Consider the following 144,179-nt stretch of genomic DNA (forward strand, 5'->3'; position numbering starts at 1 on the left):
CTTGCCTTCAATATTCCTTTAAAGTTTATTTTACAGAGCTGGAGTCTCCCCTGCAGGGACGTTCATTTGCATTTTCCTCTGAATTATATGGAGGAGAAGGAGGCCAGGAAGTTTCAATGAGAAAGGGTAAGCAATCTTTGTGCGGTTGAGGATTCCGTTTCTGTGAACTGTGCAAAAGAGGCTGCAGATACAGTGGAGAAGCCACATGGTGGCAGTATAGAGCCTCGGCTGTGCAAGTCCTGAGTCACATTTTAATGACCGTTCTGGAGGCAGGCAATACAGACACACCAGTACTTAAAACAAGGTCTGAATTTTAACACAGAGAGCTTCCAACCCCACAAAGCACAGGCTCAGATACCCTGCTCCGGTGGAACAGCTGGAAAAACCAGTGAGGGACGTCACGATAGGCTACGGGACGACCACTAGAAAAGCCATCAAGGGAAATCACCCACGGTTATCCATATACGCTTATCACCCCTACAAAGGTAATGGGAGCTGGTGAGTGGGGACCCACAAAGGGGAGCACAGGAGTCCCCTGATCTGTTGAGCACAAAAGTCACTTGGTCATTTTGAACACTTGGCCATTTTGGAGCTTCACTTATTTCACATTATTAACACTGTTTTTGGGACTTTTTAATATTTGGACTTTTTGTTGATACACATATAATTTTTTGATGAATTTGGGTATATTTTATGGTATTGATTTTTTTACATACACAGGAGTAATTCATTTTGGATACTTACCATTTATATGTTATTATTGCTCTGGCTTAGTCGCACTTTCATTTGTAGACCACATATATGATTGTGGCATCACTATCTGATTATCTGAGCACTATAGTGTGTAAAGGTGCACATAGTTTGTAACTCAGGGAATAGGTTTCCCCTAAGTATAGGTAGCGCCATCTACCCCACTTCACTTACTCTTATTAACTAGCCCCCTAGGGGGGCTATTAGGGGAGGCTGCACACCTTGTCTGATCCTAAGCGAGGAGTCTTTCCCCAAAAATTTTATGAGCGTATATATGCTTGAATTTTCCCTAGGAAGGTATTGTGTACGCAAATGCGTAGATACATGCAAATATGCACAAAAAAAACACCTGATATTACATCTAAAAAAGCAGAAGCTCAAACATCAGTACTGTGTGCAAGAGGCCAAAGGCAGCGACTATTCATTATATCAAATGGACTTTTTCGGCTCAGTGTGTACTCCTGTGTCCAATCCATTGAACCATTTAGGCCTTTTGCACATTAACCACTTGCCGCCCGCCCTATAGGCAATTGACGGTGGCAAAGTGGTTTCATAATCCTGATCGGACATCATATGACGTCCGATCAGGATTATAAAACCGCTGCGCGCCCCCGGGGGCGCGCATCGCGGCGATCGTTGTTGCGGGGTGTCAGTCTGACACCCGGCAACTACGATCTCGGTAAAGAGTCTCCGACGGAGACTCTTTACCACGTGATCAGCCGTGTCCAATCACAGCTGATCACAGTGTAAATAGGAAGAGCCGGTGATCGGCTTTTCCTCACTCGCGTCTGTCAGACGCGAGTAGAGGAGAGCCGGTCGGCTGCTCCTTTAGCAGGGGGGGTCTGTGCTGGTCGATTATCAGCACAGCCCCCCCGAGGATGCCCACACTGGACCACCAGGGACGCCACCAGACCACCAGGGATGCCCAGCAAAAGGTAATCCTCCCTAGACCACCAGGGATGCCAGTCAGCACAATGGATGCCAATCATTGCCCATAATGGATGCCAATCAGTGCCCACAATGGGCATCACTGATTGGCATGCATTATTGTTTGGCACTGGCATCCATTAGTACAGTATAACACCAATTCCGCCTATGAGTGCCCACCTGTGCCGCCTATGAGTGCCCACCTGTGCCCCCTATGAGTGCCCACCTGTGCCGACTATCAATGGTCAACTAATGCCCATCTGTGCCGCCTATCCATGCCCATCTGTGCCACCTATCCATGCCCATCTGTGCCGCCCATCCATGCCAATCCGTGCCAGCTATCAGTGCCAATTTGTGCCACCTATCAGTGTCCATCCGTGTCGCCTATCAGTGCCACATATCAGTGCCACATATCGGTGTCCATCAATGCCACCTCATCAGTGCCACTTCATTGGTGCCCATCAGTGCCGCCTTATCAGTGCCCATCAGTGTAGCCCCATCAGTGCCCATCAGTGAAGGAGAAAACATACTTATTTACAACGTTTTGAAACTGAAACAAAAAAAAACATTTTTTTTTTCAAAATTTTCGGTATTTTTTTATTTGTAGCACAAAAAATAAAAACCATAGAGGTGATCAAATACCACCAAAAGAAAGCTCTATTTGTGGGAAAAAAATGATAAAAATTTCATTTGGGTACAGTGTAGCATGACCACGCAATTGTCATTCAAAGTGCGACAGCGCTGAAAGCTCAAAATTGGTCTGGACAGGAAGGTGTTTAAGTGCCCTGTATTGAAGTGGTTAAACTCCTGTTTGAGCATCTACTTTTTTCAGATGTAATTTAAGGCAGGGTTTATTTGTATGTATTTGTGCACATTTTCACGTACATGCGGATACGTGCATCTTCACACAAACTTATTCTCATTTTATACCATATGCAAATTAACATTTTGGCGCCTTTTCTTTGCATTTGTGTGCATGAGGAGTAAGTTACTGACCAAAAATGCAGAGTTTCCTTCTTCTTTTTTCTTCTTTGCTGAAGAATGTGCAGCACTTGTTTACGTGCCCGTGTGTATAGGCACATTACAAATTATTGACTGTATTTTAGCTCAGTAACAAAAAAAAAAAAGCTGTACTGAGCTTTTTCAAGCTGATCTGTGCAAGAGGTCTTACTGTTTTTTCTTTGCCTTCTGAAATGCTGAATGACATTTTTACAGCTGCTGTTTTTGATTTCAGGCATTTTTTTTTTCTGCAGCCGTTGAACTCCCCAGCATGTTATCCTATGTCTTATCCTCTTATCCAAAAGTTGCTAGTGCAATATAACCACTGAAACGGTGTCTATACTTTGTATACAGCCTATACAATAAAGAGCTATGAAGTGCAACATGCCAATAAATTAAGATTGATTTATTGGCACGTTGCATTTTGTAGTTTATAGCTCTTCATTGTATAGGTTGTATTGAAATTATAGACACCGTTTCAGTGGTTATATTGCACTAGCACTTTTTGGATCAGCGCAGTTACACTTTCATACACATACATTTTCCCTATTTATAATATAGGATTTTTTAACCGCTGCAGATCACAATTTCAATTTAATTTTATCATCATTATTTTGGATTAATATTTGCGCCGGTGACAAAAATTTTCCATGTTATCCTATGTGTCGATGCACACATAGGCTGTTATCAGCAGTTTTTGGCAGGGGCGTTTTCTGGCTGAAAAAAAACCCCAGACCTAGTGGGTATGAGGAAGAGTGTTTCAACTCTGAAAAAAGCAGACTATTTGGCATTTATGAGTGTCTTTGAGCCATAAACTTTTTTGGGGGTATAGTTTAAAAAACGCTAATGCAAAAATGCTGCAAAACTTGAATTTTTTAACGCAGCATTCTACAGCTACAGTAAAGCTACTGGCTTTTTCATAACGCCCAGTGTGCATGAAGCCTAAAGGCCCATACACACGATATGAAAATCGTAAGTAAAATTTTGTCCGACAAATGATCTGCCAATTTTCGGATCATTGGTATGGTGCTTTCGTCAGCTTTTTTCAGACGAAAAATCAGATGTTCAGGCTATAAAATTTTTATCGTACGTGGAATCAACATTCGATTTTCGTTTTAATTAGCACTGTTAAGAGCAAGACTACGCACACTCAAAAACAAAAGAATACATACAAAACTATTCAACACACTACGTCACTTCTGAAGTTGTATTCTGTCAGACAAGAGATTTCGTATGGTGAGTAACCTCTTCACTTTCGACATGAGTCCAGCATGCAACAGAAAATCGACGTACGTTCATCTGAAAATCTGATCGTGTCTACCGATCGAGTGTGTGTCCATATAGTGTAACCAAACCCCGTATTTTTGAATATGTTCAGGTGATTTTAACTAGACTTGCAGGATAAATGTAATTTTTCTATGTGTGCGCTGTAATCAGTTTTGTACTGTTTTTGGTCTTATAACAGCACCATCTTGAATGTAAAGCATTTTAGGGTGTACCCCCCAAGTATGTTTTTGTATATTGTATGGACCCTGACTGGGTCTCTTGGGCTGGAGCACCCCTCCCCCTCTTCATTACCTCTTATTAGTGGCCACCAGTGCATTGGAGGAATCCCTTCAGTTCTCCCACATAGAGGAGTTTATCTCCCATGGTTAAGACACAGGATCTTTCATTTTATTACCAGGGTAGGACCCACTAATTTGGGGTACTTTGAGGCAGTAAGTGGGCTTAGCACTATATGACCATATAGTGTGACCAAACCCCTGTATTTTTGAATATGTTCAGGTGTTTTTAATAGTGATGCACCGAAATTTCGGCCACCAAAACATATCGGCCGAAAATGCCCTTTTCGGCAATTTGCCGAAAGAGAAAAACGGCCGATAATGGAGCCGAAAATGGGGCGTGGCCTGGGTGGGGGACGGGGCTCCGCCCCCCGCCCCTGGTGACGCCCATCATGGGGGGTGTATAGCGCAGGAGAGCCGCCTCCGCCGCCTGTTTAATCACAGCGCCGGGAACATCACAGCTTTCATTTCAATAGCTGTGTGTTCCCGGCCGCGCGCCGTCACACGCAGCCCCTCCCCCTTGTCCGGGCACTTAGATAGACAGATCATCCGCAGGATTGGACGGATGATCTGTCTATCAAAGTGCCCGGACAAGGGGGAGGGGCTGCGTGTGACGGCGCGCGGCCGGGAACACACAGCTATTGAAATGAAAGCTGTGATGTTCCCGGCGCTGTGATCAAACAGGCGACGGAGGCGGCTCTCTTCCCTGCACACAGTGCACAGGCTGGCTGCAAAATGGCACACTAGCTGCAATGGGACACACTGGCTGCAATGGGACACACTGGCTGCAATGGGACTGGGGCTGCAGTGTGGCTGCAATTGGCTGCAATTGGCTGCAATTGGCTGCAATTGGCTGCAATGGGGCACATTGGCTGCAATGGGGCACACTGGCTGCAATGGGGCACACTGGCTGCAATGGGGGATGCCTCCTGTACCATGTCCTCTGTCTTTGACCATCTCCTGTACCATGTCCCCAGTCTGACCATCTTCTGTACCACGTCCCCAGTCTGACCATCTTTTGTACCATGTCCCCAGTCTCTGACCATCTCCTGTACCACGTCCCCAGTCTCTGACCATCTCCTGTACCACGTCCCCAGTCTCTGACCATCTCCTGTACCACGTCCCCAGTCTCTGACCACCTCCTGTACCGTGTCCCCAGTCTCTGACCATCTCCTGTACCGCGTCCCCAGTCTCTGACCACCTCCTGTACCGTGTCCCCAGTCTCAGACCACCTCCTGTACCGCGTCCCCAGTCTCTGACCACCTCCTGTACCGCGTCCCCAGTCTCTGACCACCTCCTGTACCGCGTCCCCAGTCTCTGACCACCTCCTGTACCGCGTCCCCAGTCTCTGACCATCTCCTGTACCACGTCCCCAGTCTCTGACCACCTCCTGTACCGTGTCCCCAGTCTCTGACCATCTCCTGTACCGCGTCCCCAGTCTCTGACCATCTCCTGTACCGCGTCCCCAGTCTCAGACCACCTCCTGTACCGCGTCCCCAGTCTCTGACCACCTCCTGTACCGCGTCCCCAGTCTCTGACTACCTCCTGTACCGCGTCCCCAGTCTCTGACCACCTCCTGTACCGCGTCCCCAGTCTCTGACCACCTCCTGTACTGCGTCCCCAGTCTCTGACCACCTCCTGTACCGCGTCCCCAGTCTCTGACCACCTCCTGTACCGCGTCCCCAGTCTCTGACCACCTCCTGTACCGCGTCCCCAGTCTCTGACCACCTCCTGTACCGCGTCCCCAGTCTCTGACCACCTCCTGTACCGCGTCCCCAGTCTCTGACCACCTCCTGTACCGCGTCCCCAGTCTCTGACCACCTCCTGTACCGCGTCCCCAGTCTCTGACCACCTCCTGTACCGCGTCCCCGGTCTCTGACCACCTCCTGTACCGCGTCCCCGGTCTCTGACCACCTCCTGTACCGCGTCCCCAGTCTCTGACCACCTCCTGTACCCTGTCCTCAGTCTCTGACCACCTCCTGTACCGCGTCCCCAGTCTCTGACCACCTCCTGTACCGCGTCCCCAGTCTCTGACCACCTCCTGTACCGCGTCCCCAGTCTCTGACCACCTCCTGTACCGCGTCCCCAGTCTCTGACCACCTCCTGTACCGCGTCCCCAGTCTCTGACCACCTCCTGTACCGTGTCCCCAGTCTCTGACCACCTCCTGTACCGTGTCCCCAGTCTCTGACCACCTCCTGTACCGTGTCCCCAGTCTCTGACCACCTCCTGTACTGTGTCCCCAGTCTCTGACCACCTCCTGTACCGTGTCCCCAGTCTCTGACCACCTCCTGTACCGTGTCCCCAGTCCCTGACCACCTCCTGTACCGTGTCCCCAGTCTCTGACCACCTCCTGTAACGTGTCCCCAGTCTCTGACCACCTCCTGTAACGTGTCCCCAGTCTCTGACCACCTCCTGTACCGTGTCCCCAGTCTCTGACCACCTCCTGTACCGTGTCCCCAGTCTCTGACCACCTCCTGTACCGTGTCCCCAGTCTCTGACCACCTCCTGTACCGTGTCCCCAGTCTCTGACCACCTCCTGTACCATGTCCCCAGTCTCTGACCACCTCCTGTACCGTGTCCCCAGTCTCTGACCATCACCTGTACCGTGTCCCCAGTCTCTGACCATCTCCTGTACCGTGTCCCCAGTCTCTGACCATCTCCTGTACCGTGTCCCCAGTCTCTGACCACCTCCTGTACCGTGTCCCCAGTCTCTGACCACCTCCTGTACCGTGTCCCCAGTCTCTGACCACCTCCTGTACCGTGTCCCCAGTCTCTGACCACCTCCTGTACCGTGTCCCCAGTCTCTGACCACCTCCTGTATAAAAATATTTTTTAAAAAGTCATTTTCGGTATCGGTGCTGTTTCGGTATCGGTTTCGGTTTCGGTTTTCGGCCTAGTGTATTTTTCATTTTTGGTATCGGTTTCGGCACCAAAAAACCCATTCGGTGCATCCCTAGTTTTTAACTAGCCTTGCAGGATAAATGTAATTTTTGTATGTGTGCACTGTAATCTGTTTTGGGCTATTGTTAATGTGTCTGTTGCTGCTAATGCCTTAGATACTAACACTGCTACAACATCTGTTGCTAAGGCCGGGTTCACATTGTTACGACAAACGCTCTGAGAGTGTGATAACATCTGTTGCTAAGCCGGGTTCACACTGGTACGACAAAACGCTCTGACAGTGGGAGCTCATGATGTGTGAAAATCAATATTTCCCTATAGGAGCCATCTTAACTGGTCTAACACAAGTTGGTCCAACTTTGAAAATGCTCCCTGCACTACTTTGGTCTGACTTTGATCCTACTTCAGTGATATTCAATGGGCTGAAGTAGGATCAAAGTCAAATCACCCATTCCAAGAGCATACCATGCCCTAGGGTCTGGTATGGATTTTCAGGAGAAACCCCACACTGGAAAAACGGGGTTGGAGTCCCCCCTAAGTCCATACCAGACCTTTATCCAAGCACACAGCCCGGCAGGTCAGGAAAGGGGGTGGGGATGAGTGAACACCCCCCCCCCCCGAACCGTACCAGGCCTCATGCTCTCAACATGGGGGGGCGGGTACTTTGGGGCAGTGGGGTCCTGTGCCTATCGGAATCTGGGAGCCCCCTTTAAAAGGTGGCCACCAGATCCTGGCCCACCACCCTATGTGAATAAGTATGGGTTACCCCTACCCATTTACCTGTAGGAAAAAGGGCTCTCTTGCTGTAATGCCGTGGACACGGTGCGCAACGACTTATATAGGCATAAGGAGCGGAGTCACCGGGTGGTGTCACCTGGAGACCCCGCCCCTTATGCCTATTACAGTGGGAGAGAGCGTTGTGTCAACAGAGGAAGAAGAAGACGGCAACAACAAAGGAGAAAGCCGGGCCACCGCTAGCAAGAGAGCGGCAGAAAATAGCTGAGGAGCCCGGGAGAAGAACCGGAAAGCACAGAGAAGTCGGAAGAAGACGGCACAGTGGTGTAGTGGGTAGCACTCTCGCCTAGCAGTAAAAAGGGTCGCTGGTTCAAATCCCAACCATGACACTACCTGCCTGGAGTTTGCATGTTCTCCCTGTACCTGCGTGGGTTTCCTCCAGGTACTCCGGTTTCCTCCCACACTCCAAAGACATGCAGGTAGGTTAATTGGCTTCTGTCCAAAATTGGCCCTGGTATATGAATGGGGACCTTAAATTATGGGCTCCTTGAGGGTAGGGACTGATGTGAGTGTGCAATGTAAAGGGATAGGGACAATTGTAGACACTCACTCAGGTTGAACTGGATGGACTGATGTCTTTATTCAACCTTACTAACTATGTAACTATGTAAGACCCCCAGAGCTGCCTAATAAACTACTTTAAAAACCTGTGTAGTGTGTTTGTTTGTTTTTTTTATTGACTGATTATTATTGGTCTGATACTGACGACTGGTTTGATAGAAAAGTTTTTGATATGCTGAGAGATGGTCAAGTAAGTTTTGGGTTTTTGGAGAAGTCTATTATTACAGCGCCAGATAGGGGAGGAAGAGGAGACACCTGTTTCGTTAAATGACAGAGAAATTGCCCCGTGGTCAGACCACGTAATATTGTGGATTCAAGCACTTGTTACTTGTTGTAATAGCCATTTGTCTGTCAAAAACATGTCGATATGTGAGTAAAAGCAGTGTCTGTCTGAGAATAAAGTGTAGTCTTTCTCGTTTGCATGGAGGCACCACCATACATCAAACAGGTCTTCTCTTGACATATCCCAGTCCATTAAGGAACAGTTTGAGGAGATGCTTAAATTTCTGCCTGATGAACAGGCCCAACATTGCGCTGATTTATCAGACGCACTGTGTTTCACAGTAGATGCTATGAGAGATACTGTCATTCAAATCTGTTGGCTTATGAGGTGCAGCCTTTGATCAAGATCTGTACTGAGCTGGCCCTGCCGTGCATTCCAGAGGGCCATGATAATTTCACTCCTCCTTATAATGTGAATCAGGTTGTATCTCTAGTGTGGCTTTTTGAAGATGATCCTGACGATTTTTGTGACCACTACTCAGCCTGTTCCCTACAGGTGATTGCTGAGTGCATTGTGTCTGCTCAGTCTTTTGTTAGACTGGGAGATTTAAAACTACAGTTTGTACAACCTATACTTTCGGCATGGTCTGACATGGTGCAATCAGCCCCAGCCAAACAAACCACCTCTGCCATCAGACACCAGCCTACCCAAATGTATGTTTCCCCATCAGCCCTGTCAACCTCAGTTGCAGCCCAGTACATACTGCTCCCAACCAAATACTTATATCCAGTCTTTGCTACCTGTACCTATCCTGCATTCAACCCACTTGCCTCTTCTCTGCTGCCTACAAACCCACAAGATCTTCCCCCAGCTACTGTTACATCTTCTCTGCCATATCCCAATCCTCCTTTCCAGTCTGCTGCACCCCTTACCTACAGTCCTGCAGTCACCTACAGAGCTTCAGTGGCTAAGCCAAAGAAAAAAACTACATTTTTTCACAACCTTAACGATCCTGCCATTAACCCAAGCTGCCTACACACCCACCAATCTGTCCCAGCTTGAAGTTCTGGTGCCAGAGTTCCAGCCGGAGGTGCCAGAGTTCCAGTGTCAGCGTTCCAGTCTGAAGAGCCAGAGCCAGCTTTCCAGTCTGAAGAGCCAGAGCCAGCGTTCCAGTCTGAAGAGCCAGAGCCAGCGTTCCAGTCTGAAGAGCCAGAGCCAGCGTTCCAGTCTGAAGAGCCAGAGCCAGCGTTCCAGTCTGAAGAGCCAGAGCCAGCGTTCCAGTCTGAAGAGCCAGAGCCAGTGTTCCAGTCTGAAAAGTAAGAGCCAGCGTTCCAGTCTGAAGAGTCAGAGCCAGAATTCCAGTCTGATGTCTTCCTGTCTGCTGCCCAGCTTGATGAGCCTCTGTCTGCTGCCCAGCTTGATGAGCCTCTGTCTGCTGCCCAGCTTGATGAGCCCATGTCGGCTGCCCAGCTTGATGTGCCTGCCGCCCAGTTTGATGTGCCTGCCACCCAGCACGATGTGTCTGTTGCCCAGTACGATGTGCCTGCCACTCAGCTTGAGGTTCCTGTGCCTGCTATCCAGCTTTACGTACTTATTGCCCAACCTGATGTGACTTTGCCCACTGCCCGGCTTGACGCCATGGACTTACCCCAGCAACAGCTAGTTGGAGCATCCGGAGGTCGCTCCTTCGAGGGGGGTACTGTCAGAAAAGGTTCCCTCCACTGGTAATATCGATCATTTGGCATGCAGTACTGAGATCCACCAGCAGGTGTCTCCTGGCAGTTTGGAGCTGTCAGAAGAGCTTTTCCCTGCTGGAATTATGTCATCTTTGGGCTGCAGTACTGGCATCCACCAGCGGAGGGATCCTGGCAGTGTGGAGCAGATATTACCTTCTGATAGCAGCTATAGTATAAATACCCGGCAAGTGCACACACACCTTGCCCTGGTATTGTCTTTGTGCCCTGACCTTCAGCCTGTTTATCTATTAGCCTGATCCTGATCCCTGATTCCTGTATCCTGAACCTGTTTGTTTCTGCTTCTGTATCCCTGGATCCTTGTCCTGCAGCCTGACTCCTTCCATCTTGTTTCCCTGTCTGTTTACTCCTTGCCCCCCATCAGCTGATCTTCTGTTTATGACCCTGGCCTGGGTTGACTAAGATTCTGGTACTCCTTTTTGCTGGTTGGTTTATTATCACTGTTTGGTTGTTCAGTTTGTTCACTCTGTATTGGTGGTGTGTTCACATTTATATGCATTTACTTTAATAATAAATTTACTTACTTAAAACTATTTATATCTGGTTCACTTGCTTGTGGAACACCAAATCACATGAAACTTATAGGCTAGGTTTGGAAAGTTGAGATCTTAAGCTGTGCAAAGTTTCAGTGCTATTGATTGAGGTTTAGGCACATTATGGTACATTAAACTCTTTACATTAAATGTTTTAGCATTGTAAAATATTGCTTAACAGGGATAACTTTTGGTGTGATTTAACAAAGGAGCTGAATTTTCCTGAATATGTTGGCATGAATGGAGTATTCTACTGTATGACGTTTGGGGGAAATTGTTTAACATTTAAGGTCTTTTTTGTACGTTAAGCCACATTAAGCTCCCTAAAAAATAAGCTTAATGTCCCTAGTTTGCTTTGTGGAACACTGAAATGCATATCATTTTTAGTATCGTTTTAGAAAGGTAAAAACTTTGGGTGTGCAAAGTTTCAGGGAAATTGATTAAGGTTTAGGCACTTTATTACATGTTAAGCTATATTAAGCCATTTTCACATTAAATGTTTTAGTATGCCCCCTTGAATTGATATATTATGTCATCATTGATTGTTCATTAATTCTGCAGGCTTGAAAATATGGATTCTCTCAGTGTAGCAAATGGCTCCTTCGCTATTGATCTCTTTCGGAAGCTGAATGAAAAGGATAGGAAATGCAACTTGTTCTTATCCCCATGGAGTATCTCCTCAGCTCTGGCAATGGTTCTTTTGGGAGCCAAAGGAAATACTGCTGCTCAGATGTCAAAGGTCTGTATATAATTTTGCAATAACATACCCAACAACAGATAATTGTATGTATGTTACAGAGTATAAATACCCATACACTGGTCACATTAGACATAACTGGTTAGTAGTTACAGAGTGCTTGTAATGAATTGTGTTTGTTTTTTGTTTTTTAACATGGGCATTCAGTTTGAATCCATGTGTCAGTTTTTTAGATGGATCTATGCTGAACCACAATATATATGTTTATGAGCGGTGTTTTGGAAATTTTGGCCATACGCAGAGCACACAGCCAAATCTCCTGTTTCCCATAATAATAACATTTCCGTCTTAATGATATAATACTTTCGCTTACCTTCCAACACACTCATCCCAATGAACAGACATGACCAGCCTTCTTACGTTCTCAGTTCCATCAGCCTGCCTGCCTTCACACCAGCGAGCATGGCCTTTTATTATCACAAAAGCTTTCACAAACAGGAAGTGCAGATTCTAGCCAATCACTTCTTACATGGGAAATAACATCACAGGAAATGACATACATTAAAGGGGAGGGCACTCACAAGAGGAAGTGCACAGGCCCCCTTTTGTCAGCATGCAGCCCAGACAATACTGTTTCAAAGTAAACAGTATCTAGTAAGCTTATTCTACTGGTTCTTACAGGCTTGAGACAATCTGCGGGGGCGTTGTTACTGGTGTTATCAATATACGGTATGAGTATATTAACAAGGCAGATACCAATGTCCTCTTATTAAAGCAGATATTTATCTAAAAGGGATAACGTAGCCACACAGAGATAAAATAATATGTTTATCTTGTTATGTGGACTTCGCTTCTCTAATGCGCATAGTCATTTGAATGCAAGAAGCCTAGTGCATTGCGCTTGGTACCTACAAACCAACAAACATCCACAGAGAACACATCTCAAATCCCATGAGAAGGTTTTCATACTGACCGTTTTTACCACTGGTCTCGATTTAACCCAAGTACGCTCTGCTAGAGTGCTCCTCGATTAAACCAGACACAGGGAGACAGATGACAATCTATAAAACACACATCCTAGAATAAAATGTTCACATAAATGTTATACAATCAAATTTCGAAAGCAGTGGGCAGATGTAAATCAGCAAACGTCTCTTTTGTATTGTAAAATTTTAATAAAAGGGTATTGTTAAAATAGTAATAACATATATGAAACTTTTTTTTTTGTTCTTCAAAGTATGTGTAATTTAACTCTGATCTTGCAATTAATGGATGAAAAATACAAAATAAGTCAGATAAGTCACTAGCAAGAATATGAGTCAATTTGACAACCTGAGTTAAGTTAATAGTAAGCAAAGTGAGGTCTATTTTCAACAGAGTTATAAGAATTTGAATAACAGATGAACTGAGTTGTCATAATGTGAAAAAACTGCCACACGTCCTAAAGACTAAGTTCCATACACATCATACCAAATGAAGTAATTGAGTAAATCCAATGCCGTCCACGAGGTATATATAATAATATCTCTCTATTGAATTGTCAATGTTGCTAAAATCCCCAACCATCAGTGTGGGGATGGGGAGTTTGTCAGAGAAAAAAGTGGCTAGCAATTTGATGACCTTGTTGAGTAAGATAGTGGAATCTACAGTATGCAATGGCAAATGTTACAATTCAGAAAGAATAAGTGGACAAATTGATCTATCTGGAACTGCTTGCAAGAAATCACACAATCGAGATATCTTGAGATCTGGATACTCACCCCTCTGGCATAACTCAGGAAAAAAGTATGATACATAGCTTGATAGCTACATTTAGCAAGAATGTTGCATGCATTTGCACTAAAGTTGCATCCCCTGCAAGCAGCACAGTGGGACAGTGATGTTTTAAGTGCTCAAATATAGCTTTTTATTTAGTAACATCGTTCAAACCCTTAACACCCAATGACAATACCCTAACAATATTAACCATCACACCAAGAGCACGATAGCGATAAGAATTATATCCCCCAAAAAACAATGCATAGAAATCTCAAATTTATATGACCACAACTATCCAGCATAGCAAAAAATTAAATGGACAGTTTGATGGACAGAAGAAACAGAATAAACGAAACCAATGTAGAAATGTCCAACATCCCATTGACCAGAATCTTCCAAACCCAAGAATCAGCCAAAGAAACAGAATCCATCACCATGCATGAGTAGAACGGGAGTGCTTTAATGCATAACAGATCATGTAAGCAATCATAGCTATGTAATAGTCCAGCTGAGCATGGGTAAAAAAAATTAGAAAACCTTTTTAGCAGTAACAAAAATAATTTCAATGACATCTGTCTCAATAGAGATCCAGAAATAATAAACCATAGTCGCCTCACAACATAAAAAGGGAAAGTGCAGAGCCAAATGCTATCTCTACAGGAAACAAATGTACAAAAAAATGTTGATGCTTGCATGAACCTGTCTAGCTAGTCAACAGTCGCTTATGGCTTATCAAAGAAATGAGTGTCCCCATTTGGAGTTACTCCTAGTTTTGCAGGGTATTGTGTATGTAGCTAAGTGCTGGCTGTGTTTTTACCTTCACTAAGGGACACTCCTTCCTGTGCTATACATGATGCTCTTTCCCCCTAGTGCTCAAGATGAGGAAATAATAATCACAGAATTTCCAGAATTCAGAGGATAAGCCATTCACTGATAGCAGAGGATTTTAGGACATGTATGCCGGTCACCTGGATTTACACTATACTTGGTACTATTTGAAACTACAAGTTGCAGCGTGCTGAAAGACTAAATGAATTCTGGGCAAACAGATAAATTGGACTGTCCTGGGTGGGCTCATTTTTTTTGGAGCACAGGCTTCAGAGCTGCAAGAGCAGCAGGCTGTCACTCCAGGTGCTGTTGGGCACTAGGCTGACCAGGGACCTCTCACCCTGAGGACTCTAACGCTGGGTGCAGGGTGGCTGTCGCTGCCACCGCATCTGCTGTATTGATGATTGTGTTCATATCCTCTGCACACCTACGCAGTCATCGCTGGATTCCAGGGACTGCAGGTTGCCAGTTGGACACCACACAACTTGCAGCAGATATTCAAGAGTCTGCACAAGAATATCCTGCCTCACAGGACCCATGTATCGACCGGATTGGTGAATGGGCAGAAGTCCATCTTATCTCTGACACTTTACCTAAAAGATACACTGCATGCAGACACCTTGACACCTGACCAATTGGAGGGTCTTTCCTGGGGAAAATGCAACATCTATTATATTCAGCCTCATCGGCTTACCTACTACACAGAAACATCTTTGGGCCCCACCATACCTAGCTGAAGATCAAGGATACCCATACTCCAAGGACCTGCTTTTAACAAAGGTTATGCCCATGAACCTGCGGCAGATTACAACCACTTTATTGATATACAACCATTTATTAACCACTTCTGGACTGCTCCACGTACATTTACTGCAGCAGATTGTTCTGGGTGCGCAAAATTATGTACCTGTATGTGATTTAGTGTACGCAATTGAAGGCATGTCCGCGTGCCACTCCCGCTGTGATTGTACACAGCGGAAGCCAATCAGTGGGTCTGGTCATCGCGTCCCACTGATCGTTTACAGGAGAGACGGAGCAGTGGTGTGCTGATGTAAGCAAAGCACACCGCAGATCTGTCAGGGAGGAAAAGTGAGAGATCGTGTTTCAGCTAAGCTGAATCACTAAATCTCTTTTCCTCCTGTGTAACACCCCTCCCCCCACAGTTAGAAACACCTCCCAGAGAACACATTTAACCCCTTGATTGCCCCGTTGTGTTAACCCCTTCCCTTCCAGGATAATTTATACAGGGATCAGTGCATTTTTCTAGCACTGATCACTGTATTGGTGTCACTGGTTCCCAAAAGTGTCCCTTAGTGTCAGATTTGTCCACCGCAGTGTCGCAGTTCCCGCTAAAAGTTGCACATCGCCGACATTACCAGCAAAAAATAAATTAATAAAAGTCCCTAAATCTTCCCTGTAGTTTGTATACGTTATACATTTTGCACAAACCAATCAATATACACTTATTGGTATTTTTTTTTTTTTTTTTTATCAAAAATATGTAGCAGAATACATTTGGCCTAGATTTATGAAAAAAGTTATTTAACTTTATTTTTTTTAAATTGTCGGTCTTTTTTTGTTTAAAGCACAAAATATAAAAGTGATCAAATATCACCAAAAGAAAGCTTTATTTGTGAGGGGAAAAAAAGGACCTCAATTTTATTTGGGTACAGCATCGCACAACTGCATAATTGTCAGTTAAAGCGACGCAGTGCTGTATCGCAAAACTGGCATGGTCAGCAAGTGGGTAAAACCTTCTGGGGCTGAAGTGGTTCAAGGGGAACTCCTACACAAATCTTATACATTGTTAATATATTGTTAATTCATATTTCTTGTGGCATCTGGGCCTAGAGGGAGTGGAATGAATAAAAGTATTCTCTTTCCCCTCTTGTTTCTGGGATCATAAATCTGTTACAGCCTGTTTATTATATGCATTTGTCCATTTGACTTATTGTTATTGCTATTACACTGTCTTCTGGTGATCTAATTTTAATGCAATATCACTCAAATTGGGTTATGCCTGTAATTTTTATGGTCCTATTGACGTAACCTCCCAGTAAAGTGTTGACTTGCCATTCTTATTAATGGTATATTTGCATTTTATGTTTGCTTAATGTATGTCAGAACTAGGGGCGTACCAATGGGGGGGGGGGGGGGTAGCGGTCGGCCCCGGGTGCCACACATTGAGGGTGTTTCAGAGTGTTAGTGGCGTCACTTTGGTGCGCTCAGTATCTGGGTCAGATGGCACCCTCATCCTGATGGTGGCGAGAGTCCTGGCTGCTCACTTTGGTATTTTTTTTTCAGCTGGAACACCCCCTGCCCCATTGTCACATTAGTCTAGTCTTGTGATGTGTCACTGTTTTCCTGCTGCTCCTGCCACCACTGCTGCACTGCCGAGTCAGGCCTGTGTGTGTATCATCATTCTCTGCCCTGGCGGTGCCTCTGTGCATCTAAAGGGTGAGAGCCAGCCAGCTAGCCAGCCGCCCGCCAGATGAGGAAGGGGGGAGTTTGCAATGGCAGTGTCCTCTGCCGCCCGAGCTGGTGATAAGGGTGTGTGGGTTGGCATGGGTTTCAGCACAGCCCAGACTAAGGGGGTGTTTGTGTCTGCCCTGCCACCCTGAGATGGCCTGATAACAGGGAAGGGGAGGTCATCCATCACCATCACCCAGGTAATTTAGTGTAGCTGAGCTGATTTAATATGGGGGAAAGTTTGCTGTGTGCCCACCCCCCACCTTTAGTAGCTGAGTTGTGCACCTGATAAAGGGGGGGTGTTGTTGTTTTTACCACCCAGGTTAAGTAAATGAGCTGGTCTGATAAGGGGTGGTGTCTGCAGACCAGACATTGACTCACACCCACATCTTGCGGCCATCAGATCCGTCCAGTAAGCAGCAGGTTACAGCAGCAGCTTGCCATCTTCCCTGCGGCCATCAGATCCTGTTCACGGTCCAGCAAGCAACATGCTGTGTCAACAGTTCAGTTCCAAAATCCAAATCAAATCAAATTATCAATGCCAATGATGCCATTGTCTGCTGTCCCCAGGGACAGATCCGATCCAGAGATTGACATACAGTGGGATCTCTGGATCGGATCTGTCCCTGAGGTCAGCAAATAATGCACGTATGGGCCATACTTTTCCAGGGGAGGGGTTTGGGATCTTTTAGACCCCAGATCCCTCCATAAAGATTACCTGTCACCACCTATTACTGTCACAAGGAATGTTTACAATCCTTGTGACGGCAATAAATGTGATCAGAAAAATAAATAAATAAGAAAAAAAATGTTTTAAAGCACTCCATCCTCCATGCTCACGCATCAAAGAAAACACATACATAAGTCGTGCCTGCGTATGAAAACAGTGTTGATATCACACAAGGTATCACCACGATTGTTAGAGCAAGAGCAATAATTCTAGTAAAAGATGTCCTCTAACTTAAAAAAGGTAACTGTTAAAAGTACCGTAGTTTGATGCTATTCCATGAGTGTGCGCAATTTTACATTACATGTTAGGTATCTCTTTACTTGGCGTAACATCTTTCACATTGTTCAAAAAAATCTTTACATTTTTTGGCCCTTTGCAGTATACAAAACAAAACCACAAAAATTCCCTGCCCAACTTAAGGAGCAGCCTGCAAACAACCACATTTTCCAGTCTAACAGTAGGCATTAAAAATTTGCAAATACACGAGTAAGCTACAGAGCCCCATCAAGACACCCAGTATTTTCTGTGGTAATAACTCTAAACTTTAAGACTCCACAATGGAAGCATATGCATTATAATGGATAGGCAGAGGGCAGGTGAGATTGGAGGAAACCCACCTCTCCTTAAAGGCACAGGGGTGCACTGGACACCCAGAACATAGCACTATGGCAGCAAAGGTATCCAGTGCGTCCCCTCGCCAATATTTCAAGAGTCCAAAGAAATGGGCACTGTCCTATAACTGGCCTTTGCAGCAAGGAGCACATGGGAGGCAAGGCATACAAAATGAAACCAGAAAAATTCCCTGCTCAACTTACTGACCAACCTGTAAACAGCCAAATGTTCCTGTCTAACAGTATGCGTTAAAAACGGGGGTTTTGTCTGCATCCATTTGCAAATGCATGCAGAAGCTACAGAGCCCCGTCAATGCACCCTGGTCCTAACTCAAAATTTTGAGAGCCTCCACAGTGGAAACATATGCATTATAATGGACTGGCAGAGGGCAGGTAAGCCTGGAGGGAGCCCTCCCCTCAAAGGCTTAGGGGTGCACTGGACACCCAGCACCTGGTGCCTTGACAGGGCTCTGTAGCTTACGCATGTATTTGCAAATACATGCAGACTAAACCCCTGTTTTTAACGTATACTGTTAGACAGGAAAATGTGGTTGTTTGCAGGCTGGTCCGTAAGTTGAGCTGGACATTTCTCTGCGTTTGTTTTGTATACTTTGCCCTTCTATGTGCTCCTTGCTGCATAAGCCAGTTATAGGGTAGGGCAGTGGCCATTTGTTTGTACCCTTTGCAGTATAGCTTCCTTGTCTCCATAATATAACCGCTTCTGGACCGCCCACCGCACATATACTCCGGCAGGGCTGCCCAGTTACGCTAAACAAGGTAACTGTATGTTGTTTCCTATTCTTGGGTCTGGGCATCTGGGATCATTCGTGGAGATGCAGAACGGTGGTCTGCCTATGTAAACAACGCAGACTGTCGTTCTGTCACAGAGGAATAGAGAGATCTCTGATTCCTTCTAATCAGGAATACAGATGTTTGTCTTCCTCCAGTCAGTCCAACCCCCCACAGTTAGAGAGCCTTCCCTAGGGGCACACTTAACCCTTTGATCGCCCCTGATGTTATCCCCTTTACTGCCAGTTTAATTTATACAGTGAAGTGCACTTTTTGGCACTGATCACTATATTGGTGTCACTGGTCCCTAAAAAGTGTCACTTGGTGTCCAATTTGTCCACTGCAACGTTGCAGTCTTGCTAATCACTGATAGCTGCCATTACTAGTAAAAAAAAAAAAAATGGCATGAAAATATTCTATATTTTGTAGACGCAATACCTTTTGCGCAAACCAATCAACATACGCTAATTGTTTTTTTTTTTGTTTTTGTTTTTTACCAAAAACATGTAGCAGAATACATATTGGCCTAAATTGATGAAGAAATTATATTTCTCTTTTGTTCATTGACGGACACAGCTCCTTTAATTCTTGACCTAAGGTTATTATGCCACCTTCAGGAAAGGACTAGGCAGAATATGTAATGCATATAAAAACAGCAAGACTACACAGTACCGCCCAGGGGGTGGTGCCTCTAGCTATAACCCCCTCACCTTGCTTCCTGCAGCTCAGTTTTTTTCTGCCAAGTGTAGGAGAAGAACCTGGCTCCCTGAGGGGACAATTGGTTATGGGATTTTTTTTTTAATTTTCTACAAATTTTTTGATCCTGTGATCTACTATCAACAGCCGACTGGGTGACAGGCTGGATAATATAGATCCTTGTAGTCTTCCCAGCCTGGCCATCGAGTGTGAGCAGACCCTAGCTATGCGCTGGGTCTGCCACGACACGCCCCTTCTACTCCAGGGACAGCCGGTGAGCTATATGCTCTGGGGCACACATATGACTGGTCTACTGCTGTCCCTATCACAGTGTGCCATGGCCAGCAGCCACCCCGTATTGCTTGGGTGTTGGGTCTGTGGTGGAATGTGTCCAGCAATCTCAACAGGAAGGGTAAGTACGGCTCTCCCTGCCTCAGCAGGCTAGAGCAGCTGGGCATTCCCTGGGAGGTCGACTAAGAGGTCTCTCACTCTCCCTTTCCTCTCTTCCTATCCTTCATTCCCTCTTCCCCCTGCTGGGGCCGCTGTGTGACTGGGTATGAGGTGCAGTGTATGTACCTAGTCCGGGGGGGCTCCGAGCTTTGGCACGGCTGCGCTGGATGTTAAGGTCTGTTTTTGCTTTTCTGACCTTTTTTCTGCGCTGTGAGGTGCCTAAGTAAATTTACCTCAGGAGAGGCTGCCACGCGGGCCTCTGCCATTTTGCTGAGGACGCGACCATTTTCCTGTAGTCTTATGCAGTGTATGGGCTGTTAGCCATTTTCTAGAAGGTTCAGTGGCCATTTTCTTTGTGATTTTTGTACAAGGACGGCCGGTGGCCATTTTCTTGTAGCCTCAGCGTGTTTTTACCTCTAGTGATTGGACTGTGTACCTCAGAACAGCACAGTTTTCACTCTGAGCACTTTGTGACTGAAACAGGGCAGAGCGGTCAGCGGCAGCACAGCGCAGCACTTGGTCAGGGTGGTGAGTCCTGCGGAGGGGCCCCTCAGTCTGTGAGCAGCTAGGAGGGGGGATTTGTGTACCTTGCCTTAAGTCCCTAAGTTGTGACAGGTGAGTAAGGGTCAGCATGGCGTCAGAAGCTGGCGCTTCTTCCCCAGACATCCCTGCTATTGCAATCGGCTCACCTGCAAAACATGCGGTGCCTATGGACGCTTTGTCGGCGGTCCTGGAGATCTTTGTTGCCAGGGTGGAAGCAGCGTGCGGGTGCAATGGGGGTAAAAAACGGCCCCTGCCCCCCCCCCCCCCCATCGTCTAGGGAGAACTCTGATTCAGACTCGGGTCCCACGGTCACTGGCGGCCCCTGTTCTGACGTGTCCGAGGATGCGGACCAGGACCGTTTGGACAGTGAGAATGACTTTGTATCCGGGTTAGCACAGGAAAAAGTGCTAGTAGGAGCACTTATCACTGCGGTGCCGGATACCCTGAAAATACAGGATGCAGCAGGAACCTCTGCTGAGGTAGCGGTCCCTTTTGGGTCCCGCAAACCGGCCCGCGCGCCTAAGGTGTTTCCGTATTTGACTTATTTTCATAAGTTCATCTACAAGGAATGGGGAAGTCCGCAGCAGGCCTTTTCAGTCCCAAGAAGAATGGTGGTGTGTTACCACTTTAAGGAGAGCCTCCTGAAAAAATGGATGTGTCCTCTGGTCGTTGACCCCCCCAGTATCCAGGTTAAATAAAGTAACCACGATTCCGGTAGAAGAGACTCCTGCCTTCAAGGACCCTGCAGACAGGAGGGCCGAAGCAGTGGCCTGGTCCATGTTTACAGTAGTGGGGTCAGCGTTACGACCTGTGCTAGCCACGGCCTTGGTGTCGCAGACACTTACTGAATGGGCAAAGTTGTTGTACCGTGGATTGGAGAAGCAACAGTCTCCCCCAGTCTGTGTAGAGCTGGCAGACCAGTTGGTGCATGGCTTTAAGTATGTCTGTGATGCGGCCCTGGATATGGTCCCCCTGCTCTCTAGAGCATCAGTATCAGCAGTGGTGCTACGACGCCTGATTTGGCTGAAATGGTGGTCTGCGGACCAGGCATCTAAAAAAACACTGGCGGATTTCCCCTTCCAAGGTGAGAGGCTTTTTGGAGCTTCGCTGGAGGACATTAAAAATGTTACCGGTGGGAAGAGCATGTTGCTCCTACAGTCCAGGAAGGGTAAGGTGTCACGCCGTAGACAAGGGCACTGTTTTTCTGCTCAGAAATGCCTTTTTCACCCGCCGTGGCAGGTAAGCGGTCCCAGTCCGACAAGGCGCCTGCTGAAGGACAAAAGCGCCATTTGTTTCGCAAGCCAAACAAGTCTGCAAACAAAAATGTTACCGTATGAAGGTTTGTCCTGCCCAACTCTCGGGTGGGGGGTCACTTTAGGGAGTTTGCAGCTCGGTGGACCTCTCTACTGTCCGACCAGTGGGTCTGCGAACTGGTTTCACTGGGATACAAGATAGTTTCTTTTGTCCACCAGATTTTTTTCCCTCCAACCTACCTCTACTTCCAGCTCATCGGGAAGCCCTGTTCGGGGCAGTACAGGACCTGCTACTGTGCCAGGTGATAGTACCTGTACCGACGCTGTTTCAGGGATTCTACTCCAATATGTAGTCCCCAAAAAGGAAGGGGTACGTCTAATCCTGGACTTGAAGGCCCTCAACAGCTTTGTGAAAGTGCAAAGTTTCAGGATGAAATCAGTTCGTTCTGTGGTCGCTGCACTCCATCAGGGGTACTTCCTGAGGTCCCTGGATATCCAGGACACGTACTTGCATGTATCCATATGCCTCAGGCATCAGAGATTTCTGCGATCTGCTGTCAGGGAAGAGCACTACCAGTTTGTGGCTTTCCCTTTTTGACCTGGCGTCAGCATCCCGAGTCTTTACCAAAATGTTAGCTCCAATTTTGGCACTGTTAAGGCAACGTGGAATCACAATCATGGGTTACCTAGATGACCTCCTTCTGAGAGCAGCTTCCACCTCAGAATTAAGGGAGGCTGTAGCGATCAACATGCAGACTATCTGGGAGTTTGGTTGGGTGCTGAACCTCAAGAAGTCGGTGTTAGTGCCGACTCAACGCCTGGATACCTGGGCTTTCTGTTGGACTCCTCAGAAGCAAGAGTTTTTCTCCCTTCAGACAAGCTGCAGACTCTTCAAGCTGCGATGAAGTTGTTGATGAACCGCAGGGTGTTGTCGCTGTGCTTCTGCATTCTTGTTCTGGGCCTCATAGTAGCCACTTTAGAGGTGGTGCCGTACGCTCCTTTTCACACTGGAGTCTTGGAGATCTTGTCAAAATGGAACAAATCTCCATTATCCCTGGATTGTCAAATGCGGGTGAGCCAGTTAGTCAGGGATTCCCTTCTCTGGTGGCTGAGGTCTCCGGGTCTTCGGTCCGGGAGATCATTACTTCCTCTCCATTGAACAGTGATCACAACGGACGCCAGTCTGACCGGTTGGGGGGGGAGTGCTGGGAGTACAGTCGGCCCAGGGCCCTGTGTCACGGGAAGAATCCCAACTGCCGATCAATGTGCACTTTGGGCGATCACGCTTTGCCTCTCCAACATGGTCAATAAGGCTACAAGGGCGTCTGATCGGGATCCAGTCGGACAACGCCACAGCGGTGGCGTATGTCAACCATCAAGGAGGAACAAGGAGCTCAGCTGCAGCATGGGAGGTCGCTCACATCCTCCACTGGGCAGAGTGACACGTGCCGGCCCTGTCAGCCATATACATCCTGGGAGTAGAAAACTGGCAGGCGGACTACCTAAGTTGTCAGATGCTGGACCCAGGGGAATGGTCGTTGCATCCGGAGGTATTCAGGCTCCTTTGCCTAAGGTGGGGCACACCAGATGTGGACCTCTTGGCCTATCAGCTCAAGGTTTGCAGAGGTTTGTGCCCAGGACAAGAGACCCCTGGGCGGAAGCATCAGCTGCATTGGTGGCTCCATAGAGGCATTATCGGCTGATTTATGCTCTCCCCCCATTCAAACTTCTACCACGTCTGCTGGAGTGGAGGCCGAGGGGATTCCAGTAATTGGGATTGTCCCATATTGGCCTCGGCGTCCTTGGTATGTCGACCTAGTATGACTGGTGGCGGATTTTCCGTGACGGCTACCGCTGCGAGAGGAACTTCTGTCGCAAGGTCCGATACTTCATCCTGCTTTACCATCGCTGGTTTTAACGGCATGGCTGTTGAAAACCAGGTGCTAAAAGACCAAAGTCAGAAACGTGCCTTAAGCACCATCAAGGGACAGATATCAGCCTTGGCTGTCTTTTTTTCAACGCCCCTTGGCGACTCACTCATTGGTGAGTACTTTTGTGCAAGGGGTTTAACACGTAGTTCCTCCGGTTCAACCACCGCTACCTCCGTGGGATCTGAATCTGGTGCTATCGGCACTTCAGAAACCGCTGTTTGAGAACATTAGGGAGATTCCCTTGTTAACACTTTCTCAGAAAGTAGTCCTTCTAGTGGCTATTACATCTGCCAGGAGTGTTTCTGAGTTGGCGGTCTTGTCATGCAAGTCTCCCTACCTGGTCATCCACAAGGATAAGGTGGTGCTACGTCCGCAGCCCTCTTTCCTTCTAAAGGTGGCTTCAGCATTCCATCTAAATGAGGACATTGTGTTACCATCCTTATGTCCTAAGCCGACAAACCTGAAATGGGGTTGCCTTACATTCCCTGGACGTGGTCTTTGCTTTATGGGTGTATCTGTCTGCTACGGCTCCCTTCCGGAAGTCAGACTCTGTTTGTTTTGGTGTCTGGTCCAAAAAAAGGTCTAGCGGTCTCGTCGTCCACCATTTCTCGGTGGATCAGACAGATCGTGGTTCAGGCCTATGCCATAAAGGGACCGGTGCCCCCTTTTTCCTGTCATGGCTCATTCCACCAGAGCAATTGGGACCATCTGGGCTTTCCGACATCAAGCGTCTGTCTCCCAGGTGTGTAAGGTGGCGACTTGGTCGTCCGTTCACACTTTCACTAAATTCTACAAAGTTGATGTAAGCGCATCTTCGGATGCTTGCTTTGGCCACAAGGTTTTGCAGGCGGCTGTGTAAGGTTGCAATTACACTTTCTTTAAGTCACACGTTTGTTGTAAATGCATATTTTGATCCACAAGTTGGCCGCTGGTTTTGATCGCGACCGTTTTAAGATGGCGACTCGGTTGAGGTGTTCCTTTTTGTTCTGGGTGAAGTTATGTTTTGCTGTTTCCACCCCTTGTTTTTTGGCACTGCTTGGGGACGTCCCTAAGGTCAAGTATTAAAGGATCTGTGTCCGTCAATGAACGAAAGATAAAATTAGATTTTTGTACTCACCGTAAAATCCTTTTCTCTGAAGTTCATTGACAGACACAGCACCCACCCCTCCTATTTATATTTGTACTGCTTTTTGATGAACTGAGCTGCAGGAAGCAGGGTAAGGAGTTATAGCCAGAGGGACGGGCGGTGCTGCGCAGTCTTGCTGTTTTTACATGTGTTACATGTTCTGCCTAGTCCTCTCCTGAAGGTGGCGTGATAACCCTAAGGTCAAGAATTAAAGGAGCTGTGTCGGTCAATGAACTTCAGAGAAAAGGATTTTACGGTGAGTACAAAAATCCCATTTTTTTTTACATATTAAAGTAAAAAATACATTTTTTTTCAAAATTTTATTTATTTATAACGCAAAAAATAAAAAACGCAGAGGTGATCAAATACCACCAAAAGAAAGCTCTATTTGTGGGAAAGAGAACATTAATTTTGTTTGGGTACAGCATCACACGACTGCATCATTTTCAGTTGCAATAACGCAGTGCCATAGCGCAAACAATGGCCTAGTCATTAAGGGGGTAAAACCTCCCGGGGTTGAAGTGGTTAAATTTAAATAAAGGTAAAACTTTTTTTGTTTTGAATAGAGTGGAGATGAATGCTGTCTGTGCCCCCATTAGTTAGATTCACCCTCTCTATTTGTCCTGTTTACTGTTATCATTGAAAGTTAAAGTAAGGGGCGTGGCCTGGACATGGACGGATAGAGACGTGCATTACTTGAGCTCCCGGCCGTCTCTCACCTCGGCGGACAAATTGTACAGATAGACCGCACTATGCCCACCTCTAAGAAAAAGACCACACACAGGAACGGCAAACCTACCCGACCACCGACTCCTGCATCGCACTCGGGTGATATCGGGAGGCTTTTTCAGCTCCCTCAGCACCGCTCCCCGGGCCCCAATATGGCGCCGGAGCGCACCCACGTGGAAGCTGACCGGGCTACCTGCTCCTCGCCAGATCTGGATTCGGAGGCTTCTCAGGCTTCTTTCCCGGCCCCTCACCTGGGGACACCTCAGCCACTCCATAGTGCTCCACTAGACGTCATGGAGACCCCCCGACCGACACAACCGATGGAACCAGACCTCCGTCTGCTCCTACAAGCTCTCCCCACGAGAGCCGACATCACCGCCTTGATTGATAAGGTGGCAGAGACTCATCGCAAGGAGATGGCGCTTGTCCGGGGAGAAGTAAAGGACTTGGCAAACAGGGTCACTGGCGGGGAACATTCCCTATCGGCACTGGAGAAGAGAGTAGAGGCCATGGAGGCCTCACAGGCAGCACACGAAGACCTGATTCTCACTCAGCAGTTGCGATTGGAGGAGATGGAAGACCGCAGCCGCAGGAACAATCTGCGGTTGCGGGGGCTACCTGAGGCGACGGGATCGGAGGACCTGGCGGACACCGTCACTGCGATTTTCCGCAGCATCCCGGGGGTGGATTTACCCCCCCGCCTAGAGTTTGATAGGGTGCACCGCGCTCTGGGCCCCCGGTCCGCTGATCTGACCAGGCCATGGGACGTTGTGTGTCGGCTGCACCACTATGGCCTCAAGGAGGAAGTCCTGCGGAAGTCCTGGGAGGCCCCCACTTTAGAATTTGATGGCGCTGAGGTGAGGATCCTGCCAGACATATCCCGTGCCACCCTTCAGCGGCGTGCCCTATTGAAACCCTTGCTGGGCCTGGCAAGGCGATGTGGAGCTACATACTGATGGGGCTACCCGTTATCGGTCACGTTTCGCAAGGACCAACGAGCCTTCACTCTCCGGGACGTGGACTCTCTCCCCGCTCTGTTTGGCTTCCTGGATGTGGAGCCTATTGATATCCCGAACTGGTTGGCGTCCCTACCCCGTCCGCAGGGTCGGGACCTAATCCGTGGAAGGAGGGGTGACTCGCAGCCCAGACAGCAACGGCAACATCGCAGACCTAGGGCGCCTTCAGGAACGGACTCCCGTGAGCTCTGAGGTAACTTTTCGTTCTTTGAGTCCCCTGCCCGTTGTTCCCCCTCCCCCCCCGCCATTGCAGTTGTCACCGCCATCGCTGTCAAATACGAAGAGTTGATGTACTGATTTAGAGATGCGACCTGGGCGGTTGGTGCCCCCCCCCCTTGCTGACTCCCTGCTGTTATCCTGCCTGCCCCTCTGTGCCTAAGTGTCATCCTCAGGGCCCCTCTACTACCTACATGTCCGGGAGTCTGTGCCTCTTGTGGCGGCTCACCTCAAGGCGGCGGATCGTTGAATGGGCTACGGCTTACTACCTTTGTGCCACGCTCGACGGACTATCCCCGCGTGTCCTTATGACTCGGCTTGCCTGCTGGACTTCGCCGCTGTAACAGTGCGCCTGTTACGAACGGACTGACGTACCACTGTAATACCGAACGGTCCCTCTATCCCAGGTAGTGGGAACGTTTAAGCCTTGTAGGCAGGCACTAACGAAGGGACCCTTCGACCTGATGGCCTGGTGGACTGCTCCGAGCGGGGGAAGACGTTCGGACGTATGCCAGCCCTTACATCTGCTGCAGAACTATGAATCCTGCCCGTTATGTTTCCCATGAGGGGGGAGGTGGGATGTTTTTACTTTCCTTTACAGCAATGCCCTGGCATTTTGTTCTCCTGTTATTAAGTTTGGCTGTATGTTAAGTTATTTTTGACACTGTATTTTGGGCTGAATGAGAGTGGACATTCCAGCTTGGGCGTCCCGGTGGGTGGCGCTTGGGGGGGGGGGGGGACTGGGGGTGGGGGTGGGTTGGGTGTGCACGGGAGGGGGCTGGGAGTTGCCCTAACCGGATACGGTGTGCCCTCTCCGCTATATTATCTGGGTTGCTGCTTATTAGTATAAGCTGCTTGCTTCACTTATCTGATCTACCCAGAGTGAGGTTTTGTGGTTTGATTATTTATTTTCTAGATTTTTGTTTGGTTTTGAGGTGTTATGTTTGGTGCATCTGTGACCTACGAGAGGTGGGAGGCGGACCAATGGAGCTGCCTAATCGGTTTCCTTGTCAGCCTCATCCCCACCAATAGGCCGGCATATTGTCCTAGGGGTGACGGCCAGTTTCCCCTGGGTGGTTATATGCTTTTACTTGTGTTATAGGGAGGTAAGGGCATTAGGCCCACTCCCGTGTTCTCTGCTTTTTGTGCTCTCCTTATTTCCTCCTCTCCGCTCAATTCCCTGCAGTTTCTGTTCTCTCCTTTCCCATAACAGGACCGGTAGTCGGTCTCTTGTCTTTCTCTTTCTTCTTTCTGCTTTTCCCCCGCTACACCCATCTTTCCGGATCCTCGACCCATCCCTCCTTTTCCCGTCCCCCCCCCCTTGCTTTGACCCTTCCTACACCCTCACTGCCTCCCTTCTTACCGACCCCGTCTTCCCGACCCAGCATTCCCCCCCCCCCCACTCCTTTTTCCTTGACAGGTCCGCTCCCTCCCTTCCCTCTCTGATTCGGAGTTCCCTCAGATTTACATATGTCGATACCACGGGTAAATGTACTGTCGCTAAATGCGAAGGGCCTAAACACGCCCGAAAAGCGCTGTATGCTCCTAGCTGATCTGAAAAGATTGCATGCTGACATTGCCTTTATCCAAGAGACACATTTTAAGCCAAATGCACTGCCATATCTGCGCAATAGACACTACCAATCATTCAACCAACCCACTAGCTAAATCCAAAGGGGTCTCCATACTCCTCTCTAGTAAACTCCCGTGGCGATGCCAGGGATCTCTGTTAGACCCTTCAGGCAGATATTTGTTTCTGAAGGGGTTTCTTGGCCAGGCACAGGTGACTCTGGCGGCCATATACGCCCCTAACGAACTCCAAGCCACTTTTCTAGAGAGGACCATGGAAAAACTGCAGGAATTTAAAGTTGGACAATTATTACTAGGAGGAGATTTTAATACCCCGCTGATCCCCTCGGTAGACACGTCCTCTGGACGGACCTCCATGCCGATAGCTCAGATTAAACGCATCACGAAGACTCTGCATGACTCACAACTTATAGATGTCTGGAGACTCCAGCATTCGGGAGAACGAGATTACACATTTTATTCCCCCATGCACAAACTTTATACCAGAATTGATTACTTTCTGGTCCCCCACTCCCAATTACACGCGGTTGAAAGCACTTCAATAGGAGATAGGACGTGGTCGGATCATGCGCCGATCGCCCTTACCTATAGACTGTCTGACGTTTCCCCCCTGACGCATAGGTTTTGGCGGCTGAACGAGAGCCTCCTCCAGACCCCAGAGGTCCTGGATGATGTCACCAAGACCCTGCGTTGTTATTTGCAGGAAAATGACCTTCCAGACTGTCCGCCGGGCGTTCTGTGGGAGGCCCACAAGGCAGTGGTAAGGGGGGTCCTCATACAACATGGTGCCCGGATAAAGCGGGAACGCACCGCACAGCTGAACCGGCTTTTGGAACAGCTACGGGTGATAGAGGCCAGACATAAACATGCTCCCTCGCAAGCCTCGGACAATGACATGCAGGCAGTCAGGAAATAGATTACAGATCTTCTTCAATATAGGGCTAAAGCTGCCATTCAATTTTGCCGCGGGAAGACTTACGAATCCGGAGACAAATGTGGGAAACTACTGGCGAGACTGATCAGGGAACGTAAGCTTCAAACATATGTTCCCCTTGTCGTGGCGCCCGGGGGTCGAAAGGCCCAATTACCCATACATATAACTCGTGAGTTCAGGAATTTCTATTCAGACCTATACAATTTGCAGGCGCGCACCCCACCCCCAACCGCCCTGACCGACTACTTGGCAAAGTCCCAAATTCCCTCCTTGTCTCCGACGGTGAGGGAGGAGCTAGAATCCCCCATTACCTTGACGGAAATTCATAAAGCTATCGGGACGATGAAGCCAGGGAAGGCCCCGGGCCCAGACGGGTATACATTGCAATATTATAAACGTCTACTAGACCTACTGGGGCAGCCCATGTTGGCACTATTTAATGCAATAGGAGAGGGTGGGGAGTTCGCTAAAGATTCCTTAAACGCTCACATCTCGGTGATCCATAAGGAAGGGAAGGACCCGACAGCTTGCGGTAGCTACCGACCTATCTCCCTCCTCAATGTGGATCTGAAGATTTACACCAAGATCCTGGCTGCCAGGCTATCGGGTCATCTCCAGCGACTGATTCATTTAGATCAGGTGGGGTTTATTCCCTCACGTGAGGCCAGAGACGGTACCGCAAAGGTGCTTAACCTGATTCACGTGGTGCGAAAAGCGGGACTACCATGTGTACTGTTGAACACGGATGCCGAAAAGGCTTTCGATCGTGTAAACTGGCCATTTATGTTTGCTGTGCTTAGACACGTGGGATTGGGGGACCGGATGATAGCACGTATATCTGGGGTGTATTCCAGGCCGACTGCGCAGGTTAAGGTTAATGGGATGCTGTCCACTCCTTTCCCGGTAACTAATGGGACGCGCCAGGGTTGCCCGCTATCACCTCTTCTGTTCGCATTGACTCTTGAACCTTTTTTAGCTACGGTGAGACTGAACTCAGATATCCGGGGAGTAGCCGTGGGGGGTGTGCAACACAAAATATCGGCCTATGCCGACGATATGCTCTTCACTTTAACTAACCCTGCCATTTCCTTACCTAATCTACTCAAGGAGTTTGAGGTTTATGGGAAACTGTCTAACCTTAAGATCAATTTCACCAAATCGGAAGCCATGGGGATACTGATACCACCACGGTTGCTCCCTGCTTTGCAATCCAGTTTCCAATTCAAATGGACGACGACCTCCCTGACGTACCTAGGCACTTGCATTCCTCCAGACCTTGCAGACCTATACGCATGCAATTTCCCCCCCTTACTTGCTAAGACACGGCTGCTTCTGGACTCATGGCACAAAGGGACGCATTCCTGGTTCGGTAGATGTAACTTACTAAAAATGTGCATCTTGCCAAAATACCTGTACTTATTTCAGACTCTACCGATCAAAATTCCCTCTGTTTATTTTAAACAGGTACAGGCACTGTTTACCCGCTTTGTCTGGGCACAGAAGCAGCCTAGGATACCACGTTCCCAACTATCCCTTCCTAAACGGCACGGAGGTGTGGCGTTACCAGATATTAAGCAGTATTATAACGCCTCTCATCTGAGTAGGGTGATTGATTGGGCTCGCAATCTCCCCACTAAATTGTGGGCCCAGATAGAGCAACACCAGTGCCCGGTCCCGTTGAAGTCCGCTCTCTGGTGCAGGACAGAACTACCGAGGGAAGTGAAAGCCCACCCGCTCATAGGCAACACCCTCTACCAGAGTGAGAAGGCGGCATTCCACCATTCCCTGACAAACAGGTCGTCACCGCAGACGCCAATTCTCGGCAACCCTAGATTCCCGCCGGGTTTACCGGCGATGCAGTTTCGTCGATTGCGGGACTCCGACCTTACTAGGGCCTCTCAGTTTGTAGGTCGTGACGGCTGGGTTTCTATCAGTGACCTTATGGATCTCAGAGGTCCTTATGGTTTAAATTTTTGGGACGCCGTGCGTATACATCACTTTCTTCAGTCCATCCCGAACCACGCGGCATATTCTAGACCGTTGACCGAGTTTGAGGAATAATTTTCGGGTACGGAACCTATCTCCCGACTTCTCTCTGCGATGTATACACAACTTAATACGCCACCACCAATGCACCGTATCTCCAGTCTCGCGAAATGGGAGGGGGACCTGGGGTGCACCTTCACGCCTGCGCAGATTGCGCGGACTCTGCGGTTCACCCTGAAGTCCTCTATATGCACCAGGACACAGGAGTTGAATTATAAAATCCTCACGAGATGGTACCTGACCCCTAGTCGCCTCCACCTTATCTTCCCTGACGCATCTGCATGTTGCTGGCGCTGCGGGGAGGATAGAGGTACGATCCTACATGTCTTTTGGTCATGCCCCAAGCTCTTGGACTTTTGGACGGCAGTCCGAAACATTGCCCAACAATTTACGGAGTGGCAAATCCCGAATGACCCAGCCTTCTTCCTCTTACATATGTCAGACATACCCCCTAAGAGATATGCGCGGTCAATACTGCGCCATCTCACCAATGCGGCCAAAGCTTGCATCCCTTTGCTCTGGAAGCAACAAACTCCTCCTTCCGTGGCGATGTGGCTATGGCGGGTGGAAGAAATTAACAAACTGGAAGATCTGATAATGACGGCCCAGGATAGGCAGGAAATTTACCGAAAGACCTGGTCCCTTTGGAACACGTTTGTGTACTCGACAGAAGGCAGAGCCCTCCTTGGGCGGTAAGAGACGCTACTGTTGGGAACTCCGAATCACCTCCACTCCCTTTCCCTAATCTTTCCCTTGCCTCCCTTCCCTTATCCCCCCCTCCTCCTTCGCTCCTTCCCCTTCCTTCCCACTGCTTCTCTCTCTTATTCCACCCCCCTTCTCTTTTTCCCTTCTCTTCTGTTCTGTAATTTTTACCCCCCCTCTTTTCTCTCTTGTGAGTGCGCTAATAGTTGACCCCCTTTTTTTTTCTTTTTTGTATCAATACGACCTGCTAACTGCTTACTGTGCTCATGATTCCGGCCTATGGGTCTAGAAGCTGAGACATTGACTGGCTCTGGTATATCTTTGGTCCCCTCTGCCGGAGCCGACAGAGGGGATGTTAATGGTACAGTCGACTTACTATTCAAGATGTATTAAATCAGCTGGGAGTCGTATTTCTGTTGATGAGCTGCACATCCTGGAGGCTGCGACCTCCACTATCTATGTTGTCATTTCTTATTTGGGGGCTCTACCCTTTTTGTGTGAAAAATTCTTGAATAAACTTATATTTGCAAAAAAGAAAGTTAAAGTAAAAGAGAATCCCAAATTTTGGTATGTCACCAGAAAAGTAATAGATGACTAGCCTTCCAATGAATACACTAGTTCCGGTGACCTGAGGAGCCCCAAGGGATTCCCTTTGCAAGGATTTCTTCTCATGTCTGCCTTGACTATGGGACAGGAAGTGAAGGTAAATTTCCCAATGGTGCACAGATGGGGGGGGGGGGGGGATTGGACAGGGTTTATAACACTCCGTTCCTCTATCCAAAATGAGAAGAAGATTTTTTAATTTAATTTAAGAGAAAGTGTGGGTCCATGGGAGATTGCCAGGAGGAAGAAGATGCCCTGTGTGCCCATTGCACTACAAAAAATTTGAGTATTTACCAATTGTATACAGTAGCCATTGGTCAAAGAACTCAGTAGGACAGGCATAAGCACAGCAGCTGGCTTTGTAATCTAATATTCCAGTAGCTCAACAGAGCTATGCAGAAAAGTGACTATCAATCCAGATTAGACAGATGATATCAAATGCTACATGAGGTGTGGCAACTCATTTCAGGGACGGGTCCACCCTTTTCTTAAGCCTTAGACAGGCCTTGTAGGCTTGCCAGCTTCACTACTCATGCCTGGCTACTTCCCTGGCAAGCTCTGCAATACCCCTCTCTGACACCAGATGCTATTCACAAGGGGTAGGATGACACCACAGAAGCTGCTAGACCCCACAATCTCGAAGTTTGGGTCAGGGCTGGGACAAGGGGGCAGAAGGGGAATGTGCTCTTGGCGCCAGCTCTACGTGCAGGGTGTGGAGGTTGTGCTGAGAGTTGCAGGAGCTCCCTTCTCCTTGCCTCTCATTGACAGGAGTGGTTGCAGTGTCACTCCTGTTAGTAGGGTTTTTTTGCTGTCCAGAGCACAATGGTTCTCTGTACCCACCACCTCCGGCACTAGCCCTGTGCTAATAAAAAAAAATAAAACACTTATGTGCTGCGATTTAACCAGAATGTGACTAACAATAGTGTATGATAAATATATTGCACAACCTGAATGAATCAATCAATCAAGCGAACAGATGAGCCGTAGGGATACACATTTCCATGCACAAACTAATGTGCAATTCACCTCTGCTAATAAAAATCTATCAAAAAGAGTTAATAAATAATCAGTGATACATAATTATTGGATAGGAGTATTCTTAGAGTCCATTCACACAGGAGCAACTTTGGATCCGACTTGAAGTCGTCCCAAGTTGCCTCAAGTCGCGCAACATTTAAAAATCGATGTAAGTGAATGAGAGCCGTCTTAATGCACACTACTGAAGTCGCTCCGACTTCAGAAAAGATTCCTGTACTACTTCAATCCGACTTCTAGGCAACTTGTACCCACTGATTTCAATAGAAGTTGCTTCCAAGTCTGATCCCCTGTCTTAACTGAAGCAACTTTCCAGGAAGTAAAAATAGTTTTCTAGGCAAACCCCTCCCTCCCACAGAGCTGATTATTATGTGATTGGCCACTGGTAAAGTCTCCTGTCCTGGAAGCAACTTCAAGTTGCCTTGTAAGTTGCCTCAAGTCGTTCTGTGATTCATACTCAAGTCGTGTCCAAGTTGCCTCCCAAAGTCTCGCTCAAAGTCGTGTTGCCCGAACCGTAGAGATGGGCTGCCTTCTCCGAGCATAAACAGGACACCCATGTTCGTGAGTTCCCCTTCCCCATCACCTCTTCCCTTACCCTTCCCCCAACCTTCTCTCTCCTGCACCCCCACCCCCCCCCTCTTTTTCTCCCCGTTTCCCACTCCTTTTCTATTCTGGCTTCTCTTAGCACTCCAGGGCTTTCTACAAGCTCTTACTGTTTTCTATACATCTGAAAAAATGGGGGGAGGCCCCGCCGAGCCAGGACAACTGGTCGTAGACTATAGGTCCCAGGGCATACTTCTATTGACACTTTGTTCTGTGATTTATTCCCTTTTTTTTTTTGTATTGCTCTGGACTGTGCCTGTATGGTGGTTATTTTGTCTGTATCCTTGTTGTGGCCTGGTTGGTCCTCTTTTCCAGTTATAAATAAAAAAATAAAAAATAAAAAAAAAGTCGTGTTGCCCCTGTGTGAACGGACCCTTACTGCCTAACTCATAAAATGAAATAAAAATATTATGATTAACCAATTGCTTACTGGGCACTTAAACCCCCATCCTGTCCAGACCAATTTTCAGCTTTCAGCACTGATGCACTTTGAATGACAATTGCGCAGCCATATAACACTGTACCCAAATGAAATTTTTATCTTTTTTTTTCCCTCAAATAGAGCTTTCTTTTGGTGGTATTTAATTACAGCTGGGAGTTTTATTTTTTGCTAAACAAACAAAAAAAGATGCAAAATAAAATAAAAATAAAAAATCATGTTTAATAGTTATACAATTTTGGAAACGGGTAATTTTTCTCCTTCATTGAAATGCGCTGATGAGGCGGCACTGGTGGGCACTGATAGGCTGCACTGGTGGGCACTGATAGGTACAGTTAAGGTGGCACTAATAGGCACAGATAAGGCAGTACTGATGGGCACAGATAAGGCAGCACTGATGGGCAAAGATGGGCACAGATAAGATGGCACTGATAGGTGGCACGGATGGGTGGCATGGATGGGTGGCACTAAGGGGCACTGATAGGTACCACTGATAGATAGGACTGATGGGCACTGATAGGTGGCACTGATAGGTGGCTCTGATAGGTGGCACTGCTGGGCACTGATGGGCACTGGTAGATGACACTGATGGGCATGGATATGTGGCACTGAGGTGCAGCACTGTTGAGGCAGATTGTGGGCACTGATGGGTGGCACTGTGGGTACTGATGGGTGGCACTGTGGGCACTGATGGGTGCCACTGATGGGTGGCACTTTTTTAATATCTAGGTGGCACTGGCAGGGGGCAGGTGGGCACTGATGAGCTGGCCGGGATCGGGACTGAAGTCCCTCTCACGGCCGCCGGTGATCGGCTGTTTTTTTTTCTCCTCGCGCTATCAGCGCGAGGAGAAAAAATAGCCGATTACCGGCTCTGTTGTGTCACATGATCAGCTGTCATTGGCTGACAGCTGATCACATGGTAAGGGGTCGGGATCGACCCCTTGCTCCATTCCGTGATCAGGCGGGTCTCATAGACTTGCTGATCACAGAGCGTGCCTGTCTAAGATGGGCTCTATTGATCCTGGGATCTGGTAAGCGGCCAATCGGTCACATTTCACTTTCTCTGTAAAGCTGTTACCCTCTGGATGATGTGTAGCACTTCCGTCTGAAGAGAGGGTGGAAAGATAGACCGTTGCTATTTTGTCAATATCGGCTACTTTATATCACCTGAAAAAAAACTGTTTGAAGTTTAAAATCTATCCGACTTGTGAGTCATATGGATTTAGAACTTTAATATTTTCATTTGTTTCATGAGTTATACAGTACGGACACTATTTACTAATCATTTATTTTTATAATTTGATTAGAGGTTTAATTATTTATTAGGGGTGTTTGGCACATTCATTTGGGCACAGTAATTTATAGATTTACCCAATTGATTGATGCATTTGGGTTTCAGGTTTAATTGATTTGTGTGACTTTGTGTGATCTTTAATCTTAATATTTTTATTTTACTTTGAGTTGGTCAGTAAGAATACTCCTATCCAATAATTATTTATCACTGATTATTTATTAACCTTTATTGATTGATTTTTTTTAGCAGAGGTGAATGGCACATTAGTTTGGGCACAGAAGTTTGTATCCCTATGGCTCATCTGTTCACTTGATTGATTTATTCTGGTTGCGCAATTTAAGTTTTTAGTTGGGCAGTAAGAACACTCCTATCCAATAATTATTTACAGTATCACTGATTATGTATTAAACTTTATTGATTGATTTTTATTTAGCAGAGGTGAATGGCACATTAGTTTGGGCACAGAAGTTTGTATCCCTATGGCTCATCTGTTCACTTGATTGATTTATTCTGGTTGCGCAATTTAAGTTTTTAGTTGGGCAGTAAGAACACTCCTATCCAATAATTATTTACAGTATCACTGATTATGTATTAAACTTTATTGATTGATTTTTATTTAGCAGAGGTGAATGGCACATTAGTTTGGGCACGGAAGTTTGTATCCCTATGGCTCATCTGTTCACTTGATTGATTCATTCAGGTTGCGCAATTTAAGTTTTTTTCCACTTGTATGCAAACCCCATATTCAGGTTTTTTATTTTCAGCATCTGTTTATTTAGTCACACAAAGAGGAGGTTGAAGTGATTCACTCGCTCGTTTGTTTTTTTTCACTAACTTTTTTAAGATTAATTTTCAGTGGTTAGCACAGATACAGTATTTCCCTACTACTTACACTATGAAAAATATATCCATGTCAGCTGCTGCAAACCAACTAGTGTAAGTTCACCACAAATATAAGTTATGTACAAATGAATGAGCTGTGAAGCTGCAGAATTGTCAAACCTCAACTAGTAAATAACCGTGTAAAAAAATAAATTAATAAACTTTGATTCCCCTACTTGTCTTGTGTGTATCAATATGCAGATATGCCCATAAAACCACATATACTGTGAAATATCACTCATTTGCAATCCCAATGTGCATAAACATCTATAGTCCAAATGATAATATCCACTTTTAATCCATGTATGCACATATCGGATAGTTATTATATGTGTCCAGTGCTGTAAATGACATGCTTCCACAGTTTCTATTCCACTTCAAAGGGAATTTTAGGTGTGCCCTCACCTTATGGATCAATCTAAAATATAGGGCTTTATGAGCATTTTATGATGTGAGTGATATTTTTTTCATAAATTCATTGGTATTAAGTAATACTGCACTATGGAGGCTCCTATGTAGCAATGAGTTACTATGCAGTGCTTTACAGGTGGTGCAGCAGATCTCCTGAAGGCACAGCAACACAACCAAAAGTGAAGTGAGCAAATGTAGTATCTGTCCAAACCAGAGGGTCCACCATAGTTACCCCAGAAGGGGAAGGCTCATAAAGATCTATATTTTAGGTCAATCCATGAAGGTGAGGGCACACTTAAAATTCACTTTGAGATGGAACACAAAGCGTGAGAGTGTAATTTACAGCACTGGGCATCTTGAATCACTATCTGATATGTGCATACATGGATTAAAAGTGGATATTATCATTTGGGCTTTTGATGTTTATGGACATTGGGATTGCAATTGCGTGATATTACACAGTATACGGTGCCTTGCAAAAGTATTCAACCCCCATTGGCATTTTTTGTGTTTTGTTGCCTCACAACCTGGAATTAACATGGATTGTTTGAGGATTTGCATCATTTAATTTACAGAACATGCCCACAATTTTGAAGATTTTTTATTATTATTTATTATTATTATGGAGCAAACAACAAATAGGACAAAATAACAGAAAAATCGAATGTGCATAACTATTCACCCCCCTAAAGTCAATACTTTGTAGAGCCATCTTTTGAGGTTATCACAGCTCTAAGTCGCTTTGGATACGTCTCTATGATGGGGTCTCAAACTGTCGGCCCTCCAGCTGTTGGAAAACTACAAGTCCCATGAGGCATTGCAAGGCTGACAGGTACAAGCATGATTCCCACAGGCAGATGCGTGATGGGACTTGTAGTTTTGCAACAGCTGGAGGGCCACCAGTTTGAGACCCCTGCTCTATGAGCTTGCCACATCTTACCACTGGGATAAAGCAAGCTTTAAGTCTGACCACAGATTTTCTATTGGATTGAGGTCTGGGCTTTGACTAGGCCATTCCAACACATTTACATGTTTCCCCTTAAACCACTCAAGTGTTGCTTTAGCAGTGTGTTTGGGGCCATTGTCCTGCTGGAAGGTGAACCTCCATTCTAGCCTCAAATCACACACAGAGTGGTACAGGTTTTGCTCAAGAATATCCCTGTATTTAGCACCATCCATCTTTCCCTCAACTCTGACCAGTTACCCAGTCCCAACTGCTGAAAAACATCCCAACAGCATGATGCTGCCACCACAATGTTTCACTGTGGGGATGGTGTTCTTTGGGTGATGTGATGTGTTGGGTTTGCGCCAGACATAGTGTTTTCTTTGATGGCCATAAAGTTCAATTTTAGTCTCATCAGACCAGAGCACCTTCCTTTGTACATTTTGGGAGTCTCCCACATGCCTTTTCGCAAACTCAAAATGTGCCATTTTGTTTTTTGCTGATGGCTTTCTTCTGGCCACTTTGCCATAAAACCCAACCCTATGGAGCGTATGGCTTATTGTTGTCCTATGTGATACTCCTGTCTCTGCTGTGGAACTCTGCAGCTCCTCCAGGGTCATCTTGGGTCTCTGTGCTGCCTCTCTATTTAATGCCCTCCTTGTCCGTGAGATTTGGTGTGCGGCCGTCTCTTGGCAGGTTTGCTGTTGTGCCATGTTCTCCATTTGGTAATGATAGATTTGATGGTGATCCCTAGGGATTATCAAAGTTTTGGATATTGTTTTATAACCTGACTTGTATGTCTCAACAACATTGTCCCTTGTTTGGAGAATTCCTTGGTCTTCATGGCAGTGTTTGGTTAATGTGGCCTCTTGCTTAGGTGTTGCAGCCTCTGGGGCCTTTCAAAAAGGTGTGTATATGTAATGACAGATCATGTGACACTTAAGGCCCATACACACGATCAGACTTTTTGACAACAAACATGCAAATTAGCTGTTTTGGAGCAACATCCGACTGTGTGTACGCTCCATCGGACAAACTTTTTTGGTTTTCATCGGACTTTTGTTGGCTGTGCAAACGGACAAACTTTCTGGCAACAAAAGTCCGATGGAGCAAAGTCTGATCGTGTGTACAGAAAACCATAGGACTTTTGTACAAAGTACAAACAGGCATGCTCAGAACCAATGCAAAAGATCAGACAACAATACAGAAGTTGACCAAAGGTGGCGGTAAAGAGCAGAAAAACCACATGATTTGGTGAAAGTTGGCTGAAAAAGTCCTGCTGTGTGTATGCAATACAAGTTCAGGGCCGATGCCCTTTGTACAAAAATCCAAGGGAAAGTTTGTACAAAGTCCTATCGTGTGTATGAGGCTTTAGATTGCACACAGGTGGACATCATTTCACTAATTATGTGACTTCTGATGGTAATTTGTGGCACCAGAGCTTTTTATGGGCTTCATAACAAAGGGGGTGAATACATACGCACTTGCCAATTATTAGTTTATTATTTCTGAAAAATAGTTTTATGTATATATTTTTCTAATTTTACATACCAACTTAGACTATTGTGTTCTGATCCATCATATAATTCTGCTTAACCACTTCAGTTCCGGACCAATAAACACCTTAAGGACCAGAGGTCTTTTTGCAATTTCGCACTGCGCTGCTTTAACTGGTAATTGCGCGGTCATGCAATATTGCACCCAAACGAAATTTGCGTCCTTTTCTTCCCACAAATAGAGCTTTCTTTTGATGGTATTTGATTGCCTCTGCGATTTTTTTTTTTTGCGATATAAATGAAAAAAGAGCGAAAATTTTGAAAAAAAAAGATATTTTCTTCTTTTTGTTATAAGAAAAATCGAATAAACTAAATTTTAGTCATACATTGAGGGCAAAATTTATTCAGCCACATGTCTTTAGTAAAAAAAATGTCAATAAGCGTATATTTTTTGGTTTGCGCAAAAGTTATAGCGTCTACAAACTAGAGTACATTTTCTGGAATTTACACAGCTTTTAATTTATGACTGCCGATCTCATTTCTTGAGGTGCTAAAATGGCAGGGCAGTACAAATCCCCCCCAAATGACCCCATTTTGGAAAGTAGACACCCCAAGGAAATTGCTGATGGGTATGTTGAGCCCATTGAATATTTATTTTTTTTGTCCTAAGGGATTGAATAATGACAAAAAAAAAAAAAAAAAATTTTTTTTACAAAAAGTTGTCACTAAATGATATATTGCTCACACATGCCATGGTTATATGTGAAATGACACCCCAAAATACATTCTGCTGCTTCTCCCGAGTACGGGGATACCACATGTGTGGGACTTTTTGGGAGTCTAGTCGCGCACGGCACCCCGAAAACCAATCACCACCTTCAGGATTTCTAAGGGTGCAAATTTTTGATTTAACTCCTCACTACCTATCACAGTTTCGAAGGCCATAAAATGCCAAAATAGCACAAAACCCCCCCAAATGACCCCATTTTGGAAAGTAGACACCCCAAGCTATTTACTGAGAGGCATGTTGAGTCCATGGAATATTTTATATTTTGCCAAAAGTTGCGGGAATATTACAAACTTTTTTTTTTTTGCACAAAGTTGTCACTAAATGATATATTGCTCACACATGCTATGGGCAGAAGTCAAATTACACCCCAAAATAAATTCTGCTGCTTCTCCCGAGTACGGGGATACCACATGTGGGGGACTTTTTGGGAGCCTAGTTAACTAGCTACCTAGCGACACTAGCGACACTGATGCAGCGTTCAGAAAAATTATCGCTTAGTGACACTGGCAAAAGGGGGTGAAAGGGTTAACTAGCGGAAATCAGGGGGTTAAAACCATTATTGGGTAGTATATCGGGGTACCTAGCGCTATAAAAACCTGGCGGTGAACCTAAAAAAATAACTAGCTACCTAGCGACTGTAGCGACACTAATGCAGCGATCAGAAAAACGATCGCTTAGTGACACTGGCAAAAGGGGGTGAAAGGGTTAACTAGCGGCAATCAGGGGGTTAAAAACATTATTGGGTAGTATATCGGGGTACCTAGCGATATAAAAACCTGGCGGTGAACCTAAAAAAATAACTAGCTACCTAGCGACACATGCAGCGATCAGAAAAATGATCGCTTAGTGACACTGGCAAAAGGGGGTGAAAGGGTTAACTAGCGGCAATCAGGGGGTTAAAAACATTATTGGGTAGTATATCGGGGTACCTAGCGATATAAAAACCTGGCGGTGAACCTAAAAAAATAACTAGCTACCTAGCGACTGTAGCGACACTAATGCAGCGATCAGAAAAACGATCGCTTAGTGACACTGGCAAAAGGGGGTGAAAGGGTTAACTAGCGGCAATCAGGGGGTTAAAAACATTATTGGGTAGTATATCGGGGTACCTAGCGATATAAAAACCTGGCGGTGAACCTAAAAAAATAACTAGCTACCTAGCGACACTAGCGACACATGCAGCGATCAGAAAAATGATCGCTTAGTGACACTGGCAAAAGGGGGTGAAAGGGTTAACTCTAGGGGCAATCAGGGGGTTAAATCTTTATTGGGGGGTGATAGGGGGCTACCCTGGACCTAACACTAACTGTCCTGACAGTTTTTACTGTCACAACTGACACTGAATGCATTGATCAGTAAAGAAATGATCAATGCAATCAGTGACACTGTGACTGGGGGGGGAGGGGGGGCGGGGGGGGGGATCGGGGGGCGATCGGGGGGGGGGGATCGGGGGGGGTTTGTGTGCCTGTGTGTACCTACATGTCAGTGTAGTGTTCGTGCAGACTTACTTTTACTCTTCTCCTCGTAGTCCGGTCAAAAAGACCGCCCCGAGGAGAATGACATCACTTCCTCCTTCCTGTGTAAACAATACACAGGGGAGGAAGCTTCTCATTGGCCAGGAGCGATCCAGAGGGGGTGGCCGAAAACGAACGGCCATCCCCTCATCACGGAGCGCTCCTGGACCGAATCGGACCGCCGTAACCAGCGGGAGGGGGTCCGATGGGACCCCCCACCCGCTGGAAGGCAATCACGTAGATGTACGTGATTCTGCCTGCCTGTGCCATTGTGCTGACGTACAATGGCAATACGGCGGTCCTGAAGTGGTTAAACAAACATTGAACTAAAGGCTCTAATGTAACAAAATAGGTAAAAAGCCAAGGGGGTGAATACTTTTGCAAGGCACTGTATGTGGTTTTATGTGCGTATTCACATATTGAGACACAAAAAAGAAGTAGGGAAGTTACATTTTATTTATTTTTTATTTTATTTGTTTTTTACACCTTTATTTACTTCTATTTGAGGTTTGTCATTCTGCAGCAGCGCAACACATTTATTTATACATAACTAGCCCTGTGGCTACCACCACTTGTTGTAAACCACAGAAGTTTCTTTCTGTGTGGATTTTGTGTTTACAAATGTCACCGCACTTCTATTTAGCTCAGGACAGTGGGCATTGGAGGGGGAGGGAAGATCTGTGTACTGGGGGAGAGCTTGGGGTGGGAAGAGGAGGAGCTCTATTCTGGCAGTGGGCTAGGGGGTGGGGAATCTGTACCGGGTGGTGGGGTGAGAGGGGAACTTCCTTTAAAATGGTCTGTTGTAAAGTGAAAAACTGTTCTGTGGTCAGACAAATGGAAATTTGACATTCTTTTTGGCAACCATATATGCTGCGTTATGTGGACTAAAGAGAAGATGAACCTTCAGGCTTATCAATGCTCAGTTTAAAAGCCTGCATCTCTAATGGTATGTAGGTACATTAGTGCTTATAGAATGGGTGCCTTGCACATCTGGAAAGCCAGCATCAATGCTGAAAGATATATCCAGGTTTTAGAGCATCATATGCTCCCATCCAGACAATGTCTTTTTCAGGGAAGGCCTTGCATAGTTCAGCAGGACAATGCTAAACTGCAAACAGCATGGCTCCGTAGTAGAAGAGTTTTATGCTTAAAGAGAAAGTAAACCGTTCCAAAGTTTTTTTTTTTTAAGAAAAACCCCCTGCAAAGTAAAGACATAATGTGCAGGGCCGTCTTTAAGGCATGGCAAAAGGGGCAGCTGCCCTGGGCCCTGTCATTGTTGTGGGGCCCAAAGCAGCTGCCTCATACTTGCCAACTATGCCAGTGTAAATTCTCTTGTCCCTTGAAGTTTTAGTCCCAATATCTCAGTGTGAAGTGATGGTACTAATGCTGCCCAGCTCTGCCCTATTGTTGTGTACAGATAACTCACCTGCAGACCCTGTGTTTACATGTAAATAACCAGCATTCATATGTAAATAGTGGTGGCATTACTAAGTAAATAGATGTGGCCGGCAGCATTGATATGTAAATAAAGGTGGCATTCATATGTGTATCATGCTACCCTGCAGTGAGGAGATGATGTGCTTTAACCTCCAGCAACCAATCAGTGAGCAGTATTACTTTACAGTAATCTCTAGTAACCAATTAACAAGCAGAAATCATTTGCTGTAACCTCTAGCAACTAATCAGTGAGCCGTAATGTGTGCTGTAACCTCTAGCAACCAGTCATTCAGCAGTAATGATATGCTGTAACAGCTGGTAACCAATCGCAATTGCTGCCTGATCTGATACAGTAAACAGATTTTAAGTCTAGCTGCTATTTATTGTATGTCTCAGAGCAGGTGGAGCGCAAAACTGCATGGGGGGAGGGGGCCCCCAAGAAAATTTTTGCCCAGGGTCCTGTCAGTATTAAAGACGGCCCTGATAATGTGCTAGTATGCATTGCTTTGAAGGGACGGCACGTGTATACCATCCGTACAGAGTGCATGTGTCTGTGACATCACCAGCTGAAAATCTTCTAAACTGTGAAGGTTTAGGAGATATTCATAGTACCTACAGGTAGAGTTTAGTATAGGCTTACTCATAGGGGTAGCTAGACCCTTCAGAGACCCAGTGCAAGAAACCATGAAGGGCCCCCCTGACCTCCCTTCAATCCGAGCCCTGGGCTTTCAATTCTGGGAGGGCGTCCATGGACATCCTCCCAGAACCCTCCAACGTGCTGCCTGGGGCATGCATCCAGTATACTCTAAGCCCTTGTACACACGGTCGGACATTCCGACAACCAAATCCGTCGGATTTTGTCTGAAACTGTTGCATACACACGGTCGGACAAAGTTGTCGGAAAATCAGATCGTTCAGAACGTGATGACGTTATTTCGTTACAACAGGACTACGTTCAGGCTAGTAGCCAATAGCTTTGATGTAGGAATTTGATCTGAGCATGTCCCATCAGAGCATTTTGTCGGAAAATTTTACCAACAAGTTGGAAAATTTGGTCCGTCGGATACTCCGATGGAAACAGTCCGATGTAGACCACACACAGTCGGAATATCCGACAAAACGGTCCGATCGGACACATTCCGTCGGAATCTCCGACCGTGTGTACAAGGGCTGTGACACAGCTGATCACAGCTGAACCACAGCGAGCCTTTACCATGTGATCAGCTGATCATATGTAAACAAACTTGCCATTTATCATCTGTCCTATTTCCACGCTGTGTATGTGTGAGGAAAGGAGAGCCGTTAACCAGCAAGACCGTACATTGTTTACACTGGTAATCAGGGCTCTGATCAGTGCCGCCTATCAGTGCTCATCAATGTCACCTATCAATGCCATCTATCAGTGCTGCCCCTCAGTGCCTACCAATGCTGCCTATCAGTTCCCATCAATGCCCCCTGACAGTCTCCCCCCCCCCCCCCCACGGATGGGAGAGGAGAGAGCTGCAGATATGTTCCTTCCCCTCCTGTGTGTACTGCAGGAACTGTGAAGTTCCCACGGTACACAAACAGGAGGAGAAAGAGCACGCACATCGGCTCCTCAGTAACGGGAAGCCGAGAACGTCATATGACGGCTGCCCAGGATGGGAGATCCCATCTGCGGACACCATATAACAATGGACGGTATTGAAGTCCTTAAACATTTGATGTTTTCTGTTTTCTATTGTGAATTGAATATGAGTGTATCAGATTTGCAAATCATTCTGTTTTTTTTGTAGATATTACACAGCATCCCAACTTTTTTGAATTGGCGTTGTATCTTCAAAATACAAGCTTTAATTTCGCACAGGGCTAATGTTCTTAGGCCACTAATGTGAATGTGTTTTTTGGTTTTTTGTTTTTTGTTTTTTTACTTTTAAACTTTAGGTCTTGAGGCTAAAATTCCATACACAATTTTGTAGCTGGTTACTTTAGAAACTTTCTAGTGCTTTAACTAGCATTGGTTTTCTTCAAGATATAGTAATACAATTCACAGGCTCAGTTATTAAATGTTTAAAGCGGTATTAAACCCAAAACCAAACAATCATTTTATTGAAGCTTACCAGTTCTTAGATCTGATGGCTGCATTACTTTTCTTTTTAAGCTGTAATACTTTTATTTACACCTGGTGATCCAGCCAGTAAGTATGTTGCTTTTCAAAAGAACAAGCTGTTCTGCGGATATAGCAGTTAGGGGGTCGAGAAAAAACATTTTCAAGTGGCGCTAACAATGATCAACTTTTATTTCCTTAATGTAAAACTAAAACTGCTTATAAATTATTAGCAGGAGCTTGGCTTTAATTTGTTAGTGTATCTGAATCTTCTAGTACATCCAAAATTCCCTTCACAGTGCTGCTGTCCAAAGGTGCTCCTGCATCCAGAGTGGGGACACTCTAATACAGGAGGTGTGTTGCTTGCCAGATCACCAACGAATGCAGCCGCTTCATCTAATGATTGGTAACCTGCTATATATTACATTTTGATTTTGGGTTTAATAGCACTTTAACATTGTCCTGTAGTTTAGAAGTAACTCAGAAAGCTGTAGTATATTTAACAGTAAAGCTGACTATACACTGATAGATATTCGAACCAATGTTCTTATGAATATTTGTACAAACCTTCGTGTGCATGTTGCTTGTACATTTTAATGATTGGATGAATGTTGTTTGAAAGTACTTCAACATGTCAATCATTTGCTTTTAACATTCGATTTTTAAATTAATGTCGTTTTCACTGTTATGTGTGTAAATTCACTGTTAGAAACTTGTTCATTCAAGAAAAAAATTCCATCCTACTCCTTTCAATTTTCTCGTCACTGTGGTTGAAAACAAACATCGATTTGGCCCTGCTGACATTTATAAAATCGGACGTTCTTAAAATGAAAAGTTTTAAACAAAATTCTGTACTGCAGCCCTCAGTACAATTCATATTATGTAGTTTCCATGCTATTGATGATAATGTTTCTTTTCTTTTTTTTCAGGTTCTTCAGTTTGAAAAGGCAAAAGATGTTCATTCATCATTTCAGTCTCTTATCTCTGAAATCAACAAGTCAGGCACTGATTACCTTTTGAGAACCGCCAATCGCCTTTACGGAGAAAAGTCACATGCCTTCTTTGACGTAAGCTTATCTCTAGCTAGTGTAATTAACTTAACCTTATTTAAGGATAACATAAGTGATCTAGTAAATGGTGGCTTGGTTCCCATTTTACCTTCAGACAGATTAAAGTAGATATTGTAATTTCCCTCTTATAGTTTGTTTATTCAGACATTGTGCTATGGTTTAGGCTGGCAATAAATTATGCAATTTTCTTTCCTTCAACCATAGGTTGAATGGAAAAAAGTGCTCAATTCCCTCAACAGCACAATCAGTGTTAATAGTAGAATCTCTTCCTCTGCACTATTGTATTCTGACAGCAGGAAGTTTCCCAGCCGTCAGAATACAATGAGCACTGCTTGTGGCTATAGCTGCCGGCAATGATCGTACAAAAAAACAGACAAGCTGGCTGTACTGAGGTTGATCCATAGATCGATTTCATTACAACCAGTTGAAAACAACGATTAGCAATTATATCATGGGAAAATGGCTGCTCCATCCCTAGTAAACTATTGGAACAATATCTCCCATGGGACTTTGTTGCAGCAATAGGAATCACACCGTTTAGAATATATATATAAAAATAGAAAATCTTTATTGGACAATGAATTAAAAGTTTGCTGGTCTATACAATGCATGTCCTACTCTGTAAAACATTCCTACTAAACACATCAGAAGCAGGAATACATTGGATTAAAATAAATTGCATATACACCAAATCAACCCAATTCGTTTCAACTTATACAAAGCAATCTTACATACGTGGAAAAAGGAAACAAAATGCATCATGAAATTCATATTAACTTTATTAATTATTTAATTAATATTAACCAAATTTTATGTGTTCCTATTGTTTCATACCACATTTATGAAAAAAAAAAGAAAATGTTTTGCGCTTACAGAAATATGGACGTGATCAAATGTCCAGACCAACAGGAAATGGCTTAGTGGTGCAAACCGTACGGGTCTCAGCCCAAAATGGGCTCCAAGCCCCCCAGAGGATCAACGGTCACCAGGAAGGGGAAAAAAAATAGGGACACGCTTTCGCTGATCAATCACGTATTTGGAAGTGTTTTCTATAGGAATATCAATTGTTCAAAAGTTTAAAGGCATACCAAACATAAATTTGGTAAAGTTAATATGAATTGCATTATACATTTTTTTCCTTTTTCATCGTATGTAGGATTGCTTCCACCTTCTTATATCAAGACTTTGTATAAGTTAAAACGCATTGGGCTGATTTGGTGGATATGTAATTTATTTGAATTCAGTCTATTCCTGCTTATGTGTTTAGTAGGAATGTTTTACAGAGTAGTACATGCATTGCATAGACCAGCCAACTTATAATTAATTGTCCAATAAAGATTTTCTATTTTTATACATACCGTATTTATCGGCGTATAACACGCACCGGCGTAGAACACCCCAAGTTTAGGAGGGAATTTTAAAGAAAAAAACTTTTACAAGGGAAGTTTAAGGAAAAAAAAACTTACATTTAAATGCCCATTAATGCAGCCTTGTTAGTGTCATTTGCAGCCTTGTCAGTCATTTGCAGCTTTCCATTGCAGCCTCGTCAGTCATTTGCAGCCTTGTCAGTGTCTTTTGCAGGCTTGCCATTTAAAAATGGCGCAGCAGAGATACAGAGCAGATGTCCTGTGTATCTCAGCGGCACTCTGTAGCTCACGGCCGTTCTCGGCGGCTTTCGGCTATTTGTGTGGCCGAAAATAGCCAAAAGTAGACGAAAGCCACTGAGAACAGCAGAAAAGCTGGCAATCGGCGGGGGGTCGGCATATAACATGCACCCCGATTTTCCTCTGATTTTAAGGGGAAAAAAGTGCATGTTATGCGCCGATAAATAAAAATTCCAAACTGTGATTTCTATTGCTGCGACAAAGTCCCATGTGAGATGTGACAGAACCCACTGTCACTGTGTGTTTTGAAGGGGGCTGTGGGCTGGCCTCCTACCCACAGACTGTAGCCCTGCAGAGAACAAGAGACTTGGTGACAAAATGGCGTTGGGATAATGTAATTATGTCCCTATATAAGTTGCATCCCTTCTCCCCATCCTCCCCCTCTTGTGTACAATTATGCTATGTCATGGCACGTAGACAAAAAGTGTGGAGACGCATCCCAGTGGGGGATGTGTGAGGAGGGGCTGCCACAGCGTGTCATAATCCCTTTATGTGTTCCAACTGTAGTTTCTGTTTCATTGTACAAGTGTCGGGTTCCCATTGGTTTTCCTGGTCCCCTATCCCCTTTATGACAAGGCTAAGGGGAGTGTCCCTAACTGTGTTTAAAAGTATATGTTTTGTGCTTTATAAACAGTTTATGCTGTGCATGTTTAACCCTCAACATCTGTGTGGTTTGCCTCATGATTGGGGGGTTAAAGAGGAAGTAAACCCTGATGGGTTTACTTCCTCTTTGGTTCCCTGCAAAGGTAAAGCATAATGGACTACTATGCATTGCATAATAGTCCATTATGTGTCACTTACCTGACACAGGAGCCAGCGAAGTCACCGATGTCCCCTGTAGTCTGGAGCATCCATCTAGGGTCTCGCTGCTCCACCACTGTCATTCGATGGAGCCACGATGACGTCACTCCTGCGCACGGGAGCCACCACTTGCAGCATATTGCCGTTGACAGTGACGCACTCAGTGCGCCTGGCGTCGCTGTCTACGGCGCATGCGCCGAAGACAGCAGTACCTGTGTTTTGGCAAATATCTCCTACACCGTGTAGGTTTAGGAGATATTTCTTGGACCTACAGGTAAGCCTTAATCTAGGCTTACCTGTAGGTCAAAGTGGTTTGTAAGGGTTTACAACCACTTTAAGGGCTGGTTAGGGCGAGTCTTCTGGCTGAGGGTGCGTTTTGGAGGGCAGGAGACACAATTCTGGTAGAGGTGCCCAGACGGGGTATCTGGGATCCATCACAGGGTATAGCTTTCCAATCCGTACAACCAGCTTGCCCATAGGTGGATCAAAATTCTGCTGTTTCCTCCTGAACCAGAGGAATTTTATTTTCCTATTTCTATTGTCGGCTTTAGATAACATGTATGAACAGTTTGTATTCTCTGTAAATAATCTTAACAGACTAAAACATAACTGAGCATCCCAGTCATGTAGCTATTGTAAAAGATCAATATAGGAAGTAAAATGGAGCTCAGGTTTCCCCCCCTAATTCCAGCCTCACATACTGATTGCATTTCCCAATGTGTCAACATATTTTTCAAAATGTGTGTACTCACTTTTTTGGAAGTTCTCTTGATAACAACGTGTTTATTTGTTAAATGTTTATTTGTTAGTTATTTTGCTCAGGCTTCAACAATATGGTGCTGGCCAAGGGCATGTGCAACGTAATTTTTCCATTGCAATGCCAGACATTTTTGCAGAGGAATTATACAATACAATTACAATACAATTATGGTTGCAGATCAACATCTGTGCAGTAGACACTTCAGGCTCTATTTTGTAGGTGCTCTGGTCTCTACCAATATGTTACTTATCTCCAGGAAAATAGTAGAACTACCATGCATGCCTGGTAGAAGCTTGAAGGATGATCATGCAGACATGCATGTAGGTGCATCCAATCTCGCTCACAATATTAGAAACATAACACCTCATTCCCTCATCCTCAGTAGGGCCAGGGCCAGGGCCAGATTCAAATCTCAGGAGCCTATAGGTAGAGAATTCCCCAAAAAAAAAAAATGAATTAACATGCTCACCCCTAAGAATAAATTCCTTCTGCAAGTTTAAAATCCCCCCCCCCACAAAAAAAATCTAAAGTTCCCCATCCTCACAGTCAATATCCCCTCCCAAAACTTATCTTTGAGCCCCCCCCCCAATCACACCTTCCGGATCAAATTCCCCAAATTCCACCCCTCCTAGCACACATTCTCTTTCATTCCAAATCCCCCCCTCCCCGCATAAATTCTCTCCCAAAATCACCACTCCTCTCCCCCAAATACTCCCTTCTAGCCTAAATCCTCCCTCCAAATCCCCACTCCTAGCATAAACCCCTCCATCCCACTCCTAGTCTAAATACCCCTCCCAAATCCCCCCTCCTAGCGTAAGTTCTCCCCCTCTTAGCACAAATCCTCTCCCCCAAAAACCCCCTCTGTGGCTAAATTCTCTCCCCAAATCCCCACTCCTAGCATAAGCCCTCCCCGTAAATCTTCCCCCAAAATCCCCTCTCCTAGTGTAAGTGCCTAATACAAATTATTTCCCCCAAATCTGCCATCCCAGCACAAATCCCCCCCCAATCCCCTCCTTGTACAAATCTCCCCCCAATCCCCCCTCCTAACACAAATCCCCTCAAATCCATACTCTTAGCACAACCCCTTCCAAATGACCTTCCCAGCAGAAATCCCTGCCCCCCCCCAAATCTTCCCCAATTCCGCTCCCCAACATTTACGTTACCCCCCAAAATTCCCTCCATTACCCTTACACTTCCCAGCACAAACACCCCCCCCCCCCCCCTCCAGTCTTACAGGATTAGTGAGCCATTTACAGTGTGATCTGTGAGGAGAGGATCCTGTGTAATTCACTGTATGGAGGAACGCTCCAATGACATTAGCGGGGAGACCACAGAAAGCACACACCTCCTCCCAGCTCTCTTCTTGCTGCCAATTCTCCTGTCCGGACATGTAGTGGGTGTGGGTACAATGTTCATGGGGGGGGCACAACTGAAATTCCAGGACCACCCTAGATTTGGCCATGTACAGACAGGCGCCACTCTAGGAAGGGCGTCTGTAGGCACATGCCTACAGTGCCTAATGGGAAATCTGGCCCTGAGTTGGTCTTTGTCCTTTTGGAACATGGCATCACATTCTGACATTCGCAGCAGGAGCTCAGAACTTCCATGCCAAGAAAAATTGAGTACTCTGGCACCAGATAGTGATATAAAATCAGAAAGAGAGAGTATAGAAGAGGGGTGTTAACTAGAAGCATGAAGAAGGAGCTTTCCTAAAAAGGAATAACAAGAGGTTTGCTAGAAATGAATATGGAGGAGGTATGTTTGCAAGAAAGATGCAAGAGAATTTTTCTAGAGGGGGAAAATAGAGTATGAAAGAGGAAGAAAAAAAAAGGAGTAAAGAGGGTTTTGCTAAAAGATATTGCATAAAAAGAAGATTTGATGGTGACATTTTTTAGGGGTGGTCCTGGTATTTTTCCACCACTACACCAATTCCCATCAACCCACTTGCTATAATCGCACAGATGCACATTAACCTACTCGCTGTCACTGCAGCAACATGTTCTGTGCATTCCCTGTCATGACACTGACTCTCAGGACCCCAATTGCTAATAAAGCACTAATTAGTACTACTCTACTCTTGACCCCTGCACCAGCTTGCACTTTTGCACTTGCACTTCTGCACTTGCTGCCACTGCATCAATGCAGCAATGCAAAATCCCTAATTTTCTGCCAATACATGAACATGCACTTCCTCCTTCCATGACACTGCACCAGCCCATATATTTCACTTTCAGCCATGGCATCCACATGCACGACCACATTCACTGCCACTCTATGCCACTGCACCACTCGCTAACATTGCATCAGCCTGTATTTCTTCACTCTCCTTCACTGTATAGATGCGCACTTCCATATTCATCCCATTTAATAAACAAGCGCACTTTTGCTAATGAAATTACATATCAAAATAAGTAGTAAGTCCGGAAATATAGGCAGCTAATATAAAATAAAATGTACTAAAAAAATGTACTAATTTTATTGAGAAAAATGTTGAGTTTATCCAGTCCCCTCCCACTTTCCATGCTTCTTTATCGGTTACTGATACTGGAGGTTGATTTGCAGTTGACCTGCTTCATTTGCTTTAATGCGTATGCAAAACCTGTTTTATGCTAGCAATAGCCCATTGACAGGGCCCGTATGCATTATTTTCATCATAAGCGCCATTTTAATAATCTTGATATCTGGACGGTACATGCAAAAATATATTTTAGTATTAGATTATGGAGAAATGTCAATGCCTGCCAGCTTATTTTTGTTTGTGTCCCTGTTGTACTGTATATATTCCCTGACTTCTAGTCTGTGACACCGTGGCCACTATGACAGTAAGTAAGGGGCAAACTCTCTAGTGCAGCCCCGGATAGCAGTAAAAAACAGGTTATAAACCTTCCTCGTATATAGTGTACATATACACTATATTGTCAAAAGTATTGTGACGCCTGCCTTTACACGCATATGAATTTTAATGGCACCCCAGTCTTAGTCCGTAGGGTTCAATATTGAGTTGGCCCACCCTTTGCTTCAACTCTTCTGGGAAGGCTGTCCACAAGGTTTAGGAGTGTGTTTGTTTATGGGAATGTTAGACCATTCATCCAAAGCGAGGTCCATAAAGACATGGATGAGTCCTGGCCTCAACCCAATAGAACACCTTTGGGATGAATTAGAGCGGAAACTGTGAGCCAGGCCTTCTCATCTACATCTGTGCCTGACCTCACAAATGCGTTTCTAAAAGAATGGTCAAACATTCCCATAGACACTCCTAAACCTTGTGGACAGCCTTCCCAAAAGAGTTGAAGCTGTTATAGCTGCAAAAGGTGGGCCAACTCAAAATTGAACCCTACGGACTAAGACTGGGATTCCATTAATGTGCATGTGCATGTAAAGGCAGGCGTTCCAATACTTTTAACAATATAGTGTACTTTAGGCCAAAGCATTACAGTTGTGATCACATGGCATAAAAAGTTATGCCTTGTACACACAATGAAAATATGGGACAAACGATTTGCATGCTAGTCTCATATCAAAAATGAAGAGGTTACTAAAGTTACAAAAATTAAATAGAATACAACTTCGGAATTGATTTAATGTTTGTATTGTAATGTATTCTTTAGTTTCCATTCATGCGTGGTGTTGCTTGCTTGAGTACTGTACTGCTTAAATGCTGTGTACGAACGATTGGATTATTGTACAATCGCTTTGAAAGTATTTTTCGTCCGATTTTCTTATCGTGTGTATTAGGCATTAATTTTATTCTTGCTAGTTTTGCCTAGCAAACTATGACAATCTACAATAATTTTTCTTCTTCTGCAATATTGCTATTAAAGTGGTTGTAAACCCTTACAAACCACTTTGACCTACAGGTAAGCCTAGATCAAGGCTTACCTGTAGGTCCAAGAAATATCTCCCAAACCTATACGGTTTAGGAGATATTTACCCGAAGACAGCCACCGCTGTCTACGGCACATGCGCCGTAGACAGCGGCATGGAGGCGCATTGGGCAGGCCGCAGATCGCAGCAATATGCTGCGAGTGTCGGCTCCCGTGTGCATGCGCGGGAGTGACGTCATCGCGGCTCCGGCGAATCACAGCGGCGGTGAAGAGGAAGGCGGAGGACCGCTTCGGGGGGTTCGTTCTCAGGTAAGTTATTCATAATGAGCTAGTATTCTATGCATATGAGCTCATTATGCCTTTGCCTTACAGGGTGTGTTTTTTATTTTTTATTTTTTTGTGCCTTTACTTCCTCTTTAATGCTGTTTAATTTTTCAGGATTTTCTTGGATCAACTCAGAAACACTATTATGCAGATTTACAGGTTGTAGACTTTTCCAAAAAGGCAGAGGACTGTAGAAAAGAAATTAATACCTGGGTGGAACAAAAGACAGAAGGTGGGAAAAAACACTTTCATATATATCTACATATATATATAGTATATGTTCATGTTTTAATATTTCACACTTTTACCATGATTTTTGCCATGACTTTGAGGCAATTTTAACGTGACTTAAAGCAATGCCTGTGTAATCTTGAGGTCTATGGACCTCAAGTCGCACCAGAGTCAGGCCAAAGTAGTGCAGGGACTACTTTGAAGTCGCTGCAACTTGAAGATGCACAGATATTAATGGTACTCATTGGTACTCATTGGAAATCATGGGGTAAGACTTGTCAGTCCTAAGTCGCAGGACAAGTCGCACAAGTGTGAAAGGGGCCTAAGGCGGTATTAAATCTAAAGACACAAATGTATTTTATTGCAATTTACCAATCCCTAAATGTAATGCCTGCATTCATTTTCTTTTTTTAGGCTTTTTTTTGCTTTATCTTTCTTTGTTGATCCAGTCGGTAATGCCTGTTAATTTTCAAACATCTTTAGCAGACCAAGCTGTGCAGCAAAAGTGTCAGAGGGTTGAGATAAACTATTTACCAATGACAGGGGCACTTAGAATGGCCAGCTTTTACTCAACTATGTAAAACCTTTATCCTGAAAGGAAAAAAATATTTTTGCTGTAACTGCTTAAAAAGTGTTAGCTAGAGTTCAGCTTCAATTTGCTAGTCAAGACCATCTAAATCTGCTAGTGCATTTAATACTACCCTCTCCCCAGACTGATAATGCTGCTGTTCAAAAGTGTCTGCATTGCTCCTCCATCCAGAGTGGAAACACCCCAATGCAGGAAGTGTATTACTGGCTGAATCACCAGGTGAAAATAAAGAGAAAAAAACCTACAAATAAAAATGAGTGCAGTCACCACATATAAAGATAGGTAAGCTACAGTATATTAATTTCTTTGCTTTTGGGTTTATTACTCTTTAAATTGGTACTAAACCCAGGACCCTGCATTTACTATATCTGGTCTCCCACAGTATTCAGAACATGAAAATGCAATAATTTAAGTTAATATAAACTCATCCGCCGTATATAGCAGTCTTGTGATTTCTATCTGTGCCTGGCCGAGCACTGGTTAAAACTTGTAGGAGGAGAGGAAGAGTTTTTATTCTCCTCCGACTGTCCTATGAGGCTGCATGACTCCTGACCCTCTGTCTGGACAGTGTTGATTGGCCCTGTGCAGATCACATGCACCCTCCACCCAACCTTACCACACCCCAAAAAAAAAAAGCTCTCTAGCAATACACACAAAAGTGAGCATGTGCAGAGTGCTGCCAAGGGTCTGTGCTATCAGCAGATGGATTGAGAACAGTGGAAGAAGGGGAGGATCAAAGAAGACAGGATCAAATAGTCTTTTTAAACAAATCAGGGGATTAACCCCTTAAACAGTGAGTATAACAAGCATGCTTTACTGCATATACAGACTAATTTTATTGTTGTGGGTTTAGCAACACTTTAAGCTGATTTATATTGTATATAAAACGTCTATATTAACCACTTCACATCCCGCATATAGTCAAATGACGTCCGTAGGAGGGAGCTTGCATCCCAGGGGGGGCGTCATGATGCCCTGGGCTTCCCAGCTGTCTGGGGGGTGGGAGCCCACCTCAACGTGTCACTGGGGACCTGATGCACACGATTGGCCATTAACCAAGCAGGACCGTGGATGTGTGTGTGTAAACATACAGATCCACATCCTGTCAGGTGAGAGGAGACCGATCATGTGTTCCCAGTACAGAGGAACACTGATCAGTCTCCTCCCCTTGTGAGTCCCCTCCCCCTACAGTTAGAATCACTCCCTAGGACACATAGTTAACTCTTTGATCGCCCCTAGTGTTAACCCCTTCCCTGCCAGTGACATTTATACAGTAATCAATGCATTTGTATAGCACTGATCGCTGTGTAAATGCCAATGGTCTCAAAATGGTGTCAAGTGTCCGATCTGTCCAGTGCAGTGTCACAGTCACGATAAAAATTGCAGATCGCTGCCATTACTAGTAAAAATAAAAATAAAATAATAAAAATGCCATAAAACCATGCCCTGTTTTGTAGACGCTATAACTTTTGCACAAACCATTAAATATACGCTTATTGCGTTTTTTTTTTTTTACCAAAAATATGTAGAAGAATACATATCGACCTAAACTGAGGAAATTATTATTTATTTATTTTTTTAATTAGGATATTTACTATAGAAAAAAGTAAAAAAGTATTTTTTTCAAACTTGTCGCTATTCTTTTGTTTATAGCGCAAAAAATAAAAACCGCAGAGGTGATCACATACCACCAAAAGAAAGCTCTATTTGTAGGGAAAAAATGATAAAAAATTTCATTTGGGTACATCCATGCAATTGTCCTTCAAAATGCGACAGTTCTGAAAACTGAAAATTGGCTTGGGCAGGAAGGGGGTGAAAATGCCCTGTAATGAAGTGGTTAAAAATGTGATATTACTTGAATATACATAAAAACACTATCCATACTCTGAATTCACTCATATAATTTTTAGTACAGTATTGTAGGCTTACATCTTTTCTTTGCATCCTCAGGAATAGGAACATTGTCTTCAGTATTATAATATGTATAAATACTGTACATCTTAGTTCTTATAATTGGTTTATTGGGTTGTGTGACTCTCCCCATTATATACATTGCATTGTACAGTTGTCCTGTATAAATCTGTTGTACAAAACTCAAACTTTTGTTTCAAATAAAATAAATACTGTACATCATATACATCTTCTCTTAATGTACAATACTGATTTTGTTCCATTATTTTCAAATCTTATTTAGGTAAAATCAAGGACCTGTTACCGAGCAAAAGTGTGGATGTAGATACTAGACTTGTACTAGTGAATGCTATCTACTTCAAAGGAAATTGGGCTAACCAGTTTGAAAAGCAACGTACATCAGAAAGGCACTTCAAATTGAATAAGGTATGCATTTTTAAGCATGGATCATAGATGCTTTGTAACCCCGAGTAACTACTTAGAATCTCAATAATGAAAGTGGCTTAGGAAAGAGAATAGTTTTAGTTCCCATAGCACCAATGGGTTTTTAGATAATTAGCCGGAAGCTAAAGGGACCTTTTATAATGGGGAATGGATATTACTTTCCACTCTGAGCTATACATAGGGCCGGTTCTACCACTAGGTGAACTAGGCAGCCATCTAGAGTGTACTTCCATCAAGGGCTCAGCCACGGGCAGTGGTGTAACATGGGAGGGGTAGCCAGGGGGGTCACCGAGGGACGCAGCAATTAGTCCCGTACCATCCTTAGTGTGCTGGGTCCAATGACCCAGCCAACCTGGTTAATTACAGTAATTTCTAAGGAGCGGCAGCTGCCTGCCCCTTTAACAACCATTAAGCCAGCCACCGAGTCCCTAACAACGGATGCATCATCATCTGCCAGCGGAGTTCCCTGCTGACAGCTGAATGTAAACAAAACAATTGCCGCTAATGGAAACCTCCAAAAAAAACAGTGTGGGGAACCCCATGCCAACATTTTTTGTTCAAAAATGGTGTGGGGGTCCCCTCCAAATTCATACCAGACTCTCATCTGAGCATGCAGTCTGGCAAGCAAGGAAAGGGAGGGGATGAGTGAGCAACCTCCCTCCTGAACTATACCAGACCACATGCCCTCAACGTTGGAGGGGTGATTTGGGGGGTCAAGGACCACCTAGGGTTTTGGGGTCTGTGGGTGGGGGGGCTTATCCATATATGGAAGTCCCCTTTAGAAAAGATCCCAGATCCTGCCCCCCTCATGTGAATAATTATAGTGTACATTGTACCCTACTCATTCACCCAAAAAAACAGTCAAAGATTAGTAAGAACAAAAAAGTATATTGTTTAAAAAAACAGAAGTCAATTCAGTGTCAATCACAATGAACTCCGTCTCTTGGTGGTGCCAAGATTTGTCAGATGATGGAAGTCGGCACCTTGCTCGCCCACCCACCCCCCCCCCCCTTCCTGGACTTCCTGGCTGCATGCTCAGATATGGATTTGGGGCTAACGCTTTTTGAAAATGCTCCTAAACACTGAAAAAACGCCAGCAAAAACTATTATTATTATGATTTTTTATCCAGAGGTTTCTCTAGTGGTTTTGGAACTGCTAGTGTGCATGGACCCTAAAAGTCCACGTGTTAGGGGGTACAATTATTGCACTATTGCATTTTTTGCTTTGCTCCAGGTGCTGACAACCCATGCTACCCCACTGGCCACAGCTGCTGGTTTCCCTACTTTTGTTTGGGGGGGAGCAAATATCTGGTCTTGCTTAGGGCGCAAAATAGTCTAGTACTGGCCTTGTCTACACCCCACTGTATTCGCCTACCATATATGAATATACATGTAGACTTTAATCCCCTAATAATCAGCCAATAGATTTACAGCTCAATCTCTAGACCATTTCAAAAGGCCATAGATCTTCTGCATATTTTTCACCCATATCCTATTTCCTATATAACAAAATGCACATTTGCTCATATAGCATTCTAAAGCACTGTGTAAACTGTTGGTGCTATATAAATCGTGTATAATAATAATAATATAGCAAAATGCACGTTCATCAGAAACTTTATGACCTCTTTTTACAGGTAGGTCAAGTAGCACTCTAGGTTTTCAAGGGTGCTTCCTGTTTAAAGTTTTCCTCGATCCTCCTCTCTTATGGTAACCAGTAGACATGTACACTTAGTTTCGGTCCACATCTTTCGGCTATGTTTTTTCGGAGATTCAAACGTATCTGAATTTCCAAATAATAGTAATGAATTTTGTTTTCAAACGATTTTATTATGAAAGTACAGGAAATTTGTTACAGAGAATACCAGTATCAACAATAGCATTTATGGATACAAGGGCAATAGCAATAATGTAGTTGGTGTCAAAACTAGATAGACAAAAAGCACCCAACTTTGCATACCCAACTAACAAGAAAGTGTCATATCAAAAATGAAGGCCAGATATGGTACAGAGGTGTCACCAAAGAGACCTCCATGAGGCATCTCCGGGAACAATTAGGAACATAGAATAACCAACATTAAAATAAACAAAGAAAAAAAAAAAAAAAGAATAGAATGCCTTCGATGCGCTAGCTCAGTAATCTATCCAAGCCATGATGGTAGCTGTGTTTCATAGGCTCCAAAACCTTTGTTATTCCAGCCCTTCCTCTAGTGTGGGAGGGGACCCTCCTTCCATAGGTTATAACCTCACTGCCTGTCGCCCATGTGGGTCATGGGTCCTTGAGCCTGGATGTAAGGAGGAAGGCCGCCCACCCACTCCATTTCCCATCAAATACGTGCATGGAATCCATGAGAGTATGGTGAATGCGCTCCATTAGTCTAATGGATTCCATGCGCAGAATAACCTGTGACCATGGCACCAAGGGGCTCTTCCAATTCAGCGCTACCACCCACTGAATGGCGCTGAAGAGAGTATGGATCAGCCTTTGTTGTGGACGGGGGACTCCTGGGACATCCGCATAGAGAACACACATCTTGTACGTAAGAGCAATAGAGGTGCCAGCGATCCTCTCAACCAATGCGGAGGTTTTGGCCCAGATATGCGCTAAGGCTTTACACTCCCAAAAGGTATGAAGGAGCGTGCCTCTATCCTGACATCCCCTAAAACAGGAGGCCGACACCAGAGGGAACATCTTATGCAGATGGTCAGGGGAATAATACCACCTGGTATGAAGCTTAAGGGCCGATTCCTTGGTGGAGACAGAGCGAGTACATTTGTGCATATTGTCAACCATAACCTCCCAGTCTTCTACAGAATATACCTGAGCCACCTCCGCTTCCCAGCCCAACATTGCCACTGACTTAGGGGCCACCTTGTACTCATTAAGGTGTCTATATAGAGCAGAGATGGTGCCTCTATCCCTGGCTGCCTCCCCATATAACCCCTCAAACAGCGTCTTCCCAGACCCTCGTAGTTCCTGGAACATAGTGGAGTAGAAGTGTCTTATCTGGAGAAACTGATAGTGGGCCGACCTATCTAGATCGTGTGTTTGTTGTAATATGCAAAAAGTAGAGTTCTGTAGTAAGGAGTCTAGTCGTGTAAGGCCCCGTGCAGTCCACCTACTAAAGGATGTATCCGAACGGAAGGCTGGGGGGAACCTAGGCTCCCCTATGAATGAAGACAGGAGGGGATCTGGATCCCCTGGATCTCAGTTGAAATTTCTGCCCGTATAGGGCCCAAAGATAGAGAGCCTGACCCACTATGCCATTCAGTGGGGAGATCTCCTTGTGGGAAACAGAGCCGGACCATAGTATCCCCGGGAGGTAATATGGGGCTATTGAGACGCACTTGAATCACAACCACGGTATTGAGGATGAATCTATATGCCACTGCGCCATCTGTATCAGTCGAGAGGCCAAGAAATACTTCCATAGGTCCGGACACCCCAGACCACCCAAGTGCCTGGCTCTGTATAATAGCGAACGATTTAGACAGGGCTTTTTCTTTTGCCAGATAAATGAGAGTAAGAGTGCTTGGACTTCTTGTAGGGTGGAGTGGGGGACATATATTGGCAGGGAACGAAACAAAAAAAGAAGCTTTGGGAGAATGGACATTTTAACCGCTTGGATGTGCCCCAAAAAAGATATACGATAGGTGGACCATTGGTTAAGAAGGGATTTGATGGAAGAGAAGGCCTGCGGGTAGTTAAGGGAATACAGCTGCTTGAGTGTAGGGGTAAGCTTAATACCTAAATATTGGAGAGAGTTATGGTTCCACGAAAATTTGTAGGAGTCTTTAAGGGATGCTAAAAGAGGAGAGGGGAGGTGTATAGGCATGGCTGAACATTTAGCCGGATTCACCCCTAATCCAGAGGCACGGTGAAATGAGGATAGGGAGGCAAATAGATTGGGTAGGGAGATAAGGGGGTCGGATAAGAACAAAAGAACATCATCAGCGTATAAACTGACCTTAAATTCCTGGTCCCCTTTCATATAGCCCCGTATGTTAGGGTTATCTAAAATGGATCTTGTCAGGGGTTCCATGACCAGGGCAAATAAAAGGGGAGAGAGAGGGCACCCCTGCCTCGTGCCCCGACCCAAGGGGAAATATGCAGAACTACCACCCGGGATCTTAATGCTCGTGTGGGGGTGATGGTACAGGGCCCGAAAGCCTCCCCCCCCCCCCCCGAATAGTAATGAATTTTATTAAAATTAGTTTATTTGTTTCTAACAAATTCCAAATTTTCAGAATGAAAAGTTGTCGCTCTTCTCATTGGTCAGATTGATAGCAGCAGGAGCCATTGACCTCCACTGCTGTCAGTCAAAAGCTGTGACACAGGAGCAGGGGACGAGTCAATAAACACAGCAGCGGGATTCGGGAGCAAGCCCGCACAGGTGCCCCCATGGAAAGCAACTTTCCGTGGGGGCATCTGTTGAAGAGGGGCCTAGAACACCAGTGGGGGACCCCAGAAGAAGAGGATCGGGGCTGCTATGTGCAAAACCATTGCACAGAGCAGGTAATTATAGGCATGTTTGATATTAAAGAAAAAAATGAAACGTTTACAACCACTGAGGAACTGGTGCAGAAAGGAGGGTTTTGGGTTTCTGGAGAGCTGGAATGACCTCCTCAGTCGCTTAACGGTTCTTTAGTAGGAGTGAGCGGCACCTTAATGGGGAGGGAGCAGTTTTGTTGCGGGAGAAAATGGCCAAAAAGTTGGAGGGGCTTTTAAACTTGGTGGCGGGGGGAGGGATCAGAGTAAGTGATAGCCAACAGTGAATGAAGGTCAAAGGGCACCAATAAAGGCACCAATAAAGGCATTAGTGGTAATATAATACCTAAATCCATGCATATGATTAATGCCGCCAGGCTATGCTTACCGGTCCATTGGAAGTCCAAATTACCCTCTTCTATGAAGGAATGGACACTCCAAATCAACCGCATAGCAGCGATAGAGGAGCTGATTCACACCGCACAGGATAGAATATTGCACTTTTCATCTACATGGACTCCCTGGCCTTAATACCGGAACTCACAACGATATCAAAAGCTGACACAGGAAAGCACTTGACTTTTATACTCCGGGTCTATGCCCCTCTGGTGATATGGACCCAGAGAGCAATAGAACCTATACATTATATGCAACACCCTGGGCACCAGGAGAGGGTAGCTGATGGCTTTTTCCACCCCCTCCCCACACAGCACCCTGGCGATCTGCACCTTCCCTGGAGGTCCACCTCCTTCAACCCCCCCCCTCCTCCTCACCCACGTCTCTACTCTTCTTTATGCTCCCTTACTGGTCCTCAACACACAGTAACACGAATAAGCTATAGAGCACTGCAGCATCACCACCCTACTTGAAGAGGCCCTACCATAATCAAAAGGAAATATGGGGCTAGTTTCCTACCAGATCTACTAGGGAGGGCACTTGAGGGGCACCAAATGTTGGTTGGTTTGTTTATAACTGTTTGAATTATAATGCCTTCTTGATGACAAATGTACTTACTTCTGTATGCTCTGCAATGTACTTTCTGTATTTCCTATGAAACTTTTCAAAAAATAAAATTTTTGTGGAAAAAAAAATATCTAAACCCTGGGTGGATGGACTGGCAAAACATAATCGCAGCCTTAGAAAAAAAGCATTGGAGCTGCTGTTACACGAGGAAGATTTTCATTTGTGGGAATATTCCTCCCCCCCAAACATAGCAAAAGTTCGAGACCCAAACCGTGAACCCCATTTGAGGTCTATGGAAACTTGAAAAATTAAAGTCCCCATTTTGTAGGCTTATATGCAAGTAACTGGCCATAAAAAGGGTGTAGGGGCCCGGGTACTGTCCTGGGGGACATGTATCAATGCAAAAAAAACTTTTAAAATAGATTGTTTTTAAAGGAACAGTGATTTTAATGATGCTTAAAGTAAAATAATAATAATGAAAAAATCCTTTAAAATATAGTGCCTTGGGGGTCCTCTTAGCCCCTGAACACACGGTCGGAGATTTCGACAACCAAATCCATAGGATTTTGTCCGTCGGATCTTGTCCGAAACTGTTGCATACACACGGTCGGACTAAGTTGTCGAAAAATCCGATCATTCAGAACGTGATGACGTAATTTCGTTACGATGGGACTACGTTCAGGCTAGTAGCCAATAGCTTTGATGTAGGAATTTGATCTGAGCATGCGTGGCACTTGGTCCAATCAAAATTCTCTACACATGATCGGAGTATGTCCGATCGAAACCAGTTGGTCAGGAAATATTTCCAACAAGTTGGAAAATTGGGTCCGACGGATATTCCAACGGAATTAGTCCGATGCATACCACACACAGTCGGATTATCCGACAACACCGTCCGATAGGACACATTCCGACGGATTCTCCGACCGTGTGTACAAGGGCTTAGACTACCTGCACTGAAAAGGGGCTTGGTATGGACTGGGGTGGGGGGGCATTTCTTTTTTATATTGCTGGGAATAACTTGCAGCTGCAAAGTCCGTTTTACATGTAATGTTTCTTTTCTTTAGAAATGTCAGTTTTGCTGCAGCAGGTTCTATAAATGGTACAGATACACCACTTTACAGGCTGACTAAAGGGATACCCCAGGCACTATATTTAAAGGAATTTTTCATTTTTATTGTTTCACTTTAAACATCATTAAATGCATTGCTCCTTTAAAAAAAAATAGTTAAAAAAAAAATGTTTGCATTAATGCATGTCCCTCAGGGCAATACCCGGGCCCCCATATCCTTTTTATGGCCAATAACTTGCATATAAGCCTTCAAAATGGGGACATTTGATTTTTCCTGGTCGGGTCCCAAAGACCTTAATAGAGTTTGTGGCTTAGGGCCAAACTTTTTCTGTGTTCAGGAGTTCTGGTGCAAACCGAACAGGGGGGTGTTCGGCCCATCTCTATTAGCGAACACAGCATACAGGGATACGGTAAATGATTTTGAACATGCACACCTACACAGATTAAACTGGATGGATTGGTGTCTTTATTCACCCTTACCAACTAAGTATCAAGTAACGATGAGTTTTAATGTAATCTTGGCTTTCTGTTGTTAGAATGAAACCAAGCCTGTGCAGATGATGTACACAGAAGCAAAATTTCCAATGGCCTATGTGGAAGATTTATTCACAAAAGTTATTGAACTGCCCTATGTGAATAATGAGCTGAGTATGTTTATACTGCTTCCTCGTGATATTCGGGATGAAACCACTGGCTTGGAAAAGGTAAGAAACTTCTTCAGTGTAGCCTCTGTTGAAGTACTTAACTTTATATGAAGGTTTAAGGAGCACTTTAAGATTATATTTTTAATGGATGTTCTTATAGAACCAAGTCAAGTTTTTTATTTTTTTATTTTTTAGTTTTGGATACTGTAGAAGGATTAGAACTAGTGGCAGCTGGTAAAGTTTTAGGATGGGAGGTTCCAGACCCCGCCCTTCCTTATTGGTCCCTCCCACTTCTCATAAGCCACACCCCTTACATAGGTCAGCATTACAGATAGGGTATATAGGTCAGAATTAGGTATACAGATCAGCATTACAGATAGGGTATATACAGTATCTCACAAAAGTGAGTACACCCCTCACATTTTTGTAAATATTTTATTATATTTTTTCATGTGACAACACCAAAGAAATTACACTTTGCTACAATGTAAAGTAGTGACTGTACAGCTTGTATAACAGTGTAAATTTACTGCCCCCTAAAAATAACTCAACACGCAGCCATTAATGTTTAAACCACTGCCAACAAAAGTTAGTACACCCCTATGTGAAAATGTCCAAATTGGGCCCAATTCACCATTTTCCCTCCACGGTATCATGTGACTTGTTAGTGTTACAATGTCTCAGGTGTGAATGGGGAGTAGGTGTGTTGAATAAGTGGTTTAACATGACGGGTTCCATTCAGAACATTGCTGCAGAGGTTGAAGGAGCAGGGGTCAGCATGTCAGTGCTCAGACCATACGCCGCACACTGCATCAAGTTGGTCTGCATACCTGCTGTCCCCGAAGGAAGCCTCTTCTAAAGATGATGCACAAGAAAGCCCAAGAAGTCTAAAGACATGGATTACTGGAGCCATGTCCTGTGGTCTGATGAGACCAAGATAAACTTATTTGGTTCAGATGGTGTTAAGCGTGTGTGGCGGCAGATTGTCAAGACCCTGGAACTGTAGCATGGTGGCCAAGATCATACAGTGGGTTTAACAGGACAGGTTCCACTCAGAACAGGCCTCACCATTGGTCGACCAAAGAAGTTGAGTGCACATGCTCAGCGTCATATCCAGAGGTTGTCTTTGGGAAATAGATGTATGATTGCTGGCAGCATTGCTGCAGAGATTGAAGGGGTGGGAGGTCAGCCTGTCAGTGCTCAGACCATACAAACATTGCAATAAATTGGTCTGCATGGCTGTCATCTCAGAAGGAAGCCTGTTCTAAAAATGATGCTCAAGAAAGCCCGCAAACAGTTTCCTGAAGACAAGAATATTAAGGACATAGATTACTGGAACCATGTTATGATGAGACCAAGATAAACTTATTTGGTTCAGATGGTGTCAAGCATGTGTGGTGGCAACCAGATGAGGAGTATAAAGACAAATGTGTCTTGCCTACAGTCAAGCATAGTGGTGGGAGTGTCATGGTCTGGGGCTGCATGAGTGCTGCCGGCACTGGAGAGCTACAGTTCATTGAAGGAACCATGAATGCCAACATGTACTGTGACGTACTGAAGCAGAGCATGATCCCCTCTCTCTTTGGAGACTTGGCCACAGAGCAGTATTCCAACATAACGACCCCAAACACACCCCCACATTGACCATTACCTTTCTTAAGAAGCTGAGAGTAAAGGTGATGGACTGACCAAGCATGTCTCCAGACCTAAACCCTATTGAGAATCTGTGGGGCAGCCTCAAACGGAAGGTGGAAGAGTGCGAGGTGTCTAACCTCCATCAGCTCTGTGATGTCATCATGGAGGAGTGGAAGAGGACTCCAGTGGCAATCTATGAAGGTCTGGTGAACGCCATGCCCAAGAGGGTTAAGGCAGTGCTGAAAAATAATGCTGTCGCACAAAATATTCACACTTTTGCCCCGATTTGGATTTTTTCACTTAGGGGTGTACTCACTTTTGTTTCCAGTGGTTTAGATATTAACAGCTATGTGTTGAGTTATTTTGAGGGGACAACAAATTTACATTGTTATTCAAGCTGTACACTCACTACTTTACGTTGTACAAAGTGTCATTTCTCCAGTGTTGTCACATGAAAAGATATAAGAAAATATTTACAAAAATGTGAAGGGTTTACTCACTTTTGTGAGATACTGTAGGTTAGCATTACAGATAGTGTATATAGGTCAGCATTGGGTATATAGATCAGCATTAAATATAGGGTATATAGGTTAGCATTGGGAATTTAGGGAATATAGGAAATTTAGGTCAGCATTACAGATAGGGTATATAGGTCAGCACTGTGTATATGAATCAATCATCATTACAGATAGGGTATGTCAGCATTGGGTATATAGCACTGACAGCGCGCCTCCCCCCCTTCCTCGAGGGAGGTCCGACACTTACCGGGCTGTGGTGTCCTCTCTTCATGCTGTGTCTCCTCCAGGTGGCGGAGGAATCCACTCCTCATGCTTCCTTCACTTTGTCTCCTCTTCTGCCAAAGCACTGGTCATCCAATAGGATCGCCCGACGCTTTGGCCAATCGGGAAACAGGTCTCACTGACCTGCCTCATGATTGGCGGCAAGCACTGTAGTGTGAAAATAGTGAAAATGTATTTGCTATGGTCACACAATCGGGTGGAATCGGGGGGCGCACTCTCTGCGCCCCAAGGCCACCCTTTTCTGAAGCCTATTACAGCCCAGGGCTCTAATCATGTGCTTAAAAAAAAAAAACGCCCCTGAATCCATGCACCCGACATCCTGAAATGGGCCGGGATTATGGATAGGGGGTGGCAGTAGGGATGGGGGGTGGCGGCGCCCGTGAGCCCACAATGCATGGGTCGCAAATTTGTAGAACGCTTGTCTGTTTTTATTGTTGTCTGTGCCCCCATTAGGGCGATTCACCTGTTCTATTTGTCCCGTTTACTGTTATCACTGAAAGTGAAAGTAAAAGGCAATCACAAAATCACAAGGAATTCCCCCTTCATTTGCAGGGATTTCCTCTCTCTTCCTCTTTGACCATGGGACAGGAAGTGAAGGGAAATCTCCGCAATTGGACATAGATGGCGAAAAGAATCAGACAGGGGTTATAACACTTCCTTATGCTAGCCAAAAAAATAAATAAAAAAAGTTTTACCTATAGTTCTACTTTAAATGTTAAGCCTAAAAGTTCCATATTAAATGATGTGCTTGTAAAACAATAAAGCCTGTTATTTGTTTACATTTATTTTCTGTATACTCTACTTCCTTTAATGCAGGGGTCTCCAAACCCTGCCCGCGGGCCACATCCAGCCTGCTTGTTAGTTTTGTCCAGCCCGCAGCTCACCCAGACTCTGTCAACATAGCATTGCCAATCTGTTGCCTTTTAAAAGCAGCTGCTGTTATCGGCAGTATGTCTGGCAGGCAGGGCAGGACTTACCATTGGGCTTGACTGGGCTGAAGCCCATGGGCTTCACCCAATAGGGGGCCCCACTGAGATACATAGCAAAGTGTTCTCGGCTCGGCTCCGCTCCGCTCACAGTCACGCCCTATGATGCACATAACACAGGGACTGGGCGTGACTGTGAGCCAAGCCAAGTACACTCGGCTACTATGGCTCCGCTCGGGACTGTGAGAGAACCCGAGAGCCACTGAGAGGACCTGAGAGCCGCCGTATCTCTGTATCTCTGTATCTCGGCGGTGCCATTTTTAAACTTCAAGGCTGCAATGACAAGGCTGCAAATGACACTGGGACAAGGCTGCAAATGACAAGGCTATACTGACAAGGCTGCAATGACACTGGACAAGGCTGCAGATGGACACTGATAAGGCTGCATTGGTGGGCATTTAAATGTAAGTTTTTTCCTTAAAATTCCCTCCTAAACTTGGGGTGCGTGTGTTATAAACCGATAAATACGATAATATATAGAAGGTAGGGCCCGAAAGTGACTCAAGCCCAGGGGCCTCCACCACCCTAAGTCCTGCCCTGCTGGCAGGTCAACAACAAATCCGCTCCCTCCCATGCTGCCACGCTGTGCTGAGGATTGACTGCTGGGAGCGTTGATGTCCTAGTAACCAGTGACATAATCAGAATGGCACCTTCCAGCTTCCGGCCCACTGTTTGTATTAGAAATCAAATATTTGTAAAATCTACATTGTGGCCCACGGGCTAAAGTTTGGAGGCCCCAGCTTTAATGTATCTAGCTGTACTGTGTGTTTTAATTGATACATGTTTGCAGAGTTTGCTCTGGTATGTCAATGGTGTAGCCTGTCCTTTCATACTAAATTTCATAGTAAATCCTTTCGCACTACCTTTTGTAATGACTCTAGCTAGAAGTTTCCCCAGAGTTTTTTTTTTTTTTTTAGCAGCAGAGAATTTGTATGAAAATGGTTGATGTAAAGAATCATTTATTTTACAGACAATAATAATTTCAAATGAACAATTTCATCCATAAAGGTGGTGCGACACAAAACCAGACATGGAACATCACTCATAGCAAGGAACACCCTATGTACAAGCACGATTTGCCCATTGTATTTATAACATATCTATCCACATGAAAAACCCTGATGCACTTCGAACCCTTGCGATTTCTGGTCTCTTCAGGGGGTTTTATATTCTAGGAAAATATCAAAATATCTAATTAAAGACATTGGACAATATAAAAAATGTACATATAGCATTTTAAAATGAGAAACATTATATCTCCATACATATAGAGGTATAGTTACCAATGGGTGAATGACGATATGAGGATGTATTGCACAAACCTGCAGGATTGTAATTGTCCAGTGATCCCATTTCCACCGAATTAGGACCCGGAGAGGAGGATGGGGGGTAAAACACCTGCAGATAGACATACAAGACTTTTTGTGAGTCGTCATTAAATAATATTAGGGGAATGTCTAGAAGTGCTTGGCAGCTAGGCTGGTTGTTGGTCACTGATGGATTCATATTAAAGAAAAATTAAGTTATACATAGAATGGCGTAGTTTACTCATTAGTGGGATTGGTTATAAGAGGAGTTAGCTAGCAATGAAAAAAGGTTGGGTGGGTCGTAGTGATGTGAAAAGTGAAGTGAAGGTGCAAGAGGTGGGATTGACTGATGATGGGGCAATGGAAGTGTAAGAGTGAAAACAAAAAAGCTGCTAAAAACTGAAAAACACGTGTTAAAAGTGTAAAAGTGAGATGTGTAGGGAACTGAGGGATGAGTGTGTGTGTGCAGTGCCTATGTTGATTGGGGAGGGGGGGGGGGGGGTGCATAGGTGGAGTGAAAAGGGAAAGGGGAAATAGATAGGAGGGGAGGTAGATTGGGTGCCCAACAAAAAGTGATGTGACACGAATAATGTATACGTAAGGTAAGAGGATAGGACTACGGTTATGCTACATAGGGATAATAGTGTATAGATTAAATAAATCACGATGTTGGAAAATGAAAAAAAAATAGGTGTAATACATGTACAAAGATGAACCAGTCAAAAGCATTCCAAACGCTGCACATACCAAGCACTCCATCAGTCTTGTATTGGTATATGACAGCATGACCAGGGAACACCTCAGGATCTCCTGGGAAATGTGGGGTTTTAAAGTGTTTGCATGATTTACCCATTGTCTGCAGGTGTCAGGCCCCTCCCCATTCCCCCTCCTACAGGTGCCAAATTGGCATTGTCTGCGCGGTCCCTTCAGCGTTCCGGAAGGCATGGCCCCGGCAAAAGCCGTCGCCTCCGGCGCAAAAGCGCGACGTCACTGACAGTCCAGCCGCGATCAAGGGATTTGGAAGGCCCCCCACAGTGGCCCAAAAGGAGGATTCAACTGTAGGGATACACGCATTGGGGAGAATCACAGAAAGCATCCGCGTCTCCCCACCGTGCTGGGAAGCGGGGCAGATAAGAGGCACCCACCCAGTGCCGTGGGACCGAACATAGCGGCCCGCACCGGGAGGATGGACAAAGTAAAACACTGCAATGCATGCAAAGTAATAAACAAAGCAATAACATGATTTACAAATAATCATATATTTTCATATATAGGTGTATTGTTGGTTGAAAGAGCCAAGGACATATACAGTGCGGTTAAATGAAAAAAAAAGGGGGGGGAGGGAGAAAAAGAAGGTAGCTTTTTGAAACCCAAGAAAAAGGATTTGCTCCTATGCTCAAACAGTGATTTCACCTCTATGAGTCAAATGCAGGTGCCTTTCAGTATAGGCTATTAACGCTTAGTATACGTTCCTTCATTGTCACCTCAAGGGTGACTGGAGGAAAATACCTGCATTAAAATTTTTCTTGCAAAAATCATAAACATGTTTGAAAAACATTAGTCCTTGTAAGTAATTGAGGCTACACATATATTAAACAAGATTCGCCAGAGTCATGAAAGATCATCCGTAGACATCAAAAAGATTGTTTTTCCATAAAATACTTCTGATGGCACTGGATAAAATATAAATGATTCCAAGCACAGAAAATGCATGTTTATATTTAGAGGCGGCTCTAGGCTTTGTGAGGCCTTAGGCATAACCTAGACATGAGGCCCCACTCACCTCTAAGGCCGCGTACACACGGGCGGATTGTCTGTCCAACTTAGTCCGCTGAACAGTGTTTCAGCGGACAATCCGCTCGTGTGTGGGCTTCAGCGGACTTTTTCAGCGGACAGTCTGACGAACAAAGTCTTACGGAATTTCTGTAAGACAGTCCGTTCAAACTTGGTTTTGTCCGTCCAAACTTGGTTTCAGCGGACAGTCCGCTCGTGTGTAGGCAAGTTGGACGGACTAAGTATGGCGCATGCTCAGAAAGGGTTTACACGGCCGAAGGTTGCATTGCAGTGTATAGGACGTCGTTTTTCTAGTCCCGTCGTACGTGCTGTACACGTCATCACGCACGCTTTCAGCGGACTGTCTGCTCATCGTGTGTGGTCAAGTCCGTTCATGCAAATTTTGAACGGACTGTCTGTCGGATTGTCTGCCGAACTTAGTTGGGCAGACAATCCGCCCGTGTGTACGCGGCCTAAAATGGGGAAAAAATAATTGAAGCAATAAAAATTAATAATGAATATATTAGGAGTACTGATGTCAGTGTGCTCTATCACACCAGCACTGAGCGCACACTGACATCAGCACTGAGATAGAGCACACTGACACCAGCGCTGAGATAGAGCACACTGACACCAGTACTGAGAGCACACTGACACCAGCAGTGAGACAGAGCACACTGACACCAGGGCTCTTAATATATGCAATTAATTTGAATTACTACTTAGCACTGTGCGCTGTTGTCAGTGCTCTCAACTCCCCAGTCACATGTTCCCCCCCTCAGTCACATGTACCACCCTCTCAGTCACATGTACCACCCCCCCAGTCACATGTACCACCCCCCATTCACATGTACCACCCCCCAGTCACATGTACCACCCCCCAGTCACATGTACCACCCTAGTCATATATATCACCCCCCAGTCACATGTACCACCCCCCAGTCACATGTACCACCCCCCAGTCCCATGTACCACACCCCCAGTCACATGTACCAGCCTAGTCATATATACCACTCCCCCAGTCACATGTACAACCCCCTCAGTCGCATGTACCAACCCCTCAGTCACATGTACCACCCCCCAGTCACATGTACCACCCCCCCAGTCCCATGTACCACCCTAGTCATATATACCACCCCCCCAGTCACATGTACCACCCCCTCGGTCACATGCACCCCTCCAGTCACATCCACCCCCCGCCCATGTACCTCACACATAGCAAGGCTCTGTTCCCTCACAGCTCAGTCAGTAGGCTGCACACAGCGTACTGGAATTGGCTCCGCCTTCACCATGGAAGCTCCTCCCTGGAAGGAGGGTGGACTCTGCAATCCTGTGCTGAGGCGCTAGCTGTGCCCTTGCAAGATATTGGCTGAATGGAGGGACAGGATTTGCTGGCAGGGCGGGGTGGGGCGGGGTGGGGCGGGGCGGCAGGGCAGTTGGCGGTCTGTGTGTGTGTGTATCTGCCAGTGTTCTGACAGGAGTTTTCTTGACAGGATTGGAGACTGGGCAGTGCCCTGGTGGGCAGGGTGTTTCTGAGCAGAGAGGAGGGAGACTGACTGGACTTTACTCTGAAAGAGGCGGCACAAACCTCTGCTGATTGGACCTTGGACTGATGTATGAGGATAGCCAAAGGAGGCTCTTTAGGCAAAGTAGGAGGTCCGCGAGGCCCCTGGGAGGGCGAGGCCTTAGTCCGCGAGGCCCCTGGGAGGGCGAGGCCTTAGGCCACCGCCTACTTTGCCTAATTAGAGAGCCGCCTCTGTTTATATTGCTGGAAATCATATGTAGTACCCTGGTTATAAGCAGGTTTGCTAACAAATTTAGTTCTGCTAGATGGTAACTAGCCTGGCTAATCGGTAGTTGTATCCACTAACAACATGGCACCTCATAACAAAGAACTCTGAGGGTCTGAAAAAAAAAAAATGTTGCTCTACATAAAGATGGCCCAGGCTATAAGAAGATTGCCAAGACCCTGAAACAGAGCTGCAGCATGGTGGCCAAGACCATACAGAGGTTTAACAGGACAGGTTCCACTCAGAACAGAAGTTGTCTTTGGGAAATAGACGTGTGAGTGCTTCCAGCATAGGTTGATGCTGCAGAGGTTGAAGGAGTGGGGGGTCAGCCTGTCAGTGCTCAGACCATGCATGGCTGTTGTCCCAGAATGAAGCTTCTTCTAAAGATGATGCACAAGAAAGCCTGCAAACAGTTTGCTGAGGACAAGCAGACTAAGGACATGTATTACTGGAACCATGTCCTGTGTTCTGATGAGACCAAGATAAACTTATTTAGTTCAGATGGTGTCAAACGTGTGTGAAGGGAACCAGGTGAGGAATACAAGTGTATATTGCTTACATACTTCAAGCTTGGTGGTGGGAGGCTACAGTTCATTGAGGGAGCCATGAATGGCAACATGTACTGTGACATACTGAAGCAGAGCATGATCCCCTCCCTATGGAGATTGGGCCGCAGGGCAGTATTCCAACATAATGACTCCAAACACACCTCCAAGAAGACCACTGCCTTGTGAAAGAAGATGAGGGTAAAGGTGATGGACTGGCCAAGCATGTCTGCAGACCTAAACCCTATTGAGCATCTGTGGGGTCAGCCATGCCAGCCTATCTGCCCCAGCCTGCTTCCACGCCAGCCGATCTGCCCCAGCCTGCCTCCACGCCAGTCGATCTGCCCCAGCCTGCTTCCACATCAGCCGATCTGCCCCAGCCTGCTTCCACATCAGCCGATCTGCTCCAGCCTGCCTCCACGCCAGCCCATATGACCCCAACCTTCCTCCATGCCAGCCGATGTGCCCCAACCTTCCTCCACGCCAGCTCATCTGCCCCAACCTGCCTCCACACCAGCCTATCTGCCCCAACTTGCCTCCATGCTAGCCGATGTGCCCCAACCGGCCTCCACGCCAGCCGATGTGCTCCAATCTGCCTCCACGCCAGCCGATGTGCTCCAGTCTGCCTCCAATAGTCCTGAGCCTGATGACCCACCTAACCTCTCCAACCTTCTGCCTGCTGTCCGGCCTGAGGCACCAGTATTTGCTGTCCAGCCTGGCTTTCCGGTGCCTGTCTCCCAAACTGGCGTTCCAGTGCTCATCACCCAGCCTACTGGGCCATTACCCATCCTGTTGAGCTGGTGCTTGTTACCCAGCCTGCTCACACGGTGCTTGCTGAATCGGTTCCTGATGCCCAGCTTAATGCTGCCGCTGCTCAGCCTTTTGTTGTAGTGCCTGCTGTTTTAGCCTGTCACTCCAGTGCCCGCTGCCCGGCCTGATGTTCCAGTGTCCACTGCTTGGCCTCATGTTCCGATCTCCTGAGGCTCCAGTATTTGCTGTCCAGCCTGGAGTTCCAGTGCCCCTCTCCCGGCCTGGCGTTCCGGTGCCCATCTCTCGACCTTGCGTTCCAGTGCCAGTCACCTGGCCTGTCATTATGGTGCCCATCACCCAGCCTACTGGGTTCATTACCCATCTTTTTGAGCCGGTGCTCGTTACCCAGCCTGCTCACACGGTGCATGCTGAATCGGTTCCTGACACCCAGCTCGCTGCTGTCGCTGCCCAGCCTTTTGTTCTAGTGCCTGCTTTTTAGCCTGTCACTCCGGTGCCCGCTGCCCGGCCTGATGTTTCAGTGTCTGCTGTCCAGTCTGATGATCCGATGCCCGACCGGATGTTCCAGTGCCCGCTGCTTGGCCTGATTCGATGCTTGATGATCCAGTTCCTGATGCCCAGCCCAATGTTCCAGTGCCTGCTGCCCGGTCTGATGTTCTAGTGCTTACTGTCCAGTCTGATGATCTAATGCCTGATGTCAAGCTTGAGGATCCAGTGCCCGTTGTCCGGCCTGATGTTTCAGTGCCCGTTGTCCGGCCTGCTGTTCCAGTGCCCGTTGTCCGGCCTGCTGTTCCAGTGCCCGTTGTCCAGCCTGCTGTTCCAGTGCCCACTGCCCGGCCTGATGATCCGATGCCTGATGATCCAGTGCCCGCTGTTCGGCCTTATGTTCCAGCGCCTGCTCTCCAGTCAGATGTTTCCGATGCTCGATGTTCAACTTGATGTGCCTCTGCCCATTGCCCAGCTTGACGTGCCTCTGCCCGCTGCCCAGTTTGACGTGCCTCTGCCCACTGCTTAACTTGATGTTCTGCTGCTCGCTGCCCAGTTCAGTGTGCTCTCTCGTCCCCCCCCCCCTCTTTTCCTGCGGCCTGGCAGGTTGCGTGCTCGGATAAAGGGTCTGGTATGGATATTTGGGGGGAACCCCATGTCATTTTTTTTTTTCATTTGACGCAGGGTTCCCCTTAATATCCATACCAGACCTGAAGGGCCTGGTAATTAAATTTGGGGGGAACCCCACACATTTTTTTTTTTTATCAATGACTTTTAATGACTGTTCTCTGTATTACGGGGAGCCGACAATTCATTATAGCCGCGAGTGCTTTTAAATTACTTTTTTTCCTGCAGATATGACACTTTGTTCAGGGACAGTTCTAAGCACGGGAAACATGCGCCCCTTTACAGGCATACTATACACACCCTCTAGGTACGAAATTTAAAGGAATATTACACTTTTATTGTTTCACTTTAATCATTAATAAAATCACTGCTCCCGAAAAAACGGACGTTTTTAAAACTTTTTTTTGCATTGATACATGTTTCCCGGGGCAGGACCCAGGTCCCCAAACACTTTTTATGACAATAACTTGCATATAAGCCTTTAAAATTAGCACTTTAGATTTCTCCCATAGACTTTTACAGGGTGTTCCGTGGCTTTTCGAATTTGCCACGAACACCCCAAATTGTTTGCTGTTCGGCGAACAGGCAATGTTCGAGCCAAACATGAGTTCGACTCGAACTCGAAGCTCATCCTTAATATCAACATAGGGGTTGCCCTACCAAATTTGAAAGAATATGGGACAGATGGCTGTCTGTATCTGGCTTAGCACCTGTAGAACTGGTTTTACACCAGATGCTATGCTTATTCTTTAGGCTTATCCCCTGGACTTTATGGTATCATTGGTATGCATTAACCCCTGGGTTCTTTGTTTAATTGTATGGACATTATTATTACTTGATTCTCACATTTATTAATGTATGTAACACTGTTGTCTGTTTTGTACACTAAATTTACATATACTTGGATGTTGATTGTCTTTTTTTTCATGGCACGTATATTTTTTGTATTCTGTTCAATAAACTCTGTGGCTAATAGCAAAAAAAAAGTTAATCCCACAATTAAAATATGCCTCAAAAGCAAACAGAGTAAAGTGATACTAAGCAGAAATGTTAATTTCCATAGTTCATTTACATTAATTATTTATGAACTGTCACTGTATTTCCTTTCCTTATTCCTGCAGCATTTTGGTGTGGTCAGCATTGTGTAATCACATGATCTTTCTTGATCTGTTCTTTGGCATCTGCAGGCAAATATTTTGGGAGGTACTTCTATTACTCTGCTGATATATGCTCTCTACAGTTTGTGTCTGGCCAGCCCTGATTGGTACTGTGCCAGTCACATGACTAATAAAACATTTTTAGACAAACAAATTTAGAATCATCTGTGACATCAGCTATTGTCAGCTTCCCCTTTCTAGCTTTTTTTTGTGTGTGCTGTTGTGTAGTCTTGTTCTGCTGTTGGAGCTCATTGTTGTCCTTCAGCCCTCCAAAAATAGGCACACAAATTTGCAAAACATTTTTTTATTAGGTGGATATACTATAGGTATGTAAACTTCTTGAAAATAATCCTATGGAGTAGTAAAATTGTGACCTAAGAAAGGAAATGCACAAAGGATTTTCACTATAGTTCCCCAAAAATGCCAAGAACGACTGACTTGCAGTACACGTACAGAAAGTACAGTATATGATCAGTTTATGCATACCTCCCAACATTCTGAGATAGGAATGAGGGACACCTCTTAGCAAAAGTATGTAGGCATAGGACTGACCCCCCCCCCCCCCCCCCTCCGCCACAACCCCTTAAATGAGAATTGTACAAAAAAAATGATTGGCAAAACCAAAATTGGCCTTTTTACCACCACTGTTCCTTTAACCACTTGGCATCCGTGCTATAGCCAAATGACGGCCACAGCGCGGATCTGAATTTCCGGGAGGCCATCATATGACATCCTCTCTTTTTCACGCACCCTGAGCGCACCCTGTGATCACCGAGTCAGAGACCCGACCCGGCCCCTTACCACGTGATCAGCTGTCAGCCAATGACAGTTGATCACATGATGTAAACAAAAGCTCGATCATCGTTTTTTTTCCTCCTCACGCTATCAGCACGAGGAGAAAAAAAAGGCCATTCACCGGCTTATGTGCAAGGGACATCAGTCCCGAAGAGGAAGAGGCAATTCTGCCTCATCTGTGCCCACCAGTACCCCCTGCCAGTGCCACCTGCCATTGCGACCTGCCAGTGCTTACCAGTGCCACCTATCAATGCCCACCAGTGGTGCCAATCAGTGCCACCTAGCAGTGCTGCCTATCAGTGCCCATCACTGCCAGCCACCTGTGCCCATCACTGCCACCTATCGGTGCCCATCAGTGCCGCCTCATCAGCGTACATCAATGAAGGAGAAAAATTACCTGTTATATATAAAAAATATATATTTTTTTTAAATTCGGTCTTTTTAAAAAATTTTAACAAAAAAAAACAAAAACGCAGAGATGATCAAATACCACCAAAAGAAAGCTCTATTTGTGGGGAAAAAAATATAAAAATTTCATTTGGATACAGTGTTGTATGACCACGCAATTGTCATTCAAATTGCATCAGCACTGACAGCTGAAAATTGGTCTGGACAGGAAGGGGGTTTAAGTGCCCAGTAAGCAAGTGGTTAAATTGGCTTTTAAAATTTACAAATGCAGCAATTTAGAAATTGGATGAAATGTTTATCCCAGGGAAACACTTTTTTATAAATAGTGCATTATATATACAACTATAGATCAGATCAGAATGAGGGACAAATGAGGAGGAAAGAGGGACAGAGGGGCTTTGTACTAAATGGAGGACAGTCCCTCAAAATCAGGGACAGTTGGGAGATATGGTTTATGGGCTGTTCCACACTGGGCGACTTAGCCCTTTCAGAATTGCTGAAATGTCCTCCATTTTGGTCACAGTGTTAATGTTGATAAAAGGAAGAGCCTAGTTGTTGGGCAAAGGAATGCCTGAAAAAGTCCCATTCAAAACAACCTTTGAATTCTATGGGAGCCAAATACGTGTGAATCTGCTCAAAAAGAATCTCCTGTACTTCTTCCTTTGACAGTCAACATGCCATAAGTGATTGAGCATACTTGTGTGATCAGATGCAATTTAAATAAATATATTTCTACTTGTTGAGCGTTGTCGTTCATAGGCATAAGCGCAACAACATGCTGAGGTGTGAAACGGGCCTAAAATTTTACAGATATCACATTAGGTTTCATGAATAAAAAGTTTAATAATGTTTAAAGTAGTACTGATGATTAAACTTTTTTACCTTATTGAATTCACAGCATTAAGGTAAAAAAATTCCTCAGTACATTCATCCCATTCCCAAACACTTTCCTACTGCCCTGGTCATCGCTGCCAGGTCCTCCATGATCCAAACAATTTCCCTGAACTTCCTGGTTGCAGAGGGGATCAATTGGTTCCTGCAGCTGTCTATCAGAACCTGAAAGAAGGGAGCATGGTAAGGCTTACCAAGTGCTGTCTTTCAGTGGATGCACACAGCCTTAGACAGGAGTGTGCAATTACGGGTATCTTTCTTAAGCAGCAGCTAAAGGAGACACCCACAGACAGGAGAGGAGGCACAGTGGCTCTGGAACCAGCCAGAAAAAAATACAAATTTTTAAGGAAGCAGAATATGCATGTCATGTAAGTCTAGACTTCGTTAATTTTGTTTCTTTTTTTTGAAAGCCTTTGGCGTGCAAAACATACTCAAAAACTTCACCCGGTGCAAAAAAAATGTGCACACACACAAAGAGTCGCACAAAAAAGTGCAGCGCATACACAAGCCCTCTGAAATCAGAGGGCCTTGTCCTGAATCCCCTGGGGCGTTAGGCTCCAGACAGGGACAAGAACACTTAAAACTTGGCCCTTCTGGCCCAAACCAGGCGGACCCCGTTCTTTGGAAGGTCTGCCGAAACAGACCCACCCAAATACTAGTTGAGGCTCCCCCGAAGGGAGACCCCAACCATGAGAGAGGGGGCAAACTAAGCCAGAAGGCCATGCCCAGCCCCTCCTCAGACTTTCAGGACAGGCCCGAGGACCTGCGACCCTACTCATCACACGTGCAGTGATAAACAAAAGACGTGACAACACACAAAATAAACAAATTAAATAAAGTGGGGAAGGGATAGTGAAGAGGAGAGTGAAAAGGTGGCCATTGTGTGAAACAATGACCAGGCCCTCTGGCCAGGAATAAAAGATTCCTCTGGTCCCAGTCAAAAGGCCCGGAGCAAGAGGCTGGTGCTAAAAAAGCGTGTTGTTTCATGGTGTAGTGTCCTTGGTGCCCAAAATCAAAGTGGCCCTCACTCGCAGTGATATTTAGGCACCCCTGGACTGCCACTCCAGGGGCACATACTCCATAGGATTTCAAACCCCAACCCTGACCCACAGCCCAGACCACAGCAGCCCCCACTCCGGTCAGGCAGGCATGGAGTTCAGGAAGCCTGGGGAGAGCCTGCTCCTCAACAAGCTCATCCCCGCTCCCGTCCCTCCTACCTAATTACATCCAGAGGTACTAGAGTTCCTCCCCGCTTTGCAGTTCGGACACAGTGTTTCCTCCCAAAAAACTGGCCAGAGCCGTAGCTACAGCTACCCCAAGCTAGGCCAGAAGGCCAGGGACCCGACCCTCTGGATCAGACCCAAGATGCAGCACCCATCCTCAACAGGAGCACCCTTTCGGCAGGCTCAGGCACAAAAAAAATAGGGTTTAATATCACTTTAAACTGTGACACCAAAAAAGTAAAAATAGTTTTGGTTCTAAAGACATTTAACTTATTGAGAGTAAATGAAGCAATGCATTGTTTGTACCTTCCCCATCATTGTCTGCTATGGCATGTTGAGGAAGAATGGCCCCTAAATTCTTTTACACATATATGAATCCCAAAGGGCAAAAAAAAAACATACACACTACATCTCTGCAATACATGCATTCAGTTCCTAATTTGTTGTTGTATGCTGACAAAACATAAAATTTTTGTGAATTAAAGGGGTTGTAAAGGTAAATTTTTTATTTTCTACATAGGTTCCTTTAAGCTAGTGCATTGTTGGTTCACTTACCTTTTCCTTTGATTTCCCTTCTAAATGTTTTTTTTCTTTGTCTGAATATCTCACTTCCTGTTTCTCCTCAGTAAACTTCTCACCATCATCCGAGCTGGTGGTTAGTCAGCCAGAACAGCTTACTGAACAGCTTACTGGGGTGAAACAGGAAGTGAGAAATTTAGACAAAGAAAACAAAGAAAAAAAACATTTAGAAGGGAAATCGAAGGAAAAGATAAGTGAACCAACAATGCACTAGCTTAAAGGAACCTATGTAGAAAATAAAAAAATTACCTTTACAACCCCTTTAAGTGTTTATCTTTTACTAAACTACTCAAATGTTGCCCCTATCTTATTCTTTACGTAACAGTGGTTATCAACCCTGTCCTAGGGGCCCGCTAACTGGGCAGATTTTATGCATTACCTTGGGGAGATGCAGACTAGAATACTGCAATCACTGAGCAGCAAATTATATCACCTGTGATGTATTTCAGATATCTTGCAAACCTGGCCTGTTAGTGGGCCATGAGGACAGGGTCGATGACTACTGCTTTACAACATAAAGACTAATTGTTATGTAGTCCAGAGTTAAAAACTAAGGGGACTCCTTGAGATGACACAGGACAGCTCTGAATTTTTAACAGCATCAACAAGTATTTTTTGCACTTATTGAACAGCTACAACCAATCTCTTTCAATTGTATAGTTAGCAGATGAAAGGGGAACAAATCAGTTAGTTAGGGTTTACCTACACTTTAAATGGGAAGTATTTTTTAAAGTACAGTAAAGCTTGTTGTGTTAGTCTATTGGAGTTATGCTAATGGAATCAGTTTAGATGCAATGTTGTTCTTAATTCATAAAAATTTATATCTTTTTAAACCTGTTTGTTCACATCAACCAAGTTGATCTCACATGGCATAGGAAAATGTACTATATTATCAGATTAGGTCCATACAGCTGGTTTTTAGATATGCTAACAATTGAATTTTATCTGCATACCAATGAGGAACAATTCTCACTTGTGCTTGATCTGTTGAAATGTATATTCTTCCCCTGATCAGCTTCTGATGCCATCAATCTGTTTGCTTCCAGCTTGAACAGGAACTAACCTATGAGAAGTTTGCTGACATGATAAAGCCATCTAATTTGAAAAGCACTAAAGTGGAGCTCTTCTTGCCAAAATTCAAGCTAGAAAACTTCTTTGACCTAAAGCCTGTACTGGGCAGTCTTGGGATGACCGATGCCTTTGATTTCAAAAGATGTGATCTCTCTGGCATGTCTGAAGATCGTGAGCTATTTTTATCCAAAGTTGTACACAAATCATTTGTAGAGGTGAATGAGGAAGGTACTGAAGCGGCAGCAGCCACCGGTGTTGCTGTTGCTGTCAATTGTAGTGTACCAAGATTTGTTTGTGATCATCCATTCCTCTTCTTCATCGTACACAAACAGAGCTGCAGCATCTTGTTCTTTGGCAGATTCACTTCACCTTAAAAAAAAGAAAAAAAAAACCCTGCACACTACGGTGTTTCCCCAAAAATAAGCCCGGGTCTTATAATAATTTTGGTAACAAAAGACACAGTAGGACTTATTTTTGGAGTAGGTCTTACCATGTAATGTGCTGTCTTCTCTCCCCCTCTCCATCCCTGCCTGTCAGGAATCCCCAATGTCAACTGAGATAAAATGCTTGTAAAATCCTATAATCCACTCTATTACAGTAGTATATAATGTACAATGTGTGTTTCTGTAATATAATTGTTTGTGAATATATTGAAGAATTACTGCGCCACAAACAACTTATGAATTAGCTGCTGACACTGCAATCTGACAAATTATGTGAAAATGGAATTTAAAAAAGTGCAGCGCTAAACAAAATTCTAAATAAAACAATAATGTGTGCAAATGTGTAATAGTGATCATAAAAATATACATGTGCAAACCAGACATCTATGTGCATACTATAAATAGTGTAAACTTTAGATCAGGTAATAATGACATATACAGTATAAAGTTCTAAATAACCAAATTACATGGTTAAACAGTCCACCTGTGAAAAAAAACTGAAAATGCAAGCAGCCGCTATATTATAAATAGTTCAAGGTAACAAAGACTGAAAGTGTCAAATTCATAGGATGTGAGTAAAGGTTAACCCATTGTCAACCTACAAACAGTTCAAAATGAGGAAAACTGAAGATGGAAAATCTATTCCGTGTGGATGAAGATTGACCTTCATCCTCTAAAGGAGTCACCCAAGGTTGTGAATCCGCCACCCAGAGGGGAGACTAAATACTCTTACCTGAATGTGTGGACCGTATTGCCATGGGCAAAGAGTCAAACAGACATGTGGATGGAACTGTAGGTAGATGTTCTGAGGGACCGTCACTGGAAATCAATTCATAGTTTGTTAGGTTGAATAAAGATACCAGTCCATCCAGTTCAACCTGAGGGAGTGTCTACAATTGTCCCCATCCCTGTACATTGCACACTAACATTGGTCCCTACCCTCAAGGAGCCCACAATCCAAGGTCCCATTCATATACTAGGGCCAATTTTGAACAGAAGCCAATTTACCTACCTGCATATCTTTGGATTGTGGGAGGAAACTGGAGTACCTGGAGGAAACCCACGCAGGCACAGGGAGAACATGCAAACTCCAGGTAGGTAGTGTCGTGGTTGGGATTTGAACCAGCGACCCTTCTTACTGCTAGGTGAGAGTGCTAACCACTACACCACTGTGCCGCCAGTTAACACAGTGTACCACAGCATCTCATCACAAAGTTGAGCCATAAGCTCCACCGGTCATAAAAGAAAAAGGCCTCCACATAGTGTAAAACTGTAATCCATGGATTTGTTTATAAAAAATAGAACACTTACATCAAAGCTGACGTAAACAGGCACAGAGAGATGTAATCACATTGGAAATCCAAAAAAGTGCAGTAACATGGGGCTCACTCAAAAAATCAAATGCGTTTCATCCAAGAACATAATTTTGATGTAAGTGTTGAAAGTGTTCTACCGAGTGGCACTGTACCGAAGGTATTTGGCACAATTATATTACAGAAATGCACACATTGTACATTATACAGTATACTACTGTAAGCCCTTGTACACACGGTGTGTCCAATAGGACCGTTTTGTCGGATATTCCGACTGTGTGTGGTCTCCATCGGACTGTTTCCGTCGGAGTATCCGACGAACCAAGTTTTCGAACTTGTTGGTAAAATTTTCCGCCAAAATGCTCAGATCGGACATACTCCGATCATGTGTAGAGAATTCCGATCAGACAAAGTGCCATGCATGCTCAGGTCAAATTCCTACATCAAAGCTATTGGCTACTAGCCTGAACGTAGTCCCGTCGTAACGAAATAACGTCATCACGTTCTGAACGATCGGATTTTCCGACAACTTCGTCCGACTGTGTGTATACAACAGTTTCGGGCAAAATCCGTCGGACAAAATCTGACGGATTTGGTTGTCAGAATGTCCGACTGTGTGTACAAGGGCTAATAGAGAGGATTATAGAATTTTACAAGCATTTGAAACTAGGGCTTATTTTTGGGGTAGGGCTTGTATTGCAGACCTCCAGGAAAATAATGATCTTATTTTCGGAGACTTATTTTCGGGGTAGGTCTTATTTTTGGGGAAACACAGTACATTTTGATTATTTCAGCACCAGAAATATAAATAGTTTGTGGACTCTATACATTTCCTACAAACTAAAAAAATAACACTGATTTGGGTTATTTCAACTAAAGAAATGTAGCAGAATACAGTTTGAAACAAATTCATGTTTCTGTTTTTAACATTTTGGAAATAAACTAAGAAAAATTAGGGGTTTTTTGGAGTTTTTTTTTTTATCAAAAAATAAAAACCCAGTAGTGATTAAAGGAGAAGTCCAGCCTGGGCTCATTTGGTTGGGCTTCTCCTATAGGTCACAGGAGTACAACTCATTTTCCACTCCTGTGACCTGTTTTCAGCAGAGAGCGGTCTGAAGTTCACTCTCTGCTGACATCACCAAGATCAGTCCTTCGGAAGTCTGGATCCGCCAGGTGCCTGGACTGAAATGCCACGTACACACGGTTGGACTTTCCGATGGAAAATGTACGATCGTATTGTGTTGTCGGAAATTCTGATCATGTGTGGGCTCCATTGGACTTTTTCCGTTGGAATTTCCGAAACACAAAGAGAGCTGGAACAACAAAATCCGTTTGTTTAAATTCCGATAGTGTGTAGAGAAATCCGACGCACACACATGCTCAGAATAAATTACGAGACGAAAGCTATTGGCTACTGGCCGTTTATAGTTGCATCATACGTGATATACGTCACCTCGTTCTGAACATTCAGATTTTCCGACAACTTTGTGCGACCGTGTGTATGCAAGACAAGTTTGGGCCAAAATCCATCAGAAAAAATCTGACGGATTTGGACGTCGGTATGTCCGACCGTGTGTACGGGGCAATAGTCATTTCAGCCTCTTGGCGAGCCACTGAGATGGCCGCTCCCCGCCCCTCCACAGCTTAGCATTCCAATGAGTGTGGAGGAGCAGAGCAGGAGAACTGCTGTCTGACAGCCAGAAGCTCTCCACTCGGGAAGGTGAGAGAACCGAGCCCACTAAGGGGTTACTATTAGCAACAATTAATTGATCAGATTTGATTAATATGATTATTTTAACCAATCATTTTTAATAAATTCAAAATTGATATTATTTACAAAAAGTGCAATTCATAAAAAGGAGAACCCACATAATCAGACTTTGCTTAGATTGATACAGACAAGTTAAACACACAGGACATACATAAAACAAAAACACAACACAGGTTTCTATAATCGATTGAAACCAGAAATTCTTTATTGCGCAAATACAATTTAAATATTAGGAGAACAAATTGTTCTATAATCCGATCAATCATTAAGCGGTTAATCAATAGATTAAATGAAGCAAGGAGGGTGTGGAACGAGGATGAGGTATATATTAAATATTAAGCGAGTTCTTATTTGGCAATTTAATAATCTCAATTAGTGGCAGTTTGTAGCAATGATTTAAATAGTCCACTTCAGCATACGATTGAAAAATGCAGTTCGTATTCAGCATTTTTTACATACTGTCACCAGCGCATGCAGAGTCATCATATGATTTATGTGGTGGTGATCAGTAACACTAACTGGTGACAGTATGTTAAAAAAAAAAAATTATTATTTTTTTATTCAATTTAATAGTAACCACTGTACTACCTATTGGAGGTGATCAGGGATTTTTCTTTTGCACTTGGTTTTCTGTTACGGTAAAGATCATTGTAACAGCAAAGTTTTCAACTGTCATGAATGACTTACATTCATGACAGCTGTGATCACTAGTGTTCTGTGATTGGCTACAGCTAATCACATGGTACAATGGGGTGCTGTGATTGGCCCTGGTACAATTTGATAGCTGCGGGCCAATCGCAGCATAGGCAACACAGCTGTTTTAAATGAATTCATTCATAACAGCTTTGTTGGAATTGTGATTTTGTGACCGCATAGCAATCAAATGATCACCAGAAGTACAGGAATACTGGATACAATGGTCATGGGAAGGGGGGGGGGGCACAGTGCACTCCTAAACCCAGAGCAGGCACATGACGTACATGTGCCAATACGTGCCACCCTGCCACAGTATATGTACTATGCTTGGTCGCCAAGTGGTTTGACCTTTGGAAAATGTTACATGTTCCACCTGTATTTAGGGTGGAGTAACATGTTCCAACTCCTGTCCCCTCCCCACCCTCAATCCCCCCTCCCTGTGACAGTGGGCAGGACTCTCCCCCACAGCTGCCTAAGGCTCTGCCCACACAGCCACCTCATTCATTCGCAGATTCCTGTAAATGAATAAGCTACCAGGGCAAATGGACTTTTTTTGTAGTTTTAATGGGTTGCATTGGCACTGATGAGTGATCTCATAGTAAACGTACACAGCCCTTGTAGCAGTACAGGCTGAAAGTCAGAGGACATGTCTGCAGGAACCCTCATTGCACCCATGATCTACTGATTGTGGGTGAAATGCTTTCCAGGCTCCTGCAAGAAAAAAATAATATAAATTAATACAATTTTAATAAAAAAAATTCTGCAAAACGCAGCCTTTAATTGTGCTCCAATGCCATCCCAGACCTCTTCTCCCCACTTCCCAGTTTGCGAGAATGGCTGTCCATCTCTAATAGTCCAACAAGCCCCTTGCACAACTACTACTCTTCATTTAGCTGTAAGTTCGAGTGTTGCTAATTGGAGAGCATAGTTTTGTCCTTCTTAAAACACAAGTTTATGTATAGCTTTTTTTTTTACATGTTCTATAGATTGGGGAAGTGTTAGAAGCCAGATTTGTATTACATTCTGTGTCCTTGCTGTGTATTTGTCTTCATGACTGCTATCAGTAAGACTGAAAATAGTGCAAATGGGAAATTTTTTAAGAACAAGGAGTAAGGCAAAATCTTCTGAGGACACCATTCTGCTGACAACTGTCGAGACCATAAATTCCCCACTTTGCAAAGATTTCCTTTCACATCCTGCTGATTCTTCAAGACACAGACAGCAAAAATAAACTGACCGCAGTTTGAACCCTTCCCTGCTATAGAAAAGATTTGGCTATACATGCACTTAAAATTTTTTAAGAGTATTCATGTTAAATATTAAGGAAACTTCTCTTGAAAGCCCACAAAGGCCATGAAACTGGTATGGTTCAGTGACTCCTCACTCCAAGACCGAGCTCTGACATAAAGTTCTGCTATGTGTGCCTTTCTATAGAACAAGAAGGTGCAGGCATTTATGGCCTGCAGGAGTGAGCCTGAGCAGTTCAGGGATACTTAGACAAAGTTAGGAAAAATAAAAATGTATCACGCTTGCTTGCATTTGACCAGTCAGGTTGCTTTGCTATGCATGACTATAAGACATGGTTAATTAAGAGAACTTTGACTTAAAGTAATAAAACATATCTTCTATTTTTTTGTTTTGTGCCTATACCAATGGTGTTTTGATTATTATTAATAATAATAATTATAATAAAGAGACAATGTGGAACAAACAATTCTCTTTTCATTCTTTTATTTTTACTTTGATTTGTTAAAAAGTGTCTTCACCTTCAGAATTCTGAAGTTGCTCTTACCTATAGCTTTTGTTTTGTAGTGGATGTTGCTAACATACTATACTACTATAATGGCCTTGTTAAAATTTCAAACATGCCAGGTGACTCAGTGTTACAATCTCCTCATAGCTTTCTTCGTATACATGGAGTCACCATCTCAGCATTGCCATGTAGCCACATCCCGACGCATTTCGTCGCTTCGGACTTTGTTACAGGGGCCACTGAGATGGTGACTCCGTGTGTACAAAGGAAGCTATGAGAAGATCGCAACACTGAGTCACCTGGCATGTTTGGAATTTTAGCAAGGCAATTTTGAATCTTTTATGATAGTGTCTTTATTATTCTGGAAGGAGATTGGCGGGTAAAATCGGCTCTTCAATACCATCTAATAATGCAATATTTGCCAGACATTAGAGTAAATGGCAACAGAATCTGTTGAGCTTTATTCTTAAGGGAGTGGAATTGGCACACATCAATTTGGTGAAGGATTTTGGTGGATCAGCGAGATTTTGTATCCCTATTTTTCATCACTTTAAGTTGGACGTTATTACCCTATTGATTTGCATATGATGGAGCATATATATATTTTTTGCATATGCCATATGGACACTTTTCATTATGTATGGGTGTTTTATGTTGATCATTTCACAATGTTAATATTTAGAGTTTTATAGATTAATTTAATGCGCTAATAATTATTTGTCTCTCTCTCTCTCTTTTTTACATTGACATTTGTTTCTCTTCATTTGCATGTTTATTGAATATTAAGTGGCAGCACAGATAGGTGTTTTTCATTGGCAGTGTGCACACATATATAAATATACTATAGTAGTGGATACAATTTTATAATTTAGGGAACTTAGTAATAGCAAAACAAATTGGCCTGAAAATACCAAAGCTTTGCTCAGTACCAAACCTGGTTTGTGAATTCAGCAGTTTTTTTTTTTTTTCAATAACGTTTTATTCGATTTTGTCAGGTATACAATATTGATAACAGTATATTAACATTAACAAAAGATTGAAAGCAGATTGGAAAACGTAGCTCTTTACAAACAGCAATCTACGGAGTTGTAAAACAAACTAATTAGGTCTAGCTTTGAAGTAAACGTTATGCTAAACTGCGACATTCAATATCAAGGGTTACAAAACAAAATAAACTGAGAAGAGAAGAGAAAAAAATAATATATATATATATATATATATATATATATATATATATATATATATATATATATATATATATATATATATATATATATATATATATATAATATATATGATAGAGCTTATTGTGAAACCTCGTGGGAGGGGGAAGGTGATACTACAACTATTTCAGTGACCATGGGTAATTCATGTATGTTAGACAATAAAAAAAAACAGTATCCAGTCACCCCAAATGGGAACTCACTGTGACCGGATACTATAATATAGTATAGGATCAAAGTGTATGAAAAGTTGGTCAAAGGAATAGTGTGTAGGTATGAAGTTAGGACTGGAAAGTAATTACATAAAATAACCAGAATCTGTAACAAAACTATGTGCCGATCATAAGGATCCAAAGTTATCATATGTTGGAGGAAAAGAAAAAAATAAAATAAAAAATAATGAGTTTGAAAGGTCTATCTGAGAGGGGGAGGGATAGTATCGTTGGAGAGAAGGTTTCTTAGAAGGAGAGTAAGATCCAGGAGTGTTGGCAGATATCGACAGGTGTAGATATGGTAGGAGTCTCCCAAAGGAGCTCAGTGTATAATACAACAGGTGTTTCCTAAAGTAAGGAAATGCGACTATATATTCATATATAAAAGGTTAGTAGGGGTGCGAAAAGGATTCAAGGAGAATAATAAGGGGTAATTATAAGTATAAAGCACAATCATGACTTGGTAAATTCATTTAAATAATGAGGTAGATATCCTTCATCCAGTAAGCAAAGCGTGATATTCTTGTGTGGTGGTAAAGTGTTGCCAGCATGACCATGTTTGTACAAATTTGGAAGGGGTGTCTCTTGCTTGATGGATCAATTCTTCCATTTCAGCAGTTCTTTGGATGCGCTCTAACCAATCTCTTATTGATGGTGGGGTAGATAAGCGCCACTTTCTAGGGATACACATGTTAGCTGCCATGATCATGTGCATAGTCAGTGAGTGCAGGTAGGTACGTTTTGGTTTTGCAGGATAGTGTAAAAGAAATTGTGCTGGTGTGTAATCTAGTTTGTATGTGGTGATGGTTTGTATTAAAGCTTGAACTTTCTTCCAGAAAGGTTGGATCTTGCTGCATGACCACCATATGTGCAATAATGAGCCGTGTTCATTTCCACATCGCCAGCATTGTGAGGATACAGAAGGATAAATATGATGGAGTTTGAGAGGGGTTCTATACCATCTGGTAATGAGTTTATAAGCATTTTCTTGTGCGTAAACATTCAGAGACCCTTTGTGTACAATTGTGTATATTGTTTCCCAATCTCTATGTGTGAAGTTAATGGATAACTCATTGGACCATTTCATGGAGGTCCAATCATTCCATTGCATTTGAGATGGGAACAATAACGCATAGGTAAAAGAAATTAAGTGATTATGTGGTTCAGATTTTTGGCAAATATCTTCAAATGGGGTGAGAGCCCTGGACCATTCTATGTTTGGAGATCGCGAGTCAAGGAAATTTTGGATTAGAAGATACGTTTCGCATGTAATTGTGTTTGGTCTAATGAGGTTCGATAGTTCATTATAGGAAAGTAGATTGTCGTTTTTAAAGAAATGAAGGGCCCGGATCTGTTTGTAAGGCCACTGAATCTTCAGTAAGGGCTCCCGCATTCCCGGAGCAAATGCAGGGTTGAGTATGACCGGTGTCATTGGACCTGGGATGGATGAGATATTATATTTTTTGCAAGCCTTTCGAAATGTAAAAAGCGTAGAATGGATCAAGGGGTGTGTTTTGTGTAATTTTGGAGTGTGATTGCACGGTATCCAAGGTAGTTGTGCAATTGGAATTTTAGATAAGGAATTTTCCAATTGGACCCAATCTTTGGTGGAGGCATGTAGATTCCAATCTACGATTCTTGTTAAATGGGCCGCTTGATGATATTTTTCCACATCTGGGAGACCAAGTCCTCCACTTAGCTTGGGAAAAGTGAGTTTGAGGTAGTTCAATCTGGGACGTATGGAACCCCAAATGAAATTGGTGCATATTCTTCGATATGTTGAGAAAAACGTGGATGGAAGCTTGATAGGGATCGTTTGAAAAAGGTTTAAAACCCTTGGTAAAATGTTCATCTTGAGTATAGCCGTTCTCCCGAACCAAGAGAAAATACCAGCAGACCATTTTTTAAGGTCATTGGTAATAATACGCAGTAAAGGTAGGTAGTTTGTGTCATAAAGGTCTTTTAGAGAGGACGGTAGTTGGATTCCTAAATATGAGATGGTGTGAGCGTTCCATTTGAAAGGGAAATTGTTCTGGCACTGTGAGCATTGTTCAGAGGATAAAGTGATATTTAGTGCCTGGGATTTTGTAAGATTAATTTTGAGATGGGATAATTGGTTAAAGTGATTGAGTGTTGTCAAAAGATTCGGTAGAGTTGTCAGTGGCTCTGTGAGGAACAAGAGTACGTCATCTGCAAAAGCAGCTAGTTTGTAGGTACGAGAATGTATATCGATGCCTTTGATATCTGGATTTGCTCTGATGCATCGAAGGAGCGGTTCCAAGGTGAGTACAAAAATAAGCGGGGAGAGGGGGCAGCCCTGTCGTGTGCCATTGGAAATGGGAAAGGCGTTCGATAGGTGGCCATTAATGCAAATTCTCGCCGTGGGATTGGAGTATAGCATAAGAATATAATTAAGCATACGATCTGGGATGCCAATTGTTTTCAAGGATTCCGACATATAATCCCAGGCCACTCTATCGAACGCCTTCTCCGCGTCCAACAACAAAAAGAATCCTTTTTGTTTAGATTTGGTGAGCCAGTGGTGGATGTTAATGGCTTTAAGGGTATTATCCCTTGCCTCTCTGCCCGGAATAAAACCTACTTGGTCGAGATGAATAAGGTCAGGGATTAGGGGAAGTAATCTGTTTGCCAGGATTTTTGCATACCATTTAAGGTCTACATTTAGTAGGGATATCGGTCTGTAATTAGGCACCAATAAGGGATCTTTGCCAGGTTTGGGGATGACCGTAACGTGTGCCATCAATAAATCTCTTGGGGGTAATATAGATGTGGCATATTCATCAAATGTGGTTGTGAAGATAGGTAGCAGCAGTTTTTGGAATGATTTATAATAACCAACAGACAGACCATCTGGTCCTGGGCTTTTACCAGATTTCAACATGTTTAGAGCCAATTCCGCTTCTTCCATATTTATGGGTTTGTTGAGGTCTTCCGCAAGGGTGTCTGAAATGGGAGTAGGACTGTATTGTGTCAAAAATGTTTTAATTAGGGATGTTCGTTGATTAGATTTCGGGGGATTATCCAGGGAATTCAGGTTATATAATTTCGAATAATATGTAAGGAATTGTTGAGTTATGTCAGGAGTGGAGTGGACTTCATGACCCTGAGAAGTTGAGATGGCATGTATTGTATTGTTGGCTCTTTGAGATTGTAGGGCTCTAGCTAAAAGTTTGCTGGCTTTGTTTCCGAATTCGTAAAAGGATTTTTGTTTTAGAATGTACTTACGTTTGATTTGTTTGCCTAAAAGTTGTGTCAAGTCCTTCCTGGCTGTTATTAATGAGTGTAGGGCATCTAGGGCTAGTGATTGTTTATGAAGATTCTCTAACACTTTAATTTTCTGGATCAGGGCAGCTTGTTGTTGATCCTTGAGCTTCCGTTTTTTAGAGGCGGCGGCAATGAATATGCCCCTAATCACACATGTATGTGCTTCCCATACAATTTGCGATGAGGTATCATTTGTGTTGTTTTCGGCAAAGAATTGTTTAATGCCATTTTCAATGTCTGAGACAATGGCTTGATCAGTAAGTAAAAAAGAATCTAACTTCCAAGATTGGGATCGGGGGTGAAGTTCCGGGAAGATTAGGCTCATCGATATTGGGTGATGGTCAGAGAGATACATAGGATCTATAGATGCTGATTGAAGATAAGGAAGGGCGGATTGGGACAAGAAAAAGTAATCGATTCTAGAATATTTAGCGTGCGGAGGTGAGAAAAAAGTATAATCTTTTCCGTCTGGATAGAGTATGCGCCATGTGTCATGGAGTAAAAGTGACTGTAGTTCAGATTTGATTGCTTTAAGGGCTGTATACGGTAGGGATGAAGCGCCGTTCGACGTGTCAACTAGAGGGTTTAGTGGGGTGTTGAAGTCACCACCCAATATCAATGTTCCTTCTTGAAAGTCTATCAGACGACGTTTTATGTCTCGAAAGAAGGGTACCTGACCACTGTTTGGAGCATAGATGTTTACCAGGGTAATTTTCCGGTTTTGGCATGTGCCTTTCAAAAAAAGGAATCTGCCTTGGACATCTGCGAGAGAGTCTGTGATTTGAATAGGGGATTGTCTCGCCAGGAGTATAGAGACTCCTTTTGTTTTTGACGTTGTGTTAGTAGAGTGATATACTGTAGGAAAGTTTAAGTTGTGTAGTTTAGGAATAGAATCTGTTCGGAAGTGGGTTTCTTGCAAGAATATGATATCAGCATGGTGTCTTTTCATATATAGAAGGAGTTGAGATCTTTTTTCAGGCAAATTTAATCCCTTGACATTTAAGGAGATGAGCTTGATTGGGGTTGAATTTGATGTTGTTGGATTGGGAGACATTATACAAAAGAATGATAAAACAAAATAGGAAAATTGGATATGGAAGGGTGTAAAATAAAGAGATGTCTGGAGGTAGGATTGCTTGGGTAAAGGATTGTCGTATGATGTATAGTCAGACTATTTGACCTTATAGAACTCCTGGGTATGTGTGTGGGAGGGGGTGTATCAGGAAAAAGAATCGGGAATGGATAGGGGTTATGGGGTGGGCAGTAGGATATCCGGCTATAGGTGAGAACCTGCTCACCTATTAAAGTGGGGAAAGAGAGAGCCGGTATAAGGCAGTGGCAATACTAATGAAAGCGTAGAGTGAAGGGGTAATAAAATAATGTACCACTTTGTGGGAGGTGGTTCAGTCGAAAAGGAGTGTTGTCCGAGAATATTCATCAGACTGCGGGCCTAGAGGCAGAAAATATGAATGATTTTCGGGAAAGGATGTAGAATGCAGAGCAGAGGGGGGTGTACCCCTAATTATAGTGATATGTGAAGGGTAGATATAGCAGGATAAGTATAAAATATGGTATTGAGTGAATTGGTGATCTAAAGGTAGGGATTTGTGATAGATATAATATTTATTCTGTAAGTATTATAAGTGAATGATAGTACATATCTGAAGCTCGATCTATCGACTAGTAAACCATCAATAGAGGAGCATATGTAAACCGCTATGGAGGTAATGTAACTTAAATTGCTAACAATGAAATTTAACAATTCCTAGTAAAACCATTAAACAAATCTAAAAGAACTGTTGAGGTATAACCATATGTCATGGAACTGTGTACCAGATCCATCAGCAACTTTTTAACCGTAAACAGCAGAAACTATAACAGACAAACTCTGTCTCCTCACAATATAAGGTTAAATATATACGGGTAATAGTGTATATTAAAGAAACAAAAAAAAAAGGAAAGGGGAAAGGGTGGGGGGTGGAAAGGGTAGGGAGGGAAATGGGGGGGAGGGTGTGGGGAAAGAGGGTATGGGGGGGAGAGGGGAGGGGGAATGTGGAGAGGGGGAGGTGTGTGGGGGGGAGAGAAGATGTGGAAGGGGGAGGAGAAGAGGGGAAGGGATAGAAAGAGGGAATGGAAAGAGGGTAGGAAGGAGAGGGGTAGGGAGGATGAGGGGGGAGAGGTTGGGAGAGGGGTGATGGGGGAAAATGAGGGATTGAGGAGAGGAGGGAGAGGAGAGGGGGGGAAGGCAGGGGATGGTTGGGAGGAAGGGAAAGATCTAGTCATGGATCAAGAAAGCTGATAAGACTTCTTATTAATCACAAATACATTGGTACATTAGGCGTAACTAAAGAAGACTGTAGAATATGAAAGTAAAGTTTCAACTGTATAAATTCAGTTCAAAAGGGATCCTCCAGTGTGTGGAATTGGAGAGACCATAGGGATTCCATTGAAGTCATACGTCATTCCTGTAATTGTGTTCGACTGCCAGAGGTAATTTATGGCAAGAGAGTGTGCTAATATCAATTCAATTTATAGAACATATTCTTAACTATACTCCCTATAGTTTCAGCAAGGAGACAAATACCTCCACTTTACCATCCTCTTGCCATTCGAACAAAGGAGAAAATATGAATGTATGGATGTCTGGAAATCATTTTTCATAAAATATCAGAGGCATGCCTAGTAGAGGGGATAGCATGACTTCTGTTGGCACGTGACCGAACATCGAAGCTCAGTCTCGGATGTTGAATAACTGTTAATGTGCCACTGCAATGGGAAGCAAAACTGAAGGTGACGAATAGAGTAATATCTAGGGTGGATGAGCCGTATAAAAGCACATATTGTTTCCATTGTAATATACGTCTCGGCTGAAGTGCATGTGTACCGTATCCTCAATGGAAGCGCCACGGCCCCGAGAGGGTATTTCTATGTGAGGTAACATACTGGCAGTTCTATCGCCTAGTGGAGAATAATATATAGTAGTAGGTACACGCGTAAAGCATTGCATGTATCATCATAGGATCTTAACGAGAAAAAGCAGTGTGGGAAAAAAAAATTTGTTTCTTTTTGTTTTTTGTTTTTTTGCTACTTCTTTTCCCGCAAAGCCATGTATATTGTAGAGACTAAGAAAAAAAAAGGTGTTTAACGATCTCTACGTGCTCTTCTGGGTTGTGGAGCAGAGGTAGGGCTGTATTGATGTGGATGCGAAGCAGTATTTGGGTCCATTCTGGTGATGGAGGGAGAGCGGCGTCTTCTGAAATGTGAGGCCTGGGTGTCCATGTAGTCTTCGTTCTGTGTCTTGGAAGTCGTGTTAGGAGTGTGGAATTCGGCATACCAGTTCGGAACCTCTGTAAAAGGAATGTCAAGAACTCGGCAAAAAGATTCGAATTCTTCCGGGAACCGAAGCACCATTGTACGGCCGCGGTATGTTGCAGATAAAGCAAATGGAAATTTCCATCGATACGGAATATTCTTTGCTTGAAGAACTTCCAGCAGAGGGCGCAAGTCCTTTCTTTGTCGCAGAGTTATGGCCGATAGATCCTGATAAATGGTGATCTTACTGCCCTCAAATTCCAGCGATCTGTTTGTTCTAGCCTGTTTTAAGATGTTTTCTTTCAATTTATAATCATTAATATAGCAAATTATATCCCTAGGGGGATCCGAATCCTTGCCGCGCGGTCTGAGTGCCCTGTGGATACGATCCATATCAATGATGTCAGTATCTGATCTGTCTAGTAGTTTATTAAATAAAGTGGAGACCGTGGAGAGCAAGTGAGAGTTTTCAATACTTTCAGGCAGACCTCTCACTCTGAGGTTATGTCTTCTGCCACGGTTATCGAGGTCTTCCACATGCCTCTGTATGTCCCTCAGGTGTGCAGTGTGTGAATCTACTACTGTGGTGATCTTCCTGAGTGTAGAGTGCTGCAATGCTGTTTTCCTCTCCACCTCCTGTACTCTTCCCGCCATAGCCTGCAGTTCATGGCGGAGGTCCGTGATTGCAGAAGTGAATGTATCCTTTATATCTAATGCCACAGCTTGTAAATCATGTAGCGTCGGGTGTTGTGAAGGAGGGGGACCCGCTGAGGTGTCGGTATTTTGAGCGGGAGCTGGCGTCAGCACTATGGCATCTCTGGCCTGTGAGGAGGCTGAGGTGACGGCCGCCATATTCGCTCTGTGGGAGTGGAATGATTCCGGGATGTTCTGGGCAGTGCGGTTCCTGTTACCTCTCGGGGATCTCGAGCGGGAAGCGGAGTTAGTATGAGAAGCAGTCCCCATACTCAGAACGGCAAAACGAGGTGAGAAACTCCCGTTATAGTTAATAAGAGGCCGCCGTCTGACAGAGAGAGCGAGTTAAGCTGCCATTCCTCTTCAAGGCAAACCACGCCCCCTCGAATTCAGCAGTTTTTTATCCACCTCATTTAAAGAAGATTTTCTGAGTTAGTTAATAGTAGATACAACATGGTCATTCTCTGACTCCCAGGTTGCCTATACTGGCTCCAAGGCAATGACATTAATTGTAGTACAGCTGAGTAGACCCATCATTACTGTCTCAGATCTAGTAAGCAGGAGAAAGAAAATGGTGGTTTCCATCTAAGGGATCTTACATAGATGCTTTGTTTCACAACAGATTTACTCAAAGCGGAGTTCTACCCAAAAGTGGAACTTCCGCTCATTTGGGGAGAGCGGATACTTGTCTTTATAAAAGAAGAATTGGGTAGAGTTGGCGCTATACCTTTAAATTTGTTATATGTATCAAATCACAAATCTCTTTACTCATTAGTGTTATAAAATTACTGCTTATTTGTGCATTTAACAAAAAAGATTTTTGTGAAAGTTTATGAAAATTTAGTGTCCATGCCCAATAGCAGGGGCCTCGTGCTGCTATAACTTCCAGAGGTGCAAAAAAACAAAAAAACAAAAAAAATTATATATATTGTTGTATAATATATAAGCGTGTGTGAAAATTTCTTAGTGCTACAAAGACATTAATCAACATTTATACCCAGTGGTTACATCAGAAACCAAATAATTTTTTGTTAAAATTTAGCAGGTGAAAAATTCAAGCAAAATAAAAAGGAATAAAAATAAAAAATAAAAATGAAATTCAAATCGTCCAGTCTTTTTTTCTATGAATGTAGAATGCTGGCAAATGCTTTGTGATATGCAAAACGGTTCACAACCAGTATTTCTATTCCAAATGGTGACTTGTGCAAGTTTCCAAAGAAATTCCCCGGTGCGCTTTGGTGAAATTAAATTATATTGCGCTCACCAGATCCTTACCCCTACTGGGGAGAAAACGCCTCCACAGTGTTAGCCCCTGTGCCACTCTCTGGCGCTTCCCTGGGAGTCTGGTTATTGATCCACGAGTGAAATTCTCTCTCTTGAAGAGTGGCTCACTCTTCAGCACAGCCTCTTCCAACCAGCAGCTGGCAGCTGCTGGTTGGAAGTCTTTGTCTTTGATAGGTATCCTGTCCTTACTTTTGGGAGTCCGGGCCGGGGTGCATTACGTCACACTGCGGCTCCCTCCTCCTCCCTCCCCCTTCCCTTACCACCAAGCCAGTAGGAGAGCGCAGCAATGCCTCACACATGCACAGTAGGGACCCGGTGTGAAACCATAATGCTGCACTGTCAGGTTCCCTTACTCGCAATGGCGGCGGCAGCACCCGACAGCTGATGCTGGACTCTGGGACAGGTAAGTGTCCTATTATTAAAAGTCAGCAGCTACAGTATGTGTAGCTGCTGGCTTTTAATTTTTGCAGGGGTGGGCGGACCTCCTCTTTAAAAAGGTTGCTCTCTTTGGAAAGAAAAAAAAAGTCAGCAGCTACAACTTACAGTATGTAGCTGCTGACTTTAAGAAAAAAAGCTTGTCCACGGATCCAGCACCATCCTCACCCAGGCTAGTCCTTCACTAGCCTTTGGTTTCCCGGTGCTGGCATCTTAAACGTGGGCAGCCGGTTGTGCTTTTTGTGACTGTGCAGCTGGCTGCCCACTGTTTGTACACAAGCTGCTCTGCACTGTTGAATGGCCCGCAGTCTTCTGGAACCTGTGACATGTTCCAGAAGACTATGGGGAGGGAGGAGGAGAGAACTTCCACTCTGATTGCCTAGACCCCCCCCCCCCCCATAAAATGACATGCCAAATATGGCAGGCGAAGCAGACTTAAAGCGGAACCTCCCCTTTTGGGTGGAAATCCGCTTTAAAAAAAATTCTGGCTTGTAAAACCAGACCTCACAGAGTTGTAATTTTTAAAATCACAAATGGCTACAATAACATTACAGTTTATGGGCCAGAAAAGGGCAGATGCTGTTTATAGCCTTATGCAAACTAATTTCAGGGATAATCTTTGGCCTTTGAATGTTGTGGCAAGGTAGTTAATAGGGATGAGCAACACTTTGCTTCTTTGTTATCATGTTGGACTTTGGATGATTCACAGATTTTACATTCATGAATAAAGCTTAGGGAAAAAAATGATCACCTGGGTGCTGCTTGTTTGTATTCCCTTACCTGTATGAGAGAATTGGCCAGGGCACATTTGCTGAAGTTCTACCTGTACTTATGGTATGTAGAGAACAACTCTAATATAGGTCATCTATAAAAAACAAAACAAAAAAACAATCAATATTATAAAAAGGATTTTATGGTGTGTACTACCTAAAGCTTTAATCCCATGGATCTGTTACATTTATTTATCAAATATATATTATTGATTTACAGTGTTTTTATGTTAGAGTCAATTCATAAAAATTATCGTACAGGTTATCGCTTTTAAAAAAAAAAAAAATTTCATCTCATTGGCACTAAATGCAAGATTTTGTGAGCAATGTTAGAGAAATACAGAAAACTGGACTATTTGAGCTCAAATTAACACTTCATGAGACATAAAGGCTTCTAATAATTGAATGCTTTGACTTGCATAAGTTCTCCTCCACCTTAAACAAATCCACATTGTGTAACACTACATCCTACAGTTAAAATGGATTTATTTGTCACTGATCTACACAAAATAGTATTTACAAATTATGGAGAATTATTAGCGGTTGGCAGGATGAACTCCTGTTGAATGTCAGCCAGCCGAGCACTGGCATTGTATAAACGCCAGAAATGGCCACAGACTTTTCTGGCCTGCCTCAGAAGATCTAGTAAGCCTGGGTACCTGTTCAAGAAGCGCTGTACCACCAAATTCAGGACATGGGCCAAGCGTGGAACATGTGTCAAGTGTCCCTGTTGGAGGGCGGAGAGAAGGTTGGTGCCATTGTCCCATATAACCATTCCTGGCTCAAGCTGCCTTGGCATCAACCACCTCTGAGCCTGCCGCTGCAGAGCTGACAGAATCTCTGCCCCGGTGTGGCTCCTGTCCCCTAGACAGACCAACTGAAGCACCGCAGGGAATCTTTTAACCAGCTTGCATAGCCCCTTGACACTTAGGGAGCAATACTGGTTCAGAGGACAATTCAGCAGAAAAGGCCAAAGAGGAAGAAAAAGAGGAGTGGATGGAGCAGACAGATGTGCCAGAATCTCCACCAGCTTTTTGGATGCGTGGCAGCAGAACAATCTCCAGCACTGAACCCTGTCCTGCATCCTTCCCAGCTGCCATCGGAGTTAACCAGTGCACTGTGAAGGAAATGTAATGTCCCTGACCATGCCTGCTGGACCACTAACCAGCAGTAATGTGAACCTTGCTGCTGACCGCCTTGTCAATCGACACCAAGACATTGCTTTCCACAAGAGGGTACAGGGCTGGAATGGCCTTATATGAAAATAAATTTATTTTTGGAACCTGCCACTGTGGTACAGCATATTACAGCAATTCACAAAAGGGGGCAGAGTCTACCAGATGAAAAGGCAGCAGTTGTAGTGCTAGCAATTTGGCCAAACTAGCATTTAGACGCTGAGCATGTGGTTGGCTGGCACAGTATTTTTTTTTTACAGTTCAGCAACTGGGGTAGCGAAATGTGCATGGTGAAATCAACAGGTGGTAAAGTGCTAGTGCTAGCAGATTGGGTGCAAGTACCTGTGGCATCATTACTATACTATCATTTCTCTAAGAGGAGGGTTTTAAAAAACATTTGAGGTAAAGTTGGGGTAGAGATCCCAGATGAGAAGCATTTTATGATGTGGATCTTTCAGGTGCTATTGTCAACATACTGCATGGCAGGTTGTCAAATGTCTTGTAATGCATGTGGTGCCCAAGTGGCTGGTGTTCTGACCATACTTGATCTGCTTCAGACAGAGATTGCAAATGGCAACACTGTGGTCTGCTGCACACGGGTTGAAAAAAGCCCACACCAATGAACTTTTGGAAGTCAGTGGGGAGTCAGCAGTGTCCTGCACTTGTGGAACTCTGCGGTGTAATGCAATAGGGTGGCTGCCCTTAGGCTGGCCCCGGGAGAATATCTTACCTCGTCGGAGTTGTGCCTCCTCCTCCTCACTTTCTTCCTCTGTTCTCTCAGGCACTGTCAGTGACCTCATCATCTCCTCCCTCTAGTCACTGGAGCAAACATGGCAGTACGCTGCAGCTGGGGGAACATGACTGTTAGTTTCTTGTCGGTCTTTGGCACCCCCTCTCTCTAGGCTCACGTTACTCCCTTCCTCAACCTGGGAACCAACATCGAAGCATTCAAATTGCTGTGCATTCTCCAGCAGCATGTAACTGACATTATGATCGAATAATTCAGGTGACTCCTCCATGCATGATGGTGGGGCTACGGAAGGAGTAGCTGTGAACAAGGAGCCTGTGACATAGGCTGCTTTAGCAGCTGAGGTGGTAGGCAAACTAGTATGAGCCTGGGTGACAGAGGATAAGGAGGATAAGGATGGCTTAGTTATCCACTCCACCAACTCTTCTGCATGTTGTGGCTCAATAACACGGCCAGCACAGGAAAAAAAAGGACAAGCTTGCTCCGCTTGCAGAGGATGAACCATGTCCACGGCCACCAATTTTCGATGTGAACACAGAGGCTGCTTGCCCTCTTTAGTGGCCTGTGAGTGTCTGCCTCTCCTTGTTGGGCTTTCGGACATGATGGGGATTTTTTGGGGGATTTTTATAACTTTTTATTATAGGGTGCCTCTGCTGATGCAGAAAGAGGAACACCCACGATGCAGAAGAGGGGACAGCAATTATGCCCTAAATATTTTTTAGTGCTGCTGTGCCAAAAAAAAAAAATCAAAAAAAGAAAACCACTGCTAACGCGGAAAGAGGAACACCTGCAATGCAGTCAGGGACAGCAATTATGTCCCAAATATTCTTAGTGCTGCAGCACCTTCTGAAAAAAAAAAAGAAAGGAAACCACTGCTGTGCTGGCGCAGAAGGAATAATACCTGTGACACAGAAGGAGGAATACTAATAATGCAGCAACAGAACTTGATGCTGCAAAAAAAAAAAGAAAAGAAAAAAAGAACAAAATAAATGATCAATTAAACAAAAAATGGGATCAGGGGAGTGACACAACCGTGTTGTACACACCAGCACTTCAGTGGCACCACTACACTGCGTCATTCACAACACTAGACTACACTGTGTTATTCTTCATACTACTCTACACTGTGTTATTCATATGACTAGGTTAGTTCAGATAACCTACTGCCCCAACTTGTAATGGTGGAGTGGACTCATAATTGTACCTGCAACCCCCCTTTTCCCTAAATAAGGACACTGATTCTGTATTGGATTTAAATGTCTGTTTGGCCTTTTTATTAACTCCAAACCTTCTTAAATGCTCTAGCTCTAATACGAATAAATGATTGCAGATCTTTGACGAAGCCATCTTCCAACCTTTGTAATCTGTGGTACCGCTAAATTAGATTCTGTACCCAGCCGCAAAACACCGCCTCGAGGGCTCAGACCCCTACCACCTTACTACCCAGTAGTCTAGATTGAACCTTGACAAACTGGGAGGACTCCATACCTGAGATGGGTCCCAGCATTTTATTAAATACCTAATTTTGTATACCCTTGTCAAGCACCCCAACCGCCACAGCGGCATAAATGTGACACCTTACACTTGTGCCCACCGGAACACCAGAACATCCCTCTGGATACCATCCTGCAAGCGCAAAGCCCATAGGTCTATCCCAACTGCATTTGAGATGTACGCCATCCCCTCTAAGGTACCTCCATGTGTCAATCTCCAACTCAAACTGCCTGACCACCACCCCACCGTTACAAACAATAAACCTGCCCATCTCTTTATTCACCTTGCTAAGTTTCTCAATCGACCGAGCCCCTCTCCAGGACATGCGGGCCACGATGTCCGATCACACAACAATCATGTCAGGAAACGGGGACCGCAATCAAAGGAAATCCCACTGGATATCCTTGATGACCTGCCTCATGGGACAGAGTCCCAAATTGTTGCCCCCCACGTGTAGTACCAAAATGTCCAGGTGCCTGTTTAGCCATGAGAAATGGTGTGTCTCAGAAATAACTCTGTGCCACAGCATTCCAGGAACCCCGATCCATCTGACCCTGCCCTCCTCTCTGACAACACCCAGCTGCCTGCCCTCTGGTCTGACCTCTGCCCTCTTTGCCCCCCATAACAAATGTCCCAATATCCAGATGAGACATTGTGGGGAATCTGAAAAGACACAATAACAATCCTGCACCACAGCACCAGACAACAGGCCGTCACACAACAAAATGAAACACAAAAACAGACCAGAAAAGACACAACACACATTTATGTGGAAATTATGGGGAAAATGGGGAAATTTTACAGCAAGTGGGGCCTAACATATATACAATATCGCCTGGACTCCCATCTGCCAATACGCTTTATCACTCCTTCAGGAAGGCCCCACCAAGCCACCTCGGTGGCTGCTCCTGTGCAAAATGAATGTGCCGCATAATCCCCAGGAACCAATCCCCGTGCCAATAAGCATTTTTGGAAAACCAGTGTGAATTGGAACTTGGAAAGAAATGAGCCATCCATGTGGAGGAATAAAGCACCACCCACCCTCAGGCGAACAAGCAGAAACTGTGTCATTACAAAATATAGATAGGATAAGCCGCGCTAAGGTATTAGTCTAAAAAGATTGCTGCCGTCCCCCTAGTTCTCAGCCCCCTTAGAGGCAGTGAACTTGCAACTGATATATAAATGAATAAGAATAGGGACCTTGGCGCTACCACAAGAATATATAAATATAGGGTACACCCTTAACACATTTGGTGATCTAAGATCTATATGCTATATTAGTCCTATATCCAGGGGTCAAGTCCTGGGGAAAAAAGTGTGGGAACTCCCACCCAAGATCCACTCCCGCACAAAAAAAAGAAAAAAAATAGGACATCAGGGCACGGGGCATATCAGGGCATGGGACACATCAGGCCACATGGCACATCAGGGCACGGGGCACATTATGGCACATCAGGGCACATTATGGGGCACGAGGCACATCAGGGCTTGGGGCACATAGCACATCAGGGCATGGGGCACATCGGGGCACATTATGGCACATCAGGGCACATTATGTGGTACATTGGGGCACATAGCACATCAGGGCACATTATGGGGCACATAGCACATCAGGGCACATAGCACATAAGGGCATGGGGCACATCAGGGCATGGGGCACATCAGGCCACATGGCACATCGGGGTATGGGGGAAACGTTGGCACATTATGGCACATCATGGCACATTATGGGGCACATAGCACATCAGGGCACATAGCACATAAGGGTGCGGGGCACATCAGGCCACATGGCACATCAGGGCACAGGACACATCAGGGCATGAGGCACATCAGGGAACATTATGGCAAATTATGGGGCACATAGCACATCAGGGCATATTATGGGGGAAAAAAAGCACATCAGGGCGCATAGCACATGAGGGCACATTGGGGCATGGGGCACATCAGGCCACATGACACATCAGGGCATGGGGAAACGTTGGAACATGGGGGCACATTATGTCACATCAGGGCACATTATGACACATTATGGGGCACATAACACATCAGGGCACATTATGGCATATTATGGGGCACATAGCACATCAGGGCACATAGCACATAAGGGCACGGGGCACACCAGGCCACATGGCACATCAGGGCACATTATGGGGCACAGTGGGGCACATAGGACATCAGGGCAGGGGGCACATTACGGCATGGGGCATATCAGGGCACATAATGGGGCACATAGGACATCAGGGCAGGGGGCACATTACGGCATGGGGCACAGTGGGGCACATAGGACATCAGGGCAGGGGGCAAATTACGGCATGGGGCACATCAGGGCACATAATGGGGCACATAGGACATCAGGGCAGGGGGCACATTACGGCATGGGGCACATAATGGGGCACATAATGGGGCACATAGGACATCAGGGCAGGGGGCACATTACGGCATGGGACACAGTGGGGCACATAGGATATCAGGGCAGGGGGCACATTACGGCATGGGGCACATCAGGGCACATAATGGGGCACATAGGACATCAGGGCAGGGGGCACATTACGACATGGGGCCCATCAGGGCACAGTGGGGCACATAGGACATCAGGGCAGGGGGCACATTACGGCATGGGGCACATCAGGGCACATAATGGGGCACAGTGGGACACATAGGACATCAGGGAAGGGGGCACATTACGGCATGGGGCACATAATGGGGCACAGTGGGGCACATAGGACATCAGGGGGCACATTTGGGCAGGGGGCACATTGTTATCTTACTAGCCAGTATGCAGAGTAGCGCAGGAAGCGTTTGGCTGTAGTAAGTTCTCCCTCACTTCACACAGCACAGTTTGCTCCCCGGCGGCCCCTCCTCCTCTTCTCGTCTATCCCCATTGGCTTGTGACATTATCTGGGATAGACCATAGAACGAGAAGAGAGGAGGGGCCGCCGTGGAGCAAACAGTGCTGTGTGAAGTGAGGGAGAACTTACTACAGCCAAACGCTTCCTGCGCTACTCTGCATACATCTCATTCTGGCGGCTCGAGTCCTGCAAAGGGAACGGCGTTCCCACTGTGAAAATAGTGCAGGGACACCATTCCCGCGCGTTCCCGCAGGACTCGAGCCCTGCCTATATCCCGTAGGTAATAGGGGACAGATTCCTGTGTGAACAACGACGAGGAGACAGCCCAGACTCTATAGTCTAGATCACCTGAAGAAATATCTATGCCTCAGAGTATGGTAACAGAGACAGGGTATGGTCCAATCACTTCCCTATTTTCTGTATACACCTGCTAAGTATATAAGGGGACTAATATGTTGGGGGTAGTCCAAATTGATAAGCTATATCATTGGCACATAATTAGACGTGACCAAACAAAGAAATATATAGATATAAAATAGAATAATAGGACAATGATTAACTTATATAGCTTCCTATCTCTTAAAACTTGTATAGCTATATATAATTTATACAATTCTTATTATATAGATACATATAGGCCAATATTAGCAGATTCAATTCGATTCGCTGAGTGTTAAATAAACTCCACACCAGATGTAAAAAAATCCCCAAAGTAGAAATAATTGTGCACAAATTAAAAAAAATTGTTTGTATAAATGTGCAAAAATCCAAAAATTGTGCAAAAAGGAAAAATGAAAAAGTTGAAAAATAGGAAGTGTGTATAATAGAAACCAAAAATAATAATGAATTAATGTGAGTAATAGATGCACTTATGCAAACCCAAGGTGCAAAGAGAGCATTTGCTCACAATATTTTATACTGTAATGTGCAGGAAGTCTTTATAATATCATAAAAAGTTCATTAGGCAAAAAGTTCCTTAAAGGAAAAAATTCTATATACAGCCAGTCTTCATACAGGTGAACCATAAGGTGACTTTAGTACTCATGCAGAACAAGCCGGTGACTTCGGTGCTCACCCCCTCGGGTCCCCACTCACCGAATCCATATACCCACAGGGGGTAGTTGTGCATGTAAATCCCAATCTCCAAACGCTTGTCAGCCCGATCATCCACCCTTTTTCACTCCTCTGGTGTGCGGTTGATGCTTCTATAAATCAAGTGCAGGCAAGCCAGTAGGTCCTCAGGGAGATAAAAAAAATATATCCCATAGTGCAGTAACTTGTCACCAAAAAAGCTTTTATTCATTAAAACATATGATTACAGGCCAGCTCAAAAAGCCATAAAAAAAATCATCCAGAGCCCACAAGTACAATTAGGATGATATAAATAAAGATAAATAATAATACAAAATATATAAATAAGTAGATAAAAATCAAAATACAAAAACACAGCAAAAACCACAAAAAAGAAAAAAAGAAAAAATCCTGAATTAAAAAATACTTTAAAAATGGCCAGGACCAAAAAATATATATTAATTGATGAATTAGCAAATGCAAGGGACAAAGATAGTTCAATTGAATCTATCCATCAAGTAAGAACGTCTTGGACACCCTGGTTTTTCAAAAGAAACATGCCCCCATGCACTGAAGAAAAAAGTTAAGGGAGAGAATTCCTATTAATTGCTCCGGTGTATATACCAGGAAGCAGCGAGGAGACAGCGTGCGTTCCAGCTGAGCTTCACCCAGTATGTTGACTGGAAGTGACGTAGTGTGCGTGGCTCCGTCATACGCGTTTCGTCATGGACGTCTTCAGCGACGGTGCCACGCCACCACACACTACAGTCTATAGAGCCTTAGAGGGTCCGCCCACTTACTCAAACAGCCAATCATGACGCGAAACCTCCCATATCTATTTTCCTATACCATCGGTCTTAAAGGATAATCGTCACGGTGAAAACCGTAAACCCTAACAGAAATGCTAAATAGTAAAGAAAGCCAGAGGGGGTGTAAATGTATAATATGGGCCATTACCCGATCTAAAAAGACACGTAGGGATAGAGATAATCCCCCAAACTTATTCCACTTAGAATATCCTCCAGAAACTGCGTCATTGCTGTTACCGGACAAAATTGGGTGCGGTTGCCCTCGAACAGTTCCACTTGTACCCCTCTCCCCAACTGATTGGTCTTGGATCACCTGATCCATATCTTGACCAACGAGTCAGAGCACTGCAAGTCCCCCAACATAAGGCCCCCTAGCACCTTATTGGAAGAACTAACCAGTTTGCTGATTCAAAAAGCCCCAAAGAAGGCCAACAGAAAGGCTGCTCTAAACAGAACCCTCTCAAAGCATGAGGAACAGACCCCTTCTAGATTCACAAGAACCGAACCTAGCACCGAAAGGAAACCGGGATCCTAGAATCCATGCTGTGACTACCCCTACGGTAACCATTAAGTGCCTGGCGGACTACAAAGGACTTGATGAAATCCGCATACCCCGACAGCTTAAAGAGAAACGTCAGGGCTGCCAATTTTCTGCCCATCCCAGACCCCGAGACACTCCTTGTAAGGTTGCTGCAGACAAAGAACAACACCAAGGAGGACATACCCGTCCCATCAGATACCCCACCTACCTCTTCCAGTAAAGAGAACTGTTCCTGCCAAACATTGGAATAGGCCGTCCATGTTCCAGAGCTGAGCGGATCCCGTATTAGTCCAGCAGCGTTTCCAACACAACTGCAGAGGACAAGGCACCCCCACCTTTTCCGCATCTGGTGCTAGAGCACAGAAAACCTCCAACTGGAATTGAGAAAGAGCATCTGCTAATTTGTTGGTAGACCCTTGGATATGCGCAGCATAAATAAAAATATTCACCCGCAAACAACTTAGCACTAAATAACCTAACAGCCTAACTACTGGAGATGAAGAGGTCAATATGTTGTTAATCGCCGACACCACCCCCAGGTTATCACAGTTGAAACACACTTTCTTATTCCTAAAGGCCTCACCCCAAAGCTCCACTGTCAGAACTATGGGAAAAAGATCCAGCAGAACCAAGCTCTTCAGAAACCCAGCCTCCCGCAGTCCACTGCTCTGCACTCCCTCATCTCTGAAAATATGCGCCATAACCTACAGACCTGTTGCGTCTGTGAAAAGAACCAAGTCTGCATTGCTAAGTGGTCTTGAGTGCCACAATGAATGGCCATTTAAAGGATTCCAGAAACATGTCTCAAATCTGAAGATCAGCCTGTAGCGTCCTGGACATAGTAACTAGGTACCTTGACATCTGATGTGGCCACCGACAGATGCCTACAGAAGATCCATCCCATGGCGATGATATTGCAGGCAAAATTCAGCTTGCCTAATAAAGATTGCAATTCCTTCAATCTAATCTTCCGCCGTCCACTGGCTTGACTCACTTCCTGAAGGAGTGTTATCAATTTGTTATTAGGCACTCTAGATTCCATGGCCACAGAATCAATGGTAATTCCAAGAAACACCAGTTCCACGCCCGGGCCTTCAGTCTTGTCAGCCAAACACCTCAGTCAGGTGTTGTAATGTCCCTAGCAATAGCCCGCAACACCGAGACTCCGGCAGCCCAATGCACAGGAAATCATCCAGATAATGGATGACTGAGTTCACCCCCACTACCTCCCTTATGCTGACTACTCCTGCGGTGTCTTTTTCTGTCTGAGTGCCCATGACCACCAATGATAGCACCTTCTGAGGGGCAGCACTAACAGTATCAGGAGACTCCCTAACCTGAGGGGGGCCCATGGCCTAACTGGGGCAGAATCCCTTGGCGCTCCATCTTCTAAGTGGCACAACTCCCGCAAATAATCCCAAAGACTCCCATCTCTCCCCCTGGATCCTGGCAGCCCCACCTGTCCCGTACAACCTTGATCACACCCCCTACACCCACAATAGGCACCGAAGATACCGAAGCAGGTTGAAAAGACACAGAAGGAACAGACAGTGACTTACCAGGCTGCACTGGGCGGGATGCCCCTCCAGCCACTGATCCTGACACCTCGGCTGTATATCAAATTAATCCACCGCCAGCACCCCTTCCTCGGAGCTGCTTTCAGCAGCCTCCGGAAGGACTGCAGCTTGCCCATGGGACCTCTGCCGCTGACCTGCTGACTGACCTCTTCTTCTGAGCACAGAGGTGGGGCCTCCCGAATGACAGGGTCCACAGGTCACAGAGCCTACTCCACAAGGCGTGCTGTCCAACCTCCGATGGGGGCCGCCAGCCAAACCTGGAGACAGGCTGGCACCTGCTGCAGACCCTCTCCTGCACTGAGCTGGCACTCTGACCAGAGCATCACCAGCAGTGCCATCTGCATGGACCGGAGCCTGGGTGACCAGGGAGGGGACCGTAGCAACCGCAAGGTGAGTGTGGACGGGAATTCTTCCCAGGTACCCCACTGGTGGAAGCCGATGAATGCTTAGCCAGGGGCCCAATCAGCAGCAATTAATGCACTACGAGATTGCAGTGCATTATGGGGCACTTGGCTGCAGGCAAACTTCCTGCCGAGCACCCCATTTGTTAGTGTGTTCAGCGAACACATGAAAGCCAATGTTCAAGTCGAACTTACATTCAACCCGAACATCCAGCCCATCCCTAGTCTCTGGCAGCATTCTAGACACAAGCCACCAGATAGTATAGGAGATTAGCAGGTGGTCAGGTTCTCTCTCCCCTGTGCCACCTAGGGGTTGATTTACTAAAACTAGAGAGTGCAAAATATGGTGCAGCTGTGCATGGTATCCAATCAGCTTCTAACTTCTGCTTGTTCACGTAATCTTTCACAAAAAAAAACAGAAAAAAACTAGAAGCTGATTGGTTTCTGTGCAAAGCTACACTAGATTTTGCACTTTCAAGTTTTAGTAAATCAACCCCCCTGTGTCTCATGTCCATTCCATCACTGACTCCCTGAGTCTGTCCCTCTCTATCCTCCACAGCTTCCTGTACCAGTCCAGCACCTTCAAGATCTAGCTACCTTCTTCCTCCTGATAGAAGCCGAAAGCCAGTCTCTCTGTATGTTCCTGCTAACGTGCACTTTACGTGTGGATGTTCTGCGGCGTCTGCCTTCTCTTTTTTACCATGCAATGCTGTTTTTACTGTGGATACGTGTAAGTGCAATACTTTATATTAAATGCAACCTTTTTTTTTGTAAATTTTTTTTAATACATTTTAAAGAAGACCTACATTAGAGAAAGGACTCAGCACAACAACGAGCCAGCCATATGGCCAACATTTACAGGTACAACAAAGATTCAGACTAGCTAAAAGTAGCACTAACTAAAACATTCAGGTAACAACCTTCCTCCCTCCCTTCCCCCAACAACCCAAATACTCAGTTCTCTCACTCATCACTTCTACACATGTATCCCCTGATAAAGTGCGCCTGCAATTCAATGTAATACCGCAAGGATTTTTGGTGTAGCGTGTATTTATCTCCAGTAGGGGGCTCAATTTCTATTAGGGCTGAAAACTCCTTGAGGTATATTCAACCTAGTATTCTCTTGACCACAAGTATCTCCTAACTCCCACCCAGATGTTGATGTAACACTTTCGTCATAGCTGTCAGGCGCCCCATACATTTCTAACCCACTGTTAGGTCAGAGTTATACCATGCCTGCCACACCTTCTCGAATTTCTTCCACATCCTCTAGACAAGTATGTCTCTTTATAATATGCTGGCATCATTGAGTTAACTAGCCCTTTCCAGAATTGCATGTCAGGGGCCTCTGGCTTCCTCCAGTGTAGCAAAATGGCCTTCCTCCCATAAAACAAAAAGATATTAAGTAGAGTTCTATGAGCCAAAGACGGGACTAACTCCTCCACCAAGCCCAGGAGACGCATTCTGATCGTCAAAGGGACGGGGACCATTTGCATAAATTTAAAGTGGTTTTCAACCAGGTGTTGAAAAGGATGATCCCAAATATCATCCCAGTTTTACCCCTGAATGTCTCAATGTTCCCTACATTTGAGCACTGCCTTCAGCCGTTGTTTAAACAATTCTTTTTAAGTGACAGATAAGGTTTTTGGAAGTTCCTCAGTCATAAGCAGGTTTTCCAAGTCAGAAAGAAAGGACTCTCAATGCTCTTGTCCCTAAACTGGACTTGGAACGCATGTCACAATTGAAGATATCTAAATTATCGCGAGTTGGGAAGGTCATGTCTGTGTTTGAGCTGGTCAAAAGTTAATAATTCCCCATCTCTTATGATGCCTTTGAGCAATTTGATTCCCCTAGTCACCTGTCAGGAAGGGCATGCCAGCACCCAAAATGGCTGCCGAAGAAGACGACCTGTTACCTCTTCATGTCAGGAAGGGCATTCCAGCACCCAAGATGGCTGCAGAAGAAGATGACCTATTACCTCTGCCCCTGTCAGGATGCCATTGGTGTGCATGCACCATGTGACAGCTTGGTCCGCCCAAACGGGCTATTTAAACTCAGCCAGTTTCCAGGCTCAGTGCTGTCTGCTCTACAGCGTTCCCTGTGTAACCTGCAATTAGCTACCTGACTTCTGTTCCTGTTGTGACCCGGCTTGCTTCCTGACGTTCCTGTTTCCTGCCTGCATCTGACCCCGGCTCGTCCCCCACTCCGCACCTGCCTGCTCCTTCTGCCACTCCGCTGCCAGCCTGTTGACGACCCGGCTTGTAATCTGATTCTGCTTCCGCTTCAGCCCCTGTTCCTGACGTGCCCATTGTGTATGACCCGGCCTGCCTGTACTTGCCTTCTCTTCAGCCTTGAGGGTGCCACCATCCCTTCTGCTGCATCTGTACTCCTGCCTGGAGGGATCAGTTGTCTACTTGTTCCAGCTACCTGCCTACCACTTCTCTGGGATTTCTACAGACACCTCTACAGCCCGGCCGAGTGCTCCGATCCAGCTCCAGGTTCAGCGATCCTACCAGGCACTCGTGCGACTCTGCATCTCGGTGCTTCCTGTCGGCTCTATCAGGGACTCCGAGTCAGAGCTGTAAGAGAGGCCGTCCTCTGCATATCAGGCTCCATCACCAGGTACGTGACAGCAGCAGACAGCCATGTCCGAGCCTGTGCGAGGACCCTCTCCTATGGAGGAACTCTGCCAACACCTCGCCGGATTAACCCAAGCCGTAAAAGACTTACAACATGGTTATACCCAGCTGGAAGGCCAAATACAGACCTTGTCTGCCTCTGCTCCTGCTCAAGCACCTTCCACTTCTGGGATGCCAGCAACCCCCGCAGTTGTTATGCTACCACCTGAACCCAGAGTTCCAACTCCTGAAAAGTTCCAAGGAGAACGCAACAAGTTCAGAGCTTTTCGCAACGCATGCGAACTCTATTTTTCGCTACAACCACGCACCTTCTCCCTGGAAGCCACCAAAGTCGGGTTTGTCATTTCCTTGCTTCAGGGGGAACCGCAGGCCTGGGCCCACTGACTCCTTGAACAAAAGGCTACATCTCTGATGGACTTGGCCTCTTTCTTTGGAGCCATGGCTCAGTTATATGAAGACCCCCAGCAAGCCGCTACTGCGGAAGCTGCTCTTCACACGCTTCGGCAGGGTCGCAGGGCCGTGGAGGACTATGTTTCTGAATTTAGGCGATGGAGTTCCGATACCAGCTGGAACGATGCTGCCCTGCGTTACCGGTTTCGCATGGGCCTTTCTGATCAGCTCAAGGACGAGCTAGCACGAACAGGTGTTCCTTCCACCTTGGAGACACTTATAAATTTGTCAATCCAGATTGACCGTCGCCTAAGGGAACGTAGGTCGGAACGAGCTACTGACCAGTCACGCCCAGTATGGATGCTTCCAAGAGTGCCTGGTTCTTTCAGTACTGCTTCACCTGCTCCTGCCGCATCTGCTTCAGATGCATCTGAACCCATGCAGCTTGGTCTCCTCCGCCCTTCTTTGACTACGGAAGAACACCAGCGCAGACGCCAGCTAAATCTTTGCCTGTACTGTGGAGGATCAGGACATTATGTGAGGTCTTGCCCAGTCAAAATCCGTAAGTGCCTCTCAGTTACATCCGCTTCTCCTCCATCTCTACCCAATAACTCTGCTCATCTTGCTCTTTCCATTTTGTTGCAGCTCCCAGGAGGAGTTATCCAGACTCCCGCTATAATTGACTCTGGAGCTTGCAGCTGTTTCATAGATTTAGCTTTTGCTGCCAAACATCACATTCCTCTACTACCCAAGGCTCAGAGACTTTCTGTACATCTGGCAGACGGATCCATCATTAAATCTGGATTGGTTACTCATGAAACCATCCCGTTATCCACCACCATTGCCAAGAACCATCAAGAGCTTTTACGCCTAGATGCCATTGCCTCCCCTCTGTTCCCAATCATTCTGGGTATGCCTTGGTTAAAAGCTCATAACCCTCACATTAATTGGGTTACGGAAGAAATCAAGTTTCTTTCCCCCTATTGCCTTCAGCATTGCTGGCAAGAGAATCATCAGAACCAATCTCCCCTGCTGTGCATCGATGTGGAGTCCGAAGCTCGCCAAGTTGTTCCAGTGGCATACCATGACTTTTTGGACGTTTTCAGCCAAAAGGGGGCAGAAACGCTTCCTCCCCACAGGGCCTATGACTGTCCAATTGAGCTCCTCCCTGGGGTTGAAGTTCCTTTTGGCAGGATCTTTCCTCTATCTGAATCTGAACTTGCTGCTTTGAAAGACTACATTGATGAGAACCTTAAAAAGGGGTTCATTCGCCCTTCCACGTCTCCTGCTGGTGCGGGGATCTTCTTTGTAGAAAAAAAGGACCACTCATTACGCCCCTGTGTGGACTACCGTGAACTTAATAAGATCACTGTGAAAAACCGTTACCCTCTTCCACTTGTGCCTGAACTATTCCAGCGACTCGGTACGGCCACTATTTTCACAAAATTGGATCTTCGGGGTGCTTATAACCTGGTTCGCATACGAGAGGGGGATGAATGGAAGACGGCGTTCCGCACTCGGTTTTGGCATTTCGAATACCTCGTAATGCCCTTTGGACTTTGCAATGCTCCCGCTACTTTTCAGCACTTCATCAACGATGTCTTTCGAGATTTCCTGGATCTTTTTGTTGTCGTTTATCTTGATGATATACTAATCTTCTCTCCCTCTCTAGATCACCACCGTAGTCACGTCAAAAATGTATTGAGTCGCCTTCGACAACACGGACTTTATGCAAAACCAGAGAAATGCGTATTTGAACGCCAAAGCATCCAATTCCTGGGTTTAATCATTTCTACTGAAGGCATCCAGATGGATCCCCAGAAGGTTACAGCCATCCTGGATTGGCCTGCTCCCAGTGATAGGAAGGGTGTCCAACGTTTCGTGGGGTTTGCAAATTTTTATAGAAAATTCATCAGAAATTTTTCTGCAATCATATCCCCCATTACAAGTTTAACCAAGCAAGGTACAAGATTCTCTTGGTCTCCGGAAGCTCAGAAAGCTTTTGACACCCTAAAAAGACTTTTCACATCTGCATCTGTCCTGAAACACCCTGATCCAGCCCTACCCTATGTCTTGGAAGTGGATGCCTCAGAAACAGCGGTCGGAGCAATATTATCCCAGAGGCAGGGAGCTAAGGCTCTACTGCATCCAGTTGCTTTTTTTTCCCGCAAGCTGTCTAATGCTGAAAGGAACTATGACGTCGGGGACCGTGAACTTTTGGCCATCAAAGCCGCTCTGGAGGAATGGAGGTACCTGCTAGAAGGGGCTGCACACCCAATCTTGATCTATACAGATCATAAGAACCTCGAGTATTTAAGAACAGCAAAAAGATTGAAACCCCGACAAGCCAGGTGGGCACTATTCTTTTCTAGATTCACTTTCCACTTAACATTCAGGCCCGGATCGAAGAATACAAAACCCGATGCGCTATCACGCATGTTCAGCAAACCTGAAGAAATCTCATCTCCTGATACCATTCTATCCCCTGGGAACTTCATGTTGCTTCAAGGAGAGTTAATAAAACAAATTAAACAAACTCTGGTCTCTCTACTGGCAAAGGATGGGCTACTTTGGCACGAAGACAAGGTCTTTGTGCCAGAAGACCTCCGAATGGCCATCCTGGGGCGATGCCATGATCATGTGCTGGCAGGTCACTTTGGCATTGGCAAGACAACTGAATTAGTACAACGGACATTTTGGTGGCCGGGGGTGGAGAAGGATTGTAGGAAATATGTAGAATCTTGTACCACTTGCATCCGCAATAAAACCAGCAGATCCAGAGCCTGGGGTCTTCTAAAACCCTTACCAGTTCCCAGTAGACCTTGGAAGATGATCTCAATAGATTTTATTGTAGAACTCCCCCCATCTGAGGGCCACAACACCATTTTTGTAGTTGTCGATAGGCTGTCTAAGATGGCACACTTTCTGCCCATGAAGGGCACACCATCTGCACGAGAAACAGCTCAAATTTTTGTCAAGGAGATCGTAAGGCTTCACGGGATTCCGGCCAATATTGTGTCCGACCGTGGGGTGCAGTTTACATCCAGATTCTGGAGAGCCTTATGTGATTCGCTCGGGATTGAACTTTCATTTTCTTCTGCATATCACCCACAAACAAATGGGCAAACAGAGAGGACTAATCAGACCCTCGAACAGTACCTACGATGTTTCTCCTCATTTTCGCAAGACGATTGGGCTTCTCTGCTTCCCCTGGCCGAGTTTTCTTATAACAATTCAGTACACTCTGCTACAAAGCAATCTCCATTTTTTGCAAACTACGGTTTCCACCCTTCTTTTTTGTCTAATACAATTCCAGATTCCCCTGTACCAGCTGTTTCCGAAACTATAAATTCCTTCAACGCCAATAACAGACTACTACAGGAAACAATGGCCAAGACACAGGCATACAATAAGGAAGTTTTTGACAGGAAAAGAAGAGGAGAATTGATCTTGAACCCTGGTGACCAAGTGTGGCTAGCAACTACTAATTTGAAACTGGCCTGTCCCTCGAAGAAACTGGGCCCTAAATTTATAGGACCCTTTCCGGTGAAGAGACGGATCAATGAGGTTGCGTATGAATTAGAGTTGCCTGAGTCATTTAGAATCCACCCTGTGTTCCACATAACCTTGTTGAAACCTGCCATTCCTGACCCCTTTCCAGGACGAAGTTCTGGCCCGCCTGAACCTGTAATTATTGACGGGGAGGAAGAGTTTGAGGTAGAAACAATCTTAGACTGCAGGAAGAGAAGAAATCAGATCCAGTTCCTGATAAAATGGAAGGGATATGGGCCAGAGGACAACTCCTGGGAACCCGAAGGTAATATCCACGCCCAAGATTTGGTTCAGGCTTTTAAGAACTCCCATCCTGACAAGTGGGCCAAGTTGGGCATCCGGAGGCTGCCCTTTGGGGAGGGGCAGTGTCAGGAAGGGCATGCCAGCACCCAAAATGGCTGCCGAAGAAGACGACCTGTTACCTCTTCATGTCAGGAAGGGCATTCCAGCACCCAAGATGGCTGCAGAAGAAGATGACCTATTACCTCTGCCCCTGTCAGGATGCCATTGGTGTGCATGCACCATGTGACAGCTTGGTCCGCCCAAACGGGCTATTTAAACTCAGCCAGTTTCCAGGCTCAGTGCTGTCTGCTCTACAGCGTTCCCTGTGTAACCTGCAATTAGCTACCTGACTTCTGTTCCTGTTGTGACCCGGCTTGCTTCCTGACGTTCCTGTTTCCTGCCTGCATCTGACCCCGGCTCGTCCCCCACTCCGCACCTGCCTGCTCCTTCTGCCACTCCGCTGCCAGCCTGTTGACGACCCGGCTTGTAATCTGATTCTGCTTCCGCTTCAGCCCCTGTTCCTGACGTGCCCATTGTGTATGACCCGGCCTGCCTGTACTTGCCTTCTCTTCAGCCTTGAGGGTGCCACCATCCCTTCTGCTGCATCTGTACTCCTGCCTGGAGGGATCAGTTGTCTACTTGTTCCAGCTACCTGCCTACCACTTCTCTGGGATTTCTACAGACACCTCTACAGCCCGGCCGAGTGCTCCGATCCAGCTCCAGGTTCAGCGATCCTACCAGGCACTCGTGCGACTCTGCATCTCGGTGCTTCCTGTCGGCTCTATCAGGGACTCCGAGTCAGAGCTGTAAGAGAGGCCGTCCTCTGCATATCAGGCTCCATCACCAGGTACGTGACAGTAGCAGACAGCCATGTCCGAGCCTGTGCGAGGACCCTCTCCTATGGAGGAACTCTGCCAACACCTCGCCGGATTAACCCAAGCCGTAAAAGACTTACAACATGGTTATACCCAGCTGGAAGGCCAAATACAGACCTTGTGTGCCTCTGCTCCTGCTCAAGCACCTTCCACTTCTGGGATGCCAGCAACCCCCGCAGTTGTTATGCTACCACCTGAACCCAGAGTTCCAACTCCTGAAAAGTTCCAAGGAGAACGCAACAAGTTCAGAGCTTTTCGCAACGCATGCGAACTCTATTTTTCGCTACAACCACGCACCTTCTCCCTGGAAGCCACCAAAGTCGGGTTTGTCATTTCCTTGCTTCAGGGGGAACCGCAGGCCTGGGCCCACCGACTCCTTGAACAAAAGGCTACATCTCTGATGGACTTGGCCTCTTTCTTTGGAGCCATGGCTCAGTTATATGAAGACCCCCAGCAAGCCGCTACTGCGGAAGCTGCTCTTCACTTCGGCAGGGTCGCAGGGCCGTGGAGGACTATGTTTCTGAATTTAGGCGATGGAGTTCCGATACCAGCTGGAACGATGCTGCCCTGCGTTACCGGTTTCGCATGGGCCTTTCTGATCAGCTCAAGGACGAGCTAGCACGAACAGGTGTTCCTTCCACCTTGGAGACACTTATAAATTTGTCAATCCAGATTGACCGTCGCCTAAGGGAACGTAGGTCGGAACGAGCTACTGACCAGTCACGCCCAGTATGGATGCTTCCAAGAGTGCCTGGTTCTTTCAGTCCTGCTTCACCTGCTCCTGCCGCATCTGCTTCAGATGCATCTGAACCCATGCAGCTTGGTCTCCTCCGCCCTTCTTTGACTACGGAAGAACACCAGCGCAGACGCCAGCTAAATCTTTGCCTGTACTGTGGAGGATCAGGACATTATGTGAGGTCTTGCCCAGTCAAAATCCGTAAGTGCCTCTCAGTTACATCCGCTTCTCCTCCATCTCTACCCAATAACTCTGCTCATCTTGCTCTTTCCATTTTGTTGCAGCTCCCAGGAGGAGTTATCCAGACTCCCGCTATAATTGACTCTGGAGCTTGCAGCTGTTTCATAGATTTAGCTTTTGCTGCCAAACATCACATTCCTCTACTACCCAAGGCTCAGAGACTTTCTGTACATCTGGCAGACGGATCCATCATTAAATCTGGATTGGTTACTCATGAAACCATCCCGTTATCCACCACCATTGCCAAGAACCATCAAGAGCTTTTACGCCTAGATGCCATTGCCTCCCCTCTGTTCCCAATCATTCTGGGTATGCCTTGGTTAAAAGCTCATAACCCTCACATTAATTGGGTTACGGAAGAAATCAAGTTTCTTTCCCCCTATTGCCTTCAGCATTGCTGGCAAGAGAATCATCAGAACCAATCTCCCCTGCTGTGCATCGATGTGGAGTCCGAAGCTCGCCAAGTTGTTCCAGTGGCATACCATGACTTTTTGGACGTTTTCAGCCAAAAGGGGGCAGAAACGCTTCCTCCCCACAGGGCCTATGACTGTCCAATTGAGCTCCTCCCTGGGGTTGAAGTTCCTTTTGGCAGGATCTTTCCTCTATCTGAATCTGAACTTGCTGCTTTGAAAGACTACATTGATGAGAACCTTAAAAAGGGGTTCATTCGCCCTTCCACGTCTCCTGCTGGTGCGGGGATCTTCTTTGTAGAAAAAAAGGACCACTCATTACGCCCCTGTGTGGACTACCGTGAACTTAATAAGATCACTGTGAAAAACCGTTACCCTCTTCCACTTGTGCCTGAACTATTCCAGCGACTCGGTACGGCCACTATTTTCACAAAATTGGATCTTCGGGGTGCTTATAACCTGGTTCGCATACGAGAGGGGGATGAATGGAAGACGGCGTTCCGCACTCGGTTTTGGCATTTCGAATACCTCGTAATGCCCTTTGGACTTTGCAATGCTCCCGCTACTTTTCAGCACTTCATCAACGATGTCTTTCGAGATTTCCTGGATCTTTTTGTTGTCGTTTATCTTGATGATATACTAATCTTCTCTCCCTCTCTAGATCACCACCGTAGTCACGTCAAAAATGTATTGAGTCGCCTTCGACAACACGGACTTTATGCAAAACCAGAGAAATGCGTATTTGAACGCCAAAGCATCCAATTCCTGGGTTTAATCATTTCTACTGAAGGCATCCAGATGGATCCCCAGAAGGTTACAGCCATCCTGGATTGGCCTGCTCCCAGTGATAGGAAGGGTGTCCAACGTTTCGTGGGGTTTGCAAATTTTTATCGAAAATTCATCAGAAATTTTTCTGCAATCATATCCCCCATTACAAGTTTAACCAAGCAAGGTACAAGATTCTCTTGGTCTCCGGAAGCTCAGAAAGCTTTTGACACCCTAAAAAGACTTTTCACATCTGCATCTGTCCTGAAACACCCTGATCCAGCCCTACCCTATGTCTTGGAAGTGGATGCCTCAGAAACAGCGGTCGGAGCAATATTATCTCAGAGGCAGGGAGCTAAGGCTCTACTGCATCCAGTTGCTTTTTTTTCCCGCAAGCTGTCTAATGCTGAAAGGAACTATGACGTCGGGGACCGTGAACTTTTGGCCATCAAAGCCGCTCTGGAGGAATGGAGGTACCTGCTAGAAGGGGCTGCACACCCAATCTTGATCTATACAGATCATAAGAACCTCGAGTATTTAAGAACAGCAAAAAGATTGAAACCCCGACAAGCCAGGTGGGCACTATTCTTTTCTAGATTCACTTTCCACTTAACATTCAGGCCCGGATCGAAGAATACAAAACCCGATGCGCTATCACGCATGTTCAGCAAACCTGAAGAAATCTCATCTCCTGATACCATTCTATCCCCTGGGAACTTCATGTTGCTTCAAGGAGAGTTAATAAAACAAATTAAACAAACTCTGGTCTCTCTACTGGCAAAGGATGGGCTACTTTGGCACGAAGACAAGGTCTTTGTGCCAGAAGACCTCCGAATGGCCATCCTGGGGCGATGCCATGATCATGTGCTGGCAGGTCACTTTGGCATTGGCAAGACAACTGAATTAGTACAACGGACATTTTGGTGGCCGGGGGTGGAGAAGGATTGTAGGAAATATGTAGAATCTTGTACCACTTGCATCCGCAATAAAACCAGCAGATCCAGAGCCTGGGGTCTTCTAAAACCCTTACCAGTTCCCAGTAGACCTTGGAAGATGATCTCAATAGATTTTATTGTAGAACTCCCCCCATCTGAGGGCCACAACACCATTTTTGTAGTTGTCGATAGGCTGTCTAAGATGGCACACTTTCTGCCCATGAAGGGCACACCATCTGCACGAGAAACAGCTCAAATTTTTGTCAAGGAGATCGTAAGGCTTCACGGGATTCCGGCCAATATTGTGTCCGACCGTGGGGTGCAGTTTACATCCAGATTCTGGAGAGCCTTATGTGATTCGCTCGGGATTGAACTTTCATTTTCTTCTGCATATCACCCACAAACAAATGGGCAAACAGAGAGGACTAATCAGACCCTCGAACAGTACCTACGATGTTTCTCCTCATTTTCGCAAGACGATTGGGCTTCTCTGCTTCCCCTGGCCGAGTTTTCTTATAACAATTCAGTACACTCTGCTACAAAGCAATCTCCATTTTTTGCAAACTACGGTTTCCACCCTTCTTTTTTGTCTAATACAATTCCAGATTCCCCTGTACCAGCTGTTTCCGAAACTATAAATTCCTTCAACGCCAATAACAGACTACTACAGGAAACAATGGCCAAGACACAGGCATACAATAAGGAAGTTTTTGACAGGAAAAGAAGAGGAGAATTGATCTTGAACCCTGGTGACCAAGTGTGGCTAGCAACTACTAATTTGAAACTGGCCTGTCCCTCGAAGAAACTGGGCCCTAAATTTATAGGACCCTTTCCGGTGAAGAGACGGATCAATGAGGTTGCGTATGAATTAGAGTTGCCTGAGTCATTTAGAATCCACCCTGTGTTCCACATAACCTTGTTGAAACCTGCCATTCCTGACCCCTTTCCAGGACGAAGTTCTGGCCCGCCTGAACCTGTAATTATTGACGGGGAGGAAGAGTTTGAGGTAGAAACAATCTTAGACTGCAGGAAGAGAAGAAATCAGATCCAGTTCCTGATAAAATGGAAGGGATATGGGCCAGAGGACAACTCCTGGGAACCCGAAGGTAATATCCACGCCCAAGATTTGGTTCAGGCTTTTAAGAACTCCCATCCTGACAAGTGGGCCAAGTTGGGCATCCGGAGGCTGCCCTTTGGGGAGGGGCAGTGTCAGGAAGGGCATGCCAGCACCCAAAATGGCTGCCGAAGAAGACGACCTGTTACCTCTTCATGTCAGGAAGGGCATTCCAGCACCCAAGATGGCTGCAGAAGAAGATGACCTATTACCTCTGCCCCTGTCAGGATGCCATTGGTGTGCATGCACCATGTGACAGCTTGGTCCGCCCAAACGGGCTATTTAAACTCAGCCAGTTTCCAGGCTCAGTGCTGTCTGCTCTACAGCGTTCCCTGTGTAACCTGCAATTAGCTACCTGACTTCTGTTCCTGTTGTGACCCGGCTTGCTTCCTGACGTTCCTGTTTCCTGCCTGCATCTGACCCCGGCTCGTCCCCCACTCCGCACCTGCCTGCTCCTTCTGCCACTCCGCTGCCAGCCTGTTGACGACCCGGCTTGTAATCTGATTCTGCTTCCGCTTCAGCCCCTGTTCCTGACGTGCCCATTGTGTATGACCCGGCCTGCCTGTACTTGCCTTCTCTTCAGCCTTGAGGGTGCCACCATCCCTTCTGCTGCATCTGCACTCCTGCCTGGAGGGATCAGTTGTCTACTTGTTCCAGCTACCTGCCTACCACTTCTCTGGGATTTCTACAGACACCTCTACAGCCCGGCCGAGTGCTCCGATCCAGCTCCAGGTTCAGCGATCCTACCAGGCACTCGTGCGACTCTGCATCTCGGTGCTTCCTGTCGGCTCTATCAGGGACTCCGAGTCAGAGCTGTAAGAGAGGCCGTCCTCTGCATATCAGGCTCCATCACCAGGTACGTGACATCACCCATCCCATGGGATCATAAAAGGAATAAAAGTGTGGTAATTTGGGATTCCGCCACAAAGGGGATGATGGTGAAAAGCCCTAATAACTGGGAGATGCCAGCCTAACTGCCTCCTCCCAAGCTTTGATGGTGGCTTCCATAGACGTCGTAAGGGAAACAACCAGCTTAGTACCTCTATGAATGGCCAATCTTAGGGATTGGTACGATCCCAGTTGAGCCGCCTCCAGGACCCTGGCCGGGTCTCCATCATCTGAAACCAGCCAGCGGTGAGCAAATACCAATTGGCTAGCTATATAGTACTTTCTCCAGTCAGGCAATGCTAAACATCCCTGACCCCATGGCTCTCGAAGGAACCTTAGCCCTATTCTGGGTGGTTTAGGGGACCATAAAAATGAGCTGGTCGTGCCATCTAACTTTTTGAAGAACGATTTAGGGATCCAAATTGAAGCATTCCTTAAAAAATGTAAAATAATGGAGAATTGTTATCTTTAATAGGTTAATTCTCCCTATTAATGATAAGAGGAGTTGTTGCCATGCCTGGACTTTCTGTTTAAAGAAGGTGAAAATGGGTGTCAGGTTAAGGGGCATGTTATCGGTTACATCCGCCATGACCTTGACACCCAAGTATGTGATCTGGGAGACCCACCGCAGTGTTAAGTCTGGGTCTGCAATCTCCTTGGCATCTGCATCAAGAGGCAAGATGGATGTCTTGTTTCAATTAACGCTCAACCCCGAAACTTTTATGAATTTATTCATAATTAGCAACGCTGCCTCCAACGACTCTCTTGGGTCTCGAAGGAATAGCAACAAGTCATCTGCATATAGTGCCAGACCTTAGTCAATGGTTCCCACTCAAATTATCTTAACCTCTCCTGATGTTCTCAAAGCAACTGCCAGTGGTTCCATCATGAGAGAAAACAGAAAGGGTGATAAGGGGCAACACTGCCTGGTGCCCCTACCTACTGAAAAGAAAGGGGAAATATTGATGCCTATTCGAATCGCCATCCTAGGATTACTGTAAAGGAGCGAGATCCATTTCCTAAAGATCAGGCCAAAACCCATTTTCTCTAGGACTTTGATCATGTAGTGCCAGTCTATTGAATCAAAAGCCTTTTCAATATCAATAGACACTATGATACTAGTAGGGGAATCAAAAGGTAGGTGTGTAAATAGTCGTCACAGGTTAGTGTCCGTAGACTTGCCAGGCATAAAACCCATCCGGTCGATATCCACCAGAGAGGAAATAACTCCCGCAAGTCTTATTGCCAATACTTTTGTTAGGGTTTTCAAGTCCATATTCAACAAGGCAATCAGCCTATAGGAAGAGCACTCAAGGGGGTCCTTCCCTGGTTTTAACAGTAGAATTATATAAGCGTTGAGCATCAATTCAGGTAGTGTTTGTTGTTGCAAGCAGTAATCTAAGAGCGCAATAAGTATGGGTGCCAGTTGGTCTACTTAAGCTTTATAAAAGTCAGCAGGAAACCCATCAGGTCCGGAGGCCTTATGGGGCGGGAAAGCAAAAATAGCCGAAACCATCTCTTTGGTTGTAATCTTAGCCTCCAAAGTTGCCTGATCCGAGTCAGACAAGCTCGGGAGGACAAGATCCCCCAATAATGCGTCCAGGGCCGACTGATCATATGTTGGCATGGGTGCGTAGAGAGCTGAAAAAAAATCCTAAAATTCAGCCATAATAGCAGAAGAATCACTAGCCAGCTCCCCATTTCTACATTTGATGGCAGAGATATTCGCAATTTGGTTACAGTCAGCTACCATCATGGCTAACAATTTACCATTTTTGTCTCCCTCTGAAAAAAGAGAATTAGCTTGATGACTAGCCTCTGTGTGTGCCAAGTTATTAAAATGTAGGAAGAGCAGACGCCTGGCCTCTAATAGGGCGGTGTAGGAGGAATCCGAAGGAGTGCTGGCATTGTCCTCTGCACATTCTCTTTCCCTGTCTTGTAGCAAACGAATCTCAGCATTGTGCTCCACCCGTATCATCTTTATAGCAGAAATACACTCCCCCCTAGCTACTGCCTTGAAAACATCCCATACAATTGGAGGATCTGCAGACTCAAGATTAGCTGTCCAGTAAGAGGACACTTGATCATTTTGCAGCCAACCAGGAGAAAGTTTCCAGCCCCCTCGACCTCCTCCCTAAGGGGAGGGTCAAGGAGAAGGAAAGTGGATTATGATCAGATATGCCCCCAGCCAAATATTCATTCCCCTGCACAAATGACAGCAGGGCTGGGTTACCAAAAGACAAATTTATCTTGGCCTAGGATCGACATGACTGTAAGAGATGTGAATAGCATCTGTCAGTGGGGTTTTTAGAACGCCATATTTCAGTCAGCCCAGTTACCGAGGCCCAGGATAGAGGTTCCACATATCCCATCCTTCCCGGATTGGAGGAGTCCAATGCATCCAGGGTAGCATTGAAGGCTCCCATCAGCAGCAGTAGGAGATGGGCATGAGGAGTCAGCTCAACAAATAAGTCATACAAAAGTTGAACAGTAAATGGGGGCAGTAAGTAATTATTTGCCAACAACAGCTTATAGTAGCAAGTATCCAGGACTACTGCCACATATCGTCCCCCGGATCAGAGAACAGCTGGTGGATAGTACAGGGAACAGATTTACTGATGAGAATAGATACTCCTCCTTTAGCAAGTGTGAAGAAAGTGTCATGAAATGCCCTTTGTATCCAAGGCCTATGCAGCACGAGTATTCTGTTGCCATCCAGGTGTGTCTCCTGCAGAAGGACAACATGTGGCTTAGCTTGCTTAAGATACTGGAACATAGTGGCCTTTGAATTTTCTATTTAAAAACCCACACATTCCAAGATACTATTTTAATTGGGTTAGCCATGACCACATATCTTAAACATTACATAGCTGGAGCCCAAATACCCAAGCAAAGATAGAGCTATGTGGTGCGCTGAAACAAATGGGTGCCACCGCTCATAGAGGGCACCATTGTAACTTTGAGAGCTGGGAACTGAGTATGGAACAGCACAAAAACAAAAACAGAACCCCCCTGCTATTATACCAGAACTAAAAACTAAAATAAAAAAGCTTTAGTCCCAAACATGAACAAAAAAAAGAAAATACTTGGAAGTTCAACTGAAGGTTCAAGTGTCCGACAGATCAATTGAATGTTCCTATGACTTCAAGAAAGTTCCACTTAATAGAATAAAAATGGAGCAAAGGGCATCTAGTGGCTTTGATACACATTACATGCCAGGTGCAGTAATTGGGAAATTAAACCTGAGAGATCAGGAATACATCCTCTTCAGAGGAAAAAATAAAAAATATAGAAAAATAGAGGACCCTGTCAAGGCGCAACAGGTACAATAAAATGAAAGGGCATATACTTATTCGGTCCTGGATAATTTTCAGGGATTTTGCCCAGCCACTCACAAGCATCCAGTGGGTTATCAAAACACTTCACTGCTCCATTGTACTGGACACGCAAACTGCTGGAATATAACATGTTGTATTGGATATTCTTATCACGCATTCTTTTCTGGATATCATTGAAAGAGCTCCCCTTTTTCTGAGTTTCCGCAGTGGAATAACATCACCTGGGTATTCTCAAACTTCAGATCCTGGTGTAGCGGTCCCTGTAATTCAGGAATCTGACTAGGAATGGACAAGGGAACTCACTAGGGGGACGTCTGCCTGTGGGGACCCTGTGTGCCCATTCAACCACATAAGTTGGAGGGAGCTGTTTGAAGAACTGTTCAGCAAATGTGGTGGGCTGAGTCCCTTCTGCCCTCTTTGGCAGTCCCACCACTCTCACATTGTTCCTTCTGTGCCTGTCTTTTGGGTCATCAGCTCCATTTTGCAGCATTTTCACAATGTCTTGTTGTCATTTTTGTGTTCATCACTGGAAATATGCCGCTGGCGAAAATATTTTTGTTAACGAAATTAACACTGCTGCAGGACTGTCTTTAGGCTGAACAAGGCCAAATAGTTACTAGATGGTGAAAGTTAGGCAGAACTGAGGTAGATATGAGGGTCAGTCTCTAGATGGTTTCTTCTGTGGGCCCTTTAATGGTGGGGCACTACTGGTGAAGGTTTAAGTTACAACCTGCATTCAGTTCCAAGTTCAACTTGTTGCAGGTGTGTTAATTATAGTGTTGGTTTAAAGAAGATGAGGAACAGTAACAATAAGTGAGAAAGAATCCTCAGTGGATGTTGTTACGTACTTACATATAGTTACATAGTAGGCGAGGCTGAAAACAGACACAAGTCCATCAAGTCCAGCCTATGTGTGTGATTATATGTCAGTATTACCTTATATATCCCTGTGTGTTGTGGTCGCTCAGGTGTTTATCTAATAGTTTCTTGAAACTATCAATGCCCCCTACTGAGACCACCACCTGTTGAAGGGAATTCCACATCCTTGCTGCTCTTACAGTAAAGAACCCTCTACGTAGTTTAAGGTTAAACCTATTTTCTTCTCATTTTAATGAGTGGCCACGAGTCTTGTTAAATTCCCTTCCGCAAAAAAGTTTTATTCCTATTGTGGGGTCATCAGTATGGTATTTGTAAATTGAAATCATATCCCCTCTCAATCGTCTCTTCTCCAGAGAGAATAAGCTCAGTGCTCGCAACCTTTCCTCATAACTAATATCCTCCAGACCCTTTATCAGCTTTGTTGCCATTCTTTGTACTCGCTCCATTTCCAGTACATCCTTCCTGAGGACTAGAGATGGACGAACTTCCGACAGGACGTTTCGCCAACGCGGGCAAAAGTTCACGAACCGCAAAGTTCACGGCAGGCCCCATTGACTTCAATGGCAGGCAAACCTTAAAAACCTACAGGTCATATTTTCAGCCACAAAATACTTACTAGCTGTGCACACATAGTCCCACCACATGGCCACTGACATAAAAGTATGAAGTGAATCTGGGATCAACAACGACAAGCATTCTTTTTTTATCTGTGAAATTTTGACAATTCAGGACTCAGGAGCGCTTGAAGGCAATGGAGGAGAGGAAAGGTCAAGGTAGGCTATGAAGAGGGTGCAGGAGATGATCACCAGCACCGTGATATAGAGCACTGACACCAGCACTGTGATAGAGAGCACTGACACCAGCACCGAGATAGAGAGCACTGACACCAGCACCGTGATAGAGTGCACTGACACCAGCACCAAGATAGAGAGCACTGACACCAGCACCGTGATAGAGTGCACTGAAACCAGCACCGTGATATAGAGCACTGACACCAGCACAGTGATATAGAGCAATGACACCAGCACCGAGATAGAGAGCACGGACACTAGCACCGTGAGAGCACTGACACCAGCACCAAGATAGAGAGCACTGACAGCAGCACCATGATAGAGAGCACTGAGACCACACCAGCACCGAGATAGAGAGCACTGACACCAGCACTGTGATATAGAGCACTGACACCAGCACCGGGATAGAGAGCACTGACACCAGCACCAAGATAGAGAGCACTGACACCAGCACCAAGATAGAGCGAGGGCATATAGTACGGTGTGCTTTTTTGTACAAGGAAGTGAGCCAAAGGTAGAAAAAAGGTCTGTGTTCTCGATTAAATAAATCGACCATCCATCCTCCTCTGACTCCTCTTCAGACTCCTGTTGTTGACTTGTCTCAGATAGAGTAGCCCCCCCGGGAATTCATCCAGCATTGCGATTTCCTCATCTTCCCGCTCCTGCTCCTCCACGGCTTGATCAATGACACGACGCAATGCACGCTCCATAAAGAAGGCATAAGATACCATGTCACTGATGGCACAATGGCTGCGTCTGACCAGTTTGGTGATCTCATCAAATGGCCGCAGAAGTCTGCATGCGTCGCGCATGAGCAGCCACTGGCGCGGTGAAAAAAACAAGCTCCCCAGAACCTGTTCTGCCGCAGAGTTCGTACAGGTAGATGTTAAGTGCACGCTTCTACTGGAGCAGTCTATCAAGCATATAAAAGGTTGAGTTCCATCGCGTCGGGCAATCGCAAATAAGACGTCTGACCGGCAGATTGTGTCATGGCCATGTAAGATCTTCTGAAATGGGCCGAGATTTTCTTTGCCTGCCGCAAGATGCCCTGGACCCCAGGGTATTTGACAAAGAATTGCTACACGACCAAGTTTAAGACGTGTGACATCCATGGCACGTGCGTAATTTTGCCCTGTTTCAATGCACTAAGCAGATTGGCACCGTTGTCACACACTACTTTACCAACTGTCAAATTGAGCGGTGTTAGCCACTAATCTGCCTGTGAATGCAAAGCTGAAAGGAGTGCAGGGCCAGTGTGGCTCTTGGCTTCCAGGCACAACAGACGCAGCACAGCATGGCAACGTCTCACATGCCATGTCGAATAGGTTCTGGGGAGCTTGGGCGGTGCAGCGGAAGAGACACCCTTGCAGAGGAAAAGGAGGAGTCAGCCGAGGAGGAGAGGGAGGAGGATGGAGTAGGAGGAGGAGAAGAAGAGCCTGGCCTGCATGCAATCCGTGACGGTAAAACCAAATCTACATGGGTGCCACGGGTTACATGCTTGACGGCCATCAGAAGGTTCACCCAGTGGGCAGTAAAAGTGATATGCCTTCCCTGCCTGGGTTTACTAGACCACATGTCTGTGGTCAGATGTATCTTGGCACCGACACTGTGTACCAAAGATACATTCACTTACCGCTGAACATGGCCATATAGCTCTGGGATGCCCTTCTGTGAGACATACTTCCTTCCTGGGACCTTCCATTGTGGTGTTCCAATGGCCACAAATTTTCGAAAGGCCTCTGAGTTCACCAGTTTATATGGCAGTAGTTGGCGGGCTATCAGTTCTGACAAGCCAGCAGTCAACCATTGGGCAAGAGGGTTATCCGGCGTCATAATTTTTTTACACTCAAACATTTGGCCCACGGAAGCCTGCCTTTTTCCAGAAAAACATGAGGATGGTGTGATGGAAGGTGGAGTGGAGGACAATTGTGAGGAGAGAGGAGAGGAGAAGTAGAAGACGAGGCTGGATGGTGAGAGCCTGGAGTGTGGCTTTGTGTGTTCCGTTTCTCCCACTGGGCTCGGTGATGGCAGCTCATGTGCCTTCTTAAGTTGGTCGTCCCTAGGTGAGTGTTGGGCTTACCGCGACTTATGCGTTGACTGCAAAGATTGCAGATGGCAACACTATTGTCAGCAGCGGACACGTTAAAAAAAGCCCACACTGCGGAGCCATATGCCGGCATCCTGGGAGCGCCAGATGTGACCATACATGGTTGATGCCTCGCTCCCGATACAATAGCAGTCTGCTTTGTCCCTGCTGTGCAATTTAAGTTCTTCCTGCTTCTTTTCCCTATCTGCTGGTCCATATCTCCCTCTGAACTCCCCTCCTCTTCCTCTTTTGTGGGCACCCACGTGACATCACTAGACACGTCATCATCGACTTCACCTTCCCCACCACTATAATTAGAGATCTTGGAGTAGGCAGCAACAGCGGGGACCAACCTCATCCTTGGTCTGATCTGGGTACTGTCGTCAGGCTGCTGAGTGGCGGTTGTTGCTACCTCCTCTTCCTGATCCAATGCCAAGAGTGGCTGCGCATCGGAAATGTCTTGATATGGATCGGAAAATAATTCCTGTGACTCAAGCGGAAGGTATATGGTGGTGGTGGTATTGGTGGCAGTGTCTTTGGGGGTGCACATAGCAGAGAGTAAAGAAGAGGGTGCAGATCGAGAGGATGAGGAGGGTGCAGAAGAGTAAAGCTGAGTGAGCCACTCAACCAAGTCTGGTGCGTCCATTGACGTAATCGCACGCACCTTCTGCAATTTGCCACTTTGGCTCAAGCCTGTTGCTTCTCCCCTACCCCTACCACCCCTGCGGAAGGGCCTGCCTCTTCCTCTGCCTGTCATTTTTTAAATGACCGTGTGACAAAAGTCTCTGGAGAAGTGCAGTATGTATGTGGAAGAAGGTATATAACACCCCGCTTCAATCTGTCGATTTTGGGGGCCACTGGTCTATCACACCAGTTATAATACTTTTTTTTTTTATTGCGTTTGTCACTCTTTGTAGTATCGCTGCAGAATCGCTCAGCAGTCACAATGCTGCACAGTGGAAATGCACTATACTATGCTTTCTATATGTACAAGTATTTTATACGTGTATTACACAACTATATACTGCACACCAAATAGTACACCTATACCAGTCCTTAAAAGGACCTTTGTGGACCTAGTAGCTAGTGATTTGCAGACTGTCCCTCAGTCCCTACATTGATAAAAGACTGCTGCAGAAACGAGCAGTAATCTGCAGCACAGCAGTGCACCAGCAGCCTATATACTGTACACCTATACCAGTCCTTAAAAGGACCTTTGTGGACCGAGTAGCTAGTGATTTGCAGACTGTCCTTCAGTCCCTACACTGATAAAAGACTGCTGCAGAAACGTGCAGTAATCCTTAGCACAGCAGTGCACCAGCACCCTATATACTGTACACCTATACCAGTCCTTAAAAGGACCTTTGTGGACCTAGTTGTAATAGCTAGCTAGTGATTAAGCTGACTGTCCCTGCTCCACACAGTGTCCTGTCCCTACACTGACAAAAGACAGTTGCAATCACCAGCACAGGACTTTTGTGGACCTAATAGCTAGTGATTTGTGTCACTACAGTCTCTCCCTTCTCCACACAGCGTCCTGTCCCTACACTGACATAAGACAGAATGTAAAATGGCCGCCAGATCAGGTCTATTTATAAGGTGGGGGTATGTCCAATTGTCCATGTGCTGAAATGTCTCAATTGGCTGTCCTGTACCCCATGATAGATTTGTCATCATGGGTCAAAGTTCTTTCACACTGTAAACACATATGTCCGCCGGGCGAACACCGGCAATAGTCCGCCGGTTTGGCGAATCGCGAACATGCAAAATTCGCCACAAACCGACCGCCGGGCGAACCGCGAGGCCATCCCTACTGAGGACTGGTGCCCAGAACTGGACAGCATACTCTAAGTACAGCCAGACTAGAGTCTTGTAGAGTGGGAGAAATATTGTTTTATCTCTGGATGCCAATATTCTGTTTACTTTGTTAGCAGCAGCTTGGCATTGCATGCCATTGCTGAGCCTATCATCTACTAGGACCCCCTGGTCCTTTTCCATCCTAGATTCCCCCAAATTTCCTCCCCCAGTGTATAGATTGCATTCATATTTTTGCCACCCAAATGCATTATTTTACATTTTTCTACATTGAACCTCTTTTGCCACGTAGTTGCCCACCCCATTAATTTGTTCAGATCTTTTTGCAAGGTTTCCACATCCTGCGGAGAAGTTATTGCTCTGCTTAGCTTAGTATCATCCGCAAATACAGAAATTGAATTGTTTACTCCATCCACCAGGTCATTTATGAACAAATTAAATAGGATTGGTCCCAACAAAGAACCCTGGGGGAACCCACTACCCACCCCTGACCATTCCAAATACTCCCCATTTATCACCACCCTCTGAACTTGCCCTTGAAGCCAGTTTTCAATCCATGTACTCACCCTATGGTCCATGCCAATGGACCTTATTTTGTACTGTAAACATTTACGGGGGACTGTGTCAAATGCTTTTGCAAAATCCAGATACACCACATCTATGGGCCTTCCTTTATCTAGATGGCAACTCACCTCCTCATAGAAGGTTAACCACTTAAGTCCCGGACCATTTTGCTGGCCAAAGACCAGAGCACGTTTTGCGATTCGGCACTGCGTCGTTTTAACTGACAATTGTGCGGTCGTGCGGCGTGGCTCCCAAACAAAATTGATGTCCTTTTCCCCACAAATAGAGCTTTATTTTGGTGGTATTTGATCACCTCTGCGGTTTTTATTTTTTGCGCTATAAACAAAAAAAGCATAAATTTTGAAAAAAACATATTATTTTTTACTTTTTGCGTGTGCATGCATGGCGGGCCATTCTGCCGACATAAGTACAGGAGCCGGTCAGCAAGCGGTTAATAGATTGGTTTGGCAAGAACGATTCTTCAGGAATCCATGCTGATTACTGCTAATGATAACTAAAATCTTGTAGTCCCTTATCATCCCCTCCAAGAGTTTCCATAATATTGATGTTAGACTAACTGGTCTGTAATTCCCAGGGATATATTTTGGGTCCTTTTTAAATATTGGTGCTACATTGACTTTTCTCCAATCAGCTGGTACCATTCCAGTCAGTAGGCTGTCAGTAAAAATTAGGAACAATGGTCTGGCAATTACTTTACTCTCAGGTGCAAGCCATCTGGTCCTGGTGATTTATTAACCACTTAACGACCGCCGCATGCCATTGTACGTCATCACAATGGCATGTACAGGCACAAGCACGTACATGTACCATGTTGCCTTCCAGCGGGTGGGGGGTCCGATCGGACCCCCTCCCGCTGGATGCGGCGGTCCGGTTCGCTTCAGGAGCGATCCGGGTTGAGGGGATGGCCGTTGGTTTCTGGCCATCCCCTCTCGATTGCTCCTGGCGAATGAGAAGCTTCCTCCCACTGTGTATTGTATACACAGGCAGGGAGGAAGTGATGTCATTCTCCTCGGGGCGGTCTTATTGACCAGACTATGAGGAGAGGACACAGTAAGTCTGCACCAAACACTACACTGACACTAAATAACACACAGGCACACAACCTCCTGATTGCCCCTAATTAACCCTTTCACCCCCTTTTGCCAGTATCACTAAGCGATCATTTTTCTGATCGCTGCATTAGTGTCGCTAGTGTCGCTAGGTAGCTAGTTATTTTTTTAGGTTCACCGCCAGGTTTTTATAGCGCTAGGTACCCCGATATACTACCCAATAATGGTTTTAACCCCCTGATTGCCCCTAGTTAACCCTTTCACCCCCTTTTGCCAGTGTCACTAAGCGATAATTTTTCTGATCGCTGCATTAGTGTCGCTAGGTAGCTAGTTATTTTTTTAGGTTCACCGCCAGGTTTTTATAGCGCTAGGTACCCCCATATACTACCCAATAATGGTTTTAACCCCCTGATTGCCCCTAGTTAACCCTTTCACCAGCAATCACTGTATAAGTGTCACTGGTGACGCTGGTTAGCCAGTTAGTTATATAGGTTCCCCGTCAGGTTTTTATATAGCGCCAGGGACCCCCATATACTACCCAATAAAAATTTGAACCCCCTGATTGCCCCTAGTTAACCCTTTCACCAGTGATCACTGTATAAGTGTTACGGGTGACTCTGGTTAGTTAGTTTGCTTTTTATAGCATCAGGGCACCCACCATTTATTACCCAATAAAGGTTTAACCCCCTGATCACTCGGCTGGTGATATCAATTAGGTTTTAGGGTCATGGTCTGCGTTGCCCCAGGCAGCGCTAGGTTAGTGCCAGTACCGCTAACACCCACGCGCAAAGCATACACCTCCCGTAGTGATATAGAATCTGAACAGATCAATATCTGATCTGATCAGATCTATTATAGCGTCCCCAGCAGTTTAGGGTTCCAAAAAAACGAATTGTTAGCGGGATCAGCCCAGATACCTGCTAGCACCTGCGTTTTGCCCCTCCGCCCAGCCCACCCAAGTGCAGTATCGATCGATCACTGTCACTTACAAAACACTAAACACATAACTACAGCGATCGCAGAGTCAGGCCTGATCCCTGCGATCGCTAACAGTTTTTTTGGTAGCGTTTTATATTTAAATCCGGAAGGCAGTGCTTGGTTTTCGGGGTCCAGTACGTGGCTAGGCTCCCAAAAAGTCCCCCACATGTGGTATCCCCGTATTTGGAAGAAGCAGCAGAATTTATTTTGGGGTGTAATTTGACTTATGCCCATAGCATGTGTGAGCAATATATAATTTAGTGACAACTTTGTGCAAAAAAAAAATTGTAATATTCCTGCAACTTGTGGCAAAATATAAAATATTTCATGGACTCAACATGCCTCTCAGTAAATAGCTTGGGGTGTCTACTTTCCAAAATGGGGTCATTTGGGGGGGTTTTTCTGCTATTTTGTCATTTTATGGCCTTCGAAACTGTGATAGGTAGTGAGGAGTGAAATCAAAAATTTGCACCCTTAGAAACCCTGAAGGCAGTGATTGGTTTTCCGGGTGCCGTACGTGGCTAGACTCCCAAAAAGTCCCACATATGTGGTATCCCCGTACTCAGGAGAAGCAGCAGAATATATTTTGGGGTGCAATTCCACATATAACTATGGCATGTGTGAGCAATATATCATTTAGTGACATCTTTTTGTAAAGTTTTTTTTTTTTTTTTGTGTCATTATTCAATCACTTGGGACAAAAAAAAAATATTCAATGGGCTCAACATGCCCCTCAGCAATTTCCTTGGGGTGTCTACTTTCCAAAATGGGGTCATTTGGGGGTGTTTTGTGTTATTTTGGCATTTTATGGCCTTCGAAACTGTGATAGGTAGTGAGGAGTGAAATCAAAAATTTGCACCCTTAGAAATCCTGAAGACAGTGATTGGTTTTCGGGGTGCCGTACGCGGCTAGACTCCCAAAAAGTCCCACATATGTGGTATTCCCGTACTCAGGAGAAGCAGTAGAATATATTTTGGGGTGCAATTCCACGTATAACTATGGCATGTGTGAGCAATATATCATTTAGTGACAACTTTTTGTAAACTTTTTTTTTTGTGTCATTATTCAATCACTTGGGACAAAAAAAAAAAATATTCAATGGGCTCAACATGCCTCTCAGAAATTTCCTTGGGGTGTCTACTTTCCAAAATGGGGTCATTTGGGGGGGGGGGGTTGTACTGCCCTGCCATTTTAGCACTTCAAGAAATGAGATAGGCAGTCATAAATTAAAAGCTGTGTAAATTCCAGAAAATGTACTCTAGTTTGTAGACGCTATAACTTTTGCGCAAACCAAAAAATATACGCTTATTGACATTTTTTTTACTAAAGACATGTGGCTGAATACATTTTGCCCTAAATGTATGACTAAAATTTAGTTTATTCGATTTTTCTTATAACAAAAAGTAGAAAATATATTTTTTTCTCAAAATTTTCGGTCTTTTTCCATTTATATCGCAAAAAATAAAAATCACAGAGGCAATCAAATACCACCAAAAGAAAGCTCTATTTGTGGGAAGAAAAGGACGCAAATTTCGTTTGGGTACAACATTGCATGACCGCGCAATTACCAGTTAAAACAGTGCAGTGTGAAATTGTAAAAAGACCTCTGGTCCTTAGGCTGTTAATTGGTCCGGGGCTGAAGTGGTTAATGTTAAGTTTCCCTAACCTAATTTTAATTCTGTCCATTCTTAGGGCCAGTTCACACTATTGCGATGCGAGAACTCTGCGAATCAACTGCGGGTTCCCGCATCGCACACGGGATGCACGGTAGTTCACACTGCCATATGCAACTGCTGGGGAGTGTCATTATATGTTAATGACACCCCCATTTCAGCTTGCATATTGCATTGCGAACTGACAGTTCGGACATGAATTGGATTGCATATGTGTGAATGCACATGTGATCCGATTCTGTTCCGAACAGAAAAAAGGATCCCGTGTGTGTTTGCACCGAATGTGGTGCAATATCAGCCATACTATCTGTATGGCTGACATTGCACCCGCAAAGACATCGCATGTAATGTGAACAGCAGTGCATTGCGAATTACATGTGATGTCTGCCATCACAATAGTGTGAACTGGCCCTTAACCATGGAGGCGCTTCCTGTGATGTGTCATGAGGATAAACACTGCAGTTTTGGTTACTGAAGCCCCCCGATTTCCTCGTCAAGACTAAGGAGAAGAATAAATTCAATACCTTTGCCATCTCCCCATCCTTTGTAACCAGATGTCCTTCCTCATTCTTTATGGGGCCAATATGGGCTGTCCTCCCTTTTTTACTGTTTGCATACTTTTTTTTTGCTCTCCTCTGCTATATGTTTTTCATGTTCTATCTTAGCCGTCTTTATTGCACCCTTACATTTCTTGTTGCATTCTTTATAAAGTCTGAATGCTGATGTACAACAGTCTCTCTAGTTCACCCATCTTGTCCGCCAGGCTCCTGAGTCCTGGCATTGGTGAACATGCCACATAGTTTAGACCGGTCACATGTTATCCTCTTATTGGGTGTTCCAAGATTGCAACTTGCTACTAAACTTACCTTGGGTTTATGTGCTTTAGGCAACCTATCACTAATGACCTCAATACTACCCTTTGGAATATTTCCACTCTGACTATCTCTACCTCTGGACCCTCCCCCCTGTTGCCTAGTTTAAAAACCCCCCTAACTTTATTCCCATCTGATCTGCATCCTCCTCATTTAGGTGCAGTCCATCCCTTCTATAGTACTGGTTATTGACTGAGAAGTCGGCCCAGTCCTCCAGGAACCCAAACCCCTCCTTACTACACCAGCTCTTCAGCCGCTTGTTTACTTTCCTAATCTCCCTCTGCATTTCTGGTGTGGCTCGATGTACCGGTAGTATTCCTGCGAATACTACCTTGGAGGTCTTTTTCCTAAATTTAACTCCCAAGTCCCTAAAATCGTTCTTTACGAAACTCCATCTGCCTCTGACTTTGTCATTGGTGCCAAGTGCACCATGACAGCCGGGTCATCCCCAGCCCCTCCCAGTAATCTGCCCACAAGATCCGTGATGTGCCGAACCCGAGCGCCCAGTAGACAACAAACAGTTCATCGCTTCAGGTCTTTGTTAAAGATTGGCCTCTCTGTCCTTCAAAGAATTGAGTCCCCTGATGACAGTCTATTGTGGGTTACCTGTGTTGGACATTAACTCAAAGAGCGACAGGGTATGGCTATGATGGACAATATGATGGAAATACATGTTCCACAATCCCCACTGGCAGCATCTGTTCCTCCTATTCCCCAATCAGTAGATAATGCATAACGTCCTTAAAGATGTAGCAGTCTGACATGTCGGGGCCTGCAGTTCTTACATTAACAATCTCAGATATGTATTTTCATAAAGAGCTGATTGCCAGTGCCTGGCTACACACATAAGGCCAGGTTCGCACATATCCAAATTAAATGTGGGTTTCCCCGCATCCATGATGGCAGAGTGTGACCAGCTCTCAATGGAGCCAGTTCACACAGTCCGAGGCGGCCTCGGTCCACATTTGGAAAGGGTCCTGTGTGTCTTCTGGTCTGATTCAGGTGTGAATTCAGGCAAAAATTCTGACCTGATTTATACCTGAACTGTTGAACAGGTATGCACCGGAGCCCCATGTGGTGAGTTGCGGCCAAGGCATATGTGAACCCAGCTTCAATGTGAATACTACACGTAACCATGCATAAACATGCAGAAATGCAAATATTTTACACAGGATCATGTAGCTCAGCCAGCAAGAACCTTTCTTTCATGCAGAAAATATGCATCCAAACACAGAATTTTTTCTGCCCATGCGAATGAGCCCTTATATGCAGTGCAATGCAAAAAAAATCCTGCTTGCTGTATCCTTGATGCATTTTCATGAAAATGAATGGTATACATAGTTCAATGGTAATGCATTAAAGACAAATCTAAAACGTACTGCCCTGATGTGATCTGACCCTTAACGTACAGACTCCATTGGTCAGGGCATACAACAAAACATATGCAGTGATGCTTAGAGGGCTGCGTAATGTACAATATAGCTTAAAGTGTGCACCGCTTAGGACTATGTAATATAATATACAGTATATAGTAGAAGAGGATTTCAGCAGTAACCACTTTCTGCCTTTGCACAGTGCTCTGGATACTGCTGGACAATGGACACTGCTGTATAGCACGTCGGGACACTTGACATCAATGCTGTTATTTAATAGATATTTTTATTTGACTAATATATGTGCAGTTTTAAAGTGACACTTTCCTGAGCAGGAAATATTGGAGCAGTATTTGCAGACCTTTTTCTAATGCCCCATGCATGCTAGTTATTTAGCTCAGATGCACAGGAGTTTGGCATTTAGTTGTGGATAGAGTGCTCAGGTGTCCTATCCTGTCCAGCCCAGCTGCTTGCAGCCTGTCAAACTCTATGAGAGTCTGACTGCCGCTGTGGCTGAACAAGGCTGAAGTGTGCACCTAGCGGTATAAACATTTAGGGTAGTATGTGCCCGTGGATGAATGTACAGAATACAAAAAGTCTACGTTCTGGGCATTCATTTCTGGGTACATACAGCTCTAAGCTTTCATATCGCTAGGTGCACTGTCCAGCCGCAGCAGCTGTTAGACTCTTATAGAGTTTGAAGGCTGTTGGCAGCAGGGCTGCACATTAAACCTGTGCCCTCCATACTCATCTAAATGCCAGAGCCCTATGCATTGGGGCTAAATGCTTAGTGTGCATGGGGCCTAGAATTGTGAGCTGATTGTTATCTACTTTGGCAATGCTTACAGAGTCACAGACCTGGATCAGGAAAGTCAGAAGTCCCCAACTATATACATGTTTCTGTAACGGATGACATTTTGGACAAAATGTCATACGCATGTAAATTTAGTTTTTGCCTCAGAACAGTAGGAGTTCTGAGGGTGATTCTGTAGGTTAGGCCTTAACACCAGTCTGGCCAGGCTGTGTTTGGAAGTTCTGTCTGGTCATGTGAACGGTGAGGTGCACATGACAGGTCAGAACCAGGTCTGGTTGGATGTTTGGGTAACAGCCTTCTCGGAGTCAATCAGTGGGAGTGCCGGGGCCCACTGAGGAGTCTGGGAAGGGATACTTAAGAGGTGTGGGTCACGTGGTTCGAGGAGAGGTGTTCGTGAGACCCGTGTGGTCTGTTCTGGTTTCAGGACCGGGGTAACCCCGTGAGGGGTCCCGGTCATGGGGTGTTCAACATCCCGCAACACGTTCCTGTCAGTGGCCCCTGATAGACCTGCCTGGTCTGGGGTAGGGATCCATCTGTTCCCGAGTCTCGGAACCGGCTGGTCCAAGGCGCAGTAACTGAGGGAGGATTCAAGGTGTCCGGGTGTGCTTTCGGCTTGGAAAGGCGCCACAACTCGTGGAAGTAACCGGGGGAGGACTCTTCGGAGGAGGGCCGGCAAGTGGCAATCTTGGGAAGTGCCTGGTTACTGAGTTGGGAAGGACATTGACGAATTCACATTTTTCCAGTAGCATAGAGGAGATGGGAAATGTTCCAGGTACAGAGGAAAAATGTTCCTGTTCACCCTAAGTTGCAACTTGTACACGTTCGTAGGATTGTTCAAGCTTTGAGTCAACGTGCTGACTGCCATGATCTCCGGCTAGGGGTCTGTTCAGCCTTGAAGTACCAAGCTGCATCCTCTTCAGCTCACCCACAATCAGCGCGTACTATGCTTATTTCGACTCTGGAATTAGCTTGGAATTCTCTTCTATATTCTTTTGCTGTATCGTTATTGTGCAGTTTGCTATTTTGTTATCCTATGACCGAAACTGACTTCTACTGTTCTCTCTGTTATGGTCAATTCTGTTTTCAATAAAGTTATTTGAAAAGAAGTACCCAGCTGCGAGTGGCTACTCTCTGGGTGGAAATAGAGACTTTGCTAGATTTGCAGTTCAAGGTGCCTGAGTTCTTCACCCGTGCCCTCTGTTCCCTAAGAGACTGTGTTATTGAAATGTATTGCTGCAACGTTGTTGGGTATCAACCCTGGGAACCCCTAGACATGGAAGAGCAGGCCAAGAGAAGGTAACTGGTAAGCCCAATAAGTCAAGGCCGCCCTGCAACGGGTTATGGCCGCTACATGTGGGGGCTCGTAGTCCGGGATTTACCGTTACCTCGCAGGGCCTTGGAACATAGAGTGAAAAATGTTTTTTTGAACTGCGCCACAAAGATCAGCGCCATTTTGGAGAGACTTTTACTGAGGTGCGTAAGCATGGGAGGAGCCTGTGTCCAAAGCCTGCGAAAATACACAGTAGCCAGCACCCAGTGGGAGGAGTCTAGGCTGATCCTGTCCCCGCACGAGGCACTGCGTGAGTGTGTTGCGGAAGGAAGGAGTGAGGTTGTTTTCTCTGAGTTTGGAGAAAAATCTAAAAATGTTCCAGCCTTTGCACGTGCAGTCAATGCCTGGACCCAGGATGTCTACAGTAAGGGGTCCGGCGAGTGTGCAGACACCAGGGACGGAGATTACAGCCGCGAGTGATTTTAAATGACTTTTTTTCCTGCAGAAATGGACACTTTGTGCAGGGACAGTTATAAGCACAGAAAACATGCGCCCCTTCACAGGCATACTATAGACACCCCCAGGGATGAAATTTAAAGGAATATTACACTTTTATTGTTTCACTTTAATCATTATTAAAATCACTGCTCCTGAAAAAATGGCAGTTTTTAAAACTTTTTTTTTGCATTGATACATGTCCCCTGGGGCAGGACCCAGGTCCCCAAACACTTTTTAGGACAGTAACTTGCATATTAGCCTTTAAAATGATCACTTTATATTTCTCCGATAGACTTGTACAGGGCGTTCTGTGGCTTTTCGAATTTGCCGCGAACACCCCAAATTGTTCACTGTTCGCCGAACAGGCGATGTTCGAGTCGAACATGAGTTCGACTCTGTCAGACACCATGAAACAGACTGAGACAGAAGTACAATCAAATCACACTTGTTTATTAATAAAAATAAAAATAGAAAAAAATAGAAAAAAGCATAGTCAAGCATAGCCAGAGTCCAGTATACAGATTGGGTAGTCAGCCAGTCCAAAGTTCATTAACCAGATCGGGTAATCAGCCAGGCCGAAAGTCAGGAATCCAAGGAGAGCAACCGCAAGCAGGATAAGAAGCCAGGTGGGATGTCAGCAAGCCAGTCTTGAAACAAACAGCAGGAGATGGTTCCCTGTGATGTGACCAACGCGAAGGCAAATGGAAAAGTGAGCAGGAAGACTTTAAATAGGCAGGTCAGACGAGCATCATTGGGAACAGCTGGTAACTGTGGAAAGAGAAGAGAGCTGGCAATTAGCCGACAGCTGAGCGGCCAGCCCAGAGGAGGAAGGGCTAAGCCAACCCTGACAGATTCAAACTCGAAGCTCATCCCTAGTAGCGGCCATAACCCGTTGCAGGGCGGCCTTGACTTATTGGGCTTACCAGTTACCTTCTCTTGGCCTGCTCCTCCACGTCTAGGGGTTCCCAGGGTTGATACCCAACAACTTGAAAGCTGACACAGATGAAGTCCTCTTTAAAAGGTTTTATTTTACAGCAATAACTTTCAATAACACAGTCTCTTAGGGAACAGAGGGCACAGGTGAAGAACTCAAGCACCTTGAACGGCAAATCTAGCAAAGTCTCTATTTCCACCCAGAGAGTAGCCACTTGCAGCTGGGTACTTCAAGGCTGAACCTCTAGCCAGAGATCATGGCAGTCAGCACGTTGACTCAAAGCTTGAACAATCCTACGAACGTGTACAAGTTGCAACTAAGGGTGAACAGGAACATTTTTCCTCCATATCTGGAACGTTTCCTGTCTCCTCTATGGTACTGGAAAAACGTGAATTTGTCAATGTCCTTCCCAACTCAGTAACCAGGCACTTCCCAGGATGTCAATTGCTGGCCCTCCTCCGAAGAGTCCTCCCCCGATTACTTCCACGAGCTGTGGTGCCTTTCCAAGCTGAGAGCACACACGGACACCTTGAATCCTCCCTCAGGTACTGCACCTTGGACCAGCCGGTTCCGTGACTCGGGAACAGACGGATCCCTACCCCAGACCAGGCAGGTCTATCAGAGGCCACTGACAAGAACATGTTGCAGGATGTTGAACACCCCGTGACCGGGACCCCTCACTGGGCTACCCCAGTCCTGGAACCAGAACAGACCACACGGGTCTCACGAACACCTCTCCTCGAACCATGTGACCCACACCTCTTAAGCATCCCTTCCCAGATTCCTCAGCAGGCCCTGGCACTCCCACTGATTGGCTCCGAGAAGGCTGATACCCAAACATCCAACCAGACCTGGTTCTGGCCTGTCATGTGCACCTCACCGTTCACATGACCAGGCAGAACTTCCAAACACAGCCTGGCCAGACTGGTGTTAAGGCCTAACCTACAGAATCACCCTCAGAACCCCTACTGTTCTGAGGCAAAAACTAAATTTACACTCGTATGACATTTTGTCCAAAATGTCATCCGCTACACATCCCCCCAGTTATTTAGATGATGTCCCCATCATCCAGGCAACAACCAGAGTAAAAATCCTATGCAACAACAAAAAAACTAAGTCATGCCTGAGTTCTTGGTTTTTGGTGTTGGGGAAGGGGAAGAAAGGGAAAACATGTTTAAACATTAACACTTATCACAATGACACATTCAATGCTGTATGCATACCACCCAGCTATCTGTCTAAACCCACCCAGACTCCTCCGGTGACCTTGACAGCCGATCTCGATGCATCCTGTAAGAAAGCATAATACAAAAGCAAGACTATACACTATATATTCTGAGTTTTGAAGAGCAAAATTCCGTCATTGACACAACGGAATTTTCTCCTTCAAAAGCATGTGAATACCGCTTCTAACACACTCTAATGACTGGTAAAAGAAAAAGTCTTTGTCCACTACCACTATTTTCTGCTGACTCACGCCACCTAGTGGTCAGAGGTGCTGTAACTGCATGTGCTTTAACAAGCGAACACATTGGGCCAAAGCTTAAAGAACTTGATGTGCATCTTGCTCCCGAAAAAATGTCAGTTTTTTAAAAACTTTTTTTTGCATTGATACATGTCCCCTGGGGCAGGACCCAGGTCCCCAAACACGTTTTAGGACAGTAACTTGCATATTAGCTTTTAAAATTAGCACTTTAGATTTTGAACGTTCGAGTCCCATAGACTTTAATAGGGTTCTAAAGTTCACACGAAGTTTAGTTCTGTTCACAGGTTCTGGTGCGAACCGAACCGGGGGTGTTTGGCTCATCCTTAGTCGCTACATTTCAAATCAGTGAATTAAAGTGTTGACACAAAAGAAACGATAGCTTCTATGCCTCTATAAGGACCTTTTTCATATATTCATTGTAATATTGCCTAGTATAACCAAGCCTTTAAAGAGTACCTGTATCATTTTTTACAATGGTAAACTAGCATCCAGCCTGCAGAGCTTGCATGGCTCTGATTTCCCCTCACAACCGTATTAGCATGTGAGGTTCCCATCGTAATTTGTTACCAATATGGAAGCATGGGGTCATACCATCCAATTTTCTGAGTTGTAAAAGAGGGACATCTTTTAGCACAAAGTATTTAGGCAGATGCAACTGCAGCATATGAATGGCGCTCCAATGTACCTTCCTAGCGCACCTGCATTTCAGTGCACTGACAAAAATGTTGCACAATGTTTGGTGCATAGTAATTTATTGGGCAGCCCAGTCAATGCAATGCTCAGTTGATTCTATGGGCCAGCTCTTTGTGCAACATGGGAAGAATTAGCTTTTTTTTTATTTTTTCTATTACAAGGTACTATATGTTACCAGTTCTTTTCAGAACCCTTCCCAATCACTTGGAACCAGCATCTGGAATGTGATAACATGTGTAAACAGTCGATTAGTACACACATACTAGGGGTAGACAGGAACCTATTGCCCTAATAGCAGTGGAGTGTGGGAGGAAACCCATGCAAGCACATGGAAAAAATACAAACTCTTTGCAGAGAGAGGTCTTTACATCTGACCAAAACAGGGACAACTGAAGAAAAAGGTCTCAAAGGTCTCATTCACATGTGTGTTTAGGGACAGACTATGAATTCCTGGGGGTGACTCAGTGGAGTTTCTGTCAAAAGTCGTGTGTGGGAAGCAACAAGAGGATTTCAACACCAGCTGCCATTAGCATGTAAGTAAGCAGCAATTACCTATGGGTGATGAACTCTGGTCACAAACAATTTGCTTCCAAGGCCAACCACCTATAGGTAATCGCTGCATGTCAGCCATGCAAGCAACAGGCCAGGAATGGCTGTTGGCGCTGCCAGCCTCTAATAGCTTTGCATGGGGCTTCCCAAACACAACTGAGTATCCCACAAGAGTTCATATTCTGTCCGTAAATGCACGTGTTAATGGGGCAAAAAGAGGGACAGAGGGATTTGGTTCAAAAGCAGGGACAGTTATTAGAAGTAATTCTAAGAGGACAGGAGGGCATGGGCTAGAGCAGGGCAGGGGTCTCCAAACTTTCTAAACAAAGGGCAAGTTTACTGTCCTTCAGTCCTTAGGGGGGCCAGACTGTTGCCATTGGGAGTAGAAAATGTCCCAGTATCAGTGGTGTCAGTAAAGGGAACCGTGACCCATTCTTGGTGTCATTAGTAGGAATTGTGCCCTATCTTTGGTGTCAATGGGAGGAATTGTGTGACATTCTTGGTGTCAGCGGAGGGGATAAAAGCAAGCAAAGGT

General features: G+C 45.2%; 1 protein-coding gene across 2 annotated transcripts; it reads left to right on the forward strand.

The window, feature by feature from the left end:
- The first annotated feature begins 306 nt into the window (after positions 1-306).
- Positions 307-84,338, forward strand: LOC143996812 (leukocyte elastase inhibitor-like). Of its 2 annotated transcripts, XM_077492089.1 has the most exons (7): positions 308-485; positions 11,568-11,745; positions 46,583-46,720; positions 54,211-54,328; positions 57,111-57,253; positions 64,332-64,499; positions 81,256-84,338. In XM_077492089.1, exons 2-7 carry the CDS (start codon positions 11,578-11,580, stop codon positions 81,652-81,654), a joined length of 1,134 nt encoding a protein of 377 aa, XP_077348215.1. In that variant the 5' UTR covers positions 308-485; positions 11,568-11,577; the 3' UTR covers positions 81,655-84,338. The 2 variants fall into 2 exon arrangements, with proteins under 2 accessions (XP_077348216.1, XP_077348215.1); XM_077492090.1 differs by lacking the exon at positions 64,332-64,499 and having other exon boundaries at positions 307-485.
- Positions 84,339-144,179: the final 59,841 nt, after the last annotated feature.

The sequence above is a fragment of the Lithobates pipiens genome, unplaced genomic scaffold, assembly GCF_037356315.1.
Source record: "Lithobates pipiens isolate NorthernLeopardFrog02 unplaced genomic scaffold, aLitPip1_a1.2 Scaffold_19, whole genome shotgun sequence".
Classification (NCBI taxonomy): Eukaryota; Metazoa; Chordata; class Amphibia; order Anura; family Ranidae; genus Lithobates; species Lithobates pipiens.

Bases quoted from the DNA above. Each gene is read 5' to 3' on its own strand.
- LOC143996812 (XM_077492089.1), top strand. From the start codon at position 11,578: ATGGATTCTCTCAGTGTAGCAAATGGCTCCTTCGCTATTGATCTCTTT. The intron at 11,746-46,582 runs GTCTGTATATAA...CTTTTTTTTCAG, and splicing joins CTGCTGCTCAGATGTCAAAG to GTTCTTCAGTTTGAAAAGGC. The intron at 46,721-54,210 runs GTAAGCTTATCT...TTAATTTTTCAG, and splicing joins AGTCACATGCCTTCTTTGAC to GATTTTCTTGGATCAACTCA.